This window comes from Crocodylus siamensis, chromosome 14 (genome assembly GCF_052110815.1).
Source record: "Crocodylus siamensis isolate JL-2025a chromosome 14, ASM5211081v1, whole genome shotgun sequence".
Classification (NCBI taxonomy): Eukaryota; Metazoa; Chordata; order Crocodylia; family Crocodylidae; genus Crocodylus; species Crocodylus siamensis.
Genome location: NC_143408.1, coordinates 2,134,224 through 2,273,105, shown reverse-complemented (window position 1 = coordinate 2,273,105; position 138,882 = coordinate 2,134,224). Strand labels below are relative to the sequence as shown.

Below are 138,882 nucleotides of genomic sequence, written 5' to 3'. Positions count from 1 at the left end.
GGAGGCGAAACTGTCCTACAAGCAGGGGGTGGGGGGAAGAAAGCAAGCCAGGCTAACCCACTGCTGATCTAATCAGGATTTGATTGGGGAAAAGCAGCAGACCCTTAGCAAATATTCTCCTGCCTTCAGCAAGGCTCTAAGTGCTTAAAAGCTTTCAGGGTGGGTTATTAGGGAAATAAGTGGCATGGATCCTAATGAGGGGAAGAGGGCTGCTGGATCTGCCTAGCCCGCTTTTTTGCAGCATCTATCACTTCCTCTTGCCTCCCCCGGGTCTGGACAACTTTTCCGGGGAGCCCCGTGCCCTGGTTATTTATTCCTTGTCTGGGCGTCAAAAGACCCGGCAGCAATTAACCCCGTGCGTCTGGTTCGAGTGGCTGCGCTCCGCGCCCACCCCCCCACCCCAAATATGTATTTTTCAATTTTCTCCAGTATCGATTTTCAATCGGAGACGCAGAAACAAGACAATCGGGGCCGAAAAAGGCCGCCTTGTCCCGGCGGTCAGCGGAAAAATAATCGCGGCAATTAACGGCTGGGCTGGCCCGGCGGGTAGCAGGTCGGCTCCTGGCCGAGCCCGGACGAGATCTCTCTTGAATATTGCGGTCGTCTCTGCTGGGGGGTCTCCGCGCCTGGCCGGCATCCTTACTTACTTCTCTTTCAAGTCCCTGCCTGAGGCCACAGGCTGGTAGCCCCAAATGCTGCACAGATTCATCCCCCGATGGGTGCCAGGGAGGGAGCGTGATCGCCCCGGGGGCAGTTCGGACACAGAGTTGAAGTGAGTTGAGCAAGGGGCTCCTGGGAAATCAGTGGCAGAGCAATGGGACCAGACCTGCTCCCCCAACCGCTGGCCTGAGCGAGGATGATGGAGGGGCCCAGGTGACTTTTGATGCCCAGATCCTGGGTAGCTGCAGGGGCCAAAGTACTCCCTTGGGCGCTTGGGAAGCCCAGACATGGTTTCATCCGCTCCAAAGCGAGGGACGAACCGCTCCAGGCGTGCTGCAGCTCGGGCTCCCAGGGCAGGGCAGGGATCGGGCCTGCGGCTTTTCTCCAGCCTCAGGATCTTGGCTCCCAGACACGCTTTCTCACGGCTCGTCCCAGCTGCCCCGTTCCTGGCAGCCGCTGGCCCGCTGCCACTTCTCACTCCTCAGCCAGCCCCGACTCCGACCCGCAGCCTCTCCCCGCGCCGGGGGAAGCTGCGAGGTGCATTAGCGTCCGCGCTATAAAAACATCCAGCGCGGTGCTCCAGAGCCGGCGCTTCTCCCCTCCCTGCCCCCCTCCCCCCAGTGTAAATGCAACCATTTTTCAGCTGCAAATGGAAACTCAGACGAGACTGGAGGGCAGTGGGAAAAAAACAGAAGAAAAAAAAATAACCCCAACCCTGGCCTTTGATTGATGAGGCCGGCTCAGCCTTTCAATTGGGCTTTATTAAAGAGGGAGACGCAGAGACTCGAGATGGCCAGGGTGAGTTTGCTCAAGGAAGGCTGGAATCGCTGCACCCCAGCGGGCGGGCGCCCCCAGCCCCGGCTGCCGCGCAAGGGGGTGACGCATGGGGCAGCCGCCCGGCGTCCATCCCGCGGCTTCTCCTGCCGCGTGACAGCTGCGCAGGACTGGACGGCGGCAAGCGAAGCATCCCTGAGCGCTCGGGCGTCTGCACCCGCTGGGACGGCTGCTTTCTGCCACCGCCGGGCGCTGGGCTCCAGGGGGATGTGATTAAATCATAGCCCTGGCTGGGGGCAGAGGGCTGGACGGCACGTCGAGATGGCCAGGGGCCGAGCAGGAGGTGCTCCCAGCTCCACGTGGCCGTGCATCCTCATTCGAGCTGGGGAATGAGTACAGAAATCCGGGTTTGTTCTTATGAACAGCCAGTTCAGGGTCTCGTACTCCGCGTCCCGAGCCAGCCCCGTACGGGGCCTCGGGTGCCTTGCGTGGAGTCTTTCGCTTGATTTCCAGAAGACGATGCCCCGGCTCAGCATTCAGGACCTGCTTCTTGGGCCGTAGGCAGGAAGCCAACTGGGCGGCCCCGATCCTTGCTAGGGTTGCTATTCCAGGCGATTCCCCCGCTTAAAATATCCTGTTAAAATCTCCAGGATTGCTTTCAATAGACACCGGGAGATGGATGCTGATGCCGGTAGACTCCCGGCCGGTCCGGGAGGGTTGACAATCCTAAGTCCCGCACAGGGCTGCCATGACTCTTCCCCGGAGATGGCATCCAGCAAAGACGAAGCCTTTCAGGAGCGATTTGCCCTTGGCTTCAAAGATGGGCCGTGTCCTGGTCCGATCCAGATGGCGCTTGCGTCAGGGGCGTCATAGAGCAGCTGGGCTGGGAGGCACCTCTAGGGTCAGGAATGAATTCACCCTTCCCCTGCCCGGGCACCTCTCTCCTGCCCCCAGCGTCCCAGAAAAGCCCCATGGACTGGCCGTGTGTTTGATCGGGGGGGAGGGAGCTGGTTCCTCCGTGCGAGCTGGAGCATCAGCAGCTCCGATGGTCCCCGCGGTTCCTTGGAGGAGGATGCGGGGATTAGCGCGTCCGTCCACGGCGGGCGGCGTGTGGCTGCACAGTGCAAGCGGCTGTGTTGGAAAGGCCCCCCTGATTCAGGAGCTTCCCTGCCCCTGCGTGTATCCGTGGCAGATCTGCTGACTTCAGGCACGGGGAAGGGGCTGCTTTTCTGCTGACCCGCTCTTCCCGGCAGCCCCGTTGAACCAAGACACCGGGCACCCTTTGCAAGACCAATCCGTCCCCTCTCCCATCCGAGAGAAGCCAGTGCAGACCTCAGCCAGGCACCCGAGTCTCTGCGGGCTCAGGATCCCAGCCGGACCCAGCCCCCGGGCTGGCGGAACGTGACGCCGCGGTGCTAATTTGCCCCCGCGGAGGATGCGGTCCCCACGCAAGGGAGGGCTTTCAATTAAGCATGCTGATATCCTATCATCACCCTCCGAGTGGGGGTTTTCCCCCCCGCTAAATCCATTACGAGGAGCTTAGCGATGTCTGTAAAACCGGCGAGGGACAATTTGGGGATTAGGGAGTTGAACTTTCCTAGCGTGACAGGCAAAAGCGAAGCAAATCCTGCCGGGGGGATGAGAGCTGGGCTGATACAGTCCCCGCTGCAGAAAACCGCACTGGGCCCTGGCGCGAGATGCGCCACGAAGGAGAGACGGGCGCAGCAGCAATGGAAGGAGCTTGCCTCCGTGCCTCCCTTGCCATCCGCCGGCAAAGGAAACGCGCCGCGCGCAGAAGGGTCGGCATGGGCGGCTAAACTCACTCCTACCTGGGAACATTGAGCTGCGCCATTTAGCATAAAAGTCAGTTGAGTTTGGGCCTGCTCCTGTCTTATTTACAGGCAGTTGATAACTTTCTGGAACATGGAATGAAAGTCGCCGGCTCAGCGCCGAGAGCTGTGCAGGGCGCGCCGCGTTTAGCTGCCTCCGTCAAGGATAATTGGCTTGTTTACCGTTTTCCTGACCCTGAAAAGACAATAAAATTGTGCACGAAACCAATAGATTTTAGCCACATGCCTGCAGTGCCAACGGAGGTATAAATAAAATATAGGCGGGGTGGATGGGTAATGCATCCTTGGTGCTGCCCAGTGTCCAGGGCGCTGGGGGCGATGTCCGTCCCCATGGACCACTAGTTTTTGGGATGAGGAGAAGGCACATCTGTCTCTGGAGCTATCCACCAGCTGCCTGGGGTTCCCCAGTCTGTGGCCAGGGGCCCGCTGGGGTGACTGGGAGTGCGCGGCCTTCAGCCCTGGAGCAAGATTCGCATGCCTGGTTTCGGAGCTGGGTCAAGGCTCGGCTCTGCCCATCCCAATGAGATGCCCAACCCTCCTGGTGCTCCTGGAGGTCTTTGCCCACCAGCAGCGCCATCTGGTCCCTGGCCGATAGCCCGAGGCAGGCAAAGCTGTTCAGGCTCATATAAAACAGGGCCCAGACGCTGGGCAAAGGATCGATGTGTGCGAGGTGGGAGGAGAATTTCTCAGCTGTGGGCGAGGCTCTGGTGAGGGTCCACGTTCTCAGTGCCGTCATTCAGAGCATTGCCAATTTAGCAATCGATAGGCCACCTCTTCTTCCCCGCGTTTCTCTCTATCCGTCTCCCGACCCTGAGGAGGAGGAGGGATGGAGGGACAGGACTGTTTGTTTGGGCATCCTCCTCCGACCCGGCTCAGATGCCTGCTCATGGGATCGATCGCTCCGGGTCGTGGCACTGGCTGCTCTCACCAGTCTTACCAGACCACGTGCTTTAACGTATCCAGCACATGTCCTTGGCGCCTCGCTCCTCCCTTCTCGAAGCAGCGACTGGATGGCAATGGCTTGCATTCAAGTCCACGGGCCATTACGCAGCTAAGTTTCCATGCACTGTTTGCCGCGCAGCCCGGCTTCAAGCCCAGAGGCCGCTTTTTTAAAGGTTGTTTCAAAAACCTTAAGGTCGTAAAAAGAAGGTTTCCAGCCGTGGCCTGGCCAGCCCAGCGTCTCGCCTGCGCTGCTGGCTAATGGCGAATGCACCTGATGGGGTGGAAATTCAATCCGTCTGTGCTGGGCAGGGCTGCAGCGCTTGATACTGATTTCTCTGGGCCCACGTTCCCCGTCTATCTGTAACCCTGCCCCTTGCCGTCCCCGGGAAGAGGAGCTTTGTACAGCGCCTGGCACGGCAGGGCTGCCATCTCAGCTGGGCCCTTTGGGCTGTATGCTGATGCATGATGCAGAGTGCTGGGAACTCAACACATGGGCGTTACTGGAGCATTACTGATAACACCAGCCCGCGTCGTGTCTTGTCTTGCGGTTACGTTTTCCTAATCCTAGCCAAATACCGGCACTGCTGGAGTATTAATACCACTGGAGTATTCATGTCAGCTTGTGTCACATCATGCCCTGGGGTCACACGTTCCCTAATCCCAGCTGGGTGCTAGTGTTATGCCCTGGAGCATGAAGACTAAAGGCCCTGGCAAACATCATCCTATTGTACAGCTCTGGCCTGATTTTCTATCGGCAGCTCCTGCGTGTGCTAGTTCGAAAAGGGAGCAAACTATCCCATGCCCCGCGTGCATGATATGATCGCAGCGCAGGGGGCTGGTGTGAGCGGGGAGTGTGTGGCACCCTAAAGATCGAGAGCAAGAAGGAGGGCAGGAGTTGCAGGGCTGCTCTCCAGACATTTGGCCATCCTGGGATGCTGCGGGAGCTCCCGCCGAGTGGAAGATGCCTCCGGGTTTGACTCCCAGAGGATGGGGAGCAGGAAGGAAACCTCTCCCCCAAAGAGGGGCAGAGGAGGATGCCCAGCCGGCCCTTGCACTGCCCCCGGCTCTAGCTCCTTGGGTCATCCGAGCCCCCTGAAAGCTGCCTTCGACTACCAGGGCCGGGGCATTCGTCAGGCGCAAGCCTCGCGCGGTGCCTGCCGCGTGCACGTGCGCTCTCCCCCCGGACCCGCAGGCGCTGCTTTTCCCGTCATCCATCAGGGCTCTCCTGGCTCCAGGTGCCAGCAGGAATGGGAGCGCGGCGGCTCGGAGTAGCGGCCCGGGGGGGCTCCAGCTGCCTCCCTGCCGAAGCGTGGCTGTCGCACACTCCCAGCCGGCCCGAGGACAAGGCGCCGCGCGGGTCCCCAGCGGAGGGATAACGTGGCTGCTCTGCGACACATCACCTGGGGCGAAGCAGAGCGAGCTGGCCCGGGCTGCCGCAATGGCTCCATAAATCCAGGCGGTGACGGAGGCAGCATGTTGGAGCAGGCAGAGGCCACCGTTAGTGTAAGACATGGCTCCGCTGGGGCCCGGTGATGGAGTGCCTCGTATAATCCTTCCCCCAGCGAGCCAGCAGCTCCGCACACAGTCCGGTGCGTGCACGGCGCCCATTGCTGCCCAGGGAGCCCTGCCGGCTCAAGGCCGTTGGCAAACCAGCGCGAAGGAAAGGGGCTGGCTCGCCCACTCCCCTCCTTCCCTTGCTGCACACACATGTGCGTGCATGCACACATATGCACACGCGTGCCGCTGAAACAGCAAGGTAGGACTTGCCGCAGGCCTGACTTCCCCCCACGAGAGGCCCTTTGCGGCCCGCACCCCAGGGAGCTGGGAACTAAAAACTTCCATCTCTCCCAGGTGTTTCCATTCGATCGTGCTGTCGTTACAGGAGAAGCCTTTACTCCCTCGAATACGCTTGGGGGACAAGGCACGTGCGGACAGGCGGCTGAGAGAGAGGAAAAACGGTGGGGGAAGGTACGGGTGGAGGTGTAGAAGGTGGGTGGATGGCTGGCTGGATAAAAGGGTGGGGAAGATGTGTAGAGGGGAGGAAGACGGATGGATGGATAAGAGTGTGGAAGCCCTGGCTGGGATGATGGAGCTGGGGCTGGTCCTGCTTGGAGCAGGGGGTTGGACTGGATGCGACCTCCTGAGCTCCTGCCACCCTCCTTGTCCATGATTTTTAGAGGGAAGCAATGAGGCTCCCCAGGAGACCAGGCACAGCGACGGGTGCTACAAAGCCAGCGTCACACCTGTGATGCGCGGAGGCTGTCGCAGGAGATTCTCCTCCTTATCGCATCCTACGGGGACGTGGTGCCGCTGGCCCAGCTCCACGGTAATGCACGGGGCTGCCAGCTTCTGCAGCACGTCTTGCAATGGGAACACCGGTGTTTCTCCATGGAGGGAGATGCAGGGACCCGGTTACCTTCCTAGACGAATCCTTGAAGTAGCACTTAATAGCTGCTCCCTGATTTCCGTGCCCCGGGGTCTGAATTTCCTGGGGAAGCGGGGCCGGCCAGGAGCAGGAGGGTTCCTCCGTGAAATCTGGGGCCGGACCGTGTTACAGAAGAGTCCTGTTTCCACCGCTCCTGCCCTCGCCCCATGAGTGGAAATCTTTGGGATTCACCCTTGCTCCGGCCCTCCGTGGCCTTTGTGCAGAGCGGACGGTCCCGGGCAGCGGGCTGGCAGTACCCACCCTCCCTCCGGGAGAGAAACTCCTCCTGGGGCGTAGTGGCTGTTCTGGCATCCCGTTTCCCTCAGTGCCAATGGGATTTAGGCACCTCAATTCCTTGAGGCTGACCGGTGCCTCTGCTATGGTGTTCCTAGGAGCAGAGACCAAGCTGGGAACGGAGCTGCACGTGGCCGGAGCAGCTACAGAGTCAGGTGTGAGCACAGGGAGGCCAATGCGGGTCCCGGGGAGGATGCGACCGATTCTTGTGAGGATCCCCTGGCTTCTCCCACCCTCCGGCGTGCACGGCACCGGGCAGGCCCGTGCTGCCGGCCGCCGCGTGTAGCGCTGCGTTAATGCACCACCTCTATTTATTCTGCTCCTGTAACTGTAAAATTGATTTTCTTGCAACAAGACGCTTGTCTTTCACCACTGAACGCGCCCAAATGCTCCAACAGAAGACACTGGCAATTTTTAATTAGTTTCCTTTATACCTCCTGCCTCCCCGAGCAGGCGTGTGGAACCGGAACAGGGGAAACCAAGAAAGGAGCAGAACCCAGCAATGACAAAAGCACTTTTTATTCTAGATATGATTATTAATAATACAAGCCGTTTACCTAACGAGGAAGACAAGCTGCTTGGGAGAGAGAAAGGGAAGGGAGGGAGAGGGGGAGTAATTATCCGCTCCTTAGCTGGAGGGCTTGGGAAGTGACTTGAACCACTAAGGCGGTCTTTAAATAAAAATTCGAACTGGCTAATTCCCACTTGGGTCCTTCCAGATGCACGACGGCAACCATCTCCTGACCCCCAGCCCGCCGCCAGCCTGTGCCAGTGATTGCATCCTTGCAATGGCTGGCCACGGCTTGCCATCGATTTTTTTTTTGTTTAAAGAAGAGCTCTGCCTTGTAATCAATGGGGGGAAAGAGCTTCCAGCACCAGCCGCTGCTCGGCGGGTGGAACTGCCTCTCCGCCCCCATCGACGGGCTGCGGGCACCGCGCGCCCTGGCCGCGCAGAGCCGGCTGGGAGAGCCTGGCAGCTCCTCCAGAGGCCGGGCAGGGCGGTGGGCTCGGCGGAAGAGCCCAGTTTGTGCCCTCGCCGCACTGGTTGAGGGGGACGGGCAGAGCCCAGCCCATAGGAGATGCTGAGCTGGCTCCGAGTCCCTGGCCTGGGGCTCAGAGGACCCTGCTACAGGAGCCCTGCGCGGCTGGGCCAGTCCCCATCTGCCTCCTGTGGGCTACGACCAAGTGTGGGCGGTATCCGAGGCCCCGGGATGAAGGATGCTCACCCGTGGTACCCGGAGGCATCCGAACCCCAAGGCCTCAGAGCTGGAGCTTGCAAGTAGGATGCCTGCCAATGGTTTCGGGGGCCTCTGTAGTCCCACGGTGAGTCCTCCAGCGGGACCTGGACTTGGACGACCGGTGACCTGAGTTTTGTCACCCCGTAGCTGGGGTGGGGACTGTGGTGTCAGGTCTGAGAGACCAACAGACTTGGTGGGGACGCCGGGGTGTCTATGGTAACAGGCTCGGGAGGCCAGCAGGCCTTTGCACGGGAGCACGGCTGCAGATATCGTAACGGGTTTACAGTTTTTCCTTTTTGGTGTGGGACTAGATATATATAACTTTATGTATATATAGAGAGATCTATTTTTGTAATAACGCCCCCTCGCAGGGCGATGGGTCTGGGATGGACGATGCTCGGCGGTTGTAGCACCGCACAGGTTGCTTGGAACGACCGAGTTTCTGCCTGCTCAATCAATATGATTTTTGGAACGATTCAGTTCTGCTCAATCAATAAGATTTGGAACTGATTTGGCTAATTGGACCTGGAATATGAAATACAGTACAAAATAAATGGGCACTCAGTCTGAGCCCCAGTCTTGGACCAGAGCAGCACCGTGCTCCATACGGTCTAAACCCAGAGCAAGGAGAGGGTCCCTGCCCCAAGGAGACGCCAAGGCAAGAGACCGGACCGGGACAATAGTGATCCGTGACACGGGAAGGCAGATCAGGGCAGGGGAAGGAGTGTTTACCTGGGAGGTGCTGAACAAATCTCGGCTCAGTGGGGCTGGGATCAGGCCCGGGGAGGGGGCTGCAGGCGGGGGGCTGCCACTGTTCAGGTCACTCTGGTGCTCAAGCACCCGATATGCGCAGGCGGCTTCTCTCCGGACCGTGCTCCCTTGCGTGCGGAGGCCGTGACGCACGCTCCCTCCCGCTCAGCCGCGGAAGAGCACTCGCCCTCGCGTGCAGATACAGTGAAGCACCTTTCCTTGCACGTGGATATAGTGCCACAGCCTCCGCCTCATACCCAGATCCAGGGAAACGCTCTCCCTCGCACATGGATCCAGTGAAACACTCTCCCTGGCACGTGGCTATAGTGAAACACTCTCCCTCACACGTGGCTAGAGAGAAACACGCTCCCTTGCATGTGGGTACAATGATACACTCTCCTTCTTACACAGATGCAGTGAAACACTCTCCCTTGCACGTGGATATAGTGAAACACTCTCCCTTGCATGCAGATACAATAAAACACTCTCCATCACACAGCGATCCAGTGAAACACTCTCCCTGGCACGTGGATCCAGTGAAACACTCTCCCTCGCACGTGGCTACAGCACCTCCAGTGGGAACGTCGAGGCACCTGGACAGCTTGGGGCAAAAGCAAACCTCCCTCCCCCCTCCTGCACTGCCCCCAGCATGAGGCTGGGCCCCCCCAGAGATCCAGGGCGGAGGTCCTGGGTGCGCTGAGCCGTGCTAGGTTTGGCGACCGGTCCGGCGAGGCCTCCCTCTGCCGCGCAGCGCCGACGTGCTGGTTTCTAAACAATATTGGAGTGCGCCGTGCGGGCACCTTTATTAAGGCCATTAATTTAAATTGCCCACTATAATTCCTAAACTCTGCCTAATTGTGCCCTGACAGCAAGGGATGATGGGAGCCCAAGAACTGGCCTCCGGGTCTGCAATGCTTGGGCATTGCACTCCCTGCAGGCCAGTGGCAGGTACCGCACGCTTAAAATTGCCTCGGGGACCCTGCAGCCTTCTAGCCGGATGCCAAGACACACACACACACACACACACACACACACAGTGTGCACACACACACGCACGTGCAGATCCTTTTCATTCATTAGTATTTGCAGCTTAGAGCGCTGCTTTGCACAGCACTGTGTTTAGGGCGAGGGGCTGATTCTCTCCCAAGTCACGTTTTGCTTGCACGCCAGCACGTTGGATTAGACCCAGGCGGCAAGGCCAAGTGACGCCCAGCAAGGTTTGGCCCAGGGGCGTTGAGGCATTTAGTCCTGATCGACGCCGCTGTAAATAAGAACAGGCTCCGGCCCAGAGGCTCAGATCCAGAGCTCAGGTTCATGGAGGGCAAACTTGGCAGCAAGTTTGCTGGAGCCGATTCCTGACACAGGCGGGGGAGAGGTGAGAGCAGGGCTCCCTGCATGGCTTTCTGGCCCCCTGCCCCAAAAAAACGCCGGCGTAAGTGGTACCCTGAGCAAATCCGTGCCACGGCTCCGCAGGCTTCCCAGAAGCAGCCGGAGAGTTCCCAGCTGGGACCATTTACTGTCCTTTTTTCACTCCTTCCATCATGGGCTGCAGAAGGACAGACATAAATAAATAAACCACGCCGCAGAGAGGGCAGGAGCAGCTCTTCTTAATGGAGTGTGAACCTGGATGCCAGATTGGGAGCGCCGGCTGGGAATCCGCACGCCCGGCTGGGAGCAGACTCAGCAAGGCGAGAGGGGCCAGCAGGGCTGTGGCTTTCAGGCATCAAGACCAGGCAAGGCAACCAGCCCGCCAGGCCCGCCAACCCGCTGCGCTGGCTGACCCGGCGGATCGAAATGCCCACGTGTCACTGGGAGGAGGCCAAACCCTGTGGCAGAGTCGCTGACGGGAGCCTCGCCGGGGGAGCAGAGCAGGCCCCTGGATCTATTCGCATTTCCTATCGAGCGTAGCTTTGTCAGAGGCATTGCAGCGACAAGGGTGTACGTAGCAAATCCTGCTCTTGGCTCCCAAAGCAGCTCCGCTGCCGGCCCTTACATGGGTATATCCGCCATCAGAATACCCCTGCTCCCGGCTGAAATGGGGCTCTTTGGGCTCTGTGCTAGTGGTGGGATGGCTAAGGTGGGCTCCAGCACAGCTGTAGCCCCTCTTCCCCGTGCACTGGGGACCAGGGCTTATGCTACCAGCTGAAAGTCTTCGTGCCTGCGGATCTCAGAGGAGATCCTTGGCTTTGCCAGTCAGGAAACCAGGGTTACAGCCCTGCCGGCGGCAGCCAGGTTAAACCGCACGGGGAAGGGCCCGTTTCTGGCAAGCAGCACCATCATCCCGTGGAGCACGTGCATGAGCAACTTTGCACGTGCTGCTGCTCACTGGCATGTCCTCTCGCGGGCACATCTCATGCCCTCCGCATCCTGCCCATGGCACAGCCTTTGCAGATGGGGACCTTGTACACCGGCAGCACTGGGTTGTATCGCACTGCAAGGCTCACCTACTCGCACTGCCATGGCTTACGTCTTCATGCCCACGACCAGGAGAGCCCGAAGCCAGAGACGGGATGTGATAACAACCTTCTGGTACCTGAAGGGTGATGACAGGGAGGATGGAGATGGGCTTTTCTCTGTGGCTATAGTAGATGAGACTGGGAGTGATGGCCTCAAGCTGCAGCAGGGGAAATGTTGGTTGGCAAAGAGGAGAAACTTTCTGGGGGTGGTCCAGCATTGGGCGGGGCAGACCACCCTTTGCATCCCGTCAACCCCGGGCCTCTGTCCTGGGGCAAAGCAGGGGGACTGGGCCCGCCGGCTCCCCTGGAAGCACATGGTACGGGTGCCGCGTGGGGGAATTGCCCATAAAAGCCACGGCTGCGTGTGCAGCGCTCACCACTGAGTGGGGTAGGAGCATTGCCGCGTCTCTTGTATAATTCATGAGCTGGAGGATTCAATAAAGTTGTCGTTATTATGCACTGCAAATGGCTCCTCGCGGCTGCTCTCACCCACGTCAATGCTGCGAAGAGGCAGGGCCTGACCTGGCGCTCTTCCTGCTTTCCCAATGGGCCGAGTGCTCCCCCGCGGCGGCGCTGCCCCCTCGCCCTTCCCTGGCAGGGGGACCAGGGTTGGGCCAGTCCCACTGCGCTTGACAGCTGCTGGGCACCAAATAGGGGAAGGGCTTGACCGGTGGTGTAGGCATAGGATAGTTTAAGGGACTTGGTGCCTCTCTTGTGGGGTGGGGGCAGCCACATGCCGATGCCACCTGGGTCGGAGGCCATGGATGGACCTTTTACTAATAAAATGTTTTTAATAAAAAAAAAAAAAAAAAAAAAAATCTTGTGGGGTGGGGGCAGCCACATGCCGATGCCACCTGGGTCGGAGGCCATGGATGGACCCAAACGGCCCATAGCGGGACTGCAGAGGATGATGGATCCCGCTCGGCATCATCCGCTGTCTCTCTCCAGCACTGCACCCTCGTCCCGGGCGGCTCCGAGGTTGTGGGTTCAGTCCTTGCTCCTGACGCCTGCCCAGCGCAGGGTGCTGCAGGCAGTGAGCGTCCGTGTTTCTCTTTAGGGGTAGGGAAGCCTTTACTTCACGCGGGGCTGAAATAAATCCAGAGTCCTCCAGCAACGGGAACCAGGAGCTGCCCCCAGGGCTGTGGGAGACTGGTGGAGACGGCGCAGCACTTTTGTACAGCCGTGCTCCCGCTTTTGCCCTGCGTTCTCCCCCACCAGACGTTCACCATGGAGCCCCTGTGCCCCCGTCCCTCCCCATGGCAAAGTGTCATTCCCTTCGTGTCACAGGGAGCAGAGCTGAGGTCGAGAGACTTCACCGAGGCCTCACAGCAATTCTGTTGCAGAGCCGGGAGTCCTGACTCCTGCCCCCACCAAAGCTGTGGCTGATCCAGCCTGAAGGATGACACCGTGGGTCACGCTCAGATCCAAAGGCCCATCAGGAACAGCACCTGCAAATTTACTCCTTCTGCGTTCAGCCTTTTTTACACCCCTGTCATTCTGTACGGTGCTTTAGCACAAACCGTCTCCAAAGGGGAGGCCCAACATCACGCTGTGATCACCAGGGAGGCTGGCGCGGGTGTGATTGATAAGAAAATCCAGGCTGGGCTATGGTGGCATTGCATGTCTGTTTATATAAGAACCACATGTCAAACAGCGTCCTATTTGCAATAGGCCGTGGCTACAGGTTTATTAGCTCTGCAACCTGCTAAGTGCATGGTCTCTGTGCTTCTGTCACTGACTGATAGTAATACTTACCTGCCTCCCGGGGTGGGGTGGGGGAGTGGGTGGACCTAGCTGCAGAGAGATGGAAAGTGCTTGATAAGCATTAAGTGTGGTGGTGCCTGTCACCGGGAAATACACGCCTGGAGGAGCTGGCCCATGATGGAGCTCCTGCAGCCCCCACCTCTCACATGCGTGTGATCGAGCAAGCGGCCTGCCCTTGCCTCCGCCCCTCGGGCATGCACATGCCTGCCCCAGATGTGCAAGGCTGGCACTGCACACGCCTTTGCACCTCCTGATCCAAGCATGCTTTGCACACACGGCCGCCTCGTGTTTGTGTCAGCGCCGTTTTCCGTTGAATAAATGGAGGTGTGAAGCCCTCGAGCGGCTGGTGGCAAAGCTCCAGGCCCTGCATCCGCCTCCTCGTGGGAAGATGGTGAGCGCTCACCGTGTAACGGTGGCATTGGGGAGAAAGCATCAAGGGGCAGTTTTCTTCCTTGTTTAGGGCCAGGCTGTGTCAAGGAGCAGCCAAACACGTGCCAAGAACAGCCAAGCGTGTGCTATATCACGTGTGAGCAGGGCACCATCCCTGGGTGCAGCCGACACAGCAGGTACACACCCCTGCCCTCCAGCTGCTGGCAACACACGTCCGATGTCCCAGCCCGGCCAGGGGTGCCTTACCAATGGTTCAGCGGGGACCCGGCCATTTCCCACGGGCGTTTAGGGCGCCTGCCTTTAAAACTAATGGAGATGAGGGGCTGGCAAAGGGAGGGAGGCAGAAATGATCTATTGATTTTAAGGCCCTTTGCAAGAGTTCGTAGCGCGTGACATCTAAATGCATGCGCACACACATGCACATGCACAGGGTGCAAGTGCACACACACACACACACACACACACGCACAGAGGCATGCACACAAAAAGGTTACTAAGCGGGGAAAGAAAGAAAGAGAAAGAAAGAAATTTTTTGTAATAGACTTGCAGAGATGAAGCTGTACGTGTATTTTGGATTATAGTGTGATTTTTTTTTTAAGTCCTTTTTGGAACGGGGGGTGGAGAGAGAAGCGACAGGTGTCTGATGTCTTCAAGAATACAGACCTGAGAGCTGGGCTGTTCTGGGGCTGTGGCCTCATGTGTATTGCTGAACTCTGTAATAGAGTAGGACTTTTGTACCTTTTTTGCAGGAAGGTGTATTTCTGCAGTCGTGCATTGTACTCGCTTTATAAACTTTTTATAAAAGTTAAGAATTTTTCTGGAATAAAATGTTAAGCTTTGTTCTTAAAAAAAGAAATAAAGAAAGAGAACAAAAGAAAGCGAGAAAAAGGAAGAGAAAGAAAGAAAGAGCAAGAGACTTTGACTTTTTAGCCACTTTATTTTGGAGTTTGGGGTACAAAAAGTTGGCCCCTCCGGGCTAATATACAAAGCAAAGACAAGCAAATCACTATCAAACCAAAAGCACCGGGTCATTACATTCATAACATCACCCTGGGGTGCATACCTTCGCGGTACTACATGTCATGTGAAAGAGAAAAAGAGAAAGAAAAAGAAAGAAAAAGAGAAAAGAGAAGGAGAAAGAAAAAGAAAGAGAAAAAGAGAAAGAGAAAGAAAAAGAAAGAGAAAAAGAAAGAGAAAGAGACAGAGAAAAAGATTAAGAGAAAGAAAAAGAAAGAGAAAAAGAAAGAGAAAGAGACAGAGAAAAAGAGAAAGAGAAAGAGAAAGAAAAAAGAAAGAGAAAAAGAAAGAAAAAGAGAAAAAGAAAGAGAAAAAGAGAAAGAGAAAGAAAAAGAAAGAGAAAAAGAAAAAGAAAGAAAAAAGAGAAAGAAAAAGAAAGAGAAAAAGAAAAAGAGAAAGAAAAAGAAAGAGAAAAAGAAAGAGAAAGAGACAGAGAAAAAGAGAAAGAGAAAGAAAAGAAAGAGAAAAAGAAAGAAAAAGAGAAAAAGAAAGAGAAAAAGAGAAAGAGAAAGAAAAAGAAAGAGAAAAAGAAAAAGAAAGAAAAAGAGAAAAAGAAAGAGAAAAAGAAAAAGAAAGAAAAAGAGAAAGAAAAAGAAAAAGAGAAAGAGAAAGAAAAAGAAAGAGAAAGAGAAAAGAGAGAGGAAGAGAAAAGAAGAAAGGAAGAAAAGAGCGAGCGAGCAGGAGGGCGGGCAGGCGAGGCGGGAGCGAAGCAGGCGCCGCAGGGTTTGCGGGCTCAGGCCCGTGTCGGCCGTCACTCAGGGGCTCTCGGCGGAGCTGTCACCGCGGCGGGAGGGGATTATGCCGGGCTCTGTCCAGAGTTGATTCATGTGGAACGTGCTTGACTAGCGGAACCGCTGGTGTGAGTGAGAGCCGCCGAGACCCCCGATTTCCCACCTTCTTTAGACAATCCCGCATTGTTTGGCCACAGCCTTAGTGATCCCTGTCCCGGGGCTGTGACTGACACAGCTTTGAGACTCCAAGGCGTAGTTTGAATTTCTAAACCCTCTCAGGAAGTCCCCATGGGTTGCTTCTGCCATTGTCTTGCGTTTCTTTTTTTTTGGCCTTTTTTCCCTCTCCGCCCCACGCTGCCCCTCCTCTCCTGCTCTCTGCAGTTTTTCCCCCCTCTTTTCTAATTCCAGCCCTGCAAATCCCCACCACGGGATTTTACTTTTTTTTATTTTTATTTTTTTTTTGCGTTCCCGGCATCCATGCTCTCGCTGGAGCAGCTCAGCCTGTTCACAGCCGTGGTTTCAGCAAATAATCAGAAGGAAAAAAAAAAAAAGAGCGAAGGCTTCAGAACAAAAGTTCCCGGGAGCCGGGCGCTGCGTGGCTGAGAAGGGCCCGGCTGCTTCGCCGGTATCAGCTGACGCCAACCCGGGATGCGTTGAAAAATAATCAGAGAAGTAACACTTCTGCCTCGACCGCCGTCTCCTGCGGACGTGTCTCCGGGCCGCTCTGACTAGATGGGCTCCAGGTCTTCACCAGGATCTAGCCGACAATCCGGACATGCAAAACGGGGAGAAGCTGGAGCAAGAGCCCCGGGCGTCCCTTGACCCGGGAGGGGAGGATGCACTTGTGTAACCGCACGTTCATTTGGGGTGGTGGGAATTTGCTGTGCAGGTCCCAAGGATGGGACAGGGATGGGGGGAAGAGACCTGGAAGGGAGTCAAAAAGCCCAGGGGAGACAGGTCCAGGCAGCTGCGAGGCTCTGCAGCTCTCCAGGAATAAGCCCAGATGCCCTGCTCAGGCCTGCCCTGCAATGCCAGGCACCTTTGACCCTCGCTCTTTGTCGGCAGTGCCTGGCTCGGGGTGGAGCGTGGGCTGGCGGGCTGGGTGGGCCCCTGGGAAGGGTGGCGGGGGGCTGAATCGGTGAGCGGGGCGAGGTCCCAGCTCCCCCGGTCCCTTTGCAACCACAGGCAGGGCTGGAGCTTGTCCCGCGCCCGGGAGGTGATGCTGCGCAGAGCGTCATACACACCCCAACCCAGCGCCTGGCCGGGGATTCCCGGGGGTGGGGACACATGCGTGTAATATCCCTGCACCGCTGCTGCGACTTGCATTGTTTGGCCTGGCTCCTGCCTTGCACCCCCCACCCCAGCCCTTGCTCCGGTCCCCCCGGACGCGGCAGCCTTCCCTCCGACTCAGCACTCTATAACCATCTCCCATTTCCAGTCTTAATCTTATAAGAATGAATTGAGAATGACCAGCGTAAATACACAGGTGCCGCCGGGAGCCGAAACCACTCTTTAATCTCAGATATGAAAACAATTCCCACCGCTGCTCACTAGCAATCAGCAAGTGCTATCACTGCTCCACTCTCCCTGGGAACAGGGGAGCTTATAAATATGAATTAGTGCAGAGAAAATCTACTCTCTTACCTAAAGCTAAATGTTATCTGGGTCCCTTTCCAGCAGTGGCTGACATTTCCAGAGTGCTTTAGTCACATCTGCTGGAAGACAACTCATTTCTTGTTAAAAAAAAAAAAAAAAGAAAAGAAAAGGGGAAGAAAAGAAAAAATAAAAAGAAAGGAAGGAAGGGAAAGAGAGGAGGAAGGGGGCGAGGTAGGGAAGGGAGCTGCTGCTTTGTTTCAAGGGCTCTGCTTGCCGGTGCATTCCCGCGGTGCTGCACAAGGAGGAAGGGGGCCCCTGGCACCCCCCAGCCCTGCCCCGGGGTTGGGCTGGGGGTGAGGGTGGGTGTCGCGTGGCTCTGCTTGGACCCCCTGATTCCCACACAGTGCAATACAAGCAGAGCGCTGCGCTCCAGCCAGAGCAGTGCCCCAGGGAGGACAGGCCCGCGGGAGCAGGACGGTGCTTGCAGGGGGGGTACGCACAAAGGCGTGAGTCTAGAGCCACGAATTGCTACCGAAAGCAGGTCCCGAGCCCACAGGCCTTCCCAGCCACTGCAGGGGCCGGAGCCACGGAGGGCATCGCACTGAACCTGCTAATTGATGACCGCCGCTGCCTGTCGTCGTGCGCCAGGGCACCGTGCTCTTTGCACGTATTCACCGTGCCCACCAGCCTCCTGCAACAGGCGTCGGGGCTGCTCCTGCTGGCGGCACTTAGAGCAGCCTTGGGGCGGCTCTCAAAGCGGCAGTGCGAATCCAGGATCAGAAGAGGATAAAAGTCGCTTTGCAACGCCACCTCCTTGGGCTCTGCCCAGAGCCCAGTTTGCCCGGCTCCGGGGGTAGGTCCCAACATGTTCGAGGCTGCATCGATTCGGTGCCCGGCACAGACCTGGGATGGGCTCCTGGGCGCAGCCGCGATAACCAACCTTGCACCGGCCTCGCGCTCCTTGACAGACGTGCCGTGGAGACACAGGGCTCAGCGACCCGCTGGGGCCGCATCTCAGAAGCGCTCTCCCCAGGCTCGTTAGGCTTTGGAGCTGCTTGCTCAGAAGCCGAGAAGGCCCCGGTGCTTTAAAGCATTTCCAGCCAGCCCGGATGAACATGCTGCAGGAAGGGAAATCCTACGCGATTAAGCTAAACACGGTGAGGCTTTGCCACCTCTACCTGCTACAGGGCTGGGCAGTGAGATCCCCCCGGGAAATCAAGTTGCTCCATTCACACCAGTGTGGATCTACCTGGGAGGGGGTCAGACTCGGGTGCTTGGACCCCTGGGAGGGACAGGGGCTCAGCACCAGGGACTCTTCAGCCTTGCAGCTAGTGGCGCTTTGCCAGCTGATAGCGCTGCTCAAATATTGACCCAGGAAGCCCGGCTCCCTGCCCCCAAACTCTGCCCTGCCCGTATCATGCCAAGGGAGTGACTCACCCAAGCACGAAGCCCTTGGCAGAGGTGGGAGCAACCCCCGGGGCCGTGCCCTCACCTGCACGGACGCGTGCCCCTCCCGGAGCTGAGACTAGAGCCGAGGCGCCTTTGCTCCCCCCTTGCCCTGAGCCCAGCCCTGGAGCTGCCCGAGATGTGCGCTGCCAGTCCCACGGGCACAGGAGCTGCTTGTGGGGAAAGCCTCTAGCGAACGGGACAGTAGTTGCACAGCCAGGATGTCTGGCTGAACGTGAGCCATGTGGGGAGGGACAGCGGGGGCCCAAGGAGCCCCCATCCTGCTGGTGGGGGTCTGGGCTCAGGGGGTCCCTCAGGCCACACACCCCATTGAGAGCCCTCCAGCTGGCCACGTCCTCGGAGCCTCGCTCCTCCGCTCCTACCCAGGCAAAACTCCCCAGGACTGCAGCCCCCCGGAAAACAGCTTTGGGGCGACCGAGTCGATTCCCTTCTCCGATCCGGGCTCGGAAACCAGAACCGAATCCTGCTCCGCTCTGAACGCCCCCGGTTCCCGCGGACGCCCCGGGCTGCGGTGCTGAGGTCTGCAGGCCGACGCGCGTGCCAGGGCTCCGGACCTGGAGCGATGAGGTTGAAACCCACGGGGACTGGAAGTGGGGTCGGTGCCGGGCTGGGGCCCCGGGACGCTCCGCCCCGGGGCAGCGGGGAAGCGTTCCTGCTGCCAGGGAGAGAAGAGGAAGGCATTGACTCAGCGTTCAGGCCCCAGCGGATCGATGCCGGGGATCGATGCCGGCTCTCTCCGGAGCAAAGACAAACATCAGATGGGCTGTTAGTCTGGGCCCTGCAAATAGGGCTCTGCAAACTCTCCCCCTGCCGCCCGCCCCGGCACAATCCCACAGGCCACGAATGCCCTAAAACGCCACGCGAGTGCAGCGCTGGCAGGAAGTCAATACATCCCCTGGCCCTCCATTAGCAGGATGGCTCTGTGGGCCTGGCTCCCGTTCCCCCTCCGGGAGCAGTGCACCAGCCGGCGGCTTTCGCTCCTGATAAGAGCCGGGCTTCTGCCGTGTCCAGGCTGGTCTTTGGACTGGAGGGTCTGGGGCGATTGCAAATGCGGCTCTTGCAGGGAGGCCCCCAGGGAGGAGAGGGCCAAGGGCAGGGCTGGGTGTTGGCAGGCTGGGCCAACTGCAGCACCCTGGTGCCCAGGTGCCAGGTGCTCTCTGGGCATGAACTGAAGCAGCGCCAAGCTCGTTCACTCTAGGGGAGGGTATAAGCTGCGGGGGGTTGCTCACTGAGGGACCCCAAAGGGTTTAGGATCCCAGGCTGTGGGTTGCTTGCATGGATGGCGTGTGCCGGAGCACGGGGTTCCCCAAGTCTCACCCTCATCATGAAGCCTGGGGATGGCATTTCATGCCCAGGCATTCGGGGTTTGCATTGCAAAAGAAAGGCTCCACCATCCTTCTGATTCCCCCGGGCAGGAGGGCTGCACCGGCCCCTGTAACACCCACTGTGGCCATCCAAAAAAAGGACCTGCATGGAGCACCGGGCTTGCAGTGCACTGAGGAAACCTCCCTCCAGCCAAAGACATCGCTCCCTGCCCTGCTCCATCTTCATCCCACCACCACGGATGCTCTTGCGGTGGACGGGGTATCAGGCTCGGGGTCCCAAGCCCACTGACTTGCACCTGTATCCCACCCAAGAGCATTTTACCTCCATCCCTCAGTTTCTACAGTGGCAAATTTTGCAGTTACCCATGTGCTGGGGGTCGGGTTCGGGGGCAAGGCAGTGGATAGCGGGCAGCCCTGCATTTAGGCCCCAAACACATGACTTTCTGATTCTCCTTCTCCAGCCCAGCCTGTGGGCACCCAGTGCAGTCAGTGTGACCCCTCCGGAGCAAAACGTGTCTCCCATCGCAGGGCTCTGCAGCCGCCTCTCCAGGAGGGAGGGATACGGGGGGCCTGATCCCGGCGTGGGCTTCCAGGCACAACCGTCCTGATCCTCCCAGGTCTGCAGAGTCCAAGGTGCCTTGATCCAAGCACCTTTGGCCTCATCGCCTCGATGCCTTTAACTTTTCCGAAGCCGGCTCTGAATTGCATTTAGGTCCCCATCGCTGAATCTGTGCAGGTGCTGCTGGAACAACAGAGTCACCTCCAAGATCGAAGCGCTCCTCCTCTCCTCCCTCTTTCCCCCGCCTGAAGGAGGTCTCTGCCTGCAACAGCCCCGACTCGCTTGCCAAGGGGATGACATAAAAGCCTTTGGCCCTGCAGCTGGCCATGCCAGAAATGCAAATTACCCCTTTTCCCTCCAGACATTTGGCTGTGATCTCCACTCCCTCCGCACGCTGGTCTCGAACCACACAAACATATCTGGAAGGGAAGAAACTACAGAACGCCGGAGTCTCTAATGGGATGCTTAAGCCGTCTTTTAGGTTTTTAATGAGCAGTTCATGGCAGGAATGCTAAACCTCGGCATGTAGGCAGACCTGTCTCACTGTCAGACGGGGCTCTGTGCTTCGATGTCCTTGTCTGGTTTAAGCAAGCTCTGACCTCGCTTGCTTCATACCATTCAATTAACGGAGCGATGCATCAGGTGAGGGGGGGAGCAGCGAGGCTGCCAGGGGGAAATTTAACCATATGTATTAATTTTCGTGTTTTCATCCTTCCATAGGGATGGCGCCCGGCGTGCTGGTGCCTCTACTGGGGTTTGGAGTCCAGACTGGGCAGACCAGCTTGATGGGTCTTTCCCAAGGCATCTGTTTCCCTCCTGTGTGTCGTGGAGACCCAATGGAGTCCGTGGCGGAGGGGTGGATCCGTGTCAAGCCAAGTTCCTGTCCGGGCTGCTGTGGCAGGTATGGCCAGTGCGGCTATGGAGGTGTCCGGAGGGAGATGGTGGCCCAAGGAGCGTTTCCTTCTTCAGAGGAGGCTGATAAAAGACATGGTCCCCCAGAGCTGCCCTCGTGCTGTGTACAAGCGCCCCAGGTCTTCAACCGGTCTGAGGGCCTCCTTGAGCTAACCACCATCTCCCATCACTGGGAGGGGTTTCTGTACCCCTCATCCAGCAGGCCTGAAGGCCTGGCCTGCCCTTAGTTGGGATGGCCACCGCCTCCAGGCACCTGTTCCTCTCAAAGCATCCCCCTGCCACCTGGAAACCAGAGGGACCCCCTTGTTCTTCAGGACGTGTTGGCTTCAATATCATAATCACCGTTCCTCTTGACCCTGGGCATCCTCCCCAGCATATGTGGCCGTCATGAATAGGATTACACTGTCATGAAGATGATTTACACCAGGAAGACCCAGTCGTTATAGTTGCGGTCAAGAGCAGGATCATCTCCACCAAAGGATGGAGGCTCCACCTTTTCCACCTCAAAACCCCTTCTCCATAGTCAACCACACATCTGGAAACCTGCCCCCATCTAGCTTTCACTGCCCTTTTCAGCCTTAGAGGATTGGCAGGGAAGTTGTGAATCACAGACTCCATTTGGGGCCTTCCCAAGGGGTCATGCCGCCCCACGTTGAGAACCCCCACACTAAACCTGTGGGCCTGACCTCATTTTAAATTTCCTTCCTGAATGGTTTCTGTACCCCTCATTACTGCTCACTGCAGAAAGGATGTGGCCACATTGGAGAGAGTCCAGCGGGGGGCAATGAAAATGGTTGTGGGGCTGGGGGACAGGACTGGTGAGGACAGGCTGAGGGACCTGGGCTGATTTAGTCTGGAGAAGAGAAGACCGACGGGGATTGAACAGCAGCCTTCACCTCCCTGCAGGGGGGCTGCAAAGAGGATGGAGCTGGGCTGGTCTCAGTGGGGGCAGATGGCAGGACAAGGAGCTCAGGTTGCAGCAAGGGAAGTTAAGGTTGGATATTAGGAAAAACTCTGTCCCTAGAAGGGTGGGGAAGCCCTGGAACAGGTCACCCAGAGAGGTTGTGGACTCTCCATCCTTGGAGGTGTTTAGGACCCAGGCAGACAAAGCCTAGGCTGGGATGATGGAGTTAGAGCTGGTCCTGATGGAGATGGGGTTGGACTGGATGTGACCCCCTGAGCTCCCTTCCCCCCTCATTTCTATGATTCTGTGGTTCTTTTTTCAAGGCAACCTAAGTGATTTATATACCTCAGCCCTAGTTTTGGAAGGAACTTGGGGGTCAGCTACTGCATTTTAGTAAATTTGCTACAAACTTGCATTTCAAAAGCACCAAAAGTAGTCACACAATTGGGTATGGTGCAGCAGAGCGTTTTTGGCTGAGAAAGAAGTTGTGCAGGCAGCGCCCTGAAGCCCCGCGAGCGTCCCAGCCCCGTGTTGCCACCGTGGAACTTTTAACTTCAGAAATGCCAGAAAGCTTTTTGTTCTGACCTTTTCAAAGATGACATTTTTCAATTTTCCTCAATGATTTTAAAACTGATCTAAATTAAAAAAAAAAAAGGAAAAAGAAAAGGTTTTAGGAAGGGAGTTAAATAATCCTGAAGTGAAACAAAGTAGTTGGTGGGGGGAAAGAAAAAGAAGAAAAGACGCATCCCGGGTTGCCAGGGTGAATTTTTGCAGCTTTTTTTTTTTTATGAAGTTGAAAATTTCAAAACAATTTCAGCTTCGGTTCCACTTCGCTGGCTATTTTCCCCTTGATTTTTCCACTTGGCCACTGAACTGAAACATCCGTTATTTGCCCAGGTGGCCTCTGAAGTGCCTGAGTCACTTCTGAAAATGAGAATTTGGCTTTTTGACCATTTCACCCTCTATCACATCCCGCGTTTGGGCTACGCCTGGATGGAGGGTGTTGTCCCCAGCCTCATCCAAGTATTGGATCCCCGGTCTCCTAGTGAACCCACGGCCAGATCTGTCCAAGACACTCACGTGGCTTTGATTGCCGTTGTGCGGAGCTCTGCACAGGCTGCATCTTCACAGTCAATTTCAAGGGTGCAGAAATCGGCCCCACACAGAACAAGCAACATGCCCAGGGTCACGCTGGATGTCTGTGGCAGAGGTAGGGACTGAACTGGGATCTCCCGACCCTACATCAGTGCCTGCGGCATGACCACCCTTCCCAGAGCCAGTCCCCACACCTGGAGGCAGGTGTTGAAATCAGCCCCTTCCAAGGACATTAGTTAATTTTTCTCCGTTTTGTATTTCACCACAAATGCCGACAGCCAGACAATTCAATACAAATGATTTCAGCAAGCGCGAGCGAGAGAAATGTACGTCCTGGGGTGCAGAAAGTGATTCCAGGTGCCCAAACGGATGCTTCTCTCCAACAGATTTTCTTCCAGGGTAATGAGAGAACAAAACAAGTAATTCCTCTCTCGGAGCCAAAAGGTAGACGGTCGTCCCCCCGCGCTTCCAGGGTCCCAGAGGGAAGGGGTGGGGGCTCCTGGCAGTCAGGCAGAAGGAGCGTTTCATTTTCCTCTAGGCAATTTGGTGTTGGGGATTCGGGCTCCAGAAAGCGCAGGGACTGCAGCTGAGCGGAGCTTGGCTTCCCCCTGACGGCGCGGCCCGTGGACGGCACTCCTGCCCATTTCTGTCCTTGGCCTAGGTGCAATGCTGTCCATGCACCTCGCTTCGGTCTCCGGTCTCTTCCCCGTCCTGGGGCTCTCTGGCACATCTGCTAGTGTCGCCTTCGTCCGAACTTGCAGCCCAGCGACCTGCCCTGCTCCGGGCCACCAGATCCTCTCCCCATCCACCCCATGACCCACTGGGGGACTGCGGGCAGCTGGTTCCCGGGATGGATCCGTAACGGGCCTTTCCCCAGAACTGGTGTTGAACGAGTCTTCGGGAGCAGCCTGGAGCCCGATGTCTCCCCCTGAGCTTCGGGCAGCACGTCCAGGGGGGCCATGCACGTGTCTACACACGGCCATCGGGAGCTGCGGGTTTCTAGCCCGGGACGGCGCGCAGCACATCTGTTTCCACCGACTGAGGATCCACCCTGAAGAACTTGTTTGCCAATTAACAAATGACACGATGCAATCAACAGGAGCTATTTACAAAGGGGCTATTTGTAATTCAGCGTGGGTGAAACCCCCTATCATTATTATTGATTTGCTCAGCCTAGACAATCAACTGAGCCCTGGAGGAGGTGCAGAAGGAAGCAGACCCATCCCTGCCAATTAAATGGGAGCTGCCCATGTGCTTAAGCTAAGCATGCACGTAAGGGCTCCCCGATGCAGAGGCCTGGCTTCCCACCACTGCTCAGACGTGACATTATTTTGCTTATGATTTATACCTGGGTTTTTGAAGACTAAATCAGGACCCCTGAAACCGCAGAGTCGTAGCAGAGCCGGGCTGGCAGGGCCCTTGGGTGCTCCCGCAATTAGCTCATAATAACCCATTATCACAGCCCCTGCATGGCGGGTTGGCCAGGCTGGATCCTGGTCCCACCCGTGACATCCCTGAGCGAGGAAAGGTGCAAAGTTAGGGCGTCTGGATGGTATTAGGAGTGCGAAGGCATTGTTGTTCATCTTCCCCGCCTGCAATCCAGAGTCGACCTAGCGCCCCCCTCCATCCACAGGGGAACGAAGCTATCAAGCCTCCAATTTTGTTTCCCAGGGGGGAAGGAGCAGGTATTGAATAGGACAATGTGGCACGTTGTGTACAAACAGGCGGTAAGCAATTCTTCTTTCCATGAGCAGTCGCCAGACAATCATTAGCAGACTGGCAAACCTATTGATAGGGACCATATTACCATATTTACAAAGGCCCAGGCGCCCCTTCTCGTCAAATATAACCTACCATTCTTTTTTGGGGGGGGGGGGCTGTGGATAAACAGGGGGATTGGGCTTGTTCTAGATGAGGCGATAAATAATAATTATGCAAACCGAGCTCCTCCAATCCATCCTTATCTCCGCAACATAATAGAGCACAGGCAGGATTTGTATAAATTGAGGCAGAGTCAATTTATTCAGTTATCGGGTCACTCCCTTTAAGAATATTCCTTTCAACGGCGAGTTGCGACGAAACGAGATCAAGCGGGCCTGAGTTTGCCGCTCTCAGATATGATAAAATATTCTAATAAATACTTAGGGAGCCCGTGACAACAAGAACATTTCATGGCAAGGAGCCCCACTTGTCAACGCCTTTCAGAGTGGGGCTTTCCATCCCAGCAGCTGATTAGGTGGGCACAATAGGGATCCGAAGGGCCGGACTGGCGCATTGCATCCCAGCCTGCAGCACCTTGTGCCGGGCTTTCTCGTGTCCTTCCACAAAGCCACCAGTGACCCAGGACCCAAGGAGAAGCCCCTTCCTTGCAGCTCCCAGCCCGGTCCCTTGTAGTCTGATCTCCTGGATAACGCAAGCCTGAGATGTTCACGCCAGTGTGACTCCAGATAGGGCCTAGCAGTGGGGAGGGCCGGCGGTTTTGCTGCGATGGAGAATCCCCCCATGACCCTTGGTAATTAGTTCCCATGATTAATCCCCCAGTTTGTCCAGAGGGTTTTCCACAAGGGCTCCAAATTGCCCGGCACAGTCATCTTGCAGCAATAGCACTCGATCTTGATATGCCAGGAGCCCAAAGGCCCTGATAAGATTAGGCTCCTGAGCCCCTCTATAAGCCCTCAGGGTGGGGTGTGGGTAACTGAGGCTTTTGCAAATCCCAGCTTTAGGCTTCCTCTACGCAGCGATGAGTGCTAATTAGAGCACGGATGCCATGCTACCCATTTAAAGGTGCCATATCCCAATAGGACTGGTTTGCTTTCCAGTCCAGTGCCAAGGCCTGCACTTTGGATGGAAGAATCCCGTGCACCGCTACAGGCTTGGGACCGACTGGCTAAGCAACAGGCCCTGGGGGTCACCATGCAGTGTGCCCTGCTTGCCAAGAAGGCTGATGGCATCCTGGAGTGTTGCCAACAGATCCCCTCTATTCGGCACTGGGGATGCCACATCTGGAGTCCTGTATCCAGTTTTGGGACCCCCGTTAGAGAAAGGATGTGGGCAACTTAGAGATAGTCCAGTGGAGGGCAACAGAAATGGTTTGGGGGCTGGGGGACAAGACTTCTGAGCAGAGGCTGAGGGAGTTGTGGTTATTTAGTCTGCAGACAAAAGACTGAGGTTGGATTGAATAGCAGCCGTCACCTCCCTGCAGGGGGGCTGCAAAGAGGATGGAGCTGGACTGGTCTCAGTGAGGGCAGATGGCAGGACAAGGAGCAATGGGCTCCAGTTGCAGCAAGAGAGGTTGAGGTTGGATATTAGGAAAAAGTTTCTCACTGGGAGGGTGGTAAATCACTAGAATGGGTCACCTAGAGACTTGGTGGAGTCTCTATCTTGGAGCTTTTTAATGACAAAGCCCTGGCTGGGATGATGTAGTTGGGACTGGTCCTGCTTGGAGCAGGGGTTGGACTACATGCGACTCCCTGAGGTCCCTTCCACCCTCATCGTCTGCGATTCTAGACAGGAATGAATGAGCTGCACCAGTTAAAGGACATTCATTTATAGCGGGTGAGTTGCACGCACCGCGGGGATTTGTGCTGGTCTAATGTCCCGGGCAAAGTGGTGTTACGTTTGCAGACCAGACCTAAGGCTGGGACCTGAGCACCCAGCACCCTTTGACAGTCTAAACGGCCTGTGGGGCATCTTGGGTCTTAGTTGAGCCACTTTGGAGATTGCCTGGGCTCAGAACAGGTCTGGCCACTTGCACTGAGGTCCCTGCACATGGATGCAGCCCAGTGTGGCGATGGGGTCTCTCTACCAGCCGGCCTGGCTTCACATCCTGAGCCCTGCTGTGCCGACCAGCACACGTTGGGCCCACGATGATGCTCCTCCAAGCCAGGAGACGCCTAGATCTGCTTTGCACTGACGCGGAGGCCCACACAGAGTGCACGGCAGAGCCCCGGGTGCCTTCTGCCTTGTCTGCCCATGAAATATCGCACCGATTTAACTAAATCAATGTGGGCCCTTTGTGCGGATGCTCTTAAATCAGCTTAAGGGTTCCCTTCATCCATTTAACTGAAGCCAAGACCTTTATTGATGTCTAAACTTAAATCCAGTTTCCAAACTGATCTAATTATATCTGTGCAATTCCTGCACAAGGACAAGAGGTTTGTAAATGGGGGTCTGACATACGCCCTCTTCCAGAGCTTTGGGGAAGCTGTCTGTCTGTCCGTCCAGTCATCCGTCTCCCATTGCACCTGTCCACCTGATCTATTGCCTCGCTTTATATCTGAGGGCAATTCCTTTTTTGCCGCAGAAAGACACCACCTACTTCACATGCTCTTTCTTCTCCTCCAGCGCTGCTCTGGCCGAGAGTGAAGCCTGCTTCAGTCTCATGTTGGATCCAGGTGCTGCCAGCTGAGGGGATGCTGCTGTGAATCTCTTGATGTTTGCTCCTGTTCCCCAAGCCTCAGCTCCTGGAGCCATGGGATGGGGATGTCTCTGCATTGCATTGGAAAACAAGGATTGAACCTCCAGCCTTCACACGTGTACAGGACAACCTGGAACCCGCGAGCCCCAGCCCCCAGTGACCCAAGCCCAGAACATGGGAAACCCCCAGCTGGCTCTTTCCAAACCCCGTGCATTACACACCACCATTGGGGTAGTTACTGGGCTGCATTATTAGGAGTGTTGCCAGCACATTGATTCTTCCCCTCTATTCGGCACTGGGGAGGCCACATCTGGAGTCCTGTGTCCAGCTGTGGGCCTCCAATACAGAACGGATGGGGACAGCTGGAGAGTCTAGCAGGGGGCAATGAAAATGGGTCATGGGTTGGGGCACAGGACTGATAGGGAGAGGCTGAGAGAAGTGCACTTATATAGTTTGCAAAAGAGAAGACAGAGGGGATTGAATAGCAGCCTTGAGCTCACTGCAGGGGGGGCTGCAAAGAGGATGGAGCTGGGCTGTTCTCAGTGGGGGCAGACGACAGGACAAGGAGCAATGGGCTCAAGCTGCAGCAAGGGAGGTTGAGGTTGGATATTAGGAAAAACTTTCTCACGAGGAGGGTGGGGAAGCACTGGAGCGGTGCAGTCTCCATCCTTGGAGGTTTTGAAGACCTGGCTAGACAAAGCCCTGGCTGGGAGGATGGAGTTGGGGCTGGTCCTGCTTGGACTAGATGTGATCTCCCGAGGTCCCTTCCACGCCCTTGTCTATAGTTCAGGAGAGAGCCTGGCTGATGGTGGCTCAGCCCCTGACAAATCCTCCCATTAGCAAACGCTGGTCCCCCGGGGTCCTGCTGAAGCACCCCTTGGGGCCCCATGCCGGCCAGCATCAAGGTCCCGGAGGATGCAGAACGGGGGCTAATCCTGTTGTGTCTTGCCCCGGCCCATGTGCCACGCTCCCCACCCTGGCGTCTGAGCATCGAGACCAACGGCGAGTCTCGAGCACAGCTTCGCTCTTCCCTCTTCCACTTGGCATCTTTCACCTCGATGCCTGTAGGAATCAGGCTGCTGGCCATCGCGTGGCAGCAGGACTGGGCCTGTCCTACGGGGCGGGAGCCATGTCCTCTCCAGCCCCCTCCTTGCCTGCAGCCCTGGGCCGGCATCCCCCGGGGCCCGCACGTGTGGCTCGGCTGTGGCGCCCGCCACGCCGCGCCCTGTCCGAGCGGCTGCCGGCAATCCGAGGCAGGCCCTGAGAGCCGCGCCGAATTCCCAGCTTCCTCGCTAACAAGCAGAGAGAAATGGAGCGTGTTATTGCAATCCCCGCCGCACGCGTCTTGCATATGTGCTATCAGAGCTCCCATCACAGGGGCCTGGTGCGTGGCACGACCTGGAGACGTGTTCTCAGCCCCGCATTAATTTCCTCGCCTTGTACGTACAAGAGAAATCTCCTGTCTGAATTCCTGGCTGGCTGGCTGGCAGCGCGCCGTCCGCCCGCTCCGGGAGCCGGCGGGGAAGGCGCGTCTTGCCCTGATCGTTAGGGCCGCCGTGGGGAGAGGCACCCCCACCCCGAGATGTCTGGATCCCGGGATGTGAGGCTTTGATGAAGGCCGTGGGGTCTGCGGTTTTGTGAGCCCAGCACGAGCAGCATGTCTGCGGAGGAGATGTCATCTGGAGGGGGAGGCCGGCTCGTGGGGAAGCAGCCCGGCTGCCAGCGCTGTGCCCAGGGGGACTGCATGGGAGCCAGGCTGGCAGAGGACACATCCAGTCCGTCCCCCGCCTGAGGCAGGATCGCCCCGTGCAAAGCAGCCCCGACAAACCCACTGCCCGAACTCTTCGCCCCACGACACGGGCAGCCCTGACACGCCCCGAGATGGGGAAGGCCGGGGGCCACGGCGGCCCGTTACAATGCTCAGCATTTAGCTGAGTAGTTAAAAGTGGGGCTGGAAGGGGCCTCCGGAGGTCACATCTAGTCCACCCCCGGCTTGAGGCAGCATCAGCCCTGTCCGAACCAGCCCAGACAAACCGGGATCTAAACTCTATGACAGTCGCCGGCCCATTCTGCTCCGGGCACGGGAGAGGTGACGGTCCCCGTCGGCCGGGGATGCGCCCCGAGACGCCGCAGTGACCCCGGCCTTGCAACGACCCCGCGGGAAGGGTGCCACATCGCCACCCGGGCACGGCGCTCGTGTCACTGGAGCACGACGCTCTGCACGGATGCCCTCCTCTCCCTGGCTGGCCCCCTGCAGCTCCCCCGGCCCTGGAGCCCCGCGGCGGCTCATCCGGAGGGCAACACCGCCACCCTGAGCCAGCTGCCGGGACGGCAGTGGCCTGAATGGCGGGGGGCTCGGGGGGGCCTGGTCCAGTGGTCACCCCGTGGCACGAGGCTGGATGCCAGGCCGCCGGGACAGCAGTGGCCTGAATGGCGGGGGGCTCGGGGGGGGCATGGTCCAGTGGTCACCCCGTGGCAGAAGGCTGGATGCCAGGCCACCGGGACGGCAGTGGCCTGAATGGCGGGGGGGCTCGGGGGGGAGCGTGGTCCAGTGGTCACCCCGTGGCCCAAGGCTGGATGCCAGGCTGCCGGGACGGCAGTGGCCTGAATGGCGGGGGGCTCGGGGGGGCCTGGTCCAGTGGTCACCCCGTGGCACGAGGCTGGATGCCAGGCCGCCGGGACGGCAGTGGCCTGAATGGCGGGGGGGCTCGGGGGGGAGCGTGGTCTAGTGGTCACCCCGTGGCACAAGGCTGGATGCCAGGCCGCCGGGACGGCAGTGGCCTGAATGGCGGGGGGCTCGGGGGGGCCTGGTCCAGTGGTCACCCCGTGGCACGAGGCTGGATGCCAGGCCGCCGGGACAGCAGTGGCCTGAATGGCGGGGGGCTCGGGGGGGCCTGGTCCAGTGGTCACCCCGTGACACGAGGCTGGATGCCAGGCCGCTGGGACGGCAGTGGCCTGAATGGCGGGGGGTTCGGGGGGGCCTGGTCCAGTGGTCACCCCATGGCACGAGGCTGGATGCCAGGCCGCCGGGACGGCAGTGGCCTGAATGGCGGGGGGCTCGGGGGGGCCTGGTCCAGTGGTCACCCCGTGGCACGAGGCTGGATGCCAGGCTGCCGGGACAGCAGTGGCCTGAATGGCGGGGGGCTCGGGGGGGCCTGGTCCAGTGGTCACCCCGTGGCACGAGACTGGATGCCAGGCCGCCGGGACGGCAGTGGCCTGAATGGCGGGGGGCTCGGGGGGGCCTGGTCCAGTGGTCACCCCGTGGCACGAGGCTGGATGCCAGGCCGCCGGGACGGCAGTGGCCTGAATGGCGGGGGGGCTCGGGGGGGAGCGTGGTCCAGTGGTCACCCCGTGGCACAAGGCTGGATGCCAGGCCGCCGGGACGGCAGTGGCCTGAATGGCGGGGGGCTCAGGGGGGCCTGGTCCAGTGGTCACCCCGTGGCACGAGGCTGGATGCCAGGCCGCCGGGACGGCAGTGGCCTGAATGGCGGGGGGGCTCGGGGGGGAGCGTGGTCCAGTGGTCACCCCGTGGCACAAGGCTGGATGCCAGGCCGCCCGGGTTTCTGTCCCCAGCTCCCGCGGTCTCGGCCAGCAAGACCAGGTGGGGCTGAGCGAGGGCCGTTCCAGCTCGACGTCTCCCCCGGCCGGAGCAGGGCGCAGGCCAGCGGTGTGCTGCGCCGGGGCAGCTTTGCTGCTTTTGGTGGACAATACCGATTTCGACCCACTGGAGCTGCGGCTGCTCCACTTTCTTTTGTTGCAAAAATCTTTATTTCTCTCTACATACATAACCATATAGATAGATATAACTGTACCTCTAACACCCCGCCAAGCAGCCCCTGTGATTCACCTGGCAGATCAAAGCACGCTTTGACAGCTAAACCATTAAAACACCCATTACACCGTTTGCATCTGTGCACCCATCTCCGTTTCCGCACCCCCACTCCGCAGAGGGCCTGCCCCTGAAAAGGTCTGTGCCAGTCCCTTCTCCACTATATGAGGTTTGCCATTTCTTTCCTGTCGTCCTCTTCTGCCCTTCTGGAGTCCCAGTAAGGAGAGGGGGGTCTCTGCCCTGTGTCTTTGCGAGAGCGGGGTTGAGTCTGCCTTTGCTTGGCCTGGTCCCAGCCACTTCAAGGGAGCTTTATCACTTGATGCTGGGGGTGGGTCTGGCCTTTGGGGCTTGGAGACAGGCAATCACAAAGTGCTCTGCTCCTGCAGCTTCTGGGCGCTGGTTGCAAGCGGCAAGGGGGGGATCAGAAACTCTGCCCGTGCAGAGGTGAGCTGGGGCAGCAGGACATCCCTGGGACTTCCCTGCCTCATCCGCGTGTTGGTGGGAAGATGCTCGGATAGGAGCAGTGGGCTGGGGTGTCATGGCAGAGGGCTCCTGCTATGCTGGGGGGTGAAAGGAGCAGATAAAATGGGTTTTGCGCCCAAGCAGCTCCGACCACCCCTGAGCACGGGAGCTCTCGAGGCCCTGCCTAGCTGAAATGCTCAGTGGGGAACAACGTCCAGCATTTCCCACTGGAAATCAACACCCCCCCCCGCTGACCGGGGTTTGATCAGCTCGAGGGGGTCTCTGCAAAACCTTCCCCACACCTGGCAGCATCTGTGTATGACTGGCACCAGTCACTTGAATGGGGATGGTCCCCTTTGGGATGCAGAGGAGTCCCTTTTCCCAATTGCTTCGAGCCGGGTCTTGTTACCGGCTTGTTCCAGGCACAGCTCGGGCGTGCGAAGCCGTTGCTCCTCGAGGGTCTGGCCCATTAGCGCAGCAGACGGCCGTACGGCATCACTCAGGGGGCTGGGAAAGCCTGTCTCTCCACCTGTGTCCCCAGCGGCCCCCGTGCCCGGTGAAGGCCTGGCAGATGGCACTAGCGCGGGATGTCTAGCGAGCCTGTTGGGCGCGCCAGCTCAGTCCAGATGGCTCCAGGTCGTAATATCTTAGCAGCTGCCGTCTGTCTGAGACCAGAGATGCCAGCAGCTGGACCTCTTTGGGGGGAAGGGGCAGGGAGCAAGGGGTGGGGAGTGAGCCTGGGAGGGGTCCCTTGATGTTTCCCTTCTGCCCAAGGCTCCCGGCAAGCGTCCTGATGCATCCCCCTGGCCGGATCGGATAGACCCTGTTCATCTTTCCGTAGTAGCGTCTTATCCCGTGCAAATGCAGAGCCCGTTAGAGGCAGCTGGGTGCCAGGAATTGTGCACACAGGGCACAGCCAAAACTATGAGCCTTGAGAGCAGCGAGTGAACACCACCACCCCTTCCACGCTGCCAAGCTGATGGGACGCCCCCCAGCCCCAATATCCTCTGCGTCCTGCCTTCCCAAGAAGAGGGGGAGCTGGGGGAGCAGGCTTAGGGCAGCAGTGCCGCAGCTTGGCCTAGATAGCTGGGAAAGCATAAAATAGGTCAGCGAGGAAGAGCCACTGCCTTCCAGCAGCACACGCCGCAAATCGCCCCCTTCCCTTTCCCCGGGCGGGACGGGGGGCGGTGGGGCCGCCATGGGGCCCAGCCCGTCCCGCGCGCCAGACCCGTGCAGAGGGGTCGGGGGGAGCAATGCCGAGGCCGTGCACCTCGCAGCGGAGGGGGGAGCTGCCCCGGGGCTCTGATGGGGAAGGGGCCGTGTCCTGTTGGGGCTATAGAGGACATTCCCATTGCCGTGGCCGCCGCATGCTGCGCTGTCCCTTCCAGGCCCCAACTTCTCCTAAAGCCCCACATGCCTTGGAGAAGGGATTTGTCGACGGGGGCCTTCCCCGGAGGCAGCGCTCATCCGAAGGCGGTGATCATCCAGGCTCCAGGGGCAAAAGAAATCCAGGCTCAGAAGGCACTGAGTCAGTGGGCATCACTGCTGGGGTCTCTGGACCATGAGTTGGGGATAGGGGGAAGCGGGGCACCCTCCTGTGTGGCAGAACAGGTCCGATACACTGGGGCACGCAGCTAAAGCCCCGGGCATCACTTGAGGCTACTGCTAGGCTTGGACCGATTCACACCTTGCTGGCAGTGCCTCCCTCCTCACCCCACCCAGGGACTGCGGGAATTGTCATCTGGTGCTGGGCAAAGGCAGGAGTCAGAGCCTGCTTATCCAAGGCCAGCTCCATGCCACGGCGGGCTCAGGGGCTAAACGCAATCACCGTCCTTCTGCAGGGAGGCGCCTTTATCACACAAAACAGGTACAAATTATAGCCTGCCGAGCAGGTTTCCGGGGTGAGTCCTGCCTAGCTCCGGCGTCAAGGGGCTGGGACGTGACGGAGGTGGGTGTGCAGTCTGCCTCCTGCGTGGGTAAAGGAGGGCGGGGAGGACTTCGAGAGCCCGTGTAGCCCGTCTCTCCCAGGCAGGCTGGTCCTTCCTTCCTTGGGGCGTCCCCCTTTTGACGAGATGGCTGAATTGGTTTAACGCGGACTTCGTTCCCCGAGCCCCCAAGATGGCTGTTCTCACAGCTGCGAGCCCCATTAGAGGGTGCTCGTACCCAAAAGCTTGCAAAGGACAATTTTTCCAATGATTTAGTTGGTCTAATAGAAGATATCACATCTACCCAAAGAACCGTGTCCGCCTCACTTCTCCAGCAATGGAAATGGGTTCATTGCTGGCTCCAGAAACCAGGGGTCACCACGGGCAGAGGCCAAGCAGGCCGCCTTCCCACCCCCGGAGCCATTACTGGGTGGGCTTCGCATAGCGAATTGCCGCGTCCTTGCTGACAAACTTCTGGACCCCCGGGAAGCCCAGCGGGCCACATAGCGCAGCCCCGAGTGCGAGACGAAAGGTGGCTCCCAGCGTGTGGGGCCAGGCCAAGGAAGGGCGCGACCGGGATACATGGGGCCTGATCAGGGCCCCACGCCACCCGCGCACTGCCCGCTTCGATCATTCACCCCCTGGGCCCGGGACTGCCGTGCTACCCGCTGCAATACAGGGTGGGCAGCGGGGGCTTGGAAGGGGCAGCTATACCCCGGTTATTCAAGGAGCAGGGCGCGCTGTGCTGGGCGTGCTGGCCTTCTCCGTGCCATAGCAGCAGACCACCATGGGGCGGCACTGGAAAGCCGGCGAGGGAAGAGGGGCTGGCTGGGGAAGGTCGCTTGCAGACTGCGGCGCCCGGGCGTGGCGTGGTGCCTTGCCCGGGCCCGCAGGAGTGACACAGCCGGGGCGCCAGCCACGGGCCGGCGAGTGACCGCGGTGCGGGGCGGCTCGGGCTCTCGGCAAGCCTGGCCTCAGGTGGCCTGGGCACCTCCAGGGCTTCGGGGCCGCCGCCTGCAGCCGAACTGGAGCATCCTTCCAGACCGCCCGCCCGGGATGGCTCAGACCGCTCGGGGCGCCTTGCAGCGGGGGCCTTGAGAGCCAGGGCCGGGAGCCAGCGCGGCAGGGAGTGTGTTTTGGTTTCTGCATCACCCTGGATGCGCGGGACTTTAGCAAGCGGGCACTGAGCAGGGGCTGGACCACGGGGAGGATTCGTGGCGACGAAATGCAGCTCGTCCCTCTCTAAGGTAAGGAAACGGGGGCGAGTGGGAACCTGGTGGCAGGCAGCCACAGGCAGCAAGCCACCCCCCGCGGGCAGGAGCCTGCGGGAGGCTGGGCGTAGCAGTCCAGAGCCCGATTCCCTGGAGGGGCGAGTCTCCACGGGCAGGGATAGGCGCACGGACCAGGGGCAGGTGGGCACTTGCTTCTGCCTGAAGCCCTGGCAGGTGTAAGTGAGGTGCAGCTTTGCAAGGGATTGGCAGCGGGGCACCAAAAAATGGGGGGGGGAGCGAGGTGATAGCATGGGGGACAGGCGGGGGGAAAGGGGTACCGAGCCTTTTGTGAGCAGAGTTCACATTGTGCCCGCAGAGCTGAGCTTGCCATTCAGTCCCCTCTGATAATACTTGCATTTTTTTGCCCCTCCGGCACGTGACACTCCCTGAAGCCCGAGGGCCTTTGGGGAGAGCCAGGGCAATACTTCAGCCTGCTCTTTCCAACCTCTGGTAGGGAATAGAGTCCTTCCGGCAACCTCCGAAATGCCGACCTCCGAGCCCGGAGCCGAGTACTGGATCGATGGGTCCCATCGCGACACGGCCCTGGAGGATTTCTACACCATGGGCCCGGAGCTGGGCAGGTAAAGTCAGAGGTAGTGGGGTGGGATCGGCAGCCTGGGCTGGGCTGGGCTGGGCGGGTGCTTGGGGCTTGTGGTGGGTTAAGAGGCCTCTTGAAGTCAGGTCAAGCACGTGGCACGTGCAGGCCTTAGGTGAGGATCCCTCTGGGAGCTGCCAGCGGTGCGTTCGTCCGGAGGCCGGGGAGCGATCGATGCAGACACCCTGTCACTGTTATAATCCTGGGTTCGGTCGCCAGGATGTCTGGGAGGTGGTGGAGGGGGTGATGAAGGGGTTGCTGGATGCATTGCAAGTCTGTTCACTGCAGGCTGGCAATGCATTGCAAGTCTGCTCCTGCCTGGCGCCGGGTGTCTGTGCCAACCCCGGGCTGAGCCTAACTCGTGTCGACCTGGCTGAGGCATGCTGAGAAACGAACTTCCTGGGATGCAACCAGTAGTGAAGGGCTCTTCCCCACCCACCGGGAGCAGGACAGGAGCCTGTGAGTTGTGTTTGCTCCGCATTACTGGAGAAGTCGCTGCTCCATCCCAGGTCCCCTGGGGCTGCCAGGGGTGCAGGCACATGGCCGGCAGTCCAGGTCCTTGTGATAGCCCGTCTGTCAGCACAGCAAGCACCCCTGGATGTGGCTGGTTCATGTCGGGGCAGGCATCATCCTGGATCCTGACACTTGGCCACATGGGATAACTCAAGCCTCATCCTGCAGCCGCTCGGAGCACCCAGAATAAAAGCCAGCAGGAGGGTGTCCGGCAGGTTTGAACACGTGGCATCCACAGTCTGTACCAATCCAGGCCGGGAAGTCACCGGGAGAGCAGGGACCGGGGCTCAGGTAGTTCAAGGGATCTTGTGCCCACTGCATAAGAGCAGCGTTCAGGTCCCATTCCCAGCCGGGCCACACACACAGCGTGGAGGGGGCTGCATTCAGGTCTGTAGCCCGTGCGGGGCACATGGGATGGGATGCTCTGCACAGAGGTCTCAGGCCGTGGTCGTCTATTCAGCTTCACATGCAAAAAAAGAGCAGAGTGATGGTAGCTCCCACTGGCTTCAGTAGCTCAGGGTCTCTCTGGATAAGCATCGCTGGCTGGGCTAGGGTTGTAAAGCAGTTTTCACCCCTTGGGGAGAACGTGAGATCTGCCAGGATGTAATGCCCCGGTCACAGAGGCTGTTGGAGAACCCCAGCCTGCAGCCCCAGATGTGTGGGCTTTGGCTGGCAGACGAGCATAGCCTCCCCTGCTCCATAGGAGGGTCTCCTCTTTGCCCAGCCCGCTCACTTGCCTTGCTGCTTTTCTGCTCAGTGCATCACATTAATTATTAAACAGCCACACACAAAAAAGGACTCTGCAATGGAGGGAAGAGCTCTCGTCCTTGCTCTTCCCCCAGCTGCGGGTGCAAGTGCAGGTGGCTTGGCAAGCGGGGCTGACGGCAGTTCAAATCACCGCACATTTGGCGAGGGGGGTTTTAAAGCGCTTATACCTTTATCCTGCTCTGTGTGAGGACCGTAACTGAGCTGCCATGGTCCGCTGTGTAAATCCATAATTAGTGACTCTTTTTAAAAGCTGATTTCCCCCCACCCCCTCCTTCCTTTGTGACCTGATCAGCCCTGTCATGGCTGCGAGCACAGAAGAGCTGTTCAATCTGTTTGCGCTACGCGGCTGGTAGCTGAGAACAACCTCGTGGGATTGAGCAGATGGGGCATGGCCTTTGCTTTCTAGTTTCCTAGTTGTTAGGGGCTGGAAGGGACCTTACAGATCACTGGGGCCAGCACCCTGCACTTGGGACCTGGCAGGAAGTGTGTGTGTGTGTGAGAGAGAGAGCGTGCGCGCGCGTGCGCTCTCTCTGACACCCATTCCCTGTGTGGCCTTGGGCAAATCACTTGATTGTGCTCTGCCTCCCTTCGGTGAGATGAGGACACCAGCTCCGCTGTTTCTCACCCGGGGAGGGGTGAAGCTAAGCCTGCTGTATGTAGATGGCAGGGTGCCCAGATTCAGCAGTCAAGGGAGAGATGTACCTACCTTAGAGGGCAGAAAACGCATTGAGGAAGGACATAGCTCTGCTGTTTTTCCTCCGTTCCCCTCCCCGCCCAGTTCCTCAAGGAATCGGACTAGTTTAGGGCCTGGTTTAAAGCCCATTGAGGGAAGAACTCCTCTCGACTCCGGTGGCTTTGGAGACCAGCGCCCTGCACAGCATGAGCCACGGTGCTTTTGTCTACAGCGAGTGCCGGGTCAGGGGCAGCTCAGGCCACAGGCTGCTGTCTGCCCCCCTTCCTGCACAGGGGCAGACCTTCCTCGAGCCCCCCGTCTTGGCTCTTGGCTGCCGAAACCCGGTTGCTGGATCCATTGAGAGCCGAGGGACAAGGAAGAACCAGACCCCCGGTAGAAACCAGAAGCCAAGGACAAATGGAGAGGGTCTCCCAGCTCCAGGTCCCTGGGCATTAATATTGAAGACGCACAGAATTTATTAGGACCTCATCTGAGAGCAGAGCAGAGCAGCCAGCATGGATGAGCTCCAAGGGGTTTGAATTTAAATTTCATTTATTTAGACTTTGGGGGATTTCTCTTCTCACCAGCGCAGGCGGCAAAGCTAATGCTTGAACTGGAAAACGCGACTGCATTAAGTTCTCAGGGCACTTCAGGGCTCTTAATAACGCACGAGGATACAGCTGCAAGGTGGCTTCCCATCCTCAAGTGAGAACTACCCTTCCCCGCAGGCTCCAGGAACTGAACCGGGGTGATGGACAGGCTTCACCCCGGCAGACCCCTGAGCAGCAGGGCACCTCAGAGGGCTTTGGGGGCTACGAGAGGGTGGCAGCAGCCTTGCAGCAGAAGTGGCAGTGAAGGAGTTCATTCCCAGTATGTTTGACCTGGGGCAACGGGGAAGTTGGGCTGTAGCTCATCAGAGAGGATGCAGCAAAGGGAGAGAGGTGGACCCTTACACTGAGTGAGCTGTCAGGGGGGCACCAGGTTTGACCCTAAATACCCATTCAGGGCTCTGTGCACAATCCTCTGCCCCAGAGCAAAGGGGATATAACCCCCTGCTGTTCCTGTCCAGCCCCTTAGCACCCACCAGCCCTGCTTCCTGTGAGCACTGACCTGGGGAAGCTTGCCCTAGCATGGAACAGGGGCACTTTCACTTACCCTGGGGTAATTGCAGGCAGATGGGCACTTACTGCAGGGCACCTGAGGTGCAATAAACTCTGTTTCTCATTAGGAGTTTAGGAGCATGCTGGCTAATGGCAGATTGGAGGGGTTTGGAGCCTGTGAGTGGCACCCTCCATCCTCTCTGTGCAAAGCCAGGGCAGGCTGAGGCCCCAGCTTGGGTTGGATCCTCAGCTGAATGGGCTGGGAGCTAACACCTGGGGTATTGCCGAAACAGAAACCAGCCAGGTCATTCATCGCCCACAGAGTGTCCTTGCCTGCACCTTCACGGGAGCTCAGCTGTCGAGCATCCTTTGATCTCCCAAAGAAGCCTGATGCAACCAGGGCTGGGGATCACCCCTCCTTCCTGGCTAATCCACCCCAGCCAAACCATGTGCTCGACCTGCGTTTGCAATCTTCTGAGGATGGAGAGTCTGCAACCCCAGGTAAAGACTGCAAGGTTGGGGGATGCATTTACGTCAGCCTGGGGAAGAGCAGGTGTCTGTCCCCTGATCGGGCCGTGGCCTGTCTTCAGTGCATGGGGATGATTCTGCCTCGGGCAGGGGGTTGCACTGGATGACCTGTGATGGTCCCTTGCAGCCCTGCTTCTCTGATTTCTATCATTTATCTGGATTGCAGCATTGCCTGCCAGACCCCACCATGGACCAAAGGCTGGTCTCTGCCCCAGAGAGTCTCCAGGGGAAAGAGAGCAGGATGCCTTTGTCTAGCAATCAAAGGTTTCTTCCTCCCCACGGTGTGGATCAGTATGTTGGCTTTGACAGCGCTAAGGTTTCCCAGCCCTTCGGTGGCCCCATGGAGACGTAGCAAAGCCCCTATTAAAAAAGGGGCATGGGGCATGGTGGTGAATTCAGCATATTTAGCTCAAATGAATGCAGCTCCTTCACGTGAACCCGCCTTCTTCCCAGTGGAAACCCCTTTGTTGCTTTTCCTTCTCTCTCTTTTTTTTTTTTTCTCCCAGCAACTGTGTGTAATCCAAAGTGATAGAAAACCATTCTCCACATGCATTTTTCACTTAATGCCACGCTGCCTCCGGTGTATTGGAGCTGACCGAGCAGAACACCGTCCACAGCCTGATTTGTGGCCAATAGTTTCTCCTAATCAAGCATTGAATCATGGTACTCAATTTAAAAGGGGGGGAGCCCCAAAAAAATCCATAAAGCATGGTTTCAAGGCCATTACCAGACAAATGAGCACAGACAAGTGATATTTATCAGGCGCAGGAAGGAGGGCTCTGCAATATTGCAGAAATCGGTTCCAAAGGCAGATTGAACTGAGCAAGAAAATGGCCAACCGGGGAGTTTATTCCCTGCAAACATTAATTGCCAAAGGGCATCCAAAGGGCCCCGATCCTGATGTCCTGGTGGGAAAAGCTTTGAAAGACTCACACGGATATAGACAGATATCATCGCAAGACGCAGGAGTTGCCTGATCTGGTGGCAAGCCCGTGCCTTCTGCTCCGTGGGTGTTTGCTTGAGCACTGGGAAACACGGATTGTTTTCCTATTTGTAGCATTGTTTGAAATTAAAAGAGCTGCTTCTCGGTGCTAAAGGATTTTAAAAAATGCAGCCTCAGCTCTGCATAACGCAGATGTGACACAGAGGTCTGTTCTCTCCGGGGACGCCAGGTGCTAGGGACCCCACCAGTTGTATGGGGTCAGGAAGGGATTGGTGCAGACTGGGTCGGGGTGGGAAGTTTGCCTTCCTTTGTAGCCGGGGGCACGGCCTCTGCCTGGGCCCTCTTGAGTGAATATTGCCCCTTTATAGAAGCAGGGTGTTGGCTGCCACAGTCCCCGTGCTTTACCTGTGGCAGGTTCGGGTGTGATGCCTGGTGCCGTGTCAGGGGTGACGGTAGCTGTGCTAAGCAGTTAGATGATGGAGGTGTATAGGATGGTTTGGATGGGGCTGATCCTGCCTCAGGCAGGGCTTTGGATTAGATGTAACCTCCAGCCTGGCTCCTCTGTGATCCGGCCAGCACTTGTGACAGACAGAGCTCTGGCTTCCCTTGAGCATTATTTGATAGGAGAGAGAAGTAGTCCTCCTGGGAGAGGCAAAGCCAGCTAGCAGGGAGGTGCCGCCTTCTGGAAGAGGCCTGGCTTGCAGTTTTTCTCTCCATGGTCGGCCTGAAACAACCTTTGTGCTTTCTTGTATATCGGGATGATGTGTGCTGGGATTATGGAAGGGCCCGGGTGCAATTTCCAGCTGCCTCAGGGCAGCCCCATTTATAGTTTAATGCCTTTTGAACCTGGGAGCTGGGAATCATAACCCTCCAGACACCACCCAGCCGGGTGAAGACAGAGAGGGCCTTTTCCACCCACTTTCTATCCTCTTTCCATTGAGGGAGCAGCAGGCTCTCCATGAAAAAGTAAATGCTCCCCACAGCTAGTCAACCATGCATGGGTAGGGCCGCCCGGGACCCCAGCCCCAGCAGCATCTTGCAGCAACTTTGTCTCCTCTCCCTTCCTCCATGCAGCGCTAGGAGTGGTTACAGCAAATCCAGGCTTGGTTCCGGTGTTAGACATTTTCCAGTTCATCTGTAATAACAAATACAATTACATCTCCATTCACAGTCAAGGTTGATTGCCAATATTTATTAAGAGCTGAGAGCACAAGGCAAAGAGGGCTGTTTTCTGGAGGCTCAGCGGATGGGCTAGCCGCACCGGCAAGCTGGGGCGTAGCTAATTTCAGTCGAGAGCCCAGCGCTGCCGCAGATAATGTGATTGGGGAAAAACAAAGGGTAGGAGCGCCGGCGTGATACTCACAGCAGGTTGTGTTTTATCAGACAAGCTGAGCTGATTAGTTTTAAATGCTGATCTGTAGCGCAGGGTTCGGGACTCTCGCTCTGAACTGGAGATGCGCAAAGTCCAGATCTGGATCTGGATGTCTCCAAAGGGAGGATCAGGAAGGAGTCAGGCAGCAAAGGGGACAATGCGTTGGGCCCAATGAAGACTAAGGAAGAAAAGCTCCTTCTAATAAAAAGAAGTGCAAGGAAGTGGTTTCCCTTCACGCCCGGACAGCCCGGATGATTAAAAGGAGCTCGGAAACATTTTGTTGCAAAACAAAACTGAAAAAAAGATATGGGAAATATAAGCAGAATGGAAAGCAATTCAAATATGCTGCCTTCAGCCATCCCAAGAAGACAAGCCTTGCCAACGTCTGCCTGAGTCTGCAGAGAGCCTGGCCCAATGGCTCGGAGAGGCACGCAATGCCTATTCCAGCGGGTGTAACTTAGAGCTCCGCCTGCTTGTCTACGCGTGCGCATTTATAACTGAAATTATTGCTCAGTAACCTAAATTACTCCGCAGTGCAGGCATGTGTCTACACGTGTGCACCACCGTGTGCAGTAAATATAGCAACTTACGCCAACTTAAGTGTACATTTGATACCTGCATCGTGCGGGTACCAAATTTACACCCGATTCGTTACTATGCAGTAACGCACGTGTAGATGCCTTTCTGCGCAGTAACAACGTGAGTGTGCGGGCTGACTTGGGACTAACTTTAGCGTCAAGTCAGTCCACACACAGCGTTAATGCGCTTTAACGCCTGCACGTGTAGATGCCGGCCTGTTCCTGCTTAATGAACACCTTGCTTATTTATTTAATTATTCAATTTTCACCCAGAAGAGGTTGTCTGTCTTTTTTCAACAAGCGTTGGTCCCCAGGGAATGCCGCTGTTGTCTGTTAGAGCGGGACAGGTCTTGTTTTAATCGAAAATCTTGCTATTAGTGGGAAACTTGCTGAAAATGTCACTTTCTAACAGAAATTTGAAGGTCCACATATTTTGATTTTAATTAAGAATATTCAGTCATCAGATTTGCTGCTGCTTTTCTATTCTTTTTTTTGACCAGGAATTAAACATGTTACTAGGTTTTCTGGAGACAGCTTACAAGCAGATAATAGTTCTCTGTCTAAAACCCTAGTTCTGATGGGGAAAAAATTAATTCGTCTTTGTTTCCTTTTCTTGAAGTGGACTTGGGCTTGGACAAATCTGGGGTATTCTGCCTAGTGAAGCGATCCCCGCTTTTCCATTCTGCAGGACCATTTGCTGTGGTCCCATGAGTGTTAATTTTTGGGTGTGGAACATGGATAACCCTCATAATGAGAGAGATTTGGCATTTTTTCAGAAGGACTCAGGGAGGATACTGGGGGTCTTGAAGCAGAACCTGAACGTGGTCCGAGAAGTCAGGCAAGTCGAAGAGCAACGAAATTTGCTGGATTACCCGGTGGGAATTAACCTGCTAAGAGGAATTGAGCATCAGAGATGAAACTGCAAGCAAGGCTGGTGAAGGCTTAAAGAAAGGGATTGATTTCACTGTCCAGTGGTTAGAAAACATTATTAACTAGAGCCAAAAATTACTGGCAACCAGCTGACACTGCTGGGGGGTTGAGCACCATGATGGTTCCTCTTGCGTAACTTGAAGGGAATTAACTGTCTGTGTCGGTCCCTTTGCTGAAGGGTTTGGATGGTGCTTGGAGGGCTTGAAAGATGCTTTGGTTCCTTCTCCTCCGCCTGGTTTGTCTCCATCCCTGTGTTTAGTGTCTGCCCTTGCAAAAGGAGCTGGGGATGGAGAGTCATAGCATCATAGGAAATGAGGGTGGAAGGGACCTCAGGAGGTCGCATCTAGTCCAGCCCCCTGCTCTAAGCAGGACCAGCCCCAGCTAGATCATCCCAGCCAAGGCTTTGTCTAGCTGGGTCTTAAAAACCTCCAAGGATGGAGACTCCACCACCTCTCTGGGCAGCCTGTTCCAGCACTTCACCACCCTCCTAGTGAGACTTTCCCAATATCCAACCTAAACCTCCCGTGCTGCAGCCTGAGCCCATTGCTCCTTGTCCTGCCATCTGCCCCCACTGAGGCCAGCCCAGCTCCATCCTGTCTGCAGCCCCTGCAGGCAGGTGAAGGCTGCTATTCGATCCCCCTTGGTCGTCTCTTCTCCAGACTAAAGCGACCGTCAGGACTCCTGGGTTCTGTTCCCACCCTTGGGGAAGGGTTTGGCCCCTTGTGGGATGTGAAGTCAGGACTTTGGAAAGGGAGTGGGAACCTGGACTCCTGGGCCACCTACCCATTGTCCCCTGCGGCTGCAATCCGGAGTAGAGCTATGTAGAGTCATGGCGGGGGACATGACCTGCAGCACTTCCCCAGGGTGCTGGACCCAGGTGGGGTGGAGTTGTGGAGGAAAGATCAGGACTCTGCTCCCTGGGGCACACGTGTAAATGGGGTAAAGCAGGAGGCTTCTGTAAAGCGCAGCCGACAGTGCTAGTGACTCTGGATTGCACCGGCCTAGGATCTGGCCTGTCTTTCTCATGCTCTGAGCCATGCTGGGGCTTTGGAGGTGGGGATGGTGCATAGGGGAGGGCCTGGCTGCTGGGGAACTGCCTGCAAGGACCCGCAGCAGAAGGCTAGCTGGAGCAGGGGGGACCGGTTGCCGATAGCACCTCATTAAAGATGCAGCTGAATGTATTATGCAGATGCCACTTCTCTACCTGCTGCCACCATCGCAGCGCTGAGATAGAGGCATCCCCTGCTTGGAAGGTGCCTAGGACAGCTCAGTCCCCGCTGCTCCCCCGGGGCCCCTGCCTCCGCTCATTAGCTCCCTTCCCTGGCAACGAGGGTGAAATGGCAGCAAGGCCAAGCAGCAGCAGGGAGCCCCGTTGCTGGAGGACTGGGGGGGTCCCAGAGCTGAGCACCCACCCGGGTGTATCTTGAAGCCCATTCCTGGAGGGTGCTGTGAGCTGGGAGGAGTAAGGTGCGAGCAGTTTCATCATTTTTCCCTGCTTCCCTTGTGTCTCTGCACCCCGGGCCTGTTTTCACTGCCGCGCAGCGTAGACGTACCCACCCCGGCTTGATGCGAGCCATCTTGGGTGCTGGTGCTGCACGGAGCCGAGCACTGCCCGGGCTTGACCCTGGCTCCCCAGAGGGCCACGCCATGGGCTTCCCTACCAACAGTGTGGGCTCCTGCATCTGCCTGTTGCAGAACCGTGCCGGTCGCTTGCTGCGCTTCGGAGCAAGGCGGGCTCTGCTCCTTTCCCTTTTGCAAGCTGCTTAAGGGTTTAGGCTGCCTTAATATTCTGCTTTTTTAATTAAAAGGGCTTTCAGCAAGGAGCACCAGAAGCAGGTCGGAGTTGGAGAGGTTGGCAACAGCTTTTTGCGCGGCTCAGCTTGAGAGGCCGTTCCTTTGCCCTCCTGGTGTCCCCCACCCCATAAGTCTGCAGTGTGGACACAGTGGTGCAGACAAGGACTGGGGGTCTTCCATGCTAGAGGAGGTCTGGGCAAAGCTAGCTGCAGCCCACGCCCCTGGCCCTTTTCTCCACCTCCTCCGTCCCTTGGACAGATATTAGCCAGAGTCCCCGATTTTTGGCCGGAGGTTTCAGACCGGTCCCGGCTCCCCTGGATGGGAGTCTGGTGCCTCCGCTGATCCCTCCTTCCTCTTGTCCCAGGGGGGCCACCTCCGTGGTGTACAGCTGCAAGGAGAAGGGGACCCACGCCCAGTATGCAGCCAAAATCCTGAAGAAGACGGTGAGTCTCTGGAGCGCTGTTGAGAAGGGAACGTGACGCCACGGGGAAGGGCTTGGGGGTGCTGACTGGGGTTCCCCTTCACTGGAAAAGGAGTCAGCTCATTAATTTAGCATATGCTTGTTACACCGGGCTCATCACCATTGAGACAAGGCTGAACATAACTTGACCATGAGTGAAGAAGTTGGGGAAGCCCCGGCCAAACCCTGCCCTTGAGCCATCCACACACCTGCACGTCACTAGCCGGCCTGTCTCCACCTCCCAGCCCTGCTCCACATGCCTCTGGTGTTTCGGCTGGTTGCTCTGAGATAGGGACTCCCCTCAAATCCCCGTGCAGTCCAGGTTGTAAATGGGAGAGGGAGAAACCCGGGGTGGTCAGTACAGCCCCTGAGCCAATCCCTGTAAAAGGGTGTTTCTTCCTGAAATCTTGCAAAGAACTTTTTTTCCAACTATTTACTTGGTCTAATAAAAGATATTGCATCTACCTAAAGAACCTTGTCTGCCTATATCCTTAGACCAACACGGCTGCAACCAACGCCCCGAGCCAATTCCATCACTTTTCTTTAGTGACCGGGGTATGCAGGTGACAGAAGGGGGGATCGTGTAGAAGGACTCACATACATGGGGGCGGGGGGGGCCGTGTGTGTGTTTTCAGATCGACAGGAAGATTGTGAGGACCGAGATCGGCGTCCTGCTGAGACTGTCCCACCCCAACATCGTGAGTATGAGCGTGACCCCTGTCCGCGGATGCCCTCCCCAGCCGTGCATCCGTTGTAAACCCCCTACGATGTGTAGGTCCCTCCCCCCCCGTCTGGGTGTGTTTTGGGGGCCAGTGCCCCAGCTGGTGCAAGCAGATCCTGGGATCCAGGGTGACATGGGCAGGTCTGCTGAGCTGAACTGTCCAGGGGGGCTGGAGCCAGGACATCCAGTGCTCTGCACTCCGGTGGCTTGCTTCCCCACGCGGTGTGGCACGGGTCTGTTTTCTGCGGGCCTGCCGTGGCTGGGGGCTTCCAGAGGTTAAAGTCCTGTTGATTCCCACCAGCTTTTCCTTCCATGGCTTGGCTGGCAAAGGGTCAGATCCTGCTCTTCCTCCTCCGCAGCTGCACAAGTGCCTGGCTGAGCAGAGGGTGCTTGGATACAAAGGGGTTAATAGGGTGGACTTGCTCTCATTACCTGCCTCCCTTCCACGGGTCTGTGTCCCTGGGCCCAGTCTTTCCTGAGCTGCAAACGCAGCTGAACCAGCTCAGGCCCAGATGGACCGTGAGGTCGCTCCATCCAGCCAGCCTGCATGACCGACCACTTCGTTGCACCGGTGATTCCTTCTCCTGGCGAAAGCTGGGGAGGATGAAGCTTCTGGTGCCCGAGGCAGGAGTTCAGCATCACCTGCCTGCCCTGGGCAGGGACTCCTGCCTCTGCCCTTTCACTTAAAGCATCTGTTCAGCCCCCTCCCATCTTGCTGCAGGATGGGATTTTTCGTGAGCCCCCAAATTGCTGCCCAGGTCTCTCCTGAGAGCCTGCGGGAGTCGACTGGGCGCCTCACTCCAATCAGCCTCGAGGGAAATCTCAGTGGTAGGACAGCAGAGGTTGGTGAATCCCAGTCTGATGGTTTATCGCCCTCCCCTCTCAAAAACCTTAGTTCTGGATGGATTTGGCATCAGCTGCCAGCCCGTGGGCCTGGCACTGCCATTGCCAGCTGGGTGGCAATGCCCTCTCCTCTCCTCCACATCAGCACTCATCAAGGGACCTCTGGACTTTCTCTGCCATAGACTGGGAATGAACTGAGCTGTGTCAATCTCTGGTTGTAAGAGGTGCCCAGTCCGCCAGACTTTGCCACGGGACCCTTCCTCTGCGCACAAAGCCGATGCACCCTTTGCTTTTATTTTAAAGGCCTCATTCAGCAGAGCTGCAAATAGGTGCACAGGACTTGTTCTGAAGAACACAATGCCGTGAAGCCTTTTGCTGGGCTTGGAAACTCTCTGAGCTTTTCCAGGGGGTCTCTGAGGTATTCCAGCTCCGCTGCGGCCTGCCAAGGGATTTCCATATGGCAAGCAACTTCCATGGAGGAGCTCAAATGAGTACCCAGGAAAATTGCCTGTTTGTAATGAATCCTGGAAGGGAAGATAAAGCAAGGCGCGCCAGGTCATCGCTGCCAGCAGCTGGGCTCTTCGCCGCTCACAGCATTCATTTATAGGACTCAGCACTCAGGATAATGGCAGTCGAACTGGAACAATCTGAAACGCTCAGGAGCAGATCTAATTACACGAAGTGTCAGCGGAGAGGGGACCTTCTTGTCAGTTTGTGTGTAATTGAGGTGGCGCACAGCGCTGCCCGCTCCGCTCGGGCATCCTGGTGTCTGATCCACCCCGGGGGCTGAGCGCCGAGTGGAGGGGGGCACCCTCGGATCAGACCCCTCGGGTCTCTCTGTGCATCTCCCCGCCGTTTCTTCCTGGCGGTGTATTGCCGGGGCTGGTTTGCAAAGTGCTCTGGAATTGCCCAGGGACGGCTGAAGGCAAAGCCAGATGGCGGCTTTGTCCCCCTGTGCCCCGTGCACAAGCTGTGCTGTAATTCCTGGAAGAAGCGCGTGCCCAAAGTAAATTGATTTTACAGCTTGGTAGAAAGCCTGGAACCGGTGTTTCACTGGGGTTTTTCCAGTGTCACTCAGAAGGCCCAGACGTGCTTGGGGCCGTTGTCCTGGCCCAGGAAGCTCCCTCGGCTGATTGCAGGCAAGATTTAAAGCCCAGCTCTGTCCACTCAGATGTGACTGCAGTCTTTGTCTGGGGTAGAGCCAAAGGAAACGCCAACCTCTGCAAATCATGGGGCCGGGGGCATATTACAGGTGTAACTCAGCTAACCCTAAGGGCAGATTTGGCCCCGTGTCTGCTTTGGCCAGCTGGTTGGTTTCATGACACCTTTCGCAGTGCTATCTGTGCTCAGCATGGGGGCACCCCACTCCCAGCACTGGCCAGATGATTGCTGCCCGTTGCAAAGAGCTGGGCACCCACAGTGCCAAGGTTGGTGCCAGCTGATGGGCATGAGGCCCCGGCATATGCCCTGTGTCCTTGCTTTTGGACACTGCTGTGCTATGGGAAAGCTTCCCCAGTCCAGGAGGCAGCTCTGGCTGTGTAGAACGGCATCTTGAATAGATGCAAACGTTGGCACGTGCTTGTCTCCAGGACATGGCTTCATTTGATCTTTTAGAGTCTGGCTAATTTGGATATACACTCTTTTAGCATTGGTTTTATATTCCAATGGATGGATGCAGGCAGGTAGTTGGCTGCCTCTGCAAGTGGGTACAGTTTCCAAAGCACCTCGGTAATTTAGGAATCTGTCGCACAATGGATCTCACGCTCCTAAGTCACTTAGAGCCGGATCTTGCAAAGGGGTTTGGGTGCCTATCCTCTCAAGCTGGAACCTATTCCCATTGAAGTCAGCAGGGAAACGACCCTTTGCTTCAGTGCGACGAGTTTGAGCCCCACACCACATTTGAGAAGGACCAGCCTAAATCTCTTTAATAGATCTGTTGAGTTACTGGACCATGTTAGAGACTAGAACCATGTCCCCAGTGCAGCTCGCTGGAGCCGTATCGGTTGACTCCAGCTCCAGATCTCGCCTCTTTTTGCTCTGTTTGCATCGCATGTTCTCCAGAGTCCTAGCTGTGCACTGTGCTCAGGGAAGACAGAGGAGATATGGCTTCTGGTGCTTTATAAATGCAATAGGAAATTCAGTTTCCCCTGGAATACAAGAACTAGGTACAGCTATTGGCTAGGCCTACCAGCATAACCCACTGGAGGGGTTTTAAATCACCATTTTTGTAAGGTTCTGCTCCCAAGTTCAAATGATTTAAAAAAAAAAAAAAAAAGACATTTCATTTCATTATTTACACTTGTGACTTCTCTGCACTCTGTGCTATCATTCAGCACTGACCCTGATAGCAGACGATAATAGGATTGTAAACTTTTGAAGTTAATAGGAAAATTATAGCGCTTCTGTGTATTATTATAATGCAATAAGCTGCCACATAGTGTCTCTTACGCTGCAGGGTCTCATGGCCTGTCACCCAGGCTATGTAGGTAATGATTAAAGCCCCATGAAATTCGCAGTGTCACAAAAGTCTTAAGAACCATGAAATTTTCTGTTTTCTTGGAGGGGGGAAGACAGTTGATATATTTTTGAGAGACCTGTTAATTCCAGATTTGCTGTATTGGCACAAAGGGACTGTGCAGACAAGCTCCCCTAGCATTACCCACACCCACTATATATCAATGTCATTAATTTATATTATTATTATTATTATTTATTTTTTGCTTCATTTGTGGCAAAACAGGGCTGATGACTCTAGGCATTTATTTCAAAAGATCCTAGGTGATTTAAGAGCCTAACTCCTATTTTCAAATGTAAATTGCGCCTTTGGAAGCCTAAATCCATGAGACTTGGGCTCCTAAAGGCTGGATTTTCAAAGGCATTTAGATGGGAAAAGATGCAGGTAGGCATCTCCTGGGATCTTCAGGAGGCCGGTGACAAATTTTTGGGGGGTTGCAGGCACCTCTGGAAGTCCACCTAGATGCCTAGGTGCTTTTGAAAACATTGTCCCTCCAAGGGTATGCTGGCTAGGAAGTCCTGTTCTGCATTTCTTTGTCACAAGGACACTTCGACTTAGATTTTTTGATGCCTCGGGTTGGTTTCTTTGGTTTCATACCTTTTTAAATAATACTTTTATTAGAGGATTTCCTTTGTCATGAATAGAAACGTTGGCAATTAAAACCCTTTTGTTGAACATTTCTCCCCCAAATCTACTCGGCGGGTTCTGGTTGCCATAATTCTTGGCCTTCTTGGAAAGCCAAACACATCAGCATTTCTGTAGGAGTCGTAAGTGAAAACAGCTAGAAAGAGAAGTTGAACTGAACCTGGTCAGACCCACTGCTCAAGCTGGTGCCAGACATAAAGCTGGCAGCATCAATGAGAGAGGGGCCTCTGGATTTTAAAAATGATTTTGGGCTTGGATAATTGGAGGCATTAGAGCAGACAACCATTTTGATCAGGTTTTCATGGTGGTACCAGATCCTTCGTTCGTTCGAGCTGGCGTATCGCCATTGAAATCAAATGCCAAACCGTATCCGCTGAATATCTGGCCTTGTACGGTGTTGTGCAACTTGGTTTTCAGCGCCCTGTATGGCTCATTTCTGCATCACTGACTGGCCCATTATCTCTTAGAAAAAAAAGAAGACTAGCTAAAAATAGAGACCTAAACATGAGACATTCCCAAAATACCAGCCTGCAGAGTTATCTTTCCAATATGGCAGTCGAATGAAGCACAGAAACGCACAAGCCCAACCCCACCTTCCCTGCGCTCAGTGAAGGCATACACTGCACTTTCTTTTCCTGGTCCATGCCTGGCCATATCTCACACCCATTAACTTCCATCCCCTCTGATCTTTCCTGCCATGCATTTGCCTTTGCACAGACCTGCATTTTGCATATTGGCTTAAGCTCCCATTCGACCCTAGAGTAGACGAACACCAGCCGACCCTCCCTGTGCCCCTGCTCGAAAGCTGGCAAGGAACAATTGTCTCAGCTATGGAATTGGTCTAATAAGAGTTATCACATTTACCCAAATAACCTTGTCATGGCTACAACCAACAATCCCAAGACATGGAAGATTACCAGGGCTTGGTTTTTGGAAAGCCTCAGCTCCCAGAGTCACGGGATTGTGTGAGAATCCTGACCTGCATTTTTTTTTTTAGCAAAAGGCACGTTTGATTCTGCCTGTCTGACTACAGGCAAATAGGGCTGACTCCCTTTTTTTTTCTTATAAAAAGTCAGTTTTTCTGGTTTCAGAGTTAAGCTTGAAAACAGGACGTCTGAAGATTTGAATATAAGAAGCGTCATGATTTTGAAGTGCTTGGGATAGGCCATGCTGCAAATATAAGAGCCACATTTACTTTCTACCCTAAGACGGAGACCTTCATATGCGTGCACAAAACTCCCTCCAGGAGCTCCCCTGCGCCTGGGCCTTTCCCAGCCAGAGCTGAGTTGGCTCTTGCCCTGCAGCAAGCTTGTGCCCACCCTTTGACCCAGGGACCGAGTTGGGGGCACACCCAGAACATAGTCCTCCACAGCTTTGAAAGGGAGGCAGCAAGTCCTGGAGGGCAGAGCCTTTAAATGGGGCTGGTTTGTACCCCCACTTGTGCCACTAGCCTGCAGGAGGATGTGAAGTGAGTCTCCATACCTTAGTGTTCCCATCTGTACAATGGGGATAGTGATACTGCCACCTCTTAGAGTTCTGCTGATGAATGACGCTATATAGAGCTAAGCATTACAGTGTCTGGTTGGTTGGTTGTGGTGGGGGTTTGCCTCCTGCTATGGGAAGCAGATCATAAGCCAGAACAGCCCTGAGCCTGCTCAGCTGACACCAGGGATAAATCAGGCATGCTCTGTCTAGCCCTAGAGCAGAGGGAGGTTTTCCCCTGCTCTTTTTGCTGCAAGCGCCAGGCACTGAGTAACTGAGAATCAGGCCCGGGAGGTTTCAAGCATAATCCCAGCCCAACTGGAATCGATGGCAAAGCTGCCTTAAGCTTCAATGGGGTGAGCGTTGCACACGGGGGGATAGAATTCTCCAATTAGCAGAATTGAGAGGCTGAATGCAAAAGCCGAGAACAATAAGCTTCGCGAAGCGGCAGGAGCGCGGGCGACCGAGGTAGCTTAGTCATTCTCGCCAGGCTGGGGAAGCTGCTAAATTAAAAAGCTTTCACAGGATACAGTGAATTCCACTTACAATTAATGAGCCTGAAGACCCAGGGAGAATAAACGCATTGTGTGCCTGTCTGATTCCCTGTGCTAAGCTGCAATGGATTTCTCTCTTTTTTTTTTTTTTAATTCCTGATGAAGCAAGCAAACCTGGCTCGGCGCAGGTGAAATATTCCACTGAAATAAATAAATAAGAAAAAAGGGTGGGGACCCGGGCTGATGGCACTAATAAATCTGTTACATCCGCGCAATCTGTTCAGCATTTATTTATTCCTCTCACTGCTCCGCGCCTCCTTCAAATGCATCTCGTGAAGGAATTAACCTGTTCTGGGGAATAAATTGATTTGCGCTGAGTACATGGCTCTTCGAGGGTCCCCACTGCGTCTGTCTTGTAATGGACACGGTTGGCAGAACAGCCTAATTCCGGTGATGGGGCAGCACGGGACCGCGGGACTGCAGCAGAGAGAGATGTCACCGTAGACCTTGGTGCTGAATTGTTATTGTTCTTTGCAGATCAAACTGAAGGAGATCTTTGAAACCCCCTCCGAGATTGCTCTTGTCCTCGAGCTGGTGACGGGAGGAGAGCTCTTTGACAGGTACTCTGCCAGACTGTCATTTAACCTGCGCATTGTTAATAAAAGCCGACAAATCTAGCCAAAGGAAAGAGAGAGAAGGTGGGAGAGGAGGGGCTGAGTGGTTGTAGGAATAAATTACCCGCTGGCCCTGCCGAGGCTCCGGGCTCCAGGCAGCTCAGGAAGCCGGACGAGTTGCAAAGGATTGATCAGGGCACGGTTTGCAGGCCTGGTTCTCTAAGCGCCTGCATCTTCCTAAAGGTAGCGATGAGTGTTTTTACATCGGCCTTGAATTGGTGTCAAATGGCTACACCCAGGACAGGCGATGGTGAACCAGCCCAAAACTCAGGACAGCGGGCGATGAGGCAGCAGCTACTCCTGACTTCTCATTCGACTGACTGGAGCCTCCAGAAAGGCAAGTGTATATCAGCCAGCTGCAAAGACTTTGAGCCTGCTCCCAGAAAGGGGTCTTGGAGCAGCCGCACCGAGCTCTGGGCTGCGGTTCACGTGCACAGGAGACATTTCTGGGCCAGAGGTCTGCTGCGTTTAGCTCTCCGCCGAAGCTAAAGGGAGCGGGGCCACATCCAGCCTGCTTGCCTGTTCAGGGAGGCTGGCTGGATATATGGCAATCTAGCCCCTTCCTCCCCCTCCCAAAGGCAATTAGCTGCACTGTTTGAGACCGTGGAAATGCTCAGACAAGTCTCCTGGGATCCTCTTGAGGAAAGCGGAATTGCAAAGCTGGGAAGTGTAAAAGGCCTCCCCCCACTTCCCCCTCAATATTTCCTGACTTAGAGAGAGGAACAAAGCAAACCCCTGCTTGGAGCATCTGTGGCAGTGCTCGCAAGGCAATTAGGGTGGGAGGCTTTAAAGCGTGGGGTATGTCGCTTATTCGGAGGGGCTAAGCCGCTGGAGTGGGGTAAATTGGAGCTGGCATCCACAGAGCGTGGCCTTGCTTGTGATACCTGCCTGCCAGTATTGGGGGTGGGTGGGAGATAATGAGCATAGCAGAGGAGAAGGAAGTCAAGTTGTTTCCTGCCCCAGGAGAAGAGCGGGGTCTACTGGTTAGAGCAGGGGTGTGGGGGTCTGGATGCACCGGTTCTGTCCTTAGCTCTGGAAGGCAAGTGTGAGCTCATGTTCAGGACTGGAGATGGATCAAATCCGCTGCTGCTTCTTTCCATTACACTCCAAGACCAGCAGCACAGGCTGCACATGGCCCCGCTCCCCTCTCACTGGTGCTGCGGTCACAGAAACAGGCTTAACGACCTGGCCCAAATCCCACTGGAGTCACTGGGATGTGGGTTCAGGAAGACGCCCTAGGGGAATCCAGACATGGGAACCCAGCATAACGTGCATCCCTTCTGTTCAGAAGAGAAGTGGATTTGGCTTGTGAAGTGATCAGTGTTGTAACAGGGTGACAGGGGCTGAGGAAAGACCTGCAGATTTCACAAAGGACCTGATATGGTGTATCGGGGGCCCATTTTCCAGGCAGCTCCAGGAGGGGGTTCAGTCATCCTGGGTTGACCCTGACCAGAAGACTGCTGACGTGGTCAGAGAGCTCAGTCGCCAGGAGGAAAAAGTCTCAGGTCAAATGAAATGCTCTGCTGGATCTTAGGGCACGTGTTTTCTTTTCCTTTTAATATAATGAAGTGGAAGGACATTTTTAAATTAAAAGATTTCCCCCCCCTGCCAAAATCAAAGCGTTTTGACTTTTTTTAACTGTGTTCAGGTTTTTTTTGTCAGGCTTGTTTCTGGGTCCAGAAGGAATCTACCCACCCCAACATCCCCCTCCTTTTTCTTGACAGTCTAACATCAGGTCTCTGGAGAAAGGGAGGACATTTTCATTCCCTTTCCTAGGGACGATCTAGCAAGGAAAGGCCGGTAGTTTGTAGATGGACAGCTCCAGCATGCAGGCGGGTCTCAGGCTTGGGGGGAGCTCATGCAGCACATGCTGTGAACCAAAGCCCGTGGCCGCGACGCGTGGCACAGCTGCGGCAGCGTTGCGGTGACTTCTCTGCTGTCCCCCGTGCAGGATCGTGGAGCGGGGATTCTACAGCGAGCGAGATGCTGCCCACGTGGTCAAGCAGATCCTGGAGGCAGTCTCCGTGAGTCAGCCTCTTTCTCTAATTGTTGGGCCCTGCAAAGTCCTGGCCCTTGCACCTTCTCTGAGAGGGAGGAAGGTTCCCGGGTGGAAGCAGAGTCCCAGAGAGGTTCCAGTACGGCCAAACTGGAGAACCAGTGGGCTTCCCATTCAATCAAGAGACCAACGGCAGGATTCCTACTCCTGCCTCCATCCCGGATTCACAACGTGACCTTGGGTAATGCTGTGCCTTAGGGCACTGCCATACACTGAAATAAGTTGGGTGAAAACCAGCTATAAAGTTGTTACACATTGTCAAGCACTAACTTGGTAGCTGCTTGGCTCTTTTTATAGCTGGATCAACGTTTTTATGGCATGGTGATAATTCTGCATGTGTGGCCAGTTTACATTTATTGTGCAATTGCCCGGTTAATTGTGCAATATATGTAACGTGGCAAGGGCCCTGGTATGCGCAGGGGTATTGCTGTTACGGAGCTGCACGTGACTTCACAGATGCATGTAAACGGTTCGGAGCCGCGGTGCTGAGCAATGCAAAGCATGATAGCAGTTCTTCTCAAGCTCTTTATGGTCTTGCTTATTCTTCCCATTCTCCTGATAAACTCCAAAGAGGTGAACAAGGTGTCAGACTGGTAATGGGTCACAGACATTGTTTTGGCACGGAAGGAAGTGCTGGCTATTAAGGTGTTGTAATCAAGTTCAGCAGATTGGGGTTCAACACCTAACTCTTCAGTCATCCCTGGGTGACCTCCATTCTCTCCTTGGCTGTATGGAAATGGCAATATTTCCTCCTCCTTCCTCTTTGTCTTGTCTAGTTAGACTGAGTTCTTGGGGAGCAAAGACTTTCCCCGTATGGACAGGGCATAGCACAAGGATCTCAATTAGGCGCCACCATAATAGAAACACAGGCTTCAGATTGGGTGCCAGATCTCCAGCGGGGCTGGAGATGAAAGGGTGAAGAGCACCGGAGCACACCTGAGGAAAAAAAGGCTGCATTTGGGCTTTTGTTTTATTAACTGGAGGCCCTTCCCCACCTGTTAAGGTCACCCGTCTCCCATCTCGAAGATCAGCAGCCTGTGAAATTAAAAGCGCAGCAGCAGCTCCCCAGATCCACCGCCCAATTATGGGGGAGGCCAGGCACATGGTGTATGTGGAAAAGGGAGAGCTGGGGAAGAGAAGGGGAAAAAAAAATAGCCCCAGTCTTGAAGCTGTCAGTCCTGATCCCTCCCCACCGTAGCGAGGAAAATGCCAGGTGCTCTGAGCACAGCCTCCCTGCCAACGCAGAAGCATCGGTGCTCCTTTTCTTATTCTGCCTCAGTGACTTTCCTCTTGCTCGTGCTCTGCTTGCATGTCAAAGCGAGATCTTTCTGCTTTGCTGTGCTTGGCTGGCACTTGGAGCCGAACCTGGCATCTAAAAATAAAGCTGTGTTCTCTCTGTTGCATACGCTGTCTTTGGCCATCAGCAGCCAGGCACATGCCGGAGTCAAAATTTTGCTGGCAGTTGTGCTGGGGCTGCAAGAGGCAGGCCAGATCAGAGCTCGCTCGGTGACAGCTGCTGCGCCCCGGTCCCTACTCCATATTAATTACCATGTCGCTGGCTGAATGCATCTAGGGCAGGGCTCCCCTGCAGGTACTGGTCCCTGCCGGAGGCAGGATACCAAACTGGAGAGCAGTGAGCCAGAGGTGGGATGAAAAATAGATATGCTCGGGGTCAAAGTGTCACCATCATGGTCTCTTTAGTGTGACCCTACCTGATGGCAAAAGCAGTATGGTCCAAACTGTGCTTTGCAAAGGGGATCTAGGATGCTGCATGGAGATGCAGACCCAGGCGAGTCCCATATTCAGGATGATAAAAGGCTGGAAAAGAGATAGCAGGTGAGAGAGGAGATGTTGTAGGGATAAAGGCAATGGCCTTTGTTAGGAAAAAAAGGAAACCCTCAGCTAAGTGCAACAGTCCTGGGCACTCACCCTGGGGTTGCATGAACAGAGAGGCTGAGCTGAGCTGCATCCTGGCTGTTAATCGGTGCTAAAGTGACAGTCCAGCTGAAGGCACAAGATGCAAGGCCTCTTGATTTTTAAAAATTTTTTTTTAAGCTTTGGAGGACGCAATCCAGGTCTCAAGGAAACCCTGAATTCAGCCCACCTGCGGCTGAGGCCAGTGGATCAGCACTGGAGGAAGAAAAGCTCTTTCCAACAGTCAGGTCCAAAGGTGCCATTTGATGAGCTGTGAATCCCTCAGCCCAGACCAGAGACCACTGTCAACCTTGCTGGTGGGGCCACAACAGCCCTGCCCCGGTGAAGTGGTTGTGTGACCCCACCGCCTCGTAGGAAGCAGAACAAGCTGCCGCGGTGCTGGCTTGCCTAGTCCTATGGTGCTGGCTGCAGCTAGGGGAACTCCATCAGCCTCCCTTCATAGGGGAGGCCCTAGATGGCTTCACATCCTCCCTGCAGCTGGCAGTTCATGAAGCCTGGACTCAGGATTTTGGCTTTAGGGGGAGCTTGTCATGGCTGTGGCTGGTCCTCGCAAGGGCTGTCAGCCTGCAGCCGCGAGATCTGCCAGGCAGCAGAAGCATTTGTGTGCAACTGAAAAATCACTGCCGCTCACGGAGGTCCTCAACGTCTATTGTTCGGAGGAGCTGCCGCTTACGATCGGCAGCGAGGGAGAAGATAAAAGAGAGAGAGAAAAGAGCTGGGGCTTGTATTCGGAAGGTCACCGTGTCTCTACGTGAAAGGTCAGATGAAATGAAGGGGTTTCTATGGCAACAGAGGGTTTAAAAATGGAAACTCCTGGCAGAAAATTTCCTTCGTCAGCCCCGTGGACGTGGCGCGTCACTCCATGCAGGCTCCAGAGTGGGCGGCGATGTGCTGGGGGCAAAGGTGTCCATCGGGCACAGTGTTCACCAGAAATAAATGGCGTTTGTAGCGGTGCCCGGCTTGCTGAGCCAGTGTGGCACGCTGCAGGGAATGACGGGTGCTGGGGAGCCCCGGATGCCGTGCTCCCAGTCGCCAGGCCAGGCTTAGAGAAAGAAGGGGGATAAGCAGGTGCAGGCTGCGTGAGATACGGGTACCACGCACCCACGGGGTTCTCGCTACCCTGGCCATGCCCAGGGGAGCAGCAGTCTGTGATGGCACAAAGGGAATAGTTCTCTGTACCCGGCTCCAACCCTGATTGTTTCAAGCCGCATATTTGTGAGCTCTCCCATAAGGTGCAGCTGGTGTTTTTACTAAGGGAGCAGCAGGGCTGGTGCTGCCCATAGGGAGCCATCTCTGCCTGGAGGAGCTCGCAGTCTCTGAACAAGGCAGAGGAAGAGCGGTGCACAGGGACGACGCGCAGTCCAGCTCTCCTGACTTCCAGCGGAGATCTGTAGTTGGCCGGGTGCACCGTCTCACTGGCAGTCAGTGTGCACACACCTACACACACTCCTTCCTTGCTCCCTTTGTCTCCTCCTCTCTTCTTTTCACCTTCTTGCAAGCACCATCCTCTGCCCTCCAAATCCCTTCTTCCCAGTCCTTTATCACACGTGTCTTGTCCACTGTATATTTTGTGCCTGTTGCATATGGAGTAACACCAGATGACTGGCATGTTCCTGTTGAGTGGGAGCACTCGGGCACAGCAGAGCATGACGCCTTCTTCTCCCTTTCATCTGTGCTGGTCTGGAGAAGAGCAGTGAACTCTGCCTAAGCCTGAGCAGAGATGAGCAGTCTGGGTTTTGTGGGAATGAAAGTCCCTTTCCCATTGCCAGAGCCCTAGCAATGAGAAAAGGCCTTTGGCACGGGAAGCCCTCTTTCTTTGCAGTCTCGGTTTGGTGAAATAAAAATGAAGCCTTGGGAATGCGCGTGAGTGTGTTGTGATTTTTGTCTGGACCTGAGCTGGCTTCCCCCAACCACTTTTCGGCCTTTTCTCTGTCTCCAGTACTTGCATGAAAATGGAGTCGTCCACCGTGACCTGAAGCCGGAGAACCTGCTGTATGCAGACCTGTCCCCCAACGCCCCGCTCAAAATCGGTACGTTGGCAAAGCCGCCATCAGCGTTAGGCTGTCTGCTGCTGTGTGCAGAGGCAGGAGGGAGCGAGGATTTGGCCCTTTGTTTCAGAAGTCCCCAGTTTGCCCCTCCAGCAGAGGCTTGGCCCCAGGAGGTGGGTTCTGTTTCCTTCAGATTCAGGCCCACCCCTCATCTTTGCCTTTTCCCTCCCCTTGCCCCCAACCCCCCACCCACACACGCTGGGTTCATCTACACATTCATTAATGTGCAGTGGTTACTCTGCATTTAGTTTAGTGCTTAATGAAGTACTAACTAAATGCACAGTAACTACAGTTACTGCAGTGCACAGTAGCGCCAACGCATGTTTTTTTTTATTGATGCTTACTGTGCAGTAGACTAATACTACTGTACAGTAGCACATTAGCACAATTTTTGCCTTGCATGCTCCGGCGCAGTGTTATTAGGCTACTGTGCATTAGGCATCTCATGTAGACGCGCCCACAGAGTAGCATCCATTGCCTGTAGCCACTTCACTGCCCGCAGGGACTTACTGCTCCTTCGGTTGAGCCTAAAAGAAGGTTGAACCATGAAGCGTCCCCTGGTTTGAACAGGGTCTGCCACTGGCCAAGAGCTCTCGCTGCCGACAGCTGTCAGCGCTTGTCAGCCTAATGATACCTCTCCTGCCTGTCTGTCTTCTTAAAGGTGATTTTGGGTTGTCCAAGATAGTGGATGAGCAAGATGCCATGAAAACTGTTTGTGGCACTCCGGGGTATTGTGGTAAGTGCACGAGAACGAAGGGACTGCGGTAATCTGCTTAGCAGGCGCTGGGGGAAGGTGTGTCTCGTGTCAGTCGTACGTCCCCTGAGACGGCATGTGGAGCGCGGTGACAGGTAGACAGTCAAAGAGCTGCTGCTGTGTGTGACAGGGAACCATCCTATTGCCCAGTCTCCCGCTCATCCAGGGCGGGAGAGAAAATGGCACCATTGATCAACAAAACCTCTCAGGCCCAAATCTGCATGACTAATTAGTGATGGAGGTGCTCCACTTTCTGGGTATCTATTCCAAAACCCCTTTAAAGGGTCCCGATCTTCAGAAAGGACCAAATCCCCTACCTCCTGTAAGCGAGGCATTCAACATTATTCGTAACTTGTGCAAGGTACGATGTGGGCTGCTCCTTTAGAAGATGCCATCATTTTTCTTTTTAATTACATTGTTGTGTGATACTAAGGCTCAGATTTTCAAAGCCTGACTTTGCTACTAAAATTGATGGGATTCAGGTAAGCTCAGCCAGAGGCTCCTAAACCACAGTTAGTGGTTCACAGTTCACAGGTGTCTGCCTTTGCAATGCAGAGTTTGAAGATGAAGCAGCCTGGAAGAATTTTGTGGTTCTGCTTTTGGGTATAATAGATTTGTCCCCTGTTTCGCTTTTGGTTCTTACATTCTTTAGTCCAGTGCTTTCTTCTTGTGTCCTGAATGCTGCAAGGGGATCTTGCTTCCAAACAAATTGTGTATCTCATTGACACACGTTTCACCCGTTGAAAAGAGTTCTCTTTGTGTCCATAGAGTGAAAGCTCTTTAACAAGTAAATTTCTGGTCCTAAATCACTTGATGCCACCTCTTTAGAGGATGTGGCTTGAAATGGAAGTTAGTTCTGAAAGTTTGAAACCCTGTCATTGCTTTGAGATGGCTGAGCCCTTACATTCCTCTGTCCCTTAAATTCCTTTGTCCCTTAAATGGGGAGAATGGCATTGGCCAACCTCACAGAGGTGTTGGGGGGATGAATACACTAAAGCCCACAAAGCAGTTTGACGTGGTGGTGATGACTGTAGGGTGTTGGCAGATGCCCGTCACGTGTGTGTGTGTGTGTGTGTGTGTGTGTGTCTAACTTATGCTTTCAGCCCCTGAGATCCTCCACGGTTGTCCTTATGGCCCTGAGGTGGATATGTGGTCCGTGGGTGTCATCACATACATACTGTGAGTAATGCTGACAGCCACCTACCCATGCATCCCTGCTTCCTTTTCTTACCATCCTCTATACGTGGAGAGGACTGACTTGCATCTGCAAACAGGTCTGGTATTTGCACCAGTTTGCTGCTTTGCCTTCCACGGGGCTCACACTAACTGTAACAAGACAGCAGCTTTCCAATTGATGTGATAGACTCCTCTCCTTGTGCTGTATGCTGAAGTGGATCAGGACTAGTGGAAATTTGTAAGAAAAGTAAAGTAACCGAGTCTGTTTGCCATGGCCAATGCAAGACTGTTCCCTAGGTTATGTTCTTCAGTGTTTTGTCCACTGCAGTGCACTACAGTGTCCCAGGCTCTAGGGCTTCCACCATTTTACTAGACTGCTAAAGTTTTATAGATCTTTGTGTTTGTCTGCACGGGGAAGACGGTGCACAGGAAACTAAAGTGAGACTTTACAGCTCTAATGCCCTGTGTAAATGCACATTGCAGAGTATTCACATAAGGCATTCTTCACCATGTATTAACTGCATGCTAATTTCCCTGAGTCAGAAAAGATTTCTAGGCACTGTCCAGAGCTTCCTATTCCTTTCTTTTAATTCCATTCCATCCTGTATTTTCAGGCTTTGTGGGTTTGAGCCATTTTTTGATCCAAGAGGGGACCATTACATGTACAGCAGGATACTGAATTGTGACTTTGAATTTGTATCCCCTTGGTGGGATGAAGTTTCCCTCAATGCCAAGGACTTGGTAAGTTCTCCAAGATTGGTAGCATAAGAAAGATGCTGTTTTTTGGAAGAAATGATATGTTCTGTTGTAAGGAACATGAGGATATAGTCGTGCTTTCTGCTAGAGAACAAGCTGAGTTGACAGTAGATACTTTGTTGGTATAGCAGTCTGTTAGGGATGTGATTTGATTTGATTTTATTTTTGTGTTCATTAGTCATTTCTATGCCAGGAAAACCTCCAGTGTAGACACTGTTATATGATCCAAAAAGTGCTTTTGCCATGATAGTGCATTTCATTTTGGGAACTGGCATAACTATACCTACAAACACGTTCTTTATACTATAAGGGATGTCTACTCTTTGGACAGTTTGCTGGTATAGCTTTATGGCAGCCTCTTTCTAATGAAGCCTAAGAGTATGTTTGCACTGCGGTCAGAGATGAGCTTGCCGTGTGGGTAGTCAAACCAGTCTGCATCTAATTCGTTCAAGACCCAACAGCAGCATAGTGCAACAGCATGGAGTTGAGGATGTATCAGGATCCCATTGTGCAGCCTGTACTGGTGCCCATGCTGACATAACTCCACTAGAAATACTGTAATGAAGTTAAAGCTCTATATAGTCTCACTCCTGTTGCAATAAGGATGTCCCCAAGGTGTAAGACCTGTTGCGGTGCATTGGGCTGTGACTGGTAACTGGAGAGAGACTTTCTGTCCTATGACTTCTGCTTTTCACGTGCTGCATGACTGCACACCCTGGGCCTCTGGGTGCCTGTACCTAAGAAGTGGAGGGGCCTTACCTCACGTCAGCTTAATCTTCAGTGAAGAATTCATCCTAACCATCTTGGGCACCCGTGTATAGACAAGGCTTTGGTTTCTCTATGTGCAGAAGGAGGATAGTGATGTGTTGTTAGAGATCTCTGGTCTGTATTACGGTTGTTACTGTTGTTATTAATAATAACTATTACTAATATGTCACAATCATTCAAACTGTCCAGCTTCACAGAGCAGTCATGCTGAAGTGCATTCCTCAACCCTTAAGGCATGAGAAAATACACGAGAGGATGCATTTAGCACATCTTTATCCTTGCATGCTAGGACATAGATAAGAAGCAACAAATAAGTTTTTATAGCAAAAATGATTCAGCTGGATGAAATACCTATACAATAATCAGAAGCATTTGAAAGCCCAAACTCCTGCTGCTTCCAGCAGGGATGTATAAATGAAAATCATTTAAATTTAGCATTGACTATGAATGTTCATCATGACCTTATCAACTGATAATGTACATACCTGGCAATAAAAATACTGTTTTGAAAAATACAGGAGCACGGGGTCTGCCAAATTGAGCCAGACAAATGGTTCTCATATTCTTTCATGTTTCTGGCTGCGATTCATAAAAGCACTTAGGCACCTGCCTAAACACCCTTCCTGAATAAGGATGCTCTTTGAATCAGGGACTCTGTTAGCCGGCAATGCTGAATGCTATAGAGGAAGGTAATCCTATATTCTGCACTGATTTGTGCTCTGTTCTGTATGGGATAAACTTTTTTCCTGACCCCTGCTGGTGATCATTTTATGCTTTAAGGCATGAAGCTCCAGAGCCCTTGCAATTGCATCCTCCATGCTAGGACTGCAGATGACCTTCATTATATCACATAGCCGGTTCCTCCTGCATGTGTTTATTTGAAATCTGGCTGTAGGTTCGGAAACTGATAGTGCTGGACCCACAGAAGAGGCTCACGGTACAGCAAGCCTTGGAACACCCCTGGGTCACGGGGAAAGCAGCTAAATTTGCTCACATGGATAGCACACAAAGGAAACTGCAAGAGTTTAATGCCAGAAGGAAACTGAAGGTAATGATACAGTGTCTTGCTGTGCATCACTCCAACACAGTCTGTATTGACCTCCCTGCTAAATGCACTACACAAATGGGGACTGCAAATGGGCTTTGAGGTGAGCTGAGCAAAGATCCCCATGGGCGAGTAGCATTACTGACCTGTGAACTTCACACTTACAGTTGTATTAAGTGTGTGCAAAGTTGGAAGCTAGGGACATGCTCTCGTGCAATTAGAAGAAACTCAATGATGAATTTTAAAACAAACTATCCAACAAAAAAAAGATTCCGTCTCCTCCCCTCTGGGCTGGCCTACTTTTATTTGATTTCTTGCAAGAAGACACTTTATCTGTGACCCAAACTAGATCCTAAATCCTTAGAAGCAAGAAATGTAGCACATAGATTTCATTGACATTAGGGCTGGAAGCGACATCACGAGATCATTGGGTCTAGCCCCCTTCCCCAGGGGCAGGAAGTCAGTTGGGGCCACATCACCCCAGCAAGATAAGCATCCAAGCTTTTCTTAAAGGTATCCAGAGTAGATGCTTGCACCACTTCTGCAGGGAGTGATATATAATTCCCAGTTATCTGTGGTCTTTGCTATTCAACTCACCCCATCTCACTGGCCTTATGGGAAATAATAACAGCTATAACAAGATTATTTTGTCTAGAGCTTTTGATTTCATCAGTGCAGGCTTGAGAACCTCTATAGCCATTTCCTGTAGCACCAGAGTGTTTCAGAAATTATAGTTGAGTAGGAAATCACTAAAGCCCATACCCGCTTCACTGCTCTTCATTAATGTTTCTTTCTCGTTTGCCTTAAAAGGCTGCAATGAAAGCTGTAGTGGCTTCTAGCCGTCTAGGTAACCACGGGCATCACGACAGCTCCAGAAACGGACGTAGTCGAGAACGTACCAAAGCATCTCACCTGGCTCAGGGGCCTGAGAACTCCTGCCGTCCTGAAGGTCCTCCTTAACCCCTCTGTGTCCGGCCTGCAAGCTGCCACTGCACCGCGTCCCTTGGCAAAGGCCGAGAACCTCGGTGCTTTCCGAAGCAGCTGCCCGGCGGCTTCCAAGGTTACGCTGAACGGCACGAGCTGTGAAAGTTAACACCGTCGAGGAGGCCTATTACCGCCTTTGAATAAGCAATATCCCCCTGACTCTTGGACACATCCCTGTAGAGAGGTGGGGGAAAGGAAGAATCAGTGATGGAAGGAGCACCGGGGAAACCATTGGACACTGGGACTCTGACTAATACGTAGTATGTTGTAGGTGGGCTTTGATAAGCACTTGGTCTGCCATGTGAAGCATCTTTGTTTTAATGTCCCATTTCCAGTACAGTTGTAACTGGTCACTGTTGGGGGAAGTGGGGGTGCTTGTACTAAGAAGCCACGGGTGGGTAAGTTGGTCTCCAGACAAACATAGTACTTATGGCCATCTTGCCCCATGTGGCATATAAAAGAAGAGCAAACGGCCGAAAAAAATAATTTTTACCTTCCGTACTAAGGAAATAACATTCTCTTTGTGACTTGTTTTATAACGTAAAGTAGATAGTCGTTGTCAGTGTTACATAAGGAAAGAGGGTAAATCCATATTATTATTATAATTATTATCCATATGATCTAGCTGAGGGATACTGGCATTTTAGGTACGGGTTGGTAGGAACATTTGAACCTAGAATTTTGGTCCTATACAAATAAGAAGTGCTTGTCAGCGATTCTTTTATAATCTGTGGGTAGCAGAGCCCGGTTTGATTTGGGCTTCCAGTGCAGCGAAGTTTCAGTTGCTCTTAAAATGTTCACTCCTGCTCTGAGGTTAACAGATTCTTGGTCTGACAGACTGAAATAACGTGATTCTTAACAACAGAGACAATTGGCTAAGTAAGTTGAGATTCTGTGTTTGCTTTTTATGCCACAATGTCCATGGTTAACATTAACAATGAGCAATGCAAATATTTCTACCAAGCACTGTAAGACTTTGTAACATGTAAAAAGTACTGCTGTTTCTCCACTGCAGAAAATGCCTTTGTACAACATAATGCTGGGGGAGGTTAAGATCATTTAAATCAATGGATAGGTTATTTGGAAACCCCCCCAGTTAGCATTTTTGCAAGCAATGACATAAACTTTTGGGTAATCATGCATAAGGGTCAGATTTGTGCAAAGTAGGTTGAAAATCATATTCAAACCATTCTATCAAGGCACTGGCTGTGTGGGTGAAAGCCTCGGCTGGTATGAACCAGTAGGGCTCTATTTAAGTTAACAGTGCTACGCTGACTTAAAGCAGTCGAGGATTTGGTCCAAAGAGTACAGCAATGCGATCCAAACAGAAAACCCAAACTGTAAGAGACTGCAGTGTGTAAATAAGGCTCATTTTGGTACTCTGTATATACAATTCAGTATCTGATAACTAAGGGCTTGCAAAGAAACCTTACCTTTTTGCTTAACCTTCACTTAAAGTGTTAGTTTGTCAGATGCAGACAGCTTGCTAGAAGATGAAGGGAACCAAGACATGGAACTGTAAAAAAAAAAAAAAAAGAAAAAGAAAAAAGAGGCAACAAAGGTGACAAATGGGAGGATGATCAGAGTTCTTCACAGCACAAGTAGGAAGTGGAAAGACTGTGCATAAGGGTTTAGAAAGTTATTCTGGGCCCCTTGTTGAGTGTTTTGAAGTGAAGCCAAACAGATATAGCAAAGAGAGATTAAATCTAAAAAGGTTTTGCTGATGAGGAAAGAACTCATTCTAAGTAAAAAGGTTTTCCTTGAATTAACATTTATGTCTTATATGGGAAATGGGTCTCTGAGAAGTGCAGAGAAGGATATTGGTTTGGATCAAGAAGATTACCGTTTGGGAGTAATATGTATAGCAGAACAGAATGTGGAGTTCTGGAAATACCCAATTAAAGACTAATGTCGATCGTGTTAATATAAGGAGGGAACAATTGGAACAGAGGAGAGAGGGGTTTTTAATGCACTGTGTTAATTGACCACACACAATGCTGAACACTTTTGGCACTCAGCTTGAAGAAGTCTTTGGGTGAAATCCAATCCCCATCACAGTCGGTGGCAATTTTTGCATAGATTACAATGGGGTGAGTGCTTCACCTGTCAATGTGTGCTTTGTTTAAGCATGTGTTTAACTGTTTTGCAAGATCAGGACCTCAGTGCTTGGCGTACCTTACAGGATCCAGGTTATAAAATTTAGGACCCAAGTTTGTGAAAGGCTGAATAAGTCTAGTGCTTACTTTAATGAGTGTTTTGGGTATTCTTCATTTTTTCTGGACTGGCTATTTTGGGGGGAAAAAGCAAGATAGGAAGAGAGAGAAGGATTTAGTTAAGGTGGTTATCAGCCCTCAGGCCTGCGAGACCAGAGAGAGGGAGAGAAAAAAACAAAACAAAGGCTACTGCAGCGATAGAAAAAACTTAAGGGAAAAGTGTAAGCCAGAAAGGAAAAAAAAATGTTAATGCCTTTTATGTCATGTCAACAACAAATGATTCTGTAAGCAACTGTATTTAAAGATAGAGAAGATACACTCCAGGGAGTAAACCTAAATAGAACGTGCAATTTTGATCTGTAGATAGGTTTTCAGAATGTGTTTTAAAAACAATTCACAGATTCAGTCTAGTGCTAATGTTTTCCATGTTAAAGGTATTTATAAGCATAGTGGTAAATAATAAAATATCAATTATGGAATGCACTGATCCTTTGTGTTTGCTGCTGAGCTGTCAATGGGAGGGTGAGAGGTTTGTAGATTGTTTTGCTTATCTGATAGGAACAAGCAACACTGTGCTGGGGGTTTTTTTCTGGTTTTGTTTCTTTTTTCCTCCAAATGTCTGAGTCTGTTTTCACATGAAAAAAAATATTTGGGGGCCTAAAGGGACTAAATACACCTGGGTTCTTATGGATTTTTTTACTACATGAGTTCTACATCACTGCTAGGAAAAGCTAAAGGAAAGGATTTGCTGCGTGATTTTGCTTTGTAAGAAAGTCCCTTAGGGTATATAAGCATCAGCTTTTCCAAAGAAGTCACCTGTTACCCAAGTGGATTATGTTATGTTTGCAAAAAATCTAAAAATAATTGGAACTACCTTGTTATGCTGGACTAGAAACAGTATGTCCTAATAGCTCTTAGGTAGATGTGCTGCAGTCAGTATGGCTGATTTTGAGCCCAATGCTATGTTCCCTGTGTACTGTACCATATGGGGCAAGTGGCCAGAAGATCTGTTTTAAAGACTTGGCAATCAAATTTCAATAACAAATTGGAAAGGCATGATAGTACGCCAAAAGGGAACCCATCAGGAGACCGGCAGGAAGGAAACCTTAATACTTGGTGTTCAGATGGTAAATCAATAGACAAAAAGTCCTTTACATGTCAGGCTGATCTAGCCAGACGTTAGCCAAATTATGATGAATCATCTAATGGCATGAAGTTAGAGTGAACTTATCCTTTGTGTTGACGCTTTGGTTTAGAAGTAAAGTCATCTCAGTTTGCCATATCTTAACGCCCCTTTCCTTCTGAATAAGGCCATCTACACGGTTACTGCTCTTAACTTTGCACCTTTAGCTAATTCAGGGTAACTTTCCTGAGTGTCCCGCATAGACAAGCCACCAGCTGTACGGAGACCAGCAATGCTACCTGGCTCCCTTTCTCAGGATCCAATGAAGAAGCAACCACGTAGTCAGCATTAGGCATCCTGATATGCATGGCTTTAGGCTTGATGAAGCCATTTCACTCTAGGCTGCCCATTTTGTGCGCATTTTGATACGAGAGTACACTTATAGATTTCCATTCAATCCAGCAGCTGGATGGGATGACATTCTGTGACTCCTTTAAATATAGGTTTATAAACTACCTGCCCGGTCCAAGGTGAACTGTACTGGAATTAGAGTGTGTTGTGAGTGCTGAGACCAGACCAGAAAGCCCACCATCACTAAAATGGTTTGACTTTCCTAAGGTCAAGATACCAAATGGCTGTGTCTTTTTCCAGGAGGCTGAAAGTCTCCTTGAACCTAAATGGACCATCAAGCTACCATGGTAAAGGCAAGTCAGTTTCTGGTCTTGGAGTGATGTGACTACCATCGTGCCCAGCTGCCTTTGACTCCTGGCTCAAATAACTCCGCATACTTTTGCAACTGGGTCAGCAAGAGACTAGAGCAAGCCTCAAGCTGATGCCTCTGAAGCCGTAGCTAGATATTTTAAACCCCTTTCACAGTGCATCCCCTCTTCTCGAGAAGGAAAATTGAAGAAAAACCCTTTTTTCCCCCCTTGCTGTGACCCACTTACGAACTGGCTTTGATTGATGCCTTTGAGGACTGTGCAGGACTGGGTTTTTGTTTTTTGTTGTGGCACCAGTGCTAAACTATACACCTTGTGAAGAATGTAGTTAAACTGAAAAAGCCCCAGCTTTCTGTCCAGGGAGTGATTTCACAATGCAGGCCTGAGGGATGCATAATGGGCCATGGCCTTTCGCTGATATAAACAGTAGCAGTATGAGCCCCTGGTTAGTGTATGTTAATGACTGCAGCGTATTCAGCTGCTGGCCTGAGGACGAGATACCCCTGCTGGCTAGCAGATCGCTGCTTTTGGGACCCTGCTGTCATATTAGCTAGACCCATTTCAAAACACAGCAGGGCGAGGAAAAGACGCTGCATGCTGTCTTCCTCCACAGTACACCACATAAAATGTGTCACATCACAGTGTGTTCCAGGGTGAAGGCGGTTGTGACATCAATGCATTGTCGCCATGGTTGTAAAGCCGACAGCACTGTGTGGTGACATTGTGAGGGTCCATTGTAACGGGGGACTTTGTTGCATAGCAGCACACAAGGATGGTAAGGTGATATGATTACGGCGCATGGCAAGTTTGGGTCATATTACAATGAAGCGGTGACAAGACGCTGGCCACAAATGTGGCAGCGCAGTGGGATCCGCTCGTTAAAATATGTTCCAGGCTTGTCCCCTCTGTGCCAGAGACATGGAGGATACCACTTGGTGGCAGACTTTTGCAAATGATGTTCTTTAGCTGTAAAAATTCCCCAGGCACGACTAAACTCCAGGCTGATGAAATGGTGACATTTTCCATTGCCCAGTCCGGAAACTACAGCAATATAGAACGGTGTTGAACGAAGAATTGCCACTCTGTTAACTGAATCAACATTTTTCATGCATTATCCTGTCTGTACAGGGCGCAACAACCAGTAATGCCTCGTGATACCTTTGCAACACAGCAGGTGCATCTACATGTGCACTAGCTTATTTTAATGTGCATTAAAACATCGCTGAAAGCACAATGGGTGTTTATACACATGCTCTGGAGAGCGGGTGGGGGGTAGCACTTTAATTAGAGCCACTCTGCTTAAAGCACCTGGAGCATCTGGTGTATCAGCATTCCTGCCCTGCAAATTGGCGCCAGAAGCGCTTTGTCTCAAGCTCATCGAACAAGTCCACACCTCCAGCTTGAAGTACCCGAGCCGCTGGAGCGTGGTGATTACCCTTGATTAATTGAGTCTGCCTGATGCGCTGTAATGAAAATATGTCAGAGCAGCCTCGCTGCTTGTTATAGGCACCTTGTGCAAGTTAGTTCATGCGCATTAAAATAGGCTAATGAGCATTAAGCATCACTTAAAAACCGTGTGCTTTTTAAAGTGCATTAGGACAGGGTGATGCTCACTACGGGTTAATGACAGCACAGCGCCGGCTGGCAGGTGGTCGTTCCCACGCTCCTGCGGCCTCCTCTGTCTCCTGCGTCAACGGCCCTGGGCTTCAAATCAGCTCTTCCAGTGCACTTCAGTGCAAGCGCCTTGCTGCCATTTTGAAATGTGGGGGCACTAATACACGACATGCTATGACGCCTTAATTAAGTGGCTCTAATTAAAGTGCCACCATTAATGTGCATTAACTCAAGGGCATTAATGCTGGTGTAGATGCACCCTGGGTGATGCAATTGGCTATTTCCATGCCCCTGAAGGCATCTCCCAGACTGGGCCTCCCCGTGACATGGCAGCACTCCTCCCCTAGCCTCCCGGCTGGTGCTGTGACCACACACCCTTCACAAAGGGGCTGCATGCACTCTGACGTCACACCCCCTTCCGTGACATCACTGACGTCACGCCCACGCTCCGCGCCTCGCCCTGCCAGGTGGTGTCACATGGATGCTGTGACGTCACTGCGTCAGCGTGGATGGGGGGGCTCTTTCCCTCCAAAATGGGGGGGCGGGACAAAAGGAGCCCTCGCACTGTGATTGGCCGCCCTCACTTCCGGCCTCTCTCTTCCTCTTCCTGGCGCGGGAGCTGTGGCCCTGAAGACCGAGCCACGCTCTGATTGGCTGCGGCGGCCATTGGGGGTAGGGCGGGGCAACCGTTGCAATGGGGCGGGGCCACCGCGCGCCCAAATATGGCGGGAGGGGCCGGTGCGGCCGGGCCGCGCGCACGGTAATCGGGGCCTGAGGGGGTGGGGTCAAAGGTCACCCCCTCGCTTCCGCCGTGCTGGGGGAGGGGTGTGGCCCCCTCAGGGCCCTCCCGCCACCCTTCTAGTGGGGGGCACATGTTTCCCTCAACATGGGGGCAGTCACCAGGGGGCACGTGTCTCCTCCCCTGCTTTGAGTGTTATGGGGAGCGGGGCTCAGCTTCACCTTGTATTCCTCTTTTTTTGGGGGGGGGGAAAAAACCCTTTTGGGATGGCTGCTCCCTGGTGGGGTAGGTAGGTTGCTGTAGGTAGCAGGGGTTGGGGGTTTAAGTCATCACACCAAGTGTTCATGCTGGAAGGAAACGCTTCCTTTTCTTTCCTGTATAGCTTTTGAAAGGCAGGCAGCGTGAGGGGGTTGTTCCCCTTGGGAGGTGGGCACCTGGGCAGTCTTCTACAGCCAGACTGTGTTTTTCCTGCCTCTTGTATTTCGTATTTTTGCCTTGCGTGTTTCTGGGACGCTTTCTAGTCTGTGCAGGGTGGCCCTGCAGCAACCAGGAGGTTGCGCTAGACACCCTCCCCCCCCCCACCCCGGGTCCTGGTCATCCTCATTTCTGTGTCGTGAAGTCAAACCTAAGGTTATTTACTGTGTCTGGGCGCCTCTAACAGCTGCTGCCACACCTTTCACTTCCACCTCCTTTCCAGGTGTCTCTTTTAACAAGGTAGAAGTGAAAGGTGCAGCCTCTATTTCAAGCTTTACCTTTTATATAGAATAATAATATATATGCGTGCAAAAATGTCACCTTATATTTGCAGGACCACGTGACAGGATTTGGTATGAATTAAGTTTTCAGCCCTGTAAGTGTCTTTCCATGTTTTGTTTTGTTTTTAATTTAACTTTGTTTGTTTGTTTCTGTGTTTGTTTAAAGGGCTGCCTCATTTGTCAGAGGTTGTGGGAAGCTATTCATTAGGTCCCTCGGGGTGGGGGGCACACTTTGCGTTTCTTTACAATTATCAGGATTTCCTACACAAGTGCTTTGGTCTTGATATGGTAAAAATGTAAACTATGTGGTTACACTGGTATCGGGGTGGGCAGTGATCCAGAGCAGTGTCGTCATTCATTCTTCTTGTTTCTCCACCGGACTTTTCAATACAGCAGGACCCTTCTAGCTAACGGCTGCGTTATGGGTATATCTCGCTAGTCTAGGAGGATTCGTGCTTGGCCACATATGAATGCATTGGCATTGAAACTTGCGCTCGGTGTGTTTCATGCAAAACCATTTTGGAGGAGTTAACAAACGTATAATGTTAAGTCAAGGTATGGGTTTTTTTTAACGTGGGTCTATAAAGTATTTGGAGGTTTTACAAGGCTCTTCAATTTCCTTTATAAAAAGTGAACTATAAAATAGACCTTTGGTGACGCTTACATTTTTCAACTGTTGTTTCAGAATGTGCTGGACCTTTCTCTTCCTACATGAAGCACAATCATGACCGATCCAGAATATGTCCTATGCAGATGGAAGAAGCGTTTGTGGCCCGCAAAGGTGATCACGTTACAGACTCTTGTAGATAAAGCCTTGCTTTCATTGCTACATTTGAAGTTCTTCAAGTCTTTTCAAGATGGCAGGGAAAGATGGGAGTTGTGGCAGGGGATGTATCAATACTTTTGACGTGTGAGCCAAAAGCTGAGCAACTTTATTCTATTTAAAACTTTTCCATTGGGAGATGACACCTGACATGAGTTATGTAGGCCAAAAGAATTTTGAGTTGGTGAAAGGGACAAATTTTATCTCAAGATATTATTTCCAGGCAAACATGCATGTGTGTTCTTAACCAGGGTGATACCTTAGAGTCGGTCACACTATAGGTGAGAGATGTCTTATAATGGTTATTAAGGATTTTTTGTTCTGTTTTTTTTTTAGTCCGGATGGTAAATAAAGCAAAATATTACAGCAGATTAGATGATAAAGCTGTGTTAATGGTTCTGAAACTGATGGGGATTTTCTTTTCCCCTTAATTTAGGTTTTATCCAAAATTGTACCTTCTACAAGATCAGGAAAGACAGCCTCTTTTGATGTTGAAATACTTGGTGTGGGAGTACAGTTAAGTATCTTTGTCATAGATATTTTGTGTGTGTGTCACCCTCCTTCTCTTCCCCCTTGCCCCCCTTAAATATTTTAGATGGTAGACTCTGGCATTTTTTCATCTTGCCCATCAGGCTCTTGATCTGAAAAATTATAGCCCACATGAGCAGAAATTGCTTGCTACATTTAATTGCTGATTGCTTGGGGGGGAAAAAAAAACAACTTCTGAAATAAAAGTAGAGACAATATTACACTAACACTATAACCTTTTTTTTTTCTTTTTTAATTTTATTTTCAGGACTAAAATAACCTGTACAGATCCTGAACCATTGGAGAGAGAGCGTATACAAATAATTGGCTCTGAATTGGGTAAGGATACTCTTAAAGTCTGAACACTTGGTGTGGGTGATGCATGTTTTTAATGTGTCTCTAAATACCTGGCATTAAGTTCTCTGGGAGATTTTTCTGTCTTCCTATTGATTCATGAAATGTATTTTTGAGGAGTCAGCCTGCCACTGACTTGCTTTGTGGCCTTGTACAAATCACTTGATCTTTCCATTTCACAATTTTGGAGCCTGCATTTTTCATAGATCTCATAGACACTGGGGGCTGGAAGGGACATCGTGAAATCAAGTCCAGTCCCCCTGCCAGTGGCAGGAAGCCTGCAGGGATCAATTGATCCCAGCAAGATAAACATCCAAATGCCTTTTGAATGAGTCCAGAGTAGGTGCTTGTACCACCTCTGGGGGGAGTCTGTTCCAGACCTTGGACACTCAGACTGTAAAGAAGTTTTCTTTGTATTGGGTCTGAATGGGCCTTCTAGAAGTTTGTGGCTGTTAGACCTAGTTATCTCTTGGGGAGCCCTGGTGAACAACTGTTTTCCCAGATCCTGATGCACTCCAGTTATATACTTATAGGCAGTATACTTGTACGTATGTGTGCGTGCGCGCGCACACACACACACGTTAGTATTGTTTTACTGTCTGGCTTTAAAGTTAGTATCACTTCACGTTTTATTATGTCAGGCATTGGGCAAAAGGCACAGTTCATGATATTTCTTTAATACATCCAAGGAAAACAATCAATTTCATATACACATTTTTTTCAGGAGACCGGAAGGAGAAACCTACCGATGAATTGGAAGAAGTAAAGTATCGCTGTGCTCTTAAAATTGCTCTAAATATTTTGGATGGGGAAGCCACTTCTAAACAAGTAGGCCTGTCAAATGAGGGACCAATTACTCAATCAGCTCAGAAAGAAATTAAAACAGTACTTGTGTTATTGCCTGATTCAACTAGTGGTCAGGTGCCTCTCCCTAAAGAATTAAAGGGGCACCAGACCTTGAAGAAAGAGGAACAAAAGAAACAAAGCCTCCAAACTGACCCCAAACCCTCCAAAAGTAAACTTTCTCTCAGTTCAGAGGAGGGAGCTAAACCATGTAGAAACAACACAAGATCTTCAGTATCTAAATCTAAGGACCTGTCTAATGCACGCAAGTCGGAAAGCCAAAATCACAAGGCATCCAAATCAAAAGTAAAGACGACATTAAAAAACCAGGAAAAAGTGAATTCCAAATTGTCCAAAGCAGTCAGAAGCTCATCACCTACACGAGAGGAGAATGTAAAAACCAAGGAGGGAAGAAAAAGGTCAAGAGAGGTATGTGAACCCTCATCTCCAATCACCAGATTACAAGTGTCTGCTTTCTTTGGACAGAGTACCCCAGTATCTGCTAACTACAGTTCTGCCATAACAACTGCTTTTGGAAAAAAGGCAAATGGGAAAAAGCGGTCTGGAAGGAGATTACTGAATACTGTGGAATGTCTCTCCGCTGAATTGCAAAGTGAAGTCAGTGAAGAGAGTGAAGCTTCAGGAAGGAAATCCAGAACCTTAGAGAGGAGCAAGAAGCTAGTGAATTCAAGACCTGTCGTCTGGAAACGAACAAGTAATGCAGCTGCATCTCCATGCAGAAAAAGGAGGTGCAGAAGTTGCCCTGAGCCTTTATGCAAGGCTTCTAACCCTAGAAAGCTCCCTGACCGTTCTCGTTGGCCTAGAGAAGAGAAGAATAAGAGTAATTTACGTGCAAAAAATATTGAGCTTCCTGACTTTCAGGAAGATGAAGGTAAAAAATTTCAGTGGGGGGAAACTAGGACTTTGTACCATTTGGTGCATTGCTTGCATCTTGCAGTGACTTGGGGCTGGGGTTGTTATTACTGCTCCTTGTATGCTGTCTTTCCCCAGTGGATTCCTCTCTCCCATTCAAAGTTTCCCTGAAAAGTTGTCTCAAAATGAACTATTCATTGGAAATCTCACAAGTTTTGCTTTAATGCCACCTTAATTCCTCCTGTAAATTCTCAAGTCTTTCTCTCCATTTCCCATTTCATTTGTTACTGTTTGGAATAACTATGGCATCTGTACCTCTTGGTATTAAAGCTCCTACTGGATTTGTTATTTGGGGGCTTGCCATTCTTGGCAGTAATTGTATTTTGAGTGCTCCTTTTGGTTTTATTACCTCTTGGTATACACTTGATACCCCCTTTGTGGATTAATTTTGTAATGTCTGTTTTCTGGCTAATGCCTTGTGAAGCAGTACAAGAACATCTGTCTCACATGTGGCACACTTTATTCTAGTAGCTAGGTGCACATGATAAGTCAGGAAATATGATAACAGCAGAGCAGTTTCTGCTGCTTAAGCTTCTACCAGGAGGAAGTGAACACAACTGTGGCCTGGATCGATAGGAAACAAGGCAGTCTCAGCCCCCTAGCTGCTGCTGCTCCTTGGTTACTCGCTGCAAGTAAAGACTTTGTTTCTTCATTCTTCCTTTCAGTAACAAAGTGCATATTTTATTCCAGGGTGTGTTTGTATGTGATTTTGAAAACGTGTCAAAACCATTTGTATATTTGAATAATTTCCTCACTATTACTGGCTTCTCTGTCTAAAATGTTTGATGAATTATTTTCTTCAGGCATTTCATAATCAAATGTGTGTGTTCTCTGTTCTCTTCCCCCACCCCCTTGCCTTCCGCCCCCCTATCATGAGTTCTACCCGGATAATAGTTATAGTGCTTAAATATCCTCATAATTATCCAGATGTTTATACATATCTTCCTCTCCCTCTCTCTAATTTGACTCTTGGCTCTCTCTTCATTGCAGTAAACCAGTGTAAACTTGTAATATTTCAGTTACCATTACACAGCCTAATTACCCTGTTCTTTATCTGTCAACTTGCCTTGTTAAACTGTTGCCTCCTAATAAATGTAACAAAATCATTCGGTTACAGAAATACAAAAATCCCATTAGGATATTGCATTTAGGAAACCAGAAGTTGTTGATTATTTTGGTTTTGTCAACTTTATTTAAAACTGTTCTCCACTCTGCAGAATTGGAAGCTTCTGATCTGTTTTCGAAGCATAGTTCTTCAGAAAATAGCCATCTTGTTTCAAATTTGGTAGATGAGGAAGAAGATGAAGATGAAGAACTCCCTAGTTTCCTTTTACATCAAGGTAAGAAGTAAATGCAGCTGTTGCCTTGAGCCTTTGTTACTAAAGATTTAAGTTTGAGAGGAGAGGCTTGAACTTTGGAAGGGCAGCATCCCCTTTTGAATATGTATAAGTGTTTCGTTTGTCTTGTCATGAGCATAATCTAATATAGGCCCTGAAGTAAAATCTTATTTTAGTTTTATATATACAGCACAAGAGATTTTTACATAACTATTTCTAGTTTAATTATTTAGACCAAGTAACATTTATTTTTCTGCCTTTAGAACCAAGTTCGATTGAACCAGGGATGTTGGTTTGGTGCAAGTTACCAAGATATCCATATTGGCCAGCAGTGGTAAGAAAAGAAACTTTCTATTTCTGCAGGTAGGATCTATGTCGATGCTTCTGTTCAGCTGCATAGAAGCACAGAGCATCTTCAGCCTCAGTTGCCTCGAGGAGGAATTGAGAACACTCCCAATGTTACGTTTAATGTTCAAAATCTTTGAACAACAGAATTTTAAGAACAGTTGCTCATCTTCAAAGCAGAGTAGATTTTGCTTTAATGTGGCAAAGTCTACAGAGAAGGTTGAGCTTACTAGGTGAACTGTGAAGGATTTTAAATACCGTGCGTCACATCTCTAGAGACCACTTAAAAAAAGCTTCATCAATTTTTTGTTAGATTTTTACCTTTATATGAGGAATGTCAAAAATTGGTCTCCCATAGTTGTGAAAGAACTTCTTGTAGGGAAAGGGATGTCTTGTATCTTGCGAATTTTTTTTCCTTCATTGAAAAATCAGATTTTAATTTTTAATAAAGACCTCTCTCCTTTTTTTAATCCAAAGAGCTCATTAGGCATTGACATTTAATACAGTTTTGTACAGACCAGCCAAGTCTGCCAAAGCTTTATCCCGCTAACAAAAATCCATTCCCTAAGTAGCTTGGTCTTTTGAATCTTGTCACCGTTTTTCTAATCCTCTAGAATCCCAGGCTGAACAAAGCCTAAAACTTTTAGATGTGGAAAAATAAGTAGGGCCAAAATTAGCCAGAAATTCTTCACTTAATCTTTAAGCATTGTGGGGAGATGAGTCCAATTTTATATCCTTTGCAGAGTTCCTCTTCAGTGACAGACACTGCAGATTGAGGACATTGAAGCAAATTTGCAGCTACTGTGCTTGCTTAAAGTTAGAGCCACTTCTTTAGATGTCATTATAGGAGATGCCCATTGAATGAGCTTATTAAATTTCAGATAGTTTCCCATCTAACAGGACACGTTTCTATCAGTTCCTCCATATTCACTGTGCCATCTGTAAGAGTGGTCCCTCTGGTGGCTGCTTACACATCCATCCCCTTCAGCCTATGTTTTCTCATTGTTGCAGTGACCAATTCTGAACATGCATTCTTGTCCTTAATCTGTGAATTTGAACTTTACTTCCTGTTCTTAATGAGAATCTTATATTCAATAATCTAAACTTAAATCTGAGACCAACATGGCACTGAAGAGTTCAGTTTAGCAATTCGTATCTTTATGTCAAAGTGCTGTGCTACTGCATAGGAATAAAAAGACAGAACACGGCCAGGTTATACTGTGATCTGGTCTCTCATTAACTGATTGCTAACTAAAAAAAACAAGTAGAGCATGTGTGCTGGTGAGATTTTCTGTAAGTATATGTGGGGAAATGTGTAAAAATGCAAATGGATAAAACATGCTTGTTTTCAAAAGCATTTGGGATTTTAAAATGTCAATTTGGCTCTGTACTCTACAGGTAAAAAGGGTGTCTCGGAAACCTAAAAAAGCAACTGTGCTGTTAATAGAAGGAAATGTGAATTTCGAGAAGCCAAAGGGGTAAATTTGTTTCCTGAACTACCTTTGGAATTCTAGTAAATAAATCCTATATTTTCTTCCTACTACTGTGGTGTTAGTTTTATGCTCCCTGCCTGCAGCTGCACAAATGTTGGTTTTGGGGAGGGGGAAACAGTGGGCATGTTCAATGAGCTTTAGTTAAAGTGTCCCCACCGTCATTTTGAAGTATGGGATGCTGAATACATGTGACATTGGGCGCTTTAATGAGCTGCTCTTGGAGTCACTCTAATTAAAGCGCCACTCTGGAGCACTTGTATAGGTGCCCTCCATTGTGAAGTACTAGGAAAAAGTGCATTAGCTTGGCTTAATGTGAATTAACTCAAGTGACATTTTAATGTGACACTTCATAAGTATTAACCTATTTTAATGTACATTAAAGCATCATGTAAAAAAAGTGCTTTTTGCTTAATGCACATTAAAATAGGCTAATGCTTATTAAAGTGTATGTGTAGATGTGCCCAGTGGTGTGTACTACTGCTTAAGGTTTTGTAGGATGTAATGAATAAAACCAGTACTTTTGAGTTAAGATCTCACCAGTTACCAACATAATGTGTCACTTTTGCATGTCTGGTTTGTCAGTTTTGCTGATGCATACTGGCCTTAATGCAAGAGCTGGTCAGATTTTATTTATGGAGACTAAGGCCAGTAGAAAAGGTTTCAGCTCAGCAGCATAAAGATGGAAAACCTGGTAGCTGTATTGTAATTAGAGCTACTTGAGGGGGATCTTTCTACCTTTTTACAGGCTTTAATTCTAGTGGGTCTCACTGGCTGTTGGTAACACCATCAGTTTCTCCTCTCTTTTGGATGGGGCGTGTTGTGTTATGTGGATTTTGCATAAAATTAGAAACTTTACTGCTTTGTTCCCGCTTCTTATTATATGTAAACAAAACTGCATGAGCAGAATTGCTTGACTACTTTGTTTTCTGACTTTGCTCCATCAAGTTTTTCAATACGTCTTAGAAACCTGAAGCATTTTGACTGTGAAGAAAAGCAGAAGCTAATAGTAAGTACGGTAGTAAAATACTTTATGTGCAGTGTCATTTTTCTTTTAATATCTAACACCAAGTGACTGTCAGATTGAATTGCGGCTTATTGATTTCACTCCATGATGCAGTTTTTTGGCAAAAGTATCTTGCTTTTTTAGCATTTTTGTTTTGTTTGGAAGGGGGAGAGGATGTCCTGGGGACTTTTTGGGTGTTTTTTTCCAATTGACTGCTTACGCGCAAGGACTGGAAAGGACGTCATTGGCGAGAGTCCTAGTCTCTTAAAGTCATGGGCAACCACAGCCCCCTTTTAAGAAACTTATATCTGTTGATAAAGCTGTACTGCTTAAATGATGGATAAATTATGGAATAAGAACAAATTAATCTTTCTGCTTTGGGACTGCAAGCCATGCTGTTTCCTAGTTTTCCTGGGAAATAAGAGTTTCAACAGCTCCTGAGACCTAGAATCAGTGTTTCAAAACATCTTTGAGTTCCAACAGTGAAAGAAGCTTGCTGGAAAGAGCCAAGAGAAGCACATGTGTGCAAGGCAGTAATTCAGCAGATAAGCATGTGCGCGTGTAGTTACATCAGGCATTGCAGCAGGGAGATGTGGAGGCTGCTGTCAGTCACAGCAGACTAATAGCTATATTGTGTGTGTTAATTATAGAATCTAAATCTTGACTTGCAGGACCAAGCCAAAGAGAACTACAGCCATGAGGTTGAGTGGTGCATTGAATTGATTTCAGACTACAGAATTAGAGTAGGTAAGTAGATAGGTCAAAAAGTCATGAATATCATCTGCCCTAAAATGCATACATTTGAATATTCAGTTCTATTGGATCCATTACTCATACAGAGCAGAGTGAATAGAGTAGATGGTCTGAGACCTGAGTTTTATTCCAGGCTGCACTTGACTTGCTGTTACATTGGGCTTGTCACCTAACCTTTTTGTGCCTCAGTTTGGCTACTTGTAGACCTGTATCTTGAGGAGTGCTACGAGTCCCTCAGAAGGAGTTTGTGCCCAAGTTACTTAAAATAATACTCCAACTTGGAGAGAGAAAACATTCAAATGAAAAAATGCCTGATCTGTTTCCTTCACAGCAATTATGTGTCAGGAGAAGCCACACACTTCTTGCAGGAAGATGCCTCCTTAGGTATTTCTTCACTGTTGAGGCCAGCCAGCTGCTGTGTGCTAGACACCATAGTTGCTGCAAAAAGTAATGCGTTATAGAGCCTTACTGATTACTACTACACTTCTGCAAACAGTAGGTCTCTTTTTATGGTTGAGGAATGAGCTAAAAGTTGGTTCTTGGCCAAAGGAGCTGCCTTCTGAATTGGAGTTGGACCTGAGCTTCATTTATAAGCTTATGTTGGTTTTTATTTGAGAGATTCTGATGAAAGGCACTATGCAAGTCTAATATGATGGTTATATAACGTGCTGTGTGCCCTTCATAATCTGGAAATATTTGACTGGTAGAGATTTGCTACCCTTATCTCTTTCTAGAAAGAGACTTAAAAATGGGCTCATTACATTCCTCCTTTACAGTTACGTACTGTAATGGCCAGACAGCATCTTGATTTATATCATCTCAGTTTTAGGCTCTCTGCCTAAAAATCTGTAAAGTCCCTTTTAGGTTCAGTCTTCATATAGAAATATGCTGTGCTTCTTTGAGACTTACTAACATTATTTAACAGACCTTTTCTTTCAAAGGTGCTAACTGGATTGATGATTGATAAATCCTTTTTTATATTTTTCAGGTTGTCATTCTTTTACAGGCTCCTTCTTAGAATATTTAGCTGATGATATCAGTAAGTACAACTATGGTGAAGCTTTTTTGTCCTCTCATTTGGTAAATTTAGCTCTAATGTCCATGAATGTGATGGGCTGACATATCAGAAGGTGTTAAGTTTTCTTCACCCCATTCTACTACTTTCCAGCACTTGGATTTGGTAGTTTGTAGAGTTGGAAATGCAGGAGTGCTTCAGGCATGTTCAGATTTCTTTGCTGCTGATTTTTCTTAATATGGTTAATGAGAAGTACACTGATATCTTCACTCTTCTTTAATAAGACTTTTCTTCCATGAGTGACAGCTGCTGCATACACTAATCAAATCAGAAAATGGCTGGTCACATTTCTGTCGCTGTTCCTCTTGCCCAGCTTCCAGAGAAGAGAAAGCAGGGGGGGAAATCTTTGTTCCTTTTTATATTGACCTTTTTTACTTTTGGGGGTGGGGAGGAGGTGGGAGGGTTACTATTAAATTAAATTAATTTAAAATTGATTTGACCTGGAAAATGGCACTTTTTTTAGGAAATGTCAAAATGGAACATCCAAAAAAAATTGAAGCTGTCAAATGGGAACTTGTCAAAACTGACCTTGTCCTGTCAGCAGTCTTAGTTTTCATGATGTGGCATTGTCCCATAAGAGTTTTGTTGTGTAGTTGTTTTTTGTTTTTTGGGGTTTGTTTTTTTTTTAATTCTGTAATTATCCTAAATAACCCACGTTGGAAAACCTCTATTTTGTGGACACCAGTTCAAGCATGAGCTGGAGAAGGACTTGGCCTTGTGGTGTGAGGAGGAAGGACACTGACATGCAGATTGTGCCATCGTTTCATGGAGGGTTCTTCTAGTAAAGTTTGTAGCTACTGGATGCCACTAGCCAGGTTTGGCTGAAGCTCTGCATGACTATTTCCTTACCTCTACCAGTCTAGTTGTGGTCTCTGATGGTGTGGTCGACCAGGCCTCCAACCCACCTCCTCCCGCTGACCCGAGTTCTGCACTTCTGTTTTGTAGGTTGCTGCTGCTTCTATGCTTTGGCATCTTTTTTCCCAATGTAATTTTTTTGGTCAAGATCTAATGACGGCACAGTTTGTTTAATGAATTATTCATATAGTGCATACAGCCGGTAATGCACTGAATGCCTTTCTCGCTTATCTCCTGTTAATCTGATCCGGGGGTGTCACACAACTGACTCCTAGACTTGTCATGTTACACAGTGGTTTGTTTGTAGTGACTGGCTTTATGGCAGTTACAAGATGAAGAAAATTTTAAGCTTACTTCTTCAGGGACCTCAAAGTGCATTGCATTTTCTGTCTTTTTGCATTGAAAGCCCTTTGAGGTAAAGCCATGGTGTTTGTTTCTCGCTTATGCGTGCTGAGCTTACTGTCAACATCTAGCAAATGATGGTAAATTTTGGTGCACAAAGTAGATGAGTTTTCACTCCTGAAGAAATTAAACGCAAACCTTCAGAGGAAAGAGGAATTTTCTTTGCTTGATCTTTTCACTTCCTGTGCTTCAGGATTTTACAATTAGTAATGTGCATTATGAGATGTCTTTGTGCTTCCAGTCAGATATTTGCTATTGATGAAGAGAGGAAACTATGCTAGAGCAAGCAGTGGTTCTTGTGGTCTTGGCACACATTCATTTCCAAACCTCCTTCAGTCCATATTTCAACTCAGATCTTTTGTGGCAAAGTTTTTAAGCTTTGTTTGCACTGAATCAAAACTTTTTGTTGTTATAGCTGTGCGTTTGGATGCAGTTTACTTTTTTTTTTTTTTTTAAAGCTGGCTTTCCTTTCAGGTTATCCTGTTCGAAAAGAAGTTAATCAAAATGTAGTCCAAATGACCTTTCCACATGTAGCAGAGGAAGATCTTGAAGAGTCTGTTTTGGAAAGTCCATCTGACAGGCCATCCAAGAAAGTTCTTCCTGATAGAAAAAGAGCTGCCAGAGACAAAGCCAATGAGAAGATTGTGGAGTTCATAGTGAAGACAAAGGGGGCCGAGGAGCATCTCCAGGCTATTTTGAAAAGCCAGAAGCAGTCTCGGTGGCTGAAAGAATTTTTTAATTCCAGTCACTATGTGACCTGTGTCGAGACCTACCTGGAGGATGAGGGGCAATTGGACCTTGTGGTGAACTATTTGAGAAAAGTCTATCATGAAACAGATGCCAGAAATCTGGATTTAGTAAATGGCGATAAAATAAAATTTATTTTAGATGTCCTCTTGCCTGAAGTAAGTAAATAACTTTACTGTTGTATGGTGGGGGCTCAGAGGCTTGCTAATGGTGCAGGAATTTGAGCAGGACAAGTTTAAAATTCAAACTGGAGCACCAAGGACTGAAATCTGAGATGAAGTGTCTGAATGTGGCTCTAAATACCTGTATGCCAAGAAAGTTGTCCTTATTGACAATGTGCATACGCTTGAAAAGCTTGCTGTCTTTTAGTAAAGAACACAGCTGTATCCAGTTAATTCTGTACAGATGCTGAATGCTTGTGTGTTAAGGATGCACGCTTTTTAATTTCCGGGCAAATAAAGCTCCCAACTGGTATTTCTGGGCTTCTTGCTGGCGTTAATGTCACTGAAAAGTGAACAAAACCAGTAAGATGCCAGAATCCATAAAATGTCATCCCCATCTCCATTCAGGGAATATTTTGGTTAAGCACCAGTGTGAAGAGTGACCATTAATACCTCGAAAAGCAATTGATTTGGAATAAGGATACTTTACAATGTTTCTGCTGTCAAAAAAACTGTTTTTAGAGATGGCTGCTGTTGACAGGACACTAGTTAACTTGTATTTTTTTTTAATCCGTTCTCATACTTGACTTGCTTCCTAGCAAGCAGTGTTCATTATGTGAACATTAAGAATTGTACAAAAATGCAACTTGGAAAAAAAAATCTTTAAATACTTGTGTGTCTTATGAGAAAAGAAATGGAAAAGTTCCTTGCAAGATTATTTTCAAGAAGGATACTATTATGTTTAGTAGAAACTATGCTTTTTTTTTTTTAAACCAACTTCTAGACTGTTATAGTAGCAAAACCGGCCTTCCCAGTATATTGCAGGATAAGTGGTGGGGGAGGTTGGGGAGTTAGTATGATGCTTTGTAAATTCTCAGATTTCTGTTTTTCACTAAAAATCCAGTGAGCAAACTTCAATGAATAGAGTAAAACTTTAATTTTTAGAATGTGGTCTATCTGCTGAGCCTGTTGAGACCTACTCTGTTTGTTTTTTCAGGCTAATTGCATGTGCAGTTTAGCTTAACTTTTTTCATTAGTATCAATAAAGTAATAGTTTTCTTTCAGGCCATCATTTTTGCAATTTCTGCAGTGGATGATATAGACTACAAGAAAGCAGAAGAAAAATACATAAAAGGACCCTCAGTCAGCAAAAGGTACGATGGTGTAGTGCCCTGACTCTCAACTAGGGTGCCTTGAGATCCTTCAAGGGTGTTGCAGGATGCCACACAACTTTACCACTGTTAGGTGTGCAAACATAACACTGGAGCCCAGAGATTTCAAGTAGGAATCCCCAGCAGTAAATATGTTCTGACCGATCTTTCTGGGTGTGTCCAGATGAGTACACATGTGTTTTCCCCAGGGACAGATGGCAGTGGCACATAGTTGTGCTGCTGCTGCTTGTCCCCAGTGAACGCCTATGCATGCATGCCACAATGGGGTGGGGTAGGCTGGGGCCAACACCTGAACTGACCCCAGTAGCCTTACCTGGGGACCTCCTGGGCTGGCAGCAGGGAGCCTAGCCGGCAGCTGGAGTATGGCTCTGGGTGGCCAGTTTCCGGCAGCGCACACTGCCTAGTGTCAGCCCGCCTGCAAATTAGCAGCATGGGGAACACCTGCATGTGTGGTGTGTGGTGCTGCGTACCATGTGTGCACGCTTGTCTGAACGTGCCCTCTGAGTGCTTTGCAACAGAAAAATTGCTCTAGTATTTTCTGTAGTCAAAAATTGAGCGAAAGGTAATAGCTGGCACTTTCTGAAGTCTTGAGCCTGAACAGATTGAGAACCCTTGGTTTAGTGCATTCTCTAAAACTTCTACTTGTCATACGTTTTACTTAGAAAGTAATCTCCTTCACCTGTCTTGTCATTTGTAAAAAAAAAAAAATAGAAAAAAATCTTAGCTCCTGTTTTCAGTTTGAAAGGAAATGCCCAAGTGCATAAAGAGGCTTGCTTTTTATCTTTTTCTCAAGGAGCAGGTTCTCTGCAATATGAGGTATGTAGGCTACCTACTTACTGGGTGCATCTACTTATGCAATTAATGCGGAGCAATAAACTGTAGTGCTTATCACTCTGGAGTTTATTGCTTCCAGGTATGCCATTTGAATGTGCGCCCAGGACCACAGCATGTTGAACTAACGGGGAGCCCAGGGGGGTCAGCCTACCAGCCCAGGTCTCCACTCACCCCAGCCAGCCCCTCCACAGCTCGGCACAAGGGTGCTCCAGTGTGGGGCTAGCTGGCAGGCAGTTGCCTCAGCTAAAGCACCCTCGTGCCCCAGCCAGCGGCATCAGCATCTACTTGTGCAGTGCTGAGGACTTAAAAACTCCACAGCAGGATAGTACTTTTGTATATACAAGTACTTCCCTGCTGCAGAGTTCATTAATTTTACTCCAGCTTAATAGCCCTGCATGTGTAGATGCCAAGGCATTTACTGAAGAGCTAATTGGTCAACTTGGCTGTAAAAGTCTTGTGTAGGCATGCCCCCTGAAAACTGATTAGCTCCCCTTGGCTTGGTGAACATACAAATTGTAGATGAGTAGAATGACTGAAATGAGAACACTTAAATTGCTTAGGTGAGTGATTCATAGTCTGTTGGGCTTAAGTTTTTTCTAAACTGTACTTTGAGCCATATATAATTGAAGCTGACTTTTTCTTTTCATTGTCCAGGTGTTGGAAGCATTCTGCAGATTTCATAGTTTCTAGGGTCGGAAGGGACCTGAGCAGATCATCTAGTCCGACCCCCTGCCGTGGCAGGAAAGAATACTGGGGTCAAAAGACCCCAGCAAGATATGCATCTAACCTCCTCTTAAACACCCCCAGGGTAGAAGCCTGCACCACTTCTCTTGGAAGCTGGTTCCAGACCCTAGCCGCCCTGACTGTGAAGTAGCGCCTCCTGATATCTAACCTAAACCTGCCCTCTGCCAGCTTGTGACCGTTATTCCTGGTCACTCCTGGCGGTGCTCAGGGGAACAGTGACTCCCCCAATGCCTGCTGATTTCCCCCTCTGACTGGTTTATAACAGGCCACAAGATTCCCGCCCCCCCCAGCCTTCTCTTTTGGAGGCTGAACAGGTTCAGGTCCCGTAGCCTCTCCTCATAGGGCCTGCCCTGTTGTCCCCTGATCATGTGAGTGGCCTCCTCTGGACCCTCTCCATGCTGCCCACATCCCTCTTGAAGTGCGGCGCCCAGAACTGGACGCAGTACTCCAGCTGCGGCCTGACCAGTGCCGCATAGAGGGGGAGGATCACCTCTTTGGACCTGCTCGAGATGCATCTGTGGATGCGTGACAAGGTGCGGTTGGCCTTCCTGACTGCCTCTCCATGCTGCCGGCCCATGTTCATCTTGGTTTGGTTTGAATGAATGATAAATTAACTTCTTTTTGAAAACTAACCTACTTTGAATACAGAAGATTTCTTGTTAGTTTGATTGATTTTCTTTATTTTTCAGGGAAAGGGAAATATTTGATGAAGAAATTTTAGAACGAAAAAAACTGGAGCTGTTGGAACTGGCTTCTGAAGACAGCATCTAGAAAAAGTGGTAGGGAACTTATTAAATCTGCACTGATGTTAACTGTATATAATGGAGAAGAAAATACTTGTACAAACTTCATGTTTTATACAAAACTTTTTTTTTAATATGTAAATACACTTCAGTGGATGTATTGAATCTTGAAGGTACTCTGTTGCCTTGAGCTGATTGTCAATCATTATTCTTAACTTCTGTGTAAAGGAGCTGGATGTAGTACTTGCTACAAGTGTGTAATGCCAAACTCCTTGTAAAACTTGGTTTATGATGACATGATATGTTCTTTGCATAGAGCCAGCTGATCAGTTTGCCTTCATCGCACTGTACTTGAAATGCACTTCAAAGCTGTCTAAAATGGAGGAATATGAAATGTTTTGCAAGACTTTTTGATCTAACTTCATAAATTTGTGTTTTGTTTTATCTGAATTATTCTATCCAAATATGAACAAAGGGCTGTCGGTCTCCAATTTAACTTTGCAGTGGTAACAGTATATTAAGAGTTACAGGATTATGTAGCTTGTGGTGACTTCAATGAATATAAAGTACCTGGCTTCTTGTTTTAACATCCTTCCAAAGAGTTGATGTCCTTGCTGTACTTGTATTTGTTGACAGGGAAATAAAAATGTCACCCAGTAAAGAAACCCAGGTTGCCAAAAGCTTTGTTTTTTTTGTTGGTAGGACAGCTGAAGCAGAGTCCAAAAGGAGTTCCAGTTTGTTAAGGCTTGTTTTTTAAAACGCAATTAGTTTCGCCTCTCACTTAAAGTTGGAATTCATAACATGAATCTCATTAGCATACTGTGAGTTAATGGAACTGCAGTTTCTAGGCACATATCTGGTCTTCGCAATATATCTAACATAATTGACTGTATCAGATGTACATGTTTCTGGGACTGTCAGCATTTTGAAACTGCTCCTATCATGGCATCATAAATTCAGCAGCGCGTTGCCAAAGAGATTGCTGTTGTCTGGCAGGGCTGTGTTGAATCTGACAAGTATTCCACAAACAGACTTTGACAGTTTGGAACCAGAAGGGTTCAGCTACTTGTATTCTGTTGGCAGTGAAAATATCTGACCAGATCAGTTCAAACTGAGTTGAGTTTGTCTTTTATATGGGACTAAATGCTGAGTCTAATTATTCACATTGAACTTCTTGGGGGAAAATAAATTATAAAATGGCACATTTGCTATTGTATAATTCTAATTATGTATATAAGATGTGGTTAATCTGAATACCTTTTAAGAATTACACTAACTATGCTGCATTTTGGGTTTTTATATTTGTGATATAATGGTCTTTTAGTAGGCACATTAAGAACATGAATGTAATACAGGAATGCCTACATGTCACTTAAAACATCATCCCTTATTCAGAAGCCTTAGTGAGGGGAAAGTAGTAAGGGATAATGCAGTTTATAAATACTTGATCGTTGTGTCGGCTCTCTTTTTAATGCCAAGCCAGTCACATAAGTGTACCTTCAGCTATGGAAATGCTTTGAAAGCTGCTTTAGCAGACAGTAGAGAGACTTTGTGGACCATGGGTTGTCTCCTTAGACAAGCTTCACGTTCATGAAAAACTAATCCCAGTGCAGCCCCTGCTCTCACAGGCATTGGCAATGCATGGTGCAGCTCTCTTGCATTTAAAAAAAGAAACAACCCTTTAAACAGCCATGTGATTTCATTTGCCTTTAACCCTGTAACACAATGTATGTGGACTTTTTGATCTTACCACAATGTTTATGGTACTTCTCAAAAATGCCTGCTGTCATTGAAATTCAGAGAGATCCCATGTTTTCCCCATGTTGTAATTAAAGAAGCATTACTGCCAAAACCATTGTGCACTATTTATATGGCAGCTCAGCCTTCCCTTTTTTGTTTCTTTTTTTTTTTCTCCCCCCCTCTTCTAATCTCCTATTAGTAGGATATTTCTCTTACAATGAGAAACGGTAATTGCACTTTAGTTAGAGAGATCACTAGATGACAGAGTAGAACATGTGGGAGCTTTTCATATTTTTGGCTTGTGCCTAAACGCATCTTAATCCTGAATGTGTTCAAACGTTAAGATCTTTAGTTTTATTAAGACGTAAAACAGTACCTAGAATTTAGGGCAAGATTGGCCTTAACTTATCAATAAAATAATACCCATATTCATATCTGACATCAACAGCCTATGAACATACATATCAAAAAGCAGTTTGGTTCATAGACTCTTTTTTTTAAATAATTATTATTGGCATAAGAATAATTTTTAAATGTAGAGAAGGTTTAGGGAACTTATGGATACATTTTAAAACTACATTCTCTAATCATGCTAAGTTTTTTAATGCAAACTTAAAAATACATCCAAGCTGGCTAATGTAACAGTATTGACTTTGTATTACCATTATGTACAGTAGTTACCTTTTTAAATGCTATGGTACATACCTACAGTTTCTTGGATCTACTTAAGCCAATATGTATAAAGTATGAATTCTTCAAGGGTGCTCATTACCTCTACTCTTGTTTGAATACTTTTAAAATAAAATGGACTTGACTCATGGCTTTCAGTGTTCAAACCAAGACTTCCTTTCAACTGAATTTTGTATTGTGAGTGTTGGGTTGACTCTTTCGAGGGGGGGAATGTCAAATGCTGTTTGCTCTGTGTGTGAGCAAATACTTTTTGTCTGGATAACTGGGTGAATATGAGCAAACACTTCTGTTACAGTTTTTAATAAAGAGCAGCGCCATACCCGCATTCTCACTGAGTAACTTGTTCGGAAGCACAAATGCTTACTGTTGTATATTCAGCTACGAGCCAGAGTCGTGTGCTGTGCCATATCAGGGCCCTGCCCCATGTTGAAATTCAAGCTGGAGGGTCATTTTTACAATGTGCCAAGTACTTTTGCTCTGTGGATGGTCTAAACTTATTGTACAGTTGACCTATTAGTTGTGTAATGTATAACAGGGGCCTCAGACTTTCAGAAAGGCCTCAGCTGAACTTTGTACCACACCAACCAGGACTCTGCCTAAACCCAAAGGCTGCATTGAGTTACCTACAATTGGTTTTTAAACTGGCAAAAACTCTTGAGTGCTCTGTCTCTGATTTGCGCCTGATGGCTCACCCGGTACAAGTCCCTTGTTTTGAATAAATGCAATGCACAAAATTGCCTAGCCACATTTCGCTACATTGTTGTAAGACTGCATCATCCACCCAGTGACACTGAATATAGACCTAAAAAATCTGCCCCCAGGGCCACTCCTGCCTTCAGTCACACATGGGAGCAATCCTGGTCCTTCTAAAATGCCGAACGGCTCCAGGAGCGGCACAGATAGATACCCCTGGTTACGGGTCCAGAGACCAAAGGGTTTTGGGAAGTCAATCTCTGGCTGTTGCATAAAACTCAACCGTCCTGCAGAGAAAGGAGAGTTTGGTGGGAAGGTATCACCAGTTGCCTGTGTGTGTCATGCTCAGAAATGCTGGCTCTTGTTCATAAGCAAGTGAACTAACTAGCCTGAAAAATGCAAAACTACAATGCTTGATTCAGAGAGGATGCCTTTTATTAGACCACCTGAGAAATTGCAAAAAAAAGGATCTTTTTCTGCAAGCTTTTAGTCTAATGTGCCCTTCCTCAGACAATTAAAGATGGTAAAAAGTCCCTGTCAGTAGAAAATAAACTTCATTTGGTGCACAGAGGAAGCTGAAGATGGAAATCTGTCCCCCTGGGCCATGAGAGAGAGAGATATATATATATTTTTGTGATTTCTTAGTTGGTCTCTGACTGTTGTGGCTGGACTCCATCTTCCAAGGTCCCTTCTAGCCTTGCACGAGTTCTAGCTTTTGCATTTCTTTTTGTCTTCTGACCCTCACAGCTACCAAATGCATCTCTAATGCGCTCTTATTAAATGCGCTAAGGAGTGCACGAAAACGCCTAAATTCACAAGCAAGTAAGGTGCCAGGGACCTCACTGGAATTTGCCCAAAAAGCAAACCTCTAGAAAAGCTTCTGCCGAAACCCGGGATCGAACCAGGGACCTTTAGATCTTCAGTCTAACGCTCTCCCAACTGAGCTATTTCGGCGGCTTGGGAGAGCACCCCCCCCCCTGCCCCCCTTCCTGTGCACTTGACTTTCGCCAGGGTGATTCATAGAAGGGGAGGGGAGGGGAGGGGAGGGGAGGGCAGACTCGGAGCCAGCGCTGCCCATTCGCGTGGAGAGCTGCACAGGGAGGGTAGCGGCCTTCCCTACTTGGAAGGAGACTTGCAGTAGGGACTACCATCCCAACAGGTCACCTGCAGAGGTGGGGGAGTCTCCATCCTTGGAGGTTTTGACAAAGCCCTGGCTGGGGTGATGTAACTGGGGCCGGATCTGCTTGGAGCAGAGGGTTGGACTGGCTGTGACCTGGAGTAGATGCTGGTCCTTTCCCTCACACTCATTTCCTATGACTGTAAGAGGCGTGCAACGTTTTGGCTACCTAGCAAACAGGTGCCTGGGCAGCGGTTAAACAGGAGAGAGGACATGCCAACGCCTCCGCCTCCGCCTCTGCCCCGGGGGCTGCTGAGATCCTGCAGCAGCGCAGGCGCGATGGGCTCTTCTCAATGCTCAAAGCAATAGGAGGGGGTCCCTATAGTCCTGCTTTCCCCTCTTCCAGGAGGTCCCTATAGTCCTGCTTCCCCCTTGTCTGGGGGTCCCTACAGTCCTGCTTCCCCCTAGTTCGGGGGGTCCCTACAGTCCTGCCCCCCGCCAGTCTCGCTCTTGTCCCGGGCATCTGGTGTCCCCTCCGCCCGGCCGGATCCGGCAGCGGCCGCAGGCTCCGCGGGGGCCCCCCGCCGGTCTCTGTGGCGCAACCGGTTAGCGCGTTCGGCTGTTAACCGAAAGGTTGGTGGTTCGAGCCCACCCAGGGACGGCGAGAGGGAGGTGTTTCTTTTTCTTTTCCCCTCCTGTCTCCCTGGGAGGTGCTGCTCCCCCCACCCCCGGCAAAGACGCCACGGGGCGCCCAACTGGCCGCCCCTCCGCGTGCAGGAGGAGGGGGGGCCCCTCCGGCCCCGGAACTCCCGCGCCGCCGCCGCGTTCCCCGCCGCGGAGACGGCCCCAGCGGTGCACCGCGCGCGCCCGGACGGGTTAAGTGGGTGCACCGCGGCCAGAGGTGGCCTGAAGGGCTGCGAGCAACATGGCGGCGCTGGCGGGTGAGCGTAGAGGCGGGCTCGCTGCGGCCGGGGAGGAGGCCCTGCCCGCCTCGCCTCCACGGGAGCCCTCAGGCCTGCCTCCAGCCCGGGGGGACTCCCTTGTGGCCTGGGGAAAGGGCCTCAGGGCCCGTAGCAGAGCCTGAGCCATCCCTCCCTTGTCGCCTGAGGAAGGGGCCTCGGGGTCTGAGCCATCCTTGGGGCTCCCTTATTGCCTGGGGTTGCCGGCGCTGGGATCCCGGTTATGTTGCAGCTAAGTTGTCCCCTGGTTTTCATTCGCAGCTCCCCGCGTGGCCCGGGCTGGGATATTTCTTCTGCGGTAAGTGGCTGCTGAGCTGCCCCAGAGAGGGGAGGAGATGGGCACGGTGGGTTAGTGCGGCCGAGTGTCTGCGGGCCCCTTCGTGCATGTGTCAAATGCAAGTGTTTGAGGAAAAATGCATTCCCCCTCCAGCACAGCCTCTGTGCTGGACGTGTTGGCACAGATTTAGCAGCAGACGTGAGGGAGACAGCGACAGTTTGTGGGGTTGGTTTTGTGGTAGGGTTGCAGAATTAGGGGGTGGGGAGTCTTGTTTCCGCTACTGATTCTGCTGCAAGCAGCCGGTCTGTTCCTCCTGTGCGCTCATCTGGACGGCGAGGGGGTTATGCCCCAGCGAAGCACTGAGATCCCGGACTGGCCAGGCCAGCGTAAGCACCGAGGTGTTGCTGCCACGCTGTGACTCTCGGCCGTGCTCATTTCAACAGGCCCGGTGCCGTGACAGCTGCCCGCGCGCAGTCACTCCATCAGATGCCGGCGACTGATCACACTGACAGGTAACGCCAGTGCGTCAAGCCAAGCGTTGGCTGTCCCTCAGGTGGGAGATCCCAGATGAGACGGGAGAGGGCTGTTGTCTTCACTGCAGCTCTGTGTCCGCTGATGAGGGCAGCCCTGTTTCTCCTGCTTCCCTCTAATAGCAGTGTGAAATGCCCAGTCACTGGAAATCTATGAGATGTGCCAGCAAACAAAGATCCCCTGCCTGAGCAGCGGGGCTTTCCTTACAGATTTGGGTCATCCCTGCTGGGGTTTGCATGTCCCCAGGGCTGAGACTCCTCCACCAGTGATCCTGTTGCTGACTGTGTTGCACACTGACGATGCCATGACTGCTGTTTGTCACCAGCCCCACCCAGGTCCAGCCCAAGAGCTCAGCTGTCGTTCAGAAAAAGCCCTGGGTCCCAACCACCAGGGGAGAGTATGTTGTCGCCAAGCTCGATGACCTGATCAACTGGGGACGAAGGGTGAGTCGTTGGGAGCACCCTGGGCTCTGGAGCTAGTGATGACTGCCTCGAAGGAATGGCAGCAGTGAGCTGATGAGCTGGAAAGGGCAGGCTTTCTAGCTACAGGCTGGCCTGGCTATTCCATCTTATTGAGAGCATCCAGGAAATTCAGCCTGTTTCACTGCATGTAGTGCTGTTAAGATGACACCTCATTTGAAGCCCTGCCTAGTCAGGAGAGGAGTAATTCTTTGACTTGAGCAAAGACTTCTGTCTCCATCACCTGACGTCCTTGCGTAGTTTATTATGCGCCAGTGGCTGCCCTTCCACCCCAGAAGCGGCTGCATCTCCATAGCACTCCTTGAAGGTAGAATGTGAGGAAGTCCATGCCCAGCACCTGCTTTGTGTGCACATGCATCTACCTTGTATGAAGACCAGAAGCTTCTCAAGCCAGAGGCATTGCCTCTTGCTCATTCAGGTGTAGCACTGCAGGCAGAACGCACCATGTCAGCCTTTTATCTCCCCTTACAGTACTCCCTAAGTGGTTGCACTGTTGCTCCCATAGGTTTGATGCCGCGGACCCTTCCCCCACTGTGAGCATTGCTGACTCGCTTCATTCTCTTCTGTCCCAGAGCTCCTTGTGGCCAATGACCTTTGGCCTGGCCTGCTGTGCAGTGGAGATGATGCATGTAGCTGCTCCCCGTTACGACATGGACCGCTTTGGGGTGGTGTTTCGGGCCAGCCCTCGGCAAGCTGATGTCATGATTGTGGCTGGCACCCTGACAAACAAAATGGCTCCTGCTCTAAGGAAGGTGGGGGCTTTGTTGCCACTGTCAGGCACAGCTCTAGGTACCAGAAGTGAAGGGCAGTCACTCTGAAATCTTTCTCCTCCAGGTGTACGACCAGATGCCCGAGCCACGCTATGTGATCTCCATGGGAAGGTTAGTGCTGGAGCTCCCTTTCCTCAGGCTTCGCTAGGAGAAAAGCTGCCTGTCTTAAAGAGCCCATTGGTGGTTCCAGGGTTTTGCACTGCGCTCTGTCCTCAGGGTGAATGAAAATGGGGCTCAAATGTTCCTTCCCTGGGGAAGGAGGGGAGTCTATAATTGCAGACAGCAGAGATTCTTTCTGGAAGGGAAGGGGGAGCCTGTGCTCTGAAAGTGCCTGGTCAGTGTGACAAACAATGAAACTGCAAGCTATCTCCACCTGCTTCTGAGTGTCCTGGCTTGAGCAGCAGAGCTGCTTGGTTACTCACTTTGGCAAAGAAACTAGATGTAGTTGAAATCGGGGCTGTGTGTGTGTGCGCTTACTTGCCTGTGCATTCAGATCCGTGGTGGCAAGGTTGATCGCAGAGCTAAGCCATCTGTGACATGCTTATTGCTCCAGGCCATTTGGTTTTACCAGCTGCTTGGCTCTGTTCATCTTGGCCGCATGGGTAGTTTTGCCTGGCTGCCGGTTTGACGCCGGCCTGGCATTCTGCACCTGAATACTGAAACAATTGTCCCCTTCAGCTGTGCCAACGGCGGCGGTTACTACCATTACTCCTATTCTGTCGTGAGGGGTTGTGACCGCATCATCCCAGTGGACATCTACGTTCCAGGTAACCATCTGTTCTCAGCTCTGCTGTTAGTGTGGGTCATGGCTCCAAAAGAGGTGGGCTGGAGCTGTTAATGTGTTTCTAACCCCTGTGCTGTCTGGAGCTAGTTCAGGCCCTTTCATTGCAATTGAAGCTGCATTGTTTAAGTTTAGAGACTGTGTTCTTGTGTTCTGTGTAAAGAACTGAAATGTGAGGCCCTTGTTTCATAGTTAGTAGGGGCAGAAGGTACCTGAGCAGATCATCAAGTCCAACCCCCTCTTTCCATGGCAGCAAAGAGTACTGGGGTCAAACAACCCTAGCAAGGTGTTCATCTAGCCTCGTCTTAAAGACCCCCAGGGTAGGAGCCAGCACCACTTCTCTTGGAAGTTGGTTCCAGATCCTAGCTGCCCTGACAGTGAAGTAGCGCCTCCTGATATCTAGCCTAAATCTCCCCTCTGCCAGCTTGTGACTGTTATTTCTGGTCACTCCTGGTTGTGCTCAGGGGAACAGGGACTTCCCCAGTGCCTGCTGGTCCCCTCTGACTAGTTTGTAACAGGCCACTAGATCCCCCTCAGCCTTCTCTTGTGGAGGCTGAATAGGTTCAGGTCCCATAGCCTCTCCTTGTACAGCCTGCCCTGCTGCCCCCTGATCATGCGAGTAGCCTCCTCTGGACTCTTTCCATGTAGTCCGCATCCCTCTTGATGTGTGACACAGTACTCCAGCTGTGGCCTGACCAGTGCCGCATAGAGGGGGAGTATCACCTTGGACCTGCTCGAGATGCATCTGTGGATGCGTGACAAGGTGTGGTTGGCCTTCCTGACTGCATCCCCACACTGTCAGCCCATGTTTATCTTGGCATCAGTGATGACTCCAAGATCCTTTTCTGCCTCTGCACTGCCAAGAAGGGAGTTCCCCAGCCTGTAGGTATGATGCTGGCTCTTCCTCCCCAGGTGCAGCACCTTGTACTTGTCAGTGCTGAATCCCATCCTGTTCTCATCCTCCCACCCCTGTAACCTGTCTGGGTCCAATTGTAGCCTATTCCTTCTAGCGTGCTCACATCCCCTCACATCTTAGTGTCATCAGCAAATTTGAACAGGTGCTTTTTAACCCCTCGTCCAAGTCACTGATGACTTGTGACTTCATTGAGATGTCGTTGCCCCCCCCCCCCCCCACACACACACAGGTGGAGCTCATCTTGTCACTAGTCCAAGAGACTTTTTTCTTCTGCTGAGCAATCAAAATGTCTTCTCAAAGCACCTCAGTTTAACTAAAAAGAAACCTAACCTCTTTCTCTCTCACTCATCTGTTTAAAGCAGTGCAGGGAAGACTGTGTGTCCTATTTTTCAGCGAGAATGATTGTTGCAGTGGGCTTAAGCTACCAAGTAAAGCAGCAGAATCTCTGAGCTTGGCTGCTTATCTGGAAGAGATGCTGAAGTCAGGTGGTAGCAGGATTGAAATGCTCTGGCCTGGGTCGTGCGGATCAGACTAACTGATATAAAGGTCCTTTCTAGCTTAGAACCACAGTCTTTTCCTACCTGTTTGTCAGCCTCGCGTAATACAGTGCCCACTCTCTCTCCCCTTCCTCTTTTCCCACCAGGTTGCCCACCCACTGCAGAAGCCTTGCTGTATGGAATCCTGCAGCTTCAGAAGAAAATCAAGCGGGAGAAAAGGGTTCAGCTCTGGTACAGGAAATAGCCTCCTTTTATTTATGACCCAGCTACTCATGCTATTCTGACAAAGCACCTGTGTTACGCACATCACAGCTATATTCTGCACAAGCTTTATTATAAAAGTGTTGCCTCTTTAATTGACTCTTGTCTTTAATGCTGTCATTCGGTTACTTAAATAAGGGTCCTGGCCGTGACTGAAATGGCTGGGAAGTATTAAGTCCAGTGAGGCTGAGATCTGGCCGTTGTCTGGGTTAAATGGCTGGTGTTGAGAGGGGAGGTTGATTCATGAAATGATTTATCTGCTCTTATGAAACAAACGTACTCAGCAGAAGACAGGAAGGCTGCAAGTGCCCGCTGCTTTTGGTGGGGACTGTAGGTTCTCAGGATCATACTCTGAGGCTGCAGTGCGGTTTGAGTGCAAGAATGGGAGCCCTGGCAGTGTTTGGACAGACCTGAGCATGGCAGCCTGCCTGGCCTGGAAAGCTGCTGCAGCTACACAGGCAAGCATCGAGCTGTCAGAGCTTTGTGTGCCCTTCAAACCTCTGTTGCTTAATGATAAAAGCTTTATATTGCCCTTGCATAGATGTCCTTTTCCTCTAGTGCGATCAGGACTGACCTGCCTTGGCAGCTTCTCCTCAGGCAAGATGCTTCTGTAGCAAGTTTCATGCTTGTTCTAACCCAGACTGCCAAAAATCCCATCTCTTAGCAGCCTGCCCAGCTCTGGGCCTGTAGGAAGCACGGCTGTGGGCAGACTTGAATCAATGGGGTGCTTTTACATTCTTCAGTACATTCTAGCACTCCTGGTTTCCTCCCACGAACCTCTTTAGTCTGTGATACTTATATCTGAGGGGATCATGCCCCCTCTCCCCAGCTTTCATTCTCAGTCTTACCTTAGCTTGGTCTAATATTTCCTGCTAACTAGAACATTTTACTTTTTTCTCTGAACTCCCTCCTGCTTTGATATCCTGGAAACGAGGTGCCCAGTACAGTCCGCTGGAGACTGTAGCACCACAGTCACTTGTTTCCTTGTTCCATGTCAGTACGTACAGCACAGCTAAGTCTTATGCCTGCTTTATGCCATGTCATTCCTTATAAATCAGGTCACTATTTTTATGCCGCAGCCTCTGGCACCACCAATAATGTCCTGCTGACCGTGTGAACCCACAGATGTCTCTTGAAAGTGGAGTTCTCTGGAGCAGGAATCCCCTTTATGTTTTGCCCAGCACCCAGGCCCAGGGCTGTGACAATACATTTGCTGTAGGCACCTGCTCCATGTAAAACCTTGACCCACCGTGTTACAGAAAGGGCGCTGCCCTCAGATGGGGGAAGGAGTGTGTGCTGCTTCATGGATCATGAAAGACTGGAAAAATGTGATGAGATGAGTGCTAAGCTCCAGTGAGCCAGCCATGATTGGGACCAGAAGCGGTGCTGAGTTGTGCATGCACTGGGAGGATCAACATAAATGACTCCAAAGTCTCTGCTGTAGATTTCCAAGTCAATTTAATGTCTCCAGTGTTTGCATGATCGGCAGATTGCCCACCCTTTCTATACAGAGCCGGGTAATTATTCATGCAGTAATAAACTTCCAGGAAGGTCAAAAGAATCTGTTACCAAAATTTGATTAAAAACAGGGCATTAGGCAAAAAAAAAAAAGATTCGCAGAGACCCACGTGGGACCCTGCTCTGGGAATCGACCCCGTCACATTTTAATTACAAAATGCAAATGTGAAGGCTCTTGACATTAAGATGCGGGGAGGGGGGGGGAGTTGGCTGGCTTGGGGAAAGCTAAGTGTCTTTTTTAAAGGATCCTGGCCTCAGCAGCTTCTGGATTTGTTCCCCTCCCTTCTCCAGCCCCTTTATCTGAATCACCTGCTCGCTGAATTCTACTGAAATCTGTTTTTACAGTATCTACTGCCAGGCTTTAACAGATGCTGGTCCCTGCCTGTGATTCTGAGCCCAGATCTCAGAAGGGGCTTGCCCGGGGGCCAGCTGAAGGCCCTCCCCACTTCTGTCCCAGTCCTCTTCATCCAGGGATCTCTAAAGTGAACCAGGAGGGGAATTGAGGTACCGAGCGGAGCAGGGTCCTGGATCCTGCTCTGGTACCCGCTTCACTGGGCCGCTTTGTGAGACATGGCCCAGTGAAACCCCTGGTTGCAGGCGCCAGTTCCAAGCAGGCTTTCCCCAGCCCTTCCTACCCCCATCATTGATCTTCCCTTGTGAGTACCCAAGATGAGGAGCATTCCCCTTCTCCCTGCAGTGTAAATGATCAGTCCTGGATGTTGGTTCTCTCTTCCCGGCAGGATTCACTGCTTGACAATGGTGGGTGTGATCATCTTGGGGAAGGCATAGTACCTGCAGTCCTGGGGTGGGGTCAGGTCCATCACTGCTGTGCTGATGTTCTCCCTCTTGAACCCAGCCTCGACCAGGTGCCCGACCTGAGTCTCCTGTGGCGGGGAGAAAGGAAGGATGGGCTCAGCATCTGAACCCACATGAAGGCCCAGTCCCTCCCTGCTGAGACTCAGGGGAACGCAGTCTGGCCACAGCTTGACCTCGGCCATGTCGCTTCCCTCCCAGCACCTCTCTGTATCGGTATGATGGATCCTGTCCTCCCATGCTGGTGTCTGGAAGGTCCTGCTGGAAAGACCCAGTGGCTCTTAGCAGCTGTGGATAGGATCAGGCCTGGGAGGCACTGCGGTTCAGTTCTGTGCCTGTGCACCATGCTGCTAATGCCGGGGGCACGGGGTAGGGCTGAGCGCTGCAAGCCCTGTTCCCTCCAGCAAATAATGGGACCACAGCATACATGGGGATTGCCCCCCGCCCCAAGCCGCGTCCCTGAGCTGTTCCCCCTCACCGCAAACATCTTCTCGATGTCTGTGTACTTGGTCTTGAGCAGCTCCCCCCATGATGTCAGGTTGCAGTAGGTGAGGACGCCACCAGGCTTCAGCAAGCGGAAAGCATGGCTCTGCAGGACAGGGAGGGGAGCGGGGTCAGGGATGCCCCCCCAGCCACTGCCAGCTTTCCCCAGACACTGTCTGCACTGGGCTCTTCCCCTCCCACCCGCAGCTCCTTACCCACTTTGGATTTTGCCTGGAAGCATCGATTTCCCCCTTGCTAACATTTATTTGTCCCTCTCCCACAGTGAAGTTCATGGCTGTGATGTGAAGCCTGATAGAAAATGCTGCCTGGAAGCCACGCCGTGCCCCTGGCAGCTTTGCCCTGATCAGAGAGGCTGAGTCTCCCGTTGTGTTGCTCAAATCTCAATCCTGCCAACTGGTGAGTGTCCTTGCTTCCCCCTGCCAGCCAAGGAGGAGAGGGGGCCGCAGAGAAGGCAGTCAAGTCTGCTCGTTGAGGCCGCGAGGCCGCAGCTCTTTACCTTGATGAAGTGGAATTGATGAGTGTGCCAGGTCTCTGTGGACAAGGGGTAGGTGTCGTACAGGATGCCTGTGTGGGAGGAAGGGGGAGGACTCATCAACTGTGCAAAATGCACCGCCACCATCTGGGCCTGTTCGCTGGGGTGAGGCCTTGACCAGTGCAGGCAGGGAGGTTCAGGGGATCCGGGAGAGCTGGGTTTTCCAGAGCCAGGCTGTGCTGACTCCTGTGATGGTTTCTGTCCCTAAGGGCCTGGCTCTGAGGGTCTCGGGGATGGAGGGTGCTTGACAGGGTCCTCTGAGCCTGCAGCCTCCACTCTCACAATCCCATGGCCCCTCGGGGTTTGTTCTGCCTCTTCTCCTTACCATCAAAAAGTCCATCCTGCAGCGTGGGGACCACATCTTCCCATAGGCCCCTCAAGGGGACGACCTGCAGGAGACCAGACGAGGGGAAGTCAGGACATGGGGCAGAAAGGCACGGGCTGCTTGGTGACTGGCCAAAGCAGGAATGGATCTACTCCCTTTCCCTTCCCTTGACGGAGTGAAAGATGCAGGGATGATTTAATGGGGGCATGCTAATAAGCAGCTCGGCTCCAGGGAGCATGTGGGAGGTGTCTGCCCTCTCCCTGCCCCTGGGGTAATGTTTCCCTAGCAGGAGGGTGGCACTGAGGTCACTGCTGAGCTGTCTCTGTGTGCCCAGAGTGGATTCCTCCTCCCACTTGGGGGAATCAGTGGAGCAGGAAGGGGCTGAGCAGAGCTGAGCTGGTGGCCCTGGACCTTGGGTGCAACTCGTGCCTCGCCTGTCTTGTGTCCTCTTTGCTGCCCCTGTGCCCCTTGGTGCCTCATCTTCAATACAGGGCTGCTGCTTTGGGTGCTGGGAGGGCAGTATCCTTGGTACCAGCGCTGGCGGCCATGTGAGGGCAGGAACACAAGCAGAGGGTGCGATGGGGCCGCAGCTGCTGCAGCGGAGCTGGGCAGGACTCTGCATTTCTAACTGCCCCTACCCGCCACAGCCAGAGCCGCTTCTACCTTGTGGGGCTGTTTCTTGGCCCACTCCTCCAGCCTCTTGAAGACGCCGTCATTGCATTCAACGATCCAGTGCTCCTCAATGTTGAACTCTTCCACTTTGCTGGCAGCAATGGCCATGCCGAAGCCCACTTCCAGCACACGGCCCCCTGCGGAAAGACGAAGGCAGGTCACTGCTCAGCTGCCCATACTGCCTGGTTCCCAAGGGGCCGGCGGTCCTGGTAATGGACGGGACTGTCCTTTCCTTGGTCATTTGTGCTCAGAGAGAGCCTGGGGAGTCGGAGCCTTTCGCTGCCTGGCTGCTGGCTCGGATCAGGGCCAGGCTGCTAGCAACTAGGATCCATCATCTCTGGGCTTCCTCGTGCGGGAGGAAATCTGCACCCCACAGCTGCTTCTAGCTCCCCCTGTCCCCCACCTTTCTGGGCTGGTCATTAAAGCTGCTTCTCTGTTGTCCTGGGAGAAGGGAACTTCCCAGTCACTTTCAGTTTTGCTTCTTATTACCTTCCCTTTCTCTTCTGTAGCCCTTCCCAGCTGCTTATCTCCAAGCAGGTGAAAATCCGACTGAAATCCATGGGACAGACCAGCTGCTTCATGTCTGGGCATGTGTGTGCTCACTGTTGGGGGTGGTCACACGCGCTGAATAACACTGCAGCATTTGGGGAAGCAGGAGCTGCCAGCTGAGGGTTTACACCAACAGGAGCAGACAACGGATAAGAAAAATCAACGGGTCTGTTCCAAAGGCAGCTGACCCAGTAGTCTGCGTCGGACTATAGCCAGCCCTGGGGCCTCACAAGGGACCCTGCACTGGACAGCGACGGAAGAAGCTGTTCACCGGGAACGGTTTTTCCCAAGTCCCCGGAGGCAGGTCAGTTAGTAGTGGAGTGGGAAGGGGTTAGGTCCTTCCTAACCTGAGAAACCTTTCTGTTTTCCCTTCAGCTAACTTAAAAAACTGGATTTCAAACCACTAAAAACATCCCAAGTAACCTGAAACAGCTCCAGGCAGCCTCGGACCCTTCTTTATGCAAACCCAGCCTCCACCGCCTCTCTGCTGTGAACCCCTGGGGTGGTTTCTCCGGTAACAAGGAGCTGCCTGGAGAAATGCAGTGTGCAACCTCTGTCTGACTTGACCCCAAAAACTTTGGGCCCGAACCAAAGCTTGCCGAAGGTTTCCAGTGACCTTTGTCAGGACTTGGATTAGGCGTTTGTTTTGCCACCAAGAGGCAAAGTCCGAAGCTCTGGGAGGGCAGCTAAGGTTTGCAGGCATTTAGCCGTTCCCCGGGTGCCCAGCGAAGGCCTCCCATCCCCCACAGCTTGGCCTGCAGCTGTTTGGAACCGTATCTTGTGTGACACAAGAGCACAAGTGTTTCGCACACTCGCTCCCTCAGCAGAGCTATTCTTAACCTCGGCTCCAGCAGGGCGAATGGCTCCGCCTGCCTTCTGCAGCTCAGCTGTGCGTTGTGCGATGGGGAGTCTGAGCATGGAGAGAAACCACGGGGGCCGCTCTCCTAACTTCAGCTTGGAAAGTGCCTGCTGGCCTGATGTCATGATTTTTTAATGCTACCTTCAAAGTGGGGCAGAAATCAAATACTGGAGAGGGGCTGAGAGAACACGAGCCTCCAAAACCAAGCTCTTAAGCCTGTCTCTGGACAGTTGGGCTGTGTTTAATGTCTTAGTGAGATGTCTTGAATCGCTGCCCAGTTGTACTTAAAATGCTGTTCTGCCTTCAGACTCCCTCACAGAGAATCAATCTAATAAAAAGCCAGAAAAAAGGCTTGTAGCTCATTCTATTTATGCCGACAGCAGAGCAGAGCTGCAGGGGCAAAAGCTCCCCAGGAAGGTTCAAAAATAACTCCCTTGGGCCCCCTGTTAGGAGCTCAGCTGCTTGTTCAGTGCTGCTTGTTCCCAGCACTTCATTTCTGGATGGGCCAAGTCCAGCTCCTGCAGGTGAAGATGGACCCTTCCCTCTCCTCTGCCCTCTCACCCCAGTGACTGGGGAGGGAGGCTGCTCGCCAGGCTTTGTAGAAAGTCCAGCGCGTGCTCCTCCATGCATGCAGGCTACGCTTTATCGGCTGCATGGCTGAGAACACAGCATGACATTAATTCCCAGGCCAACTTACTCCACAGCCGTCAGCCTTTGTTAGCCGGCTGTTATTCGGGAGTGCACAGGAACTAGGAACCTGGGCGGCCTAGCCCAGCTTATCTCACCAGCCATAAGAAGGAGGCCCATCGAGACGGGCCCCTTTTTATAGCTGGTGCTGAGAATACAGGGGAAAAAAGCTTTCCATTCAGCTTTTGACAACTCTCCTCCTGCCCCCCAAACTTCTTGCTGCTGACCACCCCCCCACACCTTGCAACGAACTGGGTTCTCATTACTTAATTACCTTTGGATGCTGCAACGGTAGCCAGCGAATGCATGTAGGGGGTCTCCCACCGCTCCATCACTGGCTTGCCCAGGATCTTCAAGTGTGTGTCCTTCTGATTGTAGCCAGCCTCGGCCTCCCTCCATGATGGCTTGCAGTTCTCTCCCTGGTGGAAGATGGGACTGGCAGCCTCCGAGGAGCTCATGCTATTGCAATTCTCACCAGGGAGGACTGTCCGGTGGGAGAAGCAGGGAGAGGAAGGAATCTCCTCTGCTCTTGACTGGCTTTATATAGGCAAAGCTGAAAAAGCTGAGTGTGCAAATAGCAACAGGGCCTCCTTCTGGGTAAAAGAGATCTCTTATCTCAGCTGCTGAACCTGAACAGGCACTCTGCAAACAGGGGGAAGAGGAAGGCAGAGCGCTGCGACGAGGGGGGACATCTACTGCTGCCTGGGAGAAATGCATTACTGCAGACCGCTGGCAGAGCAGGAGCAGGTCACAAGAGCCGTGTAAACCTTAAACAAAGCACTCCCATCTGCTCTGCCGTCAGAAGAGAAGAGGCCTGCGAGGCTAGATGCACAATTGGCCTGTCTTCCTGTCTGCAATGCATGCAGAGCCAGCACAGGCTGGGTACAGCCTAGGACTCTTCCCAGCAGCAGGACCATGGAAAGGACGCAGAGAGTGAACACGGCTTTGAAACCTTTCTTCATTCTTCAAGCAGTGACTGGGGCCTCTGTTGAATGCGGAGACTTGGCAGGTTTGGAAAAGCCTGGGTGAATGAACGTTGGATGCCGGGCAACGGCTAGCGGGAATCGATGCCTCGGGAGCCGGGTCCTGGGTCATCTGCCTTTATCCTGCCCGTTTCTCCATGCAGGGCACGTGTCAGACATGGTGGACGTGGTCAGGAAGAGTCCCGTGCACTTCTGTTGGTCACGCCTAGGAGGTGGAGGGGCCGTACCACTGGCTCACACATGGGCTTGATGGTCTGACCTTGAACCCATGCGGCAGAAGTTCCTGTTACTCTAACCCAGTGACTGCTGACTGCACAAGATCTGCCCGTGCCTATCCCATGCTAGGGTACCTCTGGGCATCCCTCCATCCCTGTGGATTTTTTTTCTGCTCTGAAAGCAGTCGGTCTCAGGTGCCCAGCACTTACGCAAACCAGCGCTGCCTGGATCCTTTTGGGATGTGGCTACAGCCACTAGATGTCTCTGCTACTCTTCCCTGATGCTGCTAGGAGTGAGCCAGGGGCATCCAGGGGGCTTGATAACTTGAGTGGGTAGAAAATTAGATTTCCTGGAAAAAACAACAACCCTTGGGAGGCAGATTTTTAAATGCTTCATTGCAGTGCATAGGAGCCAGAAGGGAGAGGCTCTGCGAGAAAACAGCCTTCCCCTTAATCCCAAATCAAGGAGTATCCCTCCATGACAGCAAGACTTGGCATGTGTGCCGGACCGATCACACCCCAGGGCACGTCAGTCGCAGAACGCGCCACACCCAGACTGTGCAACAGCCGGGTTCACAAGATGTTTGCCGGCCGCTCGTGGAACCCCATGCAGTGATGGGGCTGTAGAAATGCAAGTCACAAGGGCAAAGAGCACGTCTGGGGGTCCATTAAAACCCAGACCTGCCTCTGTTCCAGCGTCTCGGACTCTCACGCTTCTACTTCCCTGCATGAAACCAACAGCGTTGCACATACCTCTGCATAATAAATGCACAGCCCTTGTCTGAACTAAGGCCTTGCTCCACATAGAAGTTTTCCTATTTTAACCCTGCTAGAGATGAAACCTCCTACTGCTGATGGAACAATACCTGTATAATAGTGCTCGCTGCTGTGACTGCCCTGGTCCTTGGATTTTTGCTACTGTAGCCCTGTCAGCAAAATGCTGCTCCCCTTACTGGCCTCATAAAACATTTCAAATGGAGAAAGCGTGCTTTTCCCAATCAAGGAGCAAAGCTATAGGAGCACAGGACTGCATCACCGTGTCCCCAACAATGAAGCCTTCCTCCCAGGGGGCGTGTGTCCACACGGGGCCGACCTGGGGCATCAAGCTCAGCTCCGGTTTGTTTGATCAGATGGACAGCCCGGTTGGAGACTCCGGGCAAGACGGTTGATGGAGAGGTGGGAAACCCCTTGGGGAGGTGCAGGGCCAGACCCTGGGCACCGTATTCAAGGTGCAGACTCCCCACAGATTTATAAAGGGGCATCACGATGCTTTCCATCTTGGCCACAATGCCCTCCTTCATCACTCCTAACATGTGGCTTGCCTCCTACATGGGTGCTGAGCCCTGAGCCCACTTTCCTAGCTAGCTGTTCATAATGACTCCCTGATCTCTTTCCTGGGTCATAACAGACTGTTCTCAGTGGGGCCAGTGACAGGACAAGGAGCAATGGGCTCAAGCTGCAGCAGGGAAAGTTGGGGTTGAATATTAGGGAAAACTCCCACGAGGAGGGTGGTGAAGCACTGGAGCAGGCTCCCCAGAGAGGTGGTGCAGCCTCCATCCTTGGAGGTGTTTAAGACCCAGGTAGACAAAGCTTTGGCTGGGATGATGGAGTTGGGGCTGGTCCTGCTTTGAGCAGGGGTTGGACTAGATGTGACCTCCTGAGGTCCCTTCAACCCTCATCGTCTGTGATTTCTATTATAATGGCTGGCTAGCAAAGACGGAAACCTCGGGGCAAGCTGGCCTGGGAACGAGCCCTGCTGGGGCAAGGGCTGTGAGCAGGGCAGAGTAGGGCTGGGGCGGTGGGGGCGCACACAGTCACACTCATATACACACATACTCACACTTTCTCTCTCCCCAGAGCTGCCCACGTGCGAGACCTCTCCTCCAACTACATTTCCCGCCGCGCCCCGCGCCAGCGCGCTGGCGCACATCCCCTTGGCTCACCCCTGGGCTTGTCCGGGGAGACCCCGTGGCTGGGGCAGCCCCGCCCGACTACGGTTCCCGGCGGCCCCCGCGCGGGCCGCGCCTGCGCGCCGCCGTCCCCCGCCCCCGGGCGCGGCCTGGGAGACCCCGTCGGAGCCGGGCTGCGCGCGCAGCGGCGGTTGGCGGCGCTGAGGGGAGAGCGGGCCCGGGGCCGCCGTTGCGCAGGTCGGCACGGACCGAGGGAAGGCGGGAGCCGCCGCCGCCGCAGCCCGTCACCTTCCGCCGCCGGAGCGGGCGCGGCCCGGACACCGCCGCCATGAACAGCGTGGGGGGCGCCGACGAGATCGGGTGAGGAGGGCGCCGCGCCACGCCACGCCGCGCCGCGGGGGGGGGCAGGGCTGAGGGGCCGCGTGCGGCGGGATCGGGGCCGCTGGGGGACCAGCTCGGGAACGTACGCCTCCCCCAATCTCACCTCAGGGCCCTTGTTGCTGCCCCCGGCGGGCGCCGCGTGGGGGGCGTCACGTGATCTCCCCCCGCGGGAAGTCCCGCCCCTCCCCCTCCCTTCTCTTCCTTCGGCCCCCTGGGGCCTGTGCGGGGAACCGGGGCCCAAGGTCATTGGGGCGCCCCCCCTCCCCCACCACGCGGTCCCGCGCATGGCCTGGTGGGGGCAGTCCCTTTGGAGGTCTCTTGGAGTGTCCTCTTTGATCCCTTTGGGGGTCAGCTCCTTTGGGGTCCATTTGGGGGTCCCGTTTGATCCCTTTGAGGGTCTCACTTGGGGGTCAGCCCATTTGGGGTCCTGTTTGAGGGTCCCCTTGGTGTCTTTGAGGCCCCTATTTGGCAGTCAGCCCCTTTGGGGGTCCCCTTGGTCCCATTTTGGGGGTCAGCCTGTTTGGGGGTCCCTGTGGTGGAGCCCAGCCTCCTGCAAGGTAAGGGAGGGGTCCCCAGCCCAGCCCAACCCTGGGCAGGAAGTCGCAGAAGCTCTGTCCTGCCCTGGCCTGGGCAGAGGCAGAAGGTGCTGGGCTGGTTGCAGGGTGACTCATCAGCCCCCCCCCCTCTCCCCGGCCACCCCCATCTCAGCCCTTGAGATGGGCAGCACGATTCCTAGCGCGCAGTCTTTTCCCAGTTTATTGGATCCTCTGCTAGAGGCAAGAGCCTCAGGGCTGGGGGCAGATGCTCTTTAAACCAGTGCGTCCTGCCAGCAGGTTTCGGCCTCTCCTTCAGCACAGGCCGAATTTAACAAGGCAAAGTTGCTCTTGGCTTTAAAGGCCTTCTGGGGACTTTGGGCGGATAAAGAAGGAGCTGCACAAAGGGTCGTGTGAGAGGATTTTTCATTGCTCTCGCTCCAACTCGTTTTCCTTATTAAGACGGTGAACAGCAGACAGGCATCTCTAACGGTGCTGTTCCACGGCGCTGGTTGCTACTTTCCTGTCTGGGAAAGTTCCCAGTTATGTTAGTGGGGGAAAAGGCCTAAAAGCTAAGTGGTTCATCCTATTTTAAAAACCTGAAATATATAAGCCACAGCGACCCCATTCAGACAGGACAAGAGAGAGAAGAAGAAGAAAATGTACACCAGCCGAGCTTTTAGGTATTTTATGCTGTCCAGTAGGGCACTTAAAGCTGCTTATCGCATTGCTCTGCTTTTAAGTCCTGCACTGTCTTAGCTGTAGGAGTAATAAATGTCTGGAAAATAATTTGTCACTGTGAACAGCAAATGCCCCTTGGGTTACATTTACCTGCATGGTTCTTCCTCTGAAAATATTATTTTTCTGTCATGAGCCCAATTACTGTTGCAACTAGTTTATGACACGTCCTCCCCTGGGGAAAGGCAACGAATGCATTTCTTAGTGTGACTTATTTGTTGCTCTGGTGTCAACTGTAAAAAAAAAAAAAAAAAAAATGAGACCGAGTATAATATTGTCCTAGGTTCTGTCCTAGGCAGACTCTGCTATTGTCACTGGGCTCTTGAATTATAAATTAAATCTGACCCCCAGAGCTGCTAATTAGGCTTGGTAGGATATGATTTTAACGGGGAAATGCTGTTTGTTGTTCCTTCTTTTTTCCACCCCCTGTCCAAAAGTGCTTAGAAGGAAAGGGTGAAAAAGTGAGAGCAATTGCAGTTTTACTCAATGTGCTCTCCTGTGCAATCAGTCCTGTATGGGAGCCAATAGGGAATTAAGCTTATGAAATAAGATTTGTAACAGATTTTGAATAAAATATGAAGACTTAATAACAGAGTCTTATTAATAAAGCTTTGTAGTTAGCATGAGGATTTTAAAATTTCTTTCCTATGAAGAAATGCATGAAGATACGAAAAAAAGACTTGGAAACAAAATACTTACGGATAATTGTAGTGTTATCATGCATTAAAAAGAAATTATTCCAAGTCTCTTGGACTAATTGACATGTAAAATATTAATATTATGGGCACATGAAGGCTAGTGTTGGTTAGATCATAGAAAAAAACATTTTGTATTAGGATAAATTTCCAAAAGATTAGGTGCAGAGGGGAACATGAAGGCATGGTAGGCAAACACTGGGGTTCTGAAATATGGAAAAATACTCAGTGGTGGACTAAAGAGAAATTCTGGATTCTCTGGACCCAGTGTCTAAGGATGGACATGTCAACCTCCTGCTGCCTTTGACTTGTCTCTTGTTCCTGATTTCACATCACAGTGCTGCCCGTAACTTGAAGCTTATTACTCCAGCTACCTGTACTTTGTGCTCACTGTCAAAATAGTTATATTTCTTACATTTTTGGAAGCCACATAACTTATTATGTGAACTTATACATAGAGGGCTATAATCTTCACTATTGTGTTGACAGTGGCTCATAGATAATAGTTTTTATTCAGTGTATTAACAGAATTATTGTGAATGAAGAAACCTGTGCACTTGTGTAAGAGAACCCCATTACACATAATAAACTGAAGAACCTTGTCTGCTATAATAAATGATAGGATTTCTTCCTTTATGGAGGCTGTATTGAGAATACATTCAGCATCTAGGAAATGAACTGGAGATCCTTTCTCCTGGGAAGGGGCTTTGTAATAACTTCTTTAAAGTATTCACATTGTTGAAAGCTTCAGCTGTTGAGTATTTTTGTGCCTGGTTTAATAGTTAACTCTTATTCTAGAGAGGGCTGGATTTCAGTGGTAGGTGAAATGGCACAGTGTGCATGTAGAGATTCTCATGGGAGAGGATACATTAGAAAAATTGTTAAGAAATAGCCAAAGTTGAGAGTGTGTGTATGGAGTCCAACTAACATCCCAAAAATACATGCATTAAAATTTTCAAAGAGTAACTTCTACTTCTGACTTGGATTTAAAAAAAAATCAGACTCATACGGGGGAGTTGTTTCAGCTTGGGTTATGGGTTGTCTAGAGTGGCTTCATTATGTGGGATGCTGTATGTAGCCAGCCCCTTCCCCCCTGATTCCCCCCCCCCCCCAAAAAAAAAAAAAAGTGTGCGACTGTGAGAGGCTGTTTTCAGCAAGCCTTTAATTGATGGCTGGAGTTTTAATAGCTCCCTGGCCATAAATGTTTGTACAAGGAAAGCTGTAAATGGCCAGGAGCCAGCCTGTGTAAAACTCATGAGGACATGTTGATAGTATATGATGAACACTGCAGGATGAGCAGTCCTTTTGCAATGTGTTCTTTCAGCAGCTATTTTGCTTCAGTTAACTATTTGGTTTTCAGTTGCTGCTGTAGTTGTGTTTTCGGCGGGTGGGTTGGTTAACTAGATTTGCATTTGCTGGGTGTATTAGGATCCATCCATCACCCAGCCAAAGGCTAAGGCTGTCTTGGCTTTTGGCATTCTATAGCATGCACATAAATAGAAGCACTCTATTTACATACAGCTGCTATGGTTGACCGTAGCCAACCCGACTTTTTTTGTTTGAATATTTGTAGGGTGGCTAGGAAAAATTTTTTAATGCAGCCGGAAAGTTTCAATGGTCATTGTAGAATAGGAGGGCTCCCTGCTGTCAGACAACTAGCTGGTCTGTTAGAAGCTTCCAGCTGGTGTCTAACTTTTTGATACTTGATAATTTGGCATAGAATAGCTGTTGTATGTGGTAGATCAAGGGCATATAGCTAATCCCTACTCCTTGGTTTACAGTAAAAACCGTCACTAGTTTAAAATGAGGTAGATAAACTTGCCTTTTTCTTCTACAATTTATATTCTGGCTAAGAGCATCATCTCTCTTCTCCCCCCCCCCCCATGGTATTTATTAGACAACTTAAACTCTTGCTATAGAACAAGTAAAGCTTAGGAAGGAGTAGTGAGGGCCCTTATAGTCCTTCCAAAGCTTCACCTGTTCTTTAGTAAGAGCTTAAGTTGCCTAATAGCACAGCGTGTGTGAACGTATAGAGAGACTGCTTGTCTGTCTTGTTGGGACTGAATCAAAGGAAGTGTAGTTGCCTCTGGCCTCTACTGAAATTGCCAGCAAGACTAATCCTAGCACTTGGTTTGGTATCCATCTGTTTGTTAACTCGCTGTAAATATGCTTCACCCATATGATTGAACTGGCTTTGTTAACACCAAAAAATGACCTGTTGCTGAAAGGTGGTGTTAACATTGGGTGGGTTCCTTCCACTGGTGCTGCAGGTGTTAATGGCACTGAAAATAGCCTCCATTAGGGCAAAGAGTTTCAGCCTACAATAGCCTGGGCTAGTACCCTTTCCCCAAAATCTCCTACTGTTGCCCTCATCATTGCATTTCCTTGGCAATATTAGCAAGTGGGCCTACAACACCGGAAAAGCAGAGGATGACAACACTAGCCTCTTTCAACAGGGTTGGGTGATGTGTTTGAAGCCCCATATACATTTACAGTGGCAGTGTGTTGCTTCAGGAGTTGATGGGTGGGCACTCCCAGGGCTGAAAATTGCACCAGTCATTAATTTTTTTCTGGTCCTGCTTCAAAAGGACTCAGAGATGACTGTTCTTAGCAGTAGGACAGTTTCTCCCCAGAAACCTGAGTTACTCTTGGTGATGTGTCTATATACCAGTGACTAAGGGATGCTGATCTGTTCAGGCAAGTTTTCAAGTACTATGTAATAATATTAAAATTGGTCAGATATGTTTATTATCTTAGATTGGTTAAACCTACATTCTTAATAGTTTTATTATTGTCATTTACTGGTTTTATTATTGTCACTTACTGAGTAACTGGGGTAAACTGATGAGACGGAGCAGCTACCCCACCTTTTGAGAAGAAAAAGAAATTAAATTCCAGCTCACAGAGCCATGGGAGCTAAAATTAGATTCTGTTGAAACCTTTTTCTGAACTGTCCTACTTCTCTGGAGCTTCTAGCTCAAGTGGTTCTAGCTCAAGATACTGCCTGGGTTTCTGCAGATGGGTACTACTGTGTCTGCAGCTCTTTAAATCAGCTGCAGCTGAGATGACTCCATGGCAGCCCTTGGGGACTAGGTTTTTCTCTGCCGGTGATGGTGGCTTCTGGATAAAGCAGGTGAAAGGCATTATTTTTCCATTTGGTAAGGTGGCTTCTTTATTTCTCTCTCTCTCTCTCTCTCTCTCTCTCAGCCTAGATACAAATGAAACTTTCTCCTTTCTTGGGAGATGCTATTTTTTCCCATGCCATACATGACATTTGTAGTCAAGTGGAGAACAAAATACTGTGGACTAGACTTTCTCATCTCTGGAAAAAAAGCAGAAAAACAGGACCCTTTCCCCAAAAGTCAACTGTTCCATCCCTTTTAGCAAGCTAATGAGGTTTATGCAAAATACAGTGGGTGGAGCATTTATTTATCTGGTGGTTCTGATGAAGAGGGCCAAAGGTTAGTATGACCTTAAGTATAATTATGGAATGTCCCATTATTTTGCATATAAGTCTTATCACACACTAAAACTGATAAAAGTTATAAAGTGGGTGGCCTGCCATCATACTGTCTGGCTTACAAGGGCAGGTCAGTGCTTTGGGTGTGCTGTACCATGAACTTGTGGGTGCATGTATAGATGGGGGCTCTATTAAATCCTAGTTTGAAGAATTACTTTTCTTTGGTGACATTGAAATGGCTCCACAGTCAGCTCCCTAATCACAGTTCCTTCATAGTTGCAAACCTCTGGTCCAGCCACTACTTACAAGTCAGTGCTCCTAGTTCACGTTTCTAGTTCTGTCTCTGACTTTTGTAGCCCTGGCCAAGTTGCTTAGTCTTTCAAATTTCCGAAATGGGTAAATTGAACAGTGTACCACCTTTGTAGGTGGATTGAGACTTGGTAATGGTACTCAATAGCCTCAGATGGAAGTCATTGTCACCGTACCACTATTAGCCTCCTTGCAGGTTGTGTTTGTCTGTACCGACAACTACCATTTCTGACCAAGCTGCTTACCTAAGCAGGACATTTTGATTGCTTTTCAAGTTACTCAACTTAGCAGTTCTGAACACTGTGTTTCGACAGGTCCATTGCTAACTAAGTACATGAGGTTAAACGTGACTGAATATGTTCTGTTTTAAGAGGGAAAGACACACAAACTTTGTTACTTGGCTTCAATGGTCTCAATATCATTTTAAACCAAAGTTGGGCTTCAAACAGGCTTGACTTGTTTATCTAGTTCCTTAAGAACCTTATTCCTTGTAACAAAGTAGCAACCACTTAATTACACTGGTTTCTGAGTAGTAAGAGAAACTTATTTCTGGAGACTAAAATAATTTAAATACTCACTAATGAGTTTGAGATCCATTAATTTCAAGTACCGTTTTGAAAAAGATGTATAAAACCAGTCTCAATTATGATTAAACACTGATTGATTAAGCACTGTGTTGACTACACTGAAGAATAATTTTAATAAATTATTCTCTTTTCCTGTTGAAGATGCCTTGACATCCCAACCTGTCAGCATGAGACAGAAGTTTTCTATACAGTTTGAGATTTCATGTACATGACTGAAAACCAGGGTTTCTAGCTTGTTAGCATTTTTTGTTCAGTTGGACCAAACCCAAAGTTTTTCATCCGATGATCTCATGCAGTCCCTTCCAGCCCTAAACTTCTGTGAACTGGAAGCCTCCTTGACCAGAAGCTGCTCAGTTAAATGGGCGTTTTTGCAGCAGTGAGATTGAAGAGTTTTTGATCTTATAGCTCCCGGGGGCTTCCAGTGTCTGCCTTCCTCCCCCAGGGTTGATCTGATGAAAATTCTCTTGAAGCCCTGCCTTGGATTCAGTGAAAGCTTGCTGAGACTAGGATGCTTCAAATGAAATGGTTTTTTTTGGCTTAGTGAACTGGCATTTTTTAAATAAACTTGTTTTCTTGGAAAACATGTTAATTGCTCTAGTGGCCCTTGTGATACTCCCTGGACTGTGGAATTTATTAACAACGACACTATACCCTTAAGGACAGATAGGGGACAGGTATATGATGCTAACATGATTCTTTTTCTCTTCTGAGTATTTTAATGTAGTTAGAGGGTGTTCTCTTCTTACTGTCCAGAAATAAACTATAAAGGTCTAACATCTGCTTTGGCATATTTCTTATCTGCTATTTCAATATGTGTAAAATATTCTTGGTGTAAACATGCCATTCTCTGCCTCTGTGATTGGAAGAATTGCTGTTGCAGTGTGTTTGAATTTTTTTCACAAGTTTCCAAACAAAATTGAAAGCTTAAAAGGGGACATGCAGCTTCAGTGAGCGAGGCCTCCTTTTCCGAAAAGGCTGTGGTACTTCATTAGCTGGATAGGAGCACCTACAGGTTGTGGGTATTTTTTTGTATACTTAAAATGGCATTGATTTAATACAGCAGACTTTAACTGCAGTGTGTTGTTTGAATTGCAGAAAGTTGTTTGTGGGTGGCCTAGACTGGAGTACAACACAAGGTGAGCTATATGTTCTCAGTTTACCAAAACTCTGCAAAAGGGAAAAATGTTGTTAATATTTCCTTAGATCACTAAATGTAAATAATATAGGGGTACCCAGAGCAGACGCTGAAGGAGTCTTTAGTCCTGATCCTCAATCTTGCTGTTTTTTAATGAATGACAGTAATGCTTTTATAAAAGAACCTCAATACATATTTGACTTCTTGACTCCTAATGGCCTTCATGCCATTTTATCATCTTATTTCCTGGGCAAGGGCAGGCTAGGCTGTTTCATATTCAGAACGGTTGATTTTTCAAGTGTAAGTGTTGAAAAGGAAAAGATGGGTCCTTGCTTTGAGAACTTACCGCACTGATTTCTTCCATCTGTGAAAGTAAAAGAAGAAAATGTTTTCCAGTACATGGCTGATCTATCTTCTTGGCGGGCAGGGGGGAAATACAAGTATTGCTGAATAGGTTTAAGGAAGTTAATATTTGAGAAGGTGACTTATGTAACTTCATAAAATTAACAGTAACTGGTTCTGTTTAATACCATGTTTTTTTAACAGAAACTCTCCGTAGCTACTTTTCCCAATATGGAGAAGTTGTAGACTGTGTAATAATGAAAGATAAAACAACAAACCAGTCTCGAGGATTTGGATTTGTCAAATTTAAAGATCCCAACTGTGTGGGAACAGTACTGGCCAGCAGACCTCATACTCTAGATGGCCGAAATGTAAGTTGTTGGTTGTGTTTTTATTGCATATCATTTTTAATTACTTTAAAGATGTATCTTAATCTTTTCTTTTTTTAAACCTGGTGGCTCTTGGCCTATGAATGATTCAAGCTTTGTTTAATTCACTGACAAATAATTTAATATTTTGTGGGTAACTTTCATTCAAAGCAGTCTGTTAAAGAACAGTGGTATCTTTAGTTGCTTTGAATGCATTTTTGGAGCAGAAAATTCTGCATGCACTGACTGACCAGTTTGGGACATCTTACAGATTGATCCAAAGCCATGTACACCTCGAGGAATGCAACCAGAGAGAACACGGCCGAAGGAGGGATGGGTAAGGAGATGTCCTTTGAAGCGTATTGATAAAAGGCTACTTTCTGAACCATGCCTTGACCAGCAGACTGTGCCGCCTCATCTGTCTCTAGCTTAGAGGCCACACATGGTTGCTGTCTTTTCTAGTTTCTATTCATGCTGCCTAATTCTGAAGTTTTACCCTGTTTAGAATTGAATAAAAAAAAATAGAAATGCTGGCTTAAAATAAGTCAGACATTTGGCTTTCAGCCTGCTTTCCAGATGGCTTATCGATGAAAAATAGCTATGTTTATCAAGTAAAAGAGTTTCCTTTCTTACAAACTTCAGTTTACAAGGAAGTATCTTTTTGCCCAAGGTTGCAGCTGTTGACTGTAATTCCTTTCTTTAAAGATCCCTGTGGTTATATTAACATTGTGGTGTACCAATTGACTGCTGCTAGGTATATGACAAGCTACAGTATGGAAGTAAATAAATATGTTTAACAGGAGCCTAATAAAATTGAGCATGGAGGTATATTGATAACGAAGACCCCATCTACAAGGCCAGACAAACAAATGAGAGGCTTTACTGGATGATTTGTGAAATTTCAAATGAGACTGTGTTGGTATTGGTTCTCTTGCTGTTGTAAATCAGTAGTTGAAGAACTGAAGACTTTCAGGGATACAGTCAACTCAACAGGACTTTTGCATGTTGGGGGTGGGGGAGGGGCAATATTAATTTTAACTTTGCTTGTGCTTTTGAATCACTGGGTGTTTTTGTACCAGATATTTTGTTTGAATACACATTTCTTAAATGAAGAAGCTTAGAAGGAAATACCTTTCTGAGGAGAGACCTGGATTGTTACTTGCTTTTAAAAATTTTTGCTTTTCATAACATTTCTCTTTCTAAACCGTATCTCTCCCTGGGTTTAATTTTAATACCACTCCATCTCCTGGAAGTCTATCTCTAACCGGTAAGGTATCCTTTCGGATCTCATGCAGTTAAAACCTTGGTTGGGCAGCTTGCACACTGCAGGCTACATTGGTCAATTTAGTGGAGTTTTCATCTGTTTCTATAGGCAGGCAACAAAGTCAAACTATCATTTAAATGCTTCAGCATTTTCGTAATACCCCTAAATTTGGTGAAGTTTTGTAATATCCATGTTTATAAAGCAGCACCTTTCCTGTTAAGGAGAGCTTAGTAGATTTGTTGGTGGTTTCTGGCAAGTGCATGGTCATTTATGTGAAGGAATGGATTTTGAAAGGTGATTGAATTCTCCATTTGAGGTTCTGTAAGAATATCCATAATTTTGGAATTGCTAGCTGGTCTAACTTCTCTTCCCCCCCCTTTGGGAAGTGTCACTGGTGAAATACAAAATACAGTATCCACGGTGGAAAACTAGGGTAAAATCTTTGCAGCTGTAGCAAAATTATTTAGCCACCATCTTTTTACCTCTTTTAATTCAGCTGAAAGCCCCTTTTTGACCTCACACTTAAGGTATGCATTGAACCATTTCTAAGGAACTGTAGTTCCTAAAATTAAATTGTATGATAGTTAAGCTATATCTACTTGAAAATAATATAGATTTTTTGGCTCATGTTTATATCCATACGGTAATTTTTATAAAAGTAATATAGTGGTCATATTGTTTCTTATCAGCTGGTTCTAAGAATAAAAGGTGCTAAGTTCAGAGGAAACAGATTTGTTCATGCCATATGTTCTTAAAGATTGATTTAAAAGTTCTGTGTAAAATGGATGCAGGAATGAATATGCTTTGATTAATTAAGTATAACATTTTCAGATGTGTTAAGGTAACTTGGGAACCTGACTTTGAGATGACTTTCAGTGTGATCTAGGTTCCTTAGTACCAAAATGATTTTAAAAAACTGGATGGTGGGCTTGTAAGTCACTTGACACACAGTTCTCCCCTAATTCCTACCTGCTGTTGAATAAACAGAAGTAGAAACCATTTGATTGGAGCTTTGTGATGTGTTTTGTCACCAGTATCTTTAGAAAGATGTGATTCTAATTCCTCAGTAGAGTAAAATTCCATGGAATAGTTATTCTGATAAAGTCTATTTTACTTGGGTCCTTCACTTAATAGTCTAAAGCTAAAGATATTATTCTGAGCGCATTGAGTTCAGCTGGATTCTGATTTGTGGTTGTGTATGTGGGGTTTCTTTGTCTCTTTTTAAATTTGTGTACAAAGCCAATAATTGTCAGGTCTTGGCACCTGTTGTAGGGTGTAAATAACTTTAACTGGTTTGGTTCAGTCCTACCTTGTGATAGATAGCTAGGTATAGCATCAGCCAGATCCACTGCAGATGTTCATGCACCTTCATTTCAGTGTTTGACCCAGTCGAGTTTTTGTAACATCAGAAATTGTGCTTTTAATTGCTAGCTTCTTCACATTTCAAGAATGCAAATAATAGCATCGTTTGCAGGTACAGTCCCAGTCCAGCATGTCCTGGTGGCTCATTTTAATTTGAAAATGAAAAAAGAATCGTTTCAGTACAGTGCCCTCCAGTTCTTCAGAGTATTTACATCCTTCATTTGAAACAGCATGGGTAGTTTCCAAACCTGGACTTCTATACGAGCATAACTTTTTGTGCAGTCTTAGAGTGCAAAATGGATTAGAGCAGCCATCTTTCATGTAATAGCAGAGGAAAAGTTATTGTATAATGTTTCCCTAGTTCTAACAGTATTTTATCCTCCTTGATTTAGCAGAAAGGATCCAGGAGCGATAACAATAAATCAAATAAAATTTTTGTTGGTGGGATTCCTCACAACTGTGGCGAGACTGAGCTCAGGGAATACTTCAAGAAATTCGGAGTGGTGAGTCATTCATCATGATGGCAGACATCGGCTGGTTACAAGATGATTCCCCCCATCCCTCCTTCTATCTGATTTCATTAAGCTGTCATTTGATTTTTAATTTGGATAAACTGCCATAGTAACGTATTGCAGCATTTTGTAGTATAGTGTAGTGAACACTTATTTTCTTGAAGCCTCTCTTGCCATTGGTCATAAGGTCTCATGCCCTGATGTGCACAACTTATTTTGCTATGTCTCCTGTCTCCTGCTGCTTTCCTTTCTTCTTTCCCCTCCTCCAAGGGAATAAACCCTCTTGAGTTTAATTATGACTTGCGTATCATTATGACTAGTGCACTCCTTTGAGGAGTTACCTGAGCATACCTCACAATGGGTATGAAAGTTATCTGTTAATTTTTGGACCAGTGTTTCAGTGAATTTGTTTTGAAGCTCTCCATCCTCCATCAGGTACAGAGACTACTGAAGGCTGCAGCATCTTGACCCTGTTTTGAAAATCCAGCACTAGCTCCATGCTGCTATTTTAAAAGTCCTTTCTTTTACCTCCAGAATTTCACTTCTAAAGACTAGATTATTACTATGTACTTTTTCTTGGATATAATTGCCTTTCTTGAAACTTTACTAAATTTGCTTGTAGAATGTGACACAATTCAGTTTTTTTTGGTTAATTTCATATTTGCCCCTACTTTTTATTGCCACTTATTTTCCTCCTCCTTACTGCTACCACTATTCAAAGCTGAGTTTGTGTATTACATGTAAACTAAAATATTTTGGAAAGTCTAAATTAAACTCAAGATTAATGATGTCAGTCTTGGTGAGAACAATGGTAAAAGCAAAGAGACTCACAGGGGTTGTTAATTAATTACTGTGACTTGAAATTGCTTTTGTCATTCTCTCCACAGTTAGATCACCTGTTTGGTTTTTCTTGAGTTCTGTGAACAGGAGAAAGTATCCCTGGCGTGTCTCTCAGGTGTTTGAGTGGTTTTCATCAGTTTCTTTCAGTGGAACTAAATCGCTTTGAAAATCTATCAACAGCAACAGCTAACAAATGTTTCTTTAGTTTGAAAAGCTGCAAACGGCTGGGTGTTACGAACAAAAACGGGGAGCGTGTTCCACAGTTGTGGAGCATAATTTCTAAAGGCTCTTCCTCACAGACATGTGGCTTTCCAGTTCTGACCTCTGGATGGCTTGAGAGATACAGGGTTAAGTTCCATCAGAGATAGGAGGCCACAACCATTAAGTGTAAGTGCCTTAAAAGTAAGTAGTAGTGTTTCAAAGTTTAATATAGGATTTGGGGACCCTTCATAGCATTCTTAAAACAATGGTGGTTGTGCTAATTAATTAAAGGACTTACAGAAATAGATTCCTTCTGTCTGAGAAGAATATTTGAGAGCACACACAGACTTACAGGTGCCAGTACCTGTAAATACAGACTAAGAAAAAAGACACAAAAGGTTCTGATTCTGAGATGCTTAGGAATTAATATGACCATTGTAGCAGGTATGACTCAAACCAAGCCAAAGCAGTATCAAATAGGCCATCAGGACAAGCATGTCAAAAAGTCTGACATGTTGCCAAGAGGCCTTACAATCCTAAATGACGCCACATATAATCAGCAGAGTTCAGTACCGCATCCTTTTGAGTGAGTGTCTGTGGCGGTAAACTCAAATGTGACTGGGATTTCCCACATAATTTGGCACCAGAATTTGTATAACTACCATTTGTTTACTGTGATTTGAATTGTGATGTTCTAAGTTAATTTGAAAGGGGCTTTTGATTTGGTTTTTGGTTTTTTGGAGTTTTTTTCTAAGCAAGGGTACAGTTGTACAAATCTAGGGGCAGAAACTATTTTGACTACTTTTGTTTTTATATAGGATATCTTTAAAGTAATCCAAATCAGTTGCCTTTAAAATTGGCATAAAAATAAAAGTTGCCCCTGGGTTCTTTGTGTGATCATTTTTTACTGAAAAATTCCTTGAGAAGAAGAAATTTATGTTGAAACATTCAACTTAAAGGAATACAGAAGAACTACCCAATACATGCATATGCAGGGTTTGTTGTACAGGACTAAAAGACTATAGATTCTCTGAAAACTCTAGCCCATTCAAAAATATGGACGCAGCAAATAGAAAAGGATGTGCTGAGTCTTGTGCTTGAACCTGGATGATAGTATGGAACAAAGGAATTGAATTTATACAATTTAGTCTCAATTTAAACTTTCCCATAACCCGTTGGAGGCTAATTTAATTTTCCTGTAACTGATAAATATGCGGAGGCTTTTCTGGAAATCCTAATCCTGCTTTCCTCTAAAGCACTACAACGTGGAACGTCAAATGGGGTTGGGAGGGTGGTTGGAATGATTACTGCCATATTTAAAACATAGCTGCCGTTGGCTCTCCATTGGTATAACTTTTCTAAAACATCACTAGAAAAATCTGAAGACCTCAATTTGCAACTGACCGTACTCCACAGTAAAATAGAAGCCTGTCTAAGGTTGCATTAAGTGGAGTTAAGAAAGTTTCAGGGGTGTAGCTTGCAGCTGTGTTGGTCTAAGGACACAGGCAGATAAGGTTCTTTGGGTAAATCTGACATCTTTTATTAGACCAACTCAAATTGTTGGAAAAATTCTTCTTTGCAAGCTTTTCGGTACAAATACCTTTTGTCCAAATATATTAGCTGGTAAATATAGGACTGCTACGCTTAAGAAAGTTTAGCAGTCCTGTACTTATCACCTAATATATTTGGAATTAAGGCTGTATCTGTTCAAGATGACAGAGGAAATGTGCAAGTTGTGGAAGGAAAGGTACTTGGTTAAGAAATAGAACTGATGAAGGCAGTGTTGAACATTTAATTATTTCCTTGTTTCAAGTCTGTTGGCATGGTTTGCATCTCAGCAACTTTGACAGTTAAGAAACCTTGTGGTGGATACAGTGCATTGAACTCTTCTTCTTACTGAGAAGTCTGATTCTATTTTAGTTGCCTAGGAGCATATGAGATCAATTTGACTTTAGTTGGGAGCACTGCTCTTCAGTGCAGTTTATTTGCATTTTGCAATAGAGACAGACAAATACTGATGTCTACATCAAGCCTTTAATTGTGCCTTGTGGCTTGGGTGCTGAAAACCGGCCTATTCTTACTGCTGCTTGTAACACTCCCATGGAAGCATAGTTACTAGAATTTCCCTTCTCTCTTCCAGGTCACTGAAGTTGTAATGATCTATGACGCAGAGAAACAGAGGCCCCGAGGTAAAGGCTGATCTAGTTTGTCCTTGAAATTTCTTCATCCTCTCCTATTGTCAGATGGCAAACTATTTTACACCATCAAAAAAGGTAGATTTTCCACCCCCCCCCTTCCCACACTGCCTCAGGAAAGGATTTGTTTCACTGGACAAATATTACAAAAGCATAGGCTTTTCATACACTGCTTCATTTGGTGTCTTTGCTTTTAAAGTCAGGTGTTTCATGTTCATTTTGTTCTGGTTCTTAGTTGAACAAAATTCGATACCTGAACCAAGTGTGGTTTCAGATATTAGGGAAAAAAATTTCATGAGATTTTTTTTTTTTTCTGTTTCACGTGAAGGTATGTTGAAGTCTAGAATTGCATTATTTTGTGAAGCTTTTCACTCCCTCCTTCCAGTTCTGATTTATCTCTGAACATGATATTGGAATGGAACCCATCCATGTTGTGTTTTGTTTTGTTTAAATGGCTTCACTTTAAAATTCAGCCCTTCTACCCTGATTTTTCTGAAACTAAATGAAATTGTCTTTGAGAGAGAGGGTGTGCTTGAATAGGCAACAGGCCTTGTACCCGAGGGTACATTACATTTGAAGGAGTCAGAATAGATTCTAACTCTGAATAGATTAAAAATATGCACGTCTGTAGCATGTCTGTAGCCCTTGGTCAAAATATGAAAGTGTTCATGTCATCCACCTTCCATTGCATCAATCATCTCTGTTGATTATTAGAGGCAATATTAAAGTTCATGAAGCATAGTTGCACTGAACACCTTGTAGCATGTTAAACATGCTAGAGAATAGTTTGCCATCTGAACTTTCATTTCTTCTCTGACTCATTATTAAGAGAGAGATTCTTCACTTCATATTTATTAAGCTGTTAAGTCTTAGTTTTATTTTTAATTTAGACATACATCCTTAGTGACATATTTAAGTGTTTCATAGTAAAGTACAGTAATGTTAAGTAAGTTCTTTTTTCCTCTTCTCTCTGTGAATTGTTTGATTGTGATTAACGATATCTCTTTAGATTTCTTCTTTCTAGGTGATAATTTATCACAGAGGTACAGGCCAGTTCCACAGTCAGAGGAGGGACGGGCTTTGTCTTTATTGGAGTGTAAACGAAGTTTCAATATATTTGTTTTTTCTCCTGATAACTCATTCTTAATTCCCTTGCAACAGATATGTTCTGTGTACTTAGAAAACAAATTCATCCATTCAGTAAAGGCTGTAGAACAGCTTACTTTAAATAGAGGCGACATTGGAGACCAAGATAAGTGCACATGGGTAAAACTTGCCTGAAGTTCTGAAATCTTTTAGTAGTTACTGCATCATCTGCATCTTTGCAAGATTAAGCTAAATATTTCAGTCTCTGAGTAACTCGTGTCATAATCATGGCTGGTCTAAATCGATGGCTCCTCTGCTTAAAGTTGTATTAAAAAAGAGGGGAAAAAAAAAAAGGCGTCCAACCTACCCACAAAGTTGTAGGGTAAAGCACAGACAAAAGGCATGGTATTGCTGAAAGCCCAGGAATCTCTGTCATGGTTATGTTCCCACAATACTCCATCTTTTCATTTCTCCAACTTTTTAATGCTAATGAAATACCCAATTCCAATCATTGTTCTGGTTTCTGATTTTGTTTTTGTCCTTCATTTCTGTAATCTTGTCACATCCTATCATGAAACCTGCTGATAGACTCCATACATGGCCTCATTAAACCCTTGGAAAATGCTAGGCAAACTTCAGTTTATAATAAGGAGTATTGAAAATACATCTGGAACATTTTACTCTTGCTGCTTTTCTTACTTGGCATTCTTTCATGGAAAATGCTATTGGAGCTGTACACTTGGTCTTTTGACTCATTACATAAACTTGCTGTACAATGGCTTGCAGAAGGTCACTAACCTGTAATATTCTTTTTCCATCCACTTTTCTCTGAATTTTGCCTTCCTGCTATCGCTTTCCCACCTTTTATGCTTTGTACAAGTCCCCTAATGCATGCCGTGTTGTCAGTTCACCAAACCAGAAGGCAAAATTGGCTCTGCTATTAATCCCTGTGGCACTCGACTACTTCCACTTCAAACTGCTTACAAGAACACTAGGGACTAGATCCTCAGCTCATGTGAATCACAGTTGTCCAACTTCTCAGGATCTAGCCTTGGGTTTTCAGTATCCAAGCCTGGTCTTAACTTGCTGGCGGTTCTGTACTTACCTGTGAAGTTGTCTCTCTTTTGTGCAGCACTTATTAAAATCTTTTCTGAAGTGCAAATCTAGCTGGCATTAATACTTCCTAAAAGAAACATTTGCTCTGTTTGTCATGATCTTAGCTTTGCTTTCTGTCCCTAACTAAACCAGTAACTTTTTAAGTAGTTCACAGGTTTTTACTGTGTTTGGTTTCTTTTTGCTGGCTGCAATCCAGTTTCACAGCCCTGTTCTCTCATCCCCCCTGGATTCTGTCTTAAACACATTTTGCTAATCTCTACTCTGTTGGTAAATCCCTGTCTTCAAAAAGGTTGAATATTGGAAGATTTGTTCTATCACTTTAATTTTCAATTTTTGTGATGGATCCCATTTCTTCCTGGAGTGTTTTGTCATCTGTAATCATGCTGAGTTCTTAAATCGCTGCTTATTGTGTGGTGCTTGGTCGCTTTTAAAACTTTTGACTTGTGTTCTTGAATATATTTTTGGTTCCCCCTGCCCCTTGTATCCTCTGAACAGAGTTAAAAGAGCAGTCTCCTTCACTGCATAGTGTCCATCTTTTTCTTTCCCTCGTCACCTTACATGGAAGGCTCTAATTTTAAACTGATTTAAATGTGCAATTCAGACTCGAGTGTCTCTTCCCTTCACTCCAATGCCTAAGAATTCCAGTTAACTTCAGACAAATATATTGTGATGAAATGCTGCCCTCAGCTTTGAGGCTGCTTTCATCACAGACCAACAAAACTTCGTTTATACTGCCAGTCTCTTGTGTGTGGGAAATGCTAAAAGTTTTTTCCTCTTTATTTTAATTTTATTTTAGTGATGTCTTTTGCTCTTGTTGCTGACAGCAGAATTTGACCTGCTGCAATCTATTTTGGCCTGTATCTTTGTGTATTTTATATATACACCTTCTCTACAATAGGCCTCTTTGGGCTTACCCAACCCAGTTGGATAAGCTTAGAGAGACACTAACTGTTATAGATACTGTATTTCTGTTTAACGCTTTAGAGCAATATATGGCTGCTGTCAGCACTAGCTGCAAAGCAAAATGCAAACCAAGGGGGAAATCTTGGGTTTCAGAAAAGCAGCAATGCATCCATGTTCCATATGCTTTTGATTCCACACCTTTTTTTTCTTAACTTTAATGCTGTACCCCTCAGCTAGTAATCCAAAGAATGGCAGGATTTTATATACTGCATGCATTATACCTGTCCTGGGTTTTGGTTGTTATACCAACAACGAGTGGTTGATGGCATGGACCAGCTCCATCCTTCTGTGGAATTAACCACGATTTTGCCACTTGACCGTGTCAGCAGCTACAGCCTCAGTGCAGTGGTTCTCAGACTGGCTGCAGGGAGCTCTTGGGTCATGTTAGTGGCCCTGGTTCACTTCCAGCTGCTCTTGCAGGCATCAGAAGCCTGTTGCCTGTAGAAGCAACAGGATGCATCTGAGCTGCCTTCATTAAAAGGCCATTGTAGAGGAAGGGAAGAAATGAACCACCCTCGGGGACCTAGAGCCTCAAGTAGCGAAGAAGTCCCAAAAAGGTGTGGGGTGGGAGCATAAGTAGACAGGAAGCTAGCGGTGGAACAGGTTGGGGAAAGGTGAGATGAAAAATCAGAGACAAGCAGTGTCATTCAGATAGAATGTCACAATATTGAAGAAGTACTCTTGGGTGTAACAGCTGCAGTGATTCCCATAGGAATGCCATTTTGGAGGGGGCAACTTTTGAGGTGCTCTTTGTGAAAGTGTGAAAAGTTTGAGAATCATGAACTTGGGATGTTACTTTCTGGAGCTTTTTTTTTTTTTTTACCCATGGAACGGTCAACTTGTTAGTGCTTCAACAGCTACATGTAAAAACTTTACTTCCATGTTTAGGGTTTACTATTTTCCAGGAAAACAAGTACTAAGTTGGGGGAAAATACTTTGTAGGGTTGATAATAGGGAAGAGTATAGGTTTCATCTGGGGTCCTAATCCTTGATCAAGGAAAAGAGTAAAGCTGCCTCATTTTAACCTGCTGTCCCACAAGCATTGTTTTTAATGGTGTGATACAGTAACATTAAAGACTTGCTCTAGCAGGTTTTTTTCCTCTTCACCTTGATGGATGGATTAAATGGAAGGACCTAAAACATTTGAATGTGTTCAAGTTGTAATGTTGCATGTACAGAACCAAGATGAGGCATTCATTGCCCGATTCTACAGGAAAGTACCCACTGCAGTTTTCTCAGAGGACCGATTTTGATGATGTAACACAAGCCTTGGTTATCTGAAACCCCTGCTTGAACCCTTGGTCCGCCCCTAATACTGTTCATCATCCTGTTTTGTGTCACAACACCCTGCTACCTTGATTCACTCTTCGTCGTTGGCTAGGTTTTGGATTTATTACTTTCGAGGACGAACAATCAGTGGACCAGGCTGTCAACATGCATTTTCACGACATCATGGGCAAAAAAGTGTGTAGTTGTAGTTTTATTTTACCTTAAGACAAAACCAAGTCTTGGGCACCTGGCAATTTCACTGGTGAGCAGAATGGGTCATTTATGAGTAAGGGGGATCTTAACATGAAAAATCCAGATTCGAGGCTTTGTCCATGATGATGCATAAAATAATAGGAAAGGACTTCATGCATAAAATAATAGATAGGAAAGGAACTCAATTTTTCATTGACTTGCTTGACTGTCCCATGGGAAGGAAATGGGCTTCAGAGGCCCAAGTGTTTATGTAAGTTAGTGAACAGCTCAGATTTGGCCTTTGCACATCACAAAAATAGTGATCTGCTCCACTGGACCAGAACTTCTGTCTGACTAAATTGAATAGCTGAATAATCACCTTTTGAGCACCGCTGCATGAGTGCGTGATGTTTGCCAGAGGTTAGTCTTAGCTCCCACATGCTTGCAAATGAGGATTCCAGTGAAATCTCTCAGCTGGCTAAGGCTTGGTTTAAGATACCACTCCTTCAGATGTGAATATTTAATATTTAAATTTGGAGGTACTTTGCAGGGATCTGCTTTCATAATCCTAAAATTGAACAAAAAATACAAAAAAACGTCATGAAGGATTGGTTTTTTTAAAAAATTGGGTCACTTACTGTGAAACTTTGATACAAACCACATACTCTATATATATCTATATATAGTATTTAACCACAATGCAGTTAAGTGACCTCTGGTTGTTTCATCTTCATACTGTGTTGTCAGCACATGAAGGTTTGGTAGGTGAGGGACTCTTTGTTTTGATTATGTTATTCAGATGTGAACATGGGTTCACCTGTGGAAAGAGAAAGTAGGAGGAATTTATAGTTCCTGAGAGATTCTGAAATCTAAAGTTATACCCATTGCAGTTTCTAAAAAAAGGGGCGTTTTAAAATTAACCAGTAAACTCTGCTTCGATGGATGTAGTTAAAAATATTTTTTTTAAATTGGTAAAGGTAAAATTGTTAAAGATTTTGAGTTTATCCTGAATTGTAAAACACGTGTTAGGCCATTGGAACTTTATAGTGAAAAGTGCCCCAAAGAAACTTCCTATGAAGTTATATCATCATGTTTCTTTATCTGAAACATATTCCCACTTTGAATTGACAAGATTTCTACAGCTTGGTTATTTCAGGCATTTACTTGCTTAACAGTATGTGAGCACTATTATGTTTTAAACTAGTGATTAGTGAACAATTTAAAACATTTTTGGTATCTTAATTATTTTTAGGCATTCTGTTCCTGTAGACTAGTCTCTGAGGGGGCAGGGAGGGGGAGAACTGTTTGCCAGTGAGTTGGAGTTAAGTCCTAAATCTTTGTGACTCTGTTTTTTTTGCCCCGATCTTGCAAATATGAATGCATGCAACTTTTTTTCCTCCTATGAGTAGCTGAAGAATCTCATTTAAAGTTGGTATAGCTACTCATGGGAGTTAATAAACACACATGTATTCTTTGCATGTACATTGCTCTTTGATATTTCCTTAAAATTGGAAGAACTGCTTAAATTAGAGCCCAGATCAAAGGCAGAAGGTTAACTGTGAACACCAAAAAAGGATGCTAGAACGCTTTCAATGGATGTGTGAATCTAAAGAACCCCTCTTTAAAGTGCCACCACCTCTTGGTGCTCTGTGTTTTGAGATCTTTCAATTGCCACTTATAGGTGGTGCCACTTTAAATAGTCTCTTCTCAAATGGCTCTTGAACAAGTTTCAAACCAAAGAATGTTAAGGTCTTAAAAAACAAAAAATACGCAGCTGTGCAGGCACAAAATAAATGTAGCCAGTCATTTCTTTTGGTTTCGGTATAGCTATAATTTTGGCCTTGGAAGGTCTCGGGCTCTCAGTTATTAGGATATCTCAGTTGCCAGGCTAGCAATGGCCAGACTTGCAAAGGCCGGTTGGAACATTAATGAAGCCCTGCTGCTTTGATGAATGTAACCCTGGATGTCCCACCCCTTCATTGATTATTAATAACTACTTTAAGCTTTCAGAATACTATCTGTCCCTTCATGGTAATTATATTGTAGCTCTAAAGTGAATCTGCATCCATATGTTGCTATTAGAAAGTGGGAAAACTTAAAATTGCAAAGAGGACTTTGCTTTTGTAAGCAGTTACTGAATCCCCTTAAGGAAAATGTGTTAAGACTCATTAATTTGAGTTCTTTGAAAAATTCCCTTGGTTCCCCTCTAGAAGGGCCTTCAGCTGACAGATATTTGGTTACCATCATGTATAATGTCCTTGGGGCATCTGCAGAAGACTGGGAGGGGGGGGGTCTTTGTCCTTGTGCTGTGCCTATTTCCTGTTTGTTCTCTGACATGAATGGCTTTTAAGACATAGCAGTAAGAATTCTGAATACTTTATTTTCCATACTACTCAGGCCCATTGATGATTGAGATTTATTTTCTTTGTACTCTGGCACCCATTAAAATTAATCATAAAATAAAAAAGACTTTAATTCAGCATGCATGAGTGCTGGGACTATTTCATTAAATCAGGGACTAGGTTTTTTTTTGAGAGGTTTATATGGAATGCGGAGCTTATTTTTAAGTAGGTCAAATGCACTTATTTGATGGCTTGCACTAGGACATTTTATCTTTAAATAAAATAAGTTAAGCACTGTGGATTATTAACAGTTTTAAAAATGGGAGGGCTTTTGTCACTGACTTAACACAGTATGAAGATTTGCTTCTTATTGACTCAACTGTCCATTTTTATTACTTGCATGTTTGTTTACTTTTTTGTTAGATGTAATGTAAGATTCTCTTATCACATCCATTCCCTCTGACATTGTTTGAGTTAATTGAGATTCTTTAAGCGTTAGCCTGGGGAAGGTAAGTCCTTATCTTCCATTAGACATTTAAATAAACCTATTAAAAAAAAATAAAACCAAAAAAAAAAAAAGAAAGAAAAAAAGAAAAAGCAAATTAAAAAAAAATCAAGCTTGTGTTTCTCAGGTATGAGCAGAGCTGAAATAGCAATTGAAGGTAAATGGGGTGGGTTTAAACTCTTGAACTTCCAAATGAAACCCCAAACATCCTTGAATGATTAAAGCATTAGTACCCTTTTTCAGAGTGAACTCTTTGCTTCTGGAAGGAACACCTTTGCTAAAAGCATTGTCATCTTAAATCTTGTAGTGAGCATTTAGGGTGATCCAAAGCTGAAGCTACAAATTTTGTCCCCTACATTTTGAGCGAGGAGCCATTGTAAGAGGGTACTGCTGCTTTAAGAAAAGCAAGCAAATGACTACTTTAATATAATGGAACAGAAATAATTTGTAGGACATATTTTGCTTAAATATATGTTGATGTAGGACTTGTAATGTCTTGCGGTTGCATCTATTGTACCTGAGAAACATTTTTTTATTTAAATTACCGGCCTTAAATAAGTTTTATAATTAAGTACTTAGACATAAGTTGTAAGGTGCTAAGTGTAGTCTTAAGTGTAAATAAGGGTGTGTGTGAAGGGAAGGGGGGTATATTAACCAACATCATCTCTCCTAAATGGCGAATCTGTTTGTTTAGGTGGAGGTGAAACGTGCAGAACCTCGGGACAGCAAGAGCCAGACTCCGGGGCCGGCAGGTACCAGCCAGTGGGGAAGCCGGATCATGCCAAGTGCTGCCAATGGCTGGGCAGGACAACCCCCTCCTACTTGGCAGCAAGGATATAGTCCCCAAGGTACCTGTTCCTTTTGCATTTGACATGACCCAAGTTGAGTCATTACTTGTACAGTGTTGGAAACTGCAGATTGTTTCCATTGTTTGAAAAGATGGCATCTCGTTAGTGATTGCTCTAGATGAATCAACACCATTGGTGTCATGACTTTTAAGTAGAAGTGCAGTCTATTTTTTTTCTCATTCTGCTTGGTGTGTTGTCCCTAAGTTTTCCTCCAGAATATATATATAATATATTTTTGTTGTTGTTGTTGCCCCCTGGCCTGGCTGCCTGGAGATCAGTGTTGTGATTTCCTTTTACTCTCTTTTTTTTTTTTCCATCTTGTAGTGTGTGCCTTTCCCCACACCTAACTAATCAGCATGTTCCCTTTTCCTATTGTGGAGGAGCAGAGGAGAGCTCCAGGATTCAGTGGCTGTGGGAGTGAGAGCTGTGGGGACCCTGATTAAAAATATTTATGGAACACACATTTTTCAAAGATGAGGTTTGAAATGAGTTGCAGAGGAAATTACAAGTAAAATGTCAAAGGGATGAAAGGAAAACAGGCTGTCTTGTATCTTCATATTTCATTAGCATAGCCTGGGAACGTAACAAGCAGCTGTGGGGTTAGTCGTTAGTGATGGTGCAGGGGAGCACTTACTGCATATAATTTTCTTGATTCAACTTGAATCCTTCAGGGCTGGTAGGGGCAGATCCGTGTTTTAGTTTTGATTGTCATAAGAGAACCTGAGATTTTGGAGATGGAATCAGTGCACTGGGTTCATTGAAGGATGTTTTGATGCCACATGAAGAAATGAGGTTGTATAATTGAGTCGCATCTGACAGAATATCGCCTGCCTGCCTTCAGATATTGAAGAAAGGATTTATCTTAGGGAAAGGGTGCAGCATCACTACAATAGATAATGTCCCCTAAGGATGGCTCATGGTTTCCCCATGGTGCTTATTAACTTGAAAGCTGCACCTGAGGCTTTGACATTCTGCACGCGTGTGCTAATCCGCAGCTTCACAAATTGGGGAACCAGGCCACTTTCATCTCGGTTACTTGTAGGGGAAAGGTATAGTCACAGCCAATCTATGGAACTGTTAATGCATTAACTTTTATACCTGAGCACAGCAGTCAGTAGAAAATGAACTCATCTCCAATTATAACACCCTTGAAGGAGATGATGACTGATGAACTGCTTCATTAGGCTTGGATTCAAAACATGAGTGTTTTTAGGTAGTTTTATAAAGCGTATTTTTGAGACGAGTGCATCTTTTCTGTTTAAACGGTGAATATTTTTGGAGTGTTAAGACTAATGGGCTTACTGCTTTGTAGAATCAATAAATAGCCAATACAAGAAATGCTACAGGATTTTTCTTGTTTTGGTTTGTTTTTCATAATTTGACAACATGCTTTTTTTATAGGACAATTCAAGCATATAAGTGCATAAACTACCTTTTTTGTTTGATTGTTTCAGGCATGTGGGTGCCAGCTGGCCAGGCAATTGGTAAGTAGGTGCTAGGGTGTGAGTGCTGGTTGTAAATTATAGAAAAAATCCTAGTGGGCGAGCATAGGAATTGCTGTTTAAGTAAGAACCTGTGGGGATGTAAAGGTTTCTGAACTGTAGTTCCTCAAAGCCTTTGAAAACTTGATCTTCATTGGAAGAAATTAGTTTTCTTAACTACAATGCTGGGAGCAGAATGCTTCATTGCTGATAATGGAAATGCACTGGGATTTGGCCTTGTGGGATTGCATTGCTTATGCTTGGGGTTTGCCAGGGGTGCGGAGGGGGGAGGAATGGCTGGAGAGCACCATTTCTCCAAGTCAGCATCCAAAGAGTGCAAGGTTTAGATGGTTCCTTCCCAAGAAGAGTGCATGCTGCATGTTTGGGTTAGATCTAAAGGTTGCCTTTCCTGTTCATATCACCTTGTTCTCACCAGTCTTACTGGATTTTCTAGGTGGGTATGGACCGCCTCCTCCAGGAAGAGGAGCCCCCCCTCCTCCTCCACCATTTACCTCATACATAGTTTCTACACCTCCTGGAGGATTCCCACCCCCACAAGGATTTCCGCAGGGCTATGGCACCCCTCCACCTTTTAGTAAGTGTCCTCTGAGTTTTGATCCGGGGGTGTGGTGCTGAACACAAGACTGGGTTTTACTCCTGTTGTGTCCGGTTCCTGCCTTCCTCTGAATTTACTGGAGTTTTCTTCATTTGAGCCAGTTGAGAATATGCAGATATTTTATCCTACAGCTAAAGCCCAGTATCTTTCCGTTACTTGTGGCCTTTTGTTTCCATCTGTTCTGATCACATTAACAATACCCTTGAATTCTGTAACTGTTGAAATCTGTGTTCTGTTGTATCGGGAACACTTAAATTCAGTGTGGATTTCTACTTTTCACGTCTCTATGGTTGCAAAAGGTAAAGTTAGTAATAATTTTAAGTTGAGCTTTCCAAAGAATTTTAAGGCACAAATTCCATGAGTTGTATGTGGGATTTGAGCTCCTTTTGAAAATCCTGATTAAAAACAACCTGGCATACAAATGTACTCAAGCGTCCAGCTTCCCTTGAGCAGCCATCATGTGCCCGTTCTGATTCTTGTGCTTTGAAGAAGTTGTAGCCATGGAATTTGGGCAGTCTCATAACTTGGTTGGATAAAGGCATTCTGGAGGACTATCTTGCCATGACTCTTCCCCACACTCACTTTTCCCAAGGCTTCCTTTTCCTAAGTGAGATTTTTATAGTTGTGTCTGTAGCGCACACAGTATAAGATTTTGCAACTCTTAAACATTGGCTGTTTTAGCTGAGCATAAGATGATGAGCATCAAAAGAGACCAAACTAATTTGGGTCCATCTGCAGGCAACAAATAGTACTGTCTTATCCCAGTACAACCCAGAGGGTTTTGTAACTATGTAAAGTTGTGCTGTGACGCAAATAAAAAAAAAAAAAGTCCAGGCCCTGTGTAGATTTGGCCTCTTAATTTCACCATGTTTATACTCTGCCTCTGATTTCAGGTTTTGGATATGGTGCCCCACCTCCTCCACCAGATCAGTTTGCCCCTCCTGGAGTGCCCCCTCCTCCTGCCACTCCTGGGGCAACACCACTAGCTTTCCCACCACCACCACCACCATCTCAGACAACTCAGGATATGAGCAAACCCCCAACTGCTCAGCCAGAATTCCCTTATAGTCAGTTTGGTAAGTAACTGCATGTCAACTGTACTCAGAACAGCACCGTCCCCCTCCATCCTTCACATTCTGCTTTCCTTTTATTCATAGTGCCTTGGTGACAAGTCAGTGTCCAGGACCAGTGCGTTAATGCTGAAGGCATTTGTACTAATGGTAACAGTGCCAGCTTGGCTCTTGGGGGGCGGGGTGGGGATTCCAAAAATGCCCAGTATTCTGATATTGCAGTATTATTCCTTTCGCCAGCTTTAAGGCACTGCCCGTTTCCTGAGTCCCCTAGTAGGGATCAGTGCACTGATGGGATAAAGCCACCATTTGCATTCCAGAAGTTCTGTTTGAAACCCTCTTTGTTTAAGTGTCATGTTGCTCTCAGTAGTTTGCTTCCTTCTGTTTAGCTGTCTCTGCTTTGGTTGGAGAATAATAATATTTAGAAGTAGTATCTGCATTTGAAGAGTAAGAAGGGAGTTGACTGAAAGAATGACAGTGGAGGTGTCTTGCTACACCTGGCCTGCGTGTTCGTTTTTCTTCCTGTTAAGACTTGAAGAAGCTAACAGTTATTTTTAAAATAAAAAAAGACATGCATAGTTGATGCTTAATCAGTCTCTAGAGATGACTGCCGCAAGTAACGATAGTTTAAAAGCTGCAAAATCACTTTTCTCTAGGTAGGCTGCGATACTGCAGAAAATTTGTAGTCAGATATTTGTGCTGCTAGCTGAAAGTTGCATTCTTGTGGGGATCAGGAAAGAGGTTTCTTGCCTTTCCACCCAAACTTTCTGGGAGCAGCACTGCTTATTTAACTGTTTATGGTGGGAGGATTATGCCTTCTGGGGCTTACTTGTAGCTGCTGAAGCAGCATTTTTTATGAGAAAGGCCTAAAGATCAAGGATGTTAACTCTGTCCCTGCATTATAATCACTTCACCCCAGCGTGCTTATGCATGTCCTGCCACCCCCGTTTTAAAACACCTTCAGAAGTGGTTCATTATGGAGTAGGTGCTAAGCACAAATTCCAGGAGAATCATCCTTTTATTGGTTCTTGACATGTAAAAGAGGATAGTTCTCCAAAGTGGTGGTCCTAAGCTGGGTTGTATCAGACTCAGTAGCTGGGCACAAAAAGTAGTAGTTCTATCCCCTCTGACTTCAGGTAGATGATTTTACCTTGCCAGAAACATACCCATAAAAGGAGGATGCTTAAGAATAGAATCTGATGCATTCAAATTTACATAATTAAGCTTGGCTCTTGAAATATTTGTATTAACATTGACAGCACAGTTGATCAGAACGTTCTGTCCTGGGAAATTTGCAGATAATATCCCTGCTGCCAGACTTTTTAATCAGCAGTCTCCAAATACCATTTAAAAAATCTTAAATTATTTACCTTGAAAACAGAACTGTGAGGGTTATTTGGGTTCTCGTGCCAGACGCATGCAGTACTGTAGCATTTCATGTAGTGCCAGGTAGGCATTTCTCAAGGAAATCTCTTAAAAACTGGTTTTAGATAGTCTTGGGGTATGGGGTGGGTGGGAGGGATTAATTGGGGTGGGGGAAGGTGGAAAGGCTTACAGGTGTTAGTTAAATGCATTAGAAGAATGAGTCTCCCATAGGTTCATGCTAGAAAGCAAACTACTTACATGCAAGACTGCACTCTCAGTATATGCAAATATGGCTAGAAGTATTCAGTATAGTATATTACCACCAAAGTTGTCGATCTCTTACGTGCTTACGGAGTTATGTATACACTTTATAAAGAGCACTTCGGGTGTCATTTGCAAATTAGTTTGTAGTATTACTGTACAAATGCAGTGGACCAGTTCTGCATGTATTCACTTAATGCATAGAGTTCATAAACTTTGAAGGAAACATGGAAGTATTTAATCATTGTGGCATTTAAAAATCCATCCTGGCTTGACAGCATCGTAAATATGGCTATGTTTACAGTTAGGGTAAATGTGAACACTCTGGTAAATTAAACACTAACGGGGCTATGTCTCCCTGACCCTCAAAAATTATCTCTGTACAGGGCTCTCTTGGGGTTCGTCACCCTGGTCTCCTCATTTCTTACTAGGGCTGGGTACCTATTCTCAAGACCCTTCAGGCTACGCGCCAATACTTTGTTTACACTCTTATGGTCAGGCTGAGCAGTGAGAGATCCTAGGTAGGTGGAGCCTATTTACAACCAATGCTCTTACTTTATCTGCATTTGGGAAATTAATTGTGTTTCTTGCAGGGTCTCTTCTCTTTAAGAGGGTGGGGAAGATGTTTGGTTTTGCTGGTTCAAGGGTGATCTAGCTTACACATCTATTAGCTGGCTTAAGCAAACATTCATCAATTATTCTGCTGTTCATTTCCCAAGATGTTACACTGGCAAGTCTTGGTTTGTTTTATTATCCAATTGAAGTGAGTTTTCATAAGCAATACAGCAAATATCCCTTGCTACTATTGGCACAACTTGGAAACCAGGGCACGCAGAAGTTGTGAATCAACTGTGTGTCACCATTGAAAGTGCCAGTGCAGGCTGATTGCTATGCTAGGCATTGGTGGAGAGAACAGGGCAAGAGAAATGTATTTAAATGCATTGGCTGCTGATTTAAGATTTGATAGTGGCAAACAAATAGGCAGACATGAGGTTTTCTCAGCGCAAGCCGCAGCGTTAGGAAAATGTAGTTTCCTTTGCTCTGAGCCCCATCCCTTGAGCAGAACATTTAAATTGCCTTTTTTAGTGGATGATCTTTGTGTGGAAAAAAGGGCTGAATTAGCAGCTTCAGCCAGTCTTCATGAGGGGAAGTCCATGATAAATGTATTGTAGAACTCATTAGAGGTAGTAAGTCCTGTGAGACAGGCCGAGCTTGTGACTGAAATGCTAAGAGACTTTGTTGCTTTGGATTAGTAGAGTTAAACCTGCCTTAACCCTGCAAAAAGAAGTGGGATTGTCAAACTGTACTGAGTAATTAGGATTCTCACCAATGACGTCTTGCATAGTGGAGGCTCCCAGTGATGCTATTTTAATGACCAACAGCTGTATTTTAGTTATGGAAATATTCTATTTAGGCTTCTTAAAATAAGGGACTCTTGCTACACATCGATTTGCTTCTAGGAATTAGTTCATGCCCCCAAATTGAAAGGGGGTATGGGTCTTTTCTCATCCTGCTTGCTTGAAATGTATTGCTCCTGAATCTCTGACCTCAGCTACAGATTATGTTGCAGAATGAAGGTCACAGCCTCATCCAGGCAGGAGGAAGACTGGGCAGGAGGCAGAAGTCTCTTGGTTCCATAGTTACCTTTCTCTGTTCTTGGAAAGGAAGGGAGTTCCCAGCGTATCCTGTAATTCAGTGCATGATAAGTGAATGCAGAGTTTCACTGAGGGACACCTCACTTCTAGACTGAGAACTAGTGAGTAAATAGAGGAAAACCAATTAGACTAATGTATTTGTCAGTGTTCAGTGCCTGGGTGTATTGAAGATGGCTTACTGCTTACCTGTTTGCTTTTGCTGCATTGGAAGTATTGGCCACAGAGTGGATAATGAAGCAGCTTTGGTGTTTTTGAACTGCTTTTAAGAAAAAAAACAAAAAAACTTGCCACAAAGTTTCCTTATTTCAGCTTGTCCTGTGTAGAAAGGTAATGTTAAGGAAAGGTGTTGGATTTGACGGCAACTTGAGGCTGAAATGTTCCTTTTAACCACGTAAGGTGTGCAACAGCAGCGGTAACAATCTTCCTGATTCTGCTCTGCCAATTTGCCTGTAGCTGAGCCTTGAGTTCAGTCTCGAAAGCCTTTTACAAAGAACACTGTCAGCTTGATTTTTTTTTTTTTTTAATCAACTAATCAGTCAGAGCTCAGGACTTAAATTCCCTTTAAACCAAGTTCCTTAGGTTTTTGTTCACTTAGGTGTCTTTTCAGCAAAGGAAGTTTTGGTTATATGGGGAAGCAGCAAAACCGATTATTTACAGTCCAGGCAACATATTTACCAGCTACTTCCAGTAATCACCTGGGGTGCTTACTAACAGCTATAGTAACTACAAAATGATCAGAAAGTAAAATGTTTCCCTGTTAATCTTCTCTGCCTCTGCTGAAGCGGATAGGATGGAAGTCTTGCTAAGAACTATTCACAAGGGAATGACAGAAACCACCATCCCACTTTACATGCACCTCTGAACAGCAGTAGGATGACAGTTAGGTCGCTACCAGCTTGGGTAAGATTTAATATGGGGTGAAAACCACTATGCCTGTAGACCCAGTCAGTCCCCTCTCTTCATTACCTGTGCTCTCTGTATGTAAATCAGATAGCTGATCAGAACTAAAAGCAGCTGTTGTTATCTCAAAGTATTAGCCCAACACATCTGTGTATATTTATTAAGCTATGCTTTAGTATGTGTGGCATCATTTTTTTGCGCCTACTATTGGTGCTGCGCCTCTGTCCTTGAGTCTGGATTGTAACAGAAGCTCACTGCAGGCTTTTCCCCTTCTTTCCCAGGTTATGGACAAGAATTGAGTGGTTTTGGGCAAGGTTTCTCCGATCCCAGCCAGCAACCCCCCTCCTATGGAGGCCCCTCGGTGCCACCATCCAGTGGCCCACCTGCAGGAGGAAGTGGTTTTGGACGAGGACAGAACCATAATGTGCAAGGATTCCACCCCTACAGACGCTAGCACATGCTGGCAATCAGGGAATTCTGTCCACAGCGGGATATCTGATACCAGCTGAACCCGAGCATCCCAGACTTCTGAACTTGTGACAATCACATACTTGATGGAGAAAAACCTTAACAACATTTGGGGGGGGGGGGAGGGGGAGGGGGAAGGTGGCTTCTGAAGGCAAAGCTGTGGGTGTTTGGACTGCAGTTTTTAAATATTTTCCTTTCTCTAACCCATCAGCACAAATAAAGAAAATGTCACTGGTTCAAACTACAGGGTTTTAAAAATGTCTTCAGCTTTAATTCAAAACTTCAGGTTTCTTTTTTTTGAAATTATTTTTCCTGAGCCTTTGTTTTACCGTATATTGTAAACTTTTATGTTTAAAGAAAAAAATATATACATTTACAGATTGTGAAATTTTTAAGAGAAATTTTCTACTATGTATGCTGGCTTATTTTTTAATTTAAAACAGGGTTTCCGTTAGCACCGTTGGAAGTGAGGGTCAGTCCCAACCTCCTTACTTCTAGCATCAGCAGTAGGGGGGTTGGTCCAGAAACTCTGGGAGTTCAAAGAAGAAATCTACTGAGTGTATTTTGCTTTTGTTACCTGATGGTATAGAAGTGGTAACAAGGCAGGTGCAGATGCACAGAGTCACTTAAGAAGTGCAGCATTTAGATCTGTGCTTCAAACTCTTCAGAATCCTCTGTGGATTTCGTTAGGGGTTAACGGAGGCCTTGTTAAGATGTAGATTTCCCTCAGGCTAAAAGGTTTAGGTGCATTTTGCACTAACCAGTGATTACCCTGGTTTGAATAAAGAGAAGTACATTTGGATTAGAAACACAAGCCTGTCTCCTCCATTTTTTTTTTCTTTTCCTTTTTTCCTTTTTTTTTTTTTTCTTTTTTTAATGTTCCATGTGTATTTGAGTTCTTATGAAAAGGACCAGGTGGACAGCTGCAGAACTCATGCCCTTTGGGATATGTTGGTGCAGATATATACCACGGTTCTTGCCCTGTGCCTGAATCAGGATCTTGAGGCCCTATAATTCACCCATTTTGTCCATTCAGCCCATCCATAAAGAAGCCAGTTGTGTAGGGTGATGTATAGGGTGTGCATTGAGACCATATTTGTTTCATGGATTCCACTTGAGGAGCCAGAACAGCTGTTGGTCACTAGTAGCCGGGGCTGCATTTGTTGTGACCTGAAAGTAGGGGACTTGGTTTTCTCATTTGGAGTTGTCCATGGCTTACATTTGATGAGCAGGAATGGCTGTTTTACAGCATGTGTGTCTTAACTCGGTGATAAGCTCCAGGCTAGCTTTAAAGGTAAGTTAACATCTGAGATGATCAGACTGCAAAGTAATCAAATCTTAAGCATGGTATGTAAATAGATGCAGTAGCTCTTAAATGAAGAGGTAAGAGAAGAGTATATGTAAATTGTCTAACAGAATCTCTGTGCCTCCAGGAGGTGGTCAGCCGGTATCTCCCTTTCTCCTTCCCCCTCTTCTGAATTTTGGGAAGCAAGGACATTTAATACATTGCCTCTAATATTCTCTTACAAGTCAGCGCATTCAGAGTGGCTTCCTCCCACTGAAGGATCTGCTCTGTGGAGAAATGCTCCACTGCATAATTCCTCTTCTGGAAGGAGCTTTAAGCAGTGACGTGAGGTCGGTGTCAAACTGGCTTCACTTGCATGGCAGAAAGTGAAAGTACATGGGTAGCTCAGGAGCAGGGGGGTGCTGGCTAACAAACTGCTGGTCCTTTCACAGTCCTCAGTTACATGTGGATCAGAAAGTAAATGAACAGAGCTTGAGCCAATCTAGTCTTTAGGTGCTGCATTGTCACCTAAAGTGACCATATCATCCCCTTGCTGACCCACCCAAAACGCACTCCCACAAAGCTGCTCCACCAGCCGCTCTCCAAGGCCAGTCAGTAGCTCCCTGTTGGCTTCAAGTCAGTTTTTAGGAGCGTTCTTGTATTCCTTGTTCCTCCTTGTGCCTTTCTCCTGCTGCTCTCTGCTTTCCTGCCTGAAGTCCCTGCCTTGTCTTCAGCATTCTGCTTTCCTG

At 49.2% G+C, this 138,882-nt stretch overlaps 5 protein-coding genes and 2 non-coding genes across 17 annotated transcripts; 5 read left to right on the top strand and 2 right to left on the bottom strand.

Annotated features, from left to right (window-relative positions):
- Window positions 1–34,608: 34,608 nt before the first annotated feature.
- On the top strand, window positions 34,609–66,889 carry LOC149853138 (calcium/calmodulin-dependent protein kinase type IV-like). Of its 2 annotated transcripts, XM_090027320.1 has the most exons (12): window positions 34,609–35,029; window positions 35,508–35,634; window positions 45,212–45,290; window positions 45,943–46,005; window positions 52,545–52,627; window positions 54,633–54,705; window positions 58,612–58,702; window positions 59,382–59,456; window positions 60,578–60,653; window positions 61,265–61,391; window positions 63,070–63,222; window positions 64,030–66,889. In XM_090027320.1, the coding sequence occupies exons 2-12, from the start codon at window positions 35,537–35,539 to the stop codon at window positions 64,177–64,179; spliced, it is 1,068 nt and encodes a 355-aa protein (XP_089883446.1). In that variant the 5' UTR covers window positions 34,609–35,029; window positions 35,508–35,536; the 3' UTR covers window positions 64,180–66,889. The 2 variants fall into 2 exon arrangements, 1 of the variants encoding a protein (XP_089883446.1); XR_016439150.1 differs by lacking the exons at window positions 60,578–60,653; window positions 64,030–66,889 and having other exon boundaries at window positions 63,070–63,206.
- A 3,577-nt stretch (window positions 66,890–70,466) lies between these two features.
- PWWP3A (PWWP domain containing 3A, DNA repair factor) lies at window positions 70,467–89,072 on the top strand. Of its 5 annotated transcripts, none has more exons than XM_090027335.1 (16): window positions 70,561–70,632; window positions 71,420–71,461; window positions 71,760–71,921; window positions 72,052–72,147; window positions 72,626–72,705; window positions 72,986–73,056; window positions 73,796–74,806; window positions 76,065–76,187; window positions 76,448–76,518; window positions 77,928–78,007; window positions 78,968–79,028; window positions 79,697–79,772; window positions 80,767–80,817; window positions 82,585–83,015; window positions 84,084–84,172; window positions 86,458–89,072. In XM_090027335.1, the coding sequence occupies exons 4-16, from the start codon at window positions 72,091–72,093 to the stop codon at window positions 86,537–86,539; spliced, it is 2,283 nt and encodes a 760-aa protein (XP_089883461.1). In that variant the 5' UTR covers window positions 70,561–70,632; window positions 71,420–71,461; window positions 71,760–71,921; window positions 72,052–72,090; the 3' UTR covers window positions 86,540–89,072. The 5 variants fall into 5 exon arrangements, with proteins under 5 accessions (XP_089883462.1, XP_089883464.1, XP_089883460.1 ...); XM_090027337.1 differs by having other exon boundaries at window positions 70,573–70,632; window positions 71,763–71,921; XM_090027336.1 differs by lacking the exons at window positions 70,561–70,632; window positions 71,760–71,921 and adding an exon at window positions 70,467–70,544.
- A 1,443-nt stretch (window positions 89,073–90,515) lies between these two features.
- Window positions 90,516–90,588, bottom strand: TRNAF-GAA (transfer RNA phenylalanine (anticodon GAA)). Its single transcript has one exon. It is a non-coding gene; the product is annotated as a tRNA-Phe (tRNA).
- A 750-nt stretch (window positions 90,589–91,338) lies between these two features.
- On the top strand, window positions 91,339–91,412 carry TRNAN-GUU (transfer RNA asparagine (anticodon GUU)). Its single transcript has one exon. It is a non-coding gene; the product is annotated as a tRNA-Asn (tRNA).
- Window positions 91,413–91,497: 85 nt separating this feature from the next.
- NDUFS7 (NADH:ubiquinone oxidoreductase core subunit S7) lies at window positions 91,498–96,317 on the top strand. Its single transcript, XM_090027521.1, has 8 exons — window positions 91,498–91,692; window positions 91,972–92,008; window positions 92,431–92,499; window positions 92,844–92,961; window positions 93,570–93,749; window positions 93,832–93,878; window positions 94,446–94,534; window positions 96,108–96,317. The coding sequence occupies exons 1-8, from the start codon at window positions 91,677–91,679 to the stop codon at window positions 96,203–96,205; spliced, it is 654 nt and encodes a 217-aa protein (XP_089883647.1). The 5' UTR covers window positions 91,498–91,676; the 3' UTR covers window positions 96,206–96,317.
- A 1,346-nt stretch (window positions 96,318–97,663) lies between these two features.
- GAMT (guanidinoacetate N-methyltransferase) lies at window positions 97,664–103,378 on the bottom strand. Its single transcript, XM_090027520.1, has 6 exons — window positions 102,956–103,378; window positions 100,578–100,723; window positions 99,915–99,978; window positions 99,554–99,621; window positions 99,032–99,142; window positions 97,664–98,624 (listed from the first exon to the last, which is right to left on the bottom strand). Exons 1-6 carry the CDS (start codon window positions 103,137–103,139, stop codon window positions 98,484–98,486), a joined length of 714 nt encoding a protein of 237 aa, XP_089883646.1. The 5' UTR covers window positions 103,140–103,378; the 3' UTR covers window positions 97,664–98,483.
- A 2,526-nt stretch (window positions 103,379–105,904) lies between these two features.
- DAZAP1 (DAZ associated protein 1) lies at window positions 105,905–137,662 on the top strand. Of its 6 annotated transcripts, none has more exons than XM_090027516.1 (13): window positions 105,905–106,149; window positions 113,588–113,628; window positions 114,174–114,340; window positions 114,609–114,674; window positions 117,356–117,466; window positions 120,657–120,705; window positions 125,258–125,340; window positions 128,879–129,032; window positions 130,487–130,516; window positions 130,968–131,108; window positions 132,023–132,205; window positions 134,212–134,346; window positions 136,662–136,799. In XM_090027516.1, the coding sequence occupies exons 1-12, from the start codon at window positions 106,118–106,120 to the stop codon at window positions 134,334–134,336; spliced, it is 1,182 nt and encodes a 393-aa protein (XP_089883642.1). In that variant the 5' UTR covers window positions 105,905–106,117; the 3' UTR covers window positions 134,337–134,346; window positions 136,662–136,799. The 6 variants fall into 6 exon arrangements, 5 of the variants coding, with proteins under 5 accessions (XP_089883642.1, XP_089883643.1, XP_089883641.1 ...); XM_090027517.1 differs by having other exon boundaries at window positions 105,911–106,149; window positions 134,257–134,346; XR_016439165.1 differs by lacking the exon at window positions 134,212–134,346 and adding an exon at window positions 132,287–132,349 and having other exon boundaries at window positions 105,918–106,149; window positions 136,662–136,798.
- The last annotated feature ends 1,220 nt before the right edge of the window (window positions 137,663–138,882 follow it).

Excerpts from the sequence above, each read along its gene's own strand:
- LOC149853138 (XM_090027320.1), top strand. The coding sequence starts at position 35,537 with ATGCCGACCTCCGAGCCCGGAGCCGAGTACTGGATCGATGGGTCCCAT. Across the intron at positions 59,457-60,577 it reads TGGCACTCCGGGGTATTGTG|CCCCTGAGATCCTCCACGGT; the intron begins GTAAGTGCACGA and ends TTATGCTTTCAG. Across the intron at positions 63,223-64,029 it reads ATGCCAGAAGGAAACTGAAG|GCTGCAATGAAAGCTGTAGT; the intron begins GTAATGATACAG and ends TTGCCTTAAAAG.
- PWWP3A (XM_090027336.1), top strand. The coding sequence starts at position 72,091 with ATGACCGATCCAGAATATGTCCTATGCAGATGGAAGAAGCGTTTGTGG. Across the intron at positions 78,008-78,967 it reads AATTTCGAGAAGCCAAAGGG|TTTTTCAATACGTCTTAGAA; the intron begins GTAAATTTGTTT and ends TGCTCCATCAAG. Across the intron at positions 79,029-79,696 it reads AAGAAAAGCAGAAGCTAATA|GACCAAGCCAAAGAGAACTA; the intron begins GTAAGTACGGTA and ends CTTGACTTGCAG.
- NDUFS7 (XM_090027521.1), top strand. Across the intron at positions 92,009-92,430 it reads GCTGGGATATTTCTTCTGCG|GCCCGGTGCCGTGACAGCTG; the intron begins GTAAGTGGCTGC and ends TCATTTCAACAG. Across the intron at positions 93,750-93,831 it reads TGGCTCCTGCTCTAAGGAAG|GTGTACGACCAGATGCCCGA; the intron begins GTGGGGGCTTTG and ends TTTCTCCTCCAG.
- GAMT (XM_090027520.1), bottom strand. The coding sequence starts at position 103,139 with ATGAGCTCCTCGGAGGCTGCCAGTCCCATCTTCCACCAGGGAGAGAAC. Across the intron at positions 99,143-99,553 it reads ATCAATTCCACTTCATCAAG|AGCCATGCTTTCCGCTTGCT; the intron begins GTAAAGAGCTGC and ends CCTGTCCTGCAG. Across the intron at positions 98,625-99,031 it reads ACATCGAGAAGATGTTTGCG|GAGACTCAGGTCGGGCACCT; the intron begins GTGAGGGGGAAC and ends TCCCCGCCACAG.
- DAZAP1 (XM_090027514.1), top strand. The coding sequence starts at position 106,118 with ATGAACAGCGTGGGGGGCGCCGACGAGATCGG. Across the intron at positions 117,467-120,656 it reads ACTTCAAGAAATTCGGAGTG|GTCACTGAAGTTGTAATGAT; the intron begins GTGAGTCATTCA and ends TCTCTCTTCCAG. Across the intron at positions 129,033-130,486 it reads GCAAGGATATAGTCCCCAAG|GCATGTGGGTGCCAGCTGGC; the intron begins GTACCTGTTCCT and ends TGATTGTTTCAG.